The sequence below is a fragment of the Solanum lycopersicum genome, chromosome 1 (assembly GCF_036512215.1).
Source record: "Solanum lycopersicum chromosome 1, SLM_r2.1".
Taxonomy (NCBI): Eukaryota; Viridiplantae; Streptophyta; class Magnoliopsida; order Solanales; family Solanaceae; genus Solanum; species Solanum lycopersicum.
This window is the reverse complement of record NC_090800.1, coordinates 18,088,230-18,232,408: the sequence shown is the minus strand read 5'-3', so window position 1 is coordinate 18,232,408 and position 144,179 is coordinate 18,088,230. Positions and strand designations below refer to the sequence as shown.

The 144,179-nt window shown below is 33.7% G+C and overlaps 1 protein-coding gene and 2 long non-coding RNA genes across 5 annotated transcripts; 2 read left to right on the top strand and 1 right to left on the bottom strand.

Annotated features, from left to right (window-relative positions):
- The first annotated feature begins 4,356 nt into the window (after positions 1–4,356).
- On the top strand, positions 4,357–4,809 carry LOC138341631 (uncharacterized). The gene has a single exon (XM_069293100.1). It carries the CDS (start codon positions 4,357–4,359, stop codon positions 4,807–4,809), a length of 453 nt encoding a protein of 150 aa, XP_069149201.1.
- A 60,607-nt stretch (positions 4,810–65,416) lies between these two features.
- LOC101259569 (uncharacterized) lies at positions 65,417–108,264 on the bottom strand. 2 transcript variants are annotated; one of them, XR_011220683.1, is made up of 2 exons: positions 108,082–108,264; positions 65,417–65,954 (listed from the first exon to the last, which is right to left on the bottom strand). It is a non-coding gene; the product is annotated as an uncharacterized lncRNA (long non-coding RNA). The 2 variants fall into 2 exon arrangements; XR_740688.4 differs by lacking the exon at positions 65,417–65,954 and adding an exon at positions 96,973–97,288.
- Positions 108,265–109,459: 1,195 nt separating this feature from the next.
- Positions 109,460–114,179, top strand: LOC112940704 (uncharacterized). Of its 2 annotated transcripts, none has more exons than XR_011213662.1 (3): positions 109,460–109,594; positions 113,627–113,700; positions 113,901–114,179. It is a non-coding gene; the product is annotated as an uncharacterized lncRNA (long non-coding RNA). The 2 variants fall into 2 exon arrangements; XR_011213661.1 differs by lacking the exon at positions 109,460–109,594 and adding an exon at positions 111,999–112,343.
- The last annotated feature ends 30,000 nt before the right edge of the window (positions 114,180–144,179 follow it).

The window sequence follows — 144,179 nt, the reverse complement described above, 5'->3', positions numbered from 1 at the left end:
ACATTCCCTCACTTTTTAACATTATAAACTCACATCCACACAATATTTTCCATATTTCTTGCATTTTACTCGCATTTTAGTCGTCAATTTTGACTTCAGAGTTGGAATCTTTGCAACCTAGAATTTCAAATCTTGATTATTCTCATCTAGGGTTGGTTTTTTGAACCTTTGATTAAGTTTTAGAAATATGTAGTCTTTTTCAAGTGAGTTTTATCTTTATGTTGTATGATGGGCCTCTCAGATAATAATTACGTATGTATGTGCCGATTTGATTTCAAATGTAGAGTTGTGCTTTCATGTTTTTGGGTCTAGTTAAGTGAAGTTCAAGTAACCCACATTTTTACCACATGATGGAATTTTCCCAATGATGGAGTGGTTGACGTCATTCCTAAGGGAAAAAGTCATCAAATGTCACACTTTGGCTAAACCAGGAGAAGTCTAAGTATGTAGCATGTGCGTATTGGGTGTTAGTTTAATTTTATGAGTGCATGTTTTGATTTTGTCTTTTGGGGTTGCGGGGTTGCATTTTGGAAGTTAGGTTGAAGTTGGACAGTTATGTTGTCTAGCGAGATGGGTCAATCTCTCCAAACCACTCAGTGATTCTTCGAAGTTCCCCTTATTACCATTAATATTTATCTTGAATAAGGTTTTGTAACTTTTGGTGAAAATCCTGAGTTTAGAGAGTACATTCAGAAACTTGACGAAATTTATCCTTGATTGCCCTTCGTCTGCGCTCCTAACCCTAAATGGCACTGTATTTCTTGGCATTCTAGTCCTTGGTCACTGAGTGATATCAACGATTTGCCAAAAGGACCCTCCTATCACCGACATGACAATATTTTGTGGGAATATTTAGTTAGTCCTTTCGGCGAGCCCGATCTGGCTCATCAAAGAGATTCAGTGACTCGCTGACCTGATTAGGACTCATTTAGGAATTTATTTTGATAGATTTAGTGTCCTGATCAAATGATTACTTTGTGCAAATAACTAATCTAAAACCCTTGATTTCCCGGTTTTTGAATTATGGAACCAAGGATGGACACTAACGAGCAAAAAGGAAAAAGCAACAGAAAGAACAAAGAAAAAAAGGCATGTTGATCGCCTAATCCGTTGGGTGAGTCGCTGAGCGGATTTTAGCTCGCCAAAAGTTCAAGTGTGTCAAGCCTTGAAGGAGAAAATTAAGTTGGCGAAGAAAGGAGAAGTCGGTGTGTCGCCGAATGATTTCTCTTTTATGTATGAGCTCATAAAGAGATTTTTAAGCTTCTACACCCTCTCTTCTTCCCCTTGAACAAAAAATCCTTGAGGTTTCTCAACATAAATTTGTTCAACAAGTTATCTATTAAGAAATGCAGATTTGATATCAAGTTGAAAAATCATCCATTTCTTTTGTGCAAAAATAGTAAACATGGTATTAATTGTCTCAAGACAAGCAACTGGTGAGAAAGTTTCATAAAAATCGATACCTTGTTTCTTTATGCAAGAACCAAGCCAGGTACATTTTGGAGAAGCAAAGCGTTCTCTACGCTACTTGTGAGGAACAATTATTTAGGGGATAATGTACAAATTTGGTGGAGATTTGAATATAATTTGTTATTCAGATAGTGCTTGGGCTAGAAGTATAGATTACATGAAGAGTACTTCTGGTCATTCTTTCTTATTTGGTTAAAGTATTTGTTCTTGGTTATCAAATAATCAAAGTGTATTGCTCAATCAACTGTCGGAGCAGAATATGTCTCAACAGCTAAGGCTACTTTTCAAGCTATTTGACTTAGGAGAATATTTCAAGACATTGGCAAAAAAAGGTTTATTCTGTATTTTGATAAAAAAATCAACAATTGAAATTGTCAATATTCCAATCAACCTTGAATGATCAAAGCATATTTCCATCAAGTATCATTTTATCTGATAATCACAAGAGAAAGGCAACTTTCAATCGCATTATTGCGAGAAAGGAAAACAACTTGCTAAAATCTTCACAAAAGTACCTCCTAGAGAAAGTTTTTCCTATTTTCGATGATGCATTGGAGTTGTCAAGAAAATGCATTAAGGGGGGTGTTTTGGAATTAATGCATACACATTAATGTTTAGTGTTCCAATATTGTCTCTTAATTTTTCAGGAAGTCTTTTAGGAGTTTGTAATACATGTATCTAATTAATCTTTATACATGTATAAGACCTTTGATTTTACATGTTAATAGAATAAACAGAGATGTAATTGATGATTCTATTCATCTCAAGTGACCTTAAGTAACCAATATAAAGTTTCATCATTCTTTAAAGAAAGTATTCTCATTCTATATTTCCTACACGTCCAACCTTTGTTCACTTATATAAAATATAATATAATATAGAATATGGTAAGCAGAGTTATGGTTACTGACAATCCTTCCCAAACATATCAAGGTGTCACCAAGCCTTCCCAAACATATCTATTTTACTTAGATCTTATTATTTCTTTATGTTTTTTGAATAATGTCCTCTTGATGCTCTTGTTACATTGTGATATAAATGTTGAAGCATAGTAATATAAACTTGTAGTTTCCTTCACTAAAAAGTTATATTGACTACAAAATAAGGATTTCCCTATCAAATTGATATCCAATTAGTAATAATGATGGGGAGCTAAAACTTGTTACCTAATCGGCGAATCTCAAAAAAATAACTTTAAGATTGCCTTTACCGAGATCCCAATTTTAAAAAATGGTAAAATGGGGATGAAGTCCAACTTTTAAATAATAAATTTCTTCAGGTCTATGTAGTCTTCACGATTTTGACCCCAAACCTCATGATCGTGATGAGTGGTGTTGGTAAATTCATTTTTATTGACCTACGTGATTGGGACATAGGGCAACACAATTGTGATGTTGTGCTACGCGATCACGATTGTGATGCCCTGATGTGATAGTGAAGAAACAAAAAATACAACTACATGATCGCACCGAAGGACCATGCAATCGTGAACAAGGTCTATCAGGCACCAGACACATAAAATTATCAATCACCAATCCCTAGCAAAATTCACTAAACGATCCATAGGGATTCGTTTGGAATCCCGAGAACATAAACCACGTATGCTACCCAACTAAACATGATGTTTCAGACTTAATGGAACCATTAAAACATTGATTTGAGTTCTCATTGACCCGAATAACCGTTAAAGTTGCAACAAATTGACTTCCACTCAGAAGTATCAAACTGCTCCTGGAAACTCTAAAAATTCAAACAACACCTCAACCAGGCCTAAAATCATCCTGTAAATTCGATGGTTTCGTCACAATTTCAATCCCATTATCCGAACTCTAAACATTAAAAGAATCAAAACATAGACTAAATACACTTAAACTTCAAACTGAAGGGCTCATACCCACATAGAATTTGGAACTGAAAACAGAAATACGCCTAGATCAAATTGTGCATTGCAGAGCTTATGGAACTAATGGAATTCCATTCTGAGAATCATAGCTTCAAGTGTTGCCAAAATAACTTTAACAAATTTAAGTTTCCAAATATACTAAAACTTCATTAAAAATAGACCAACTTTTCTATCAAATTTCAAATTCAACATTGTAAACTATTGAAACATGATCTGAGGCAACAATTGGAAATGGTAAATGGCAATTACTGAAATTTCCAAAATATTACCTTCAAGGTAATTATTGTAAAATTCATCTTAGATTCACAAAACACATGGTACGCTAGAGAACTTTATCGTGGACTTTCTTTTCATGATTCTGTTGGACGTGACCCTAAATTCAATGAAATAAAAATGTCTTCCCAACATGATTTGATTTTTTTGAAAATCGAAAAATTGTCCTCTCTTGTATTCCATATTTTTGTGTCTTTAAGTCGTCATAAATCCAAGTCTTAGTGGGGAATAATTTTTTTTTTGATTATGAAGAGTTAAACTTTAACACCTTTTCTTATGTATTATGTTTGAATATTTTGATGATATGTTGCCCAGTTAAAATTTGTAGTTCAAGCATTATTTTTTAAAAAGCAATTTATGTTAAGTTTTAATAATTCAGTTTAGTAAATTAGAGTTCTGTTAGAATATAAATTCTTATCTGTTTTGTTTGTCCTAGTCTTTAGGAAGTAGTTTAAACGTGGGTTGTTACCTAGGTTTTAAGAGAAACTCTTGTTGGATAGTTACTATATTTTAGCTTAACATGCTTATTAGAATGACAGCATAGCAGTTTTTTTCAGTCAATGTGAAAATTCTTTTCTATCAATCCTCTCTTCTTCTCTATTGTGTTTTACTCACAGAATAATACATCTCTGGAATTTATTTATTTCATATCAGTGGTATCAGAGCCAGGTTAGTTTTAAAAAGAAAACAGAGAAAGATATTGTGAGTTTATGGCTTCAGACAGCAACTTCGTGCAAGCAGCCATTACTCGTTTTGATGGTCATTATGACCATTGGAGTATGCGGATGGAAAATTTTTTACAGTCAAAAGAGTATTGGCAAATTTTCGAGGATGGCATCGGCGCTCCAACTGAAGTCGAGGCTTTGACGAATGCTCAAAAGATGGAGTTCGAAGCAAGAAAGTTGAAAGATTTGAAGGCAAAAAATTACCTCTTTCAGGATATTGAGCGTCCTTTCTTGGAAACTATTCTTTGTAAAGAAACTTCCAAGGATATATGGGACTTCATGAGAAAGAAATATGAAGGCACTTCTAGAGTGAAGCACACACAACTTCAAGCCTTGAGAAGGGATTTTGAGACTTTGAAAATGAATGAAGGAGAGTCTGTAATGAGTTACTGCGCTAAAACGATGGAGACTAGCAACAAAATGCGATTCCATGGATAGAAGATGAACGATGTCACAATTGTTGAAAAGATATTCCGCTTTTTAACACCGAAGTATGATTATATCGTTTGCTCTATTGACGAGTCAAAAGATATAGATGAGTTATCGCTTGATGAATTGCAAAACTCCTTCTTGGTGCATGAATAGAAGATGAACCGAAATTCAACTTCTGAGGAGCAGGCCTTGAAGGCCACTACTTTTATTTCTTCCAATTCTAGAGGAAGGGGTAGAGGTAGAGCAAGAGGAAGAGGAAGAGCAGATCGTGGAAATAGAGACGGAGGCAACAAAGAAGGCTGTGGAAATTTTAGAGATAATGACTATGGTAAAGGCAGAGGAAGGAATTTCGATAAATCCAAGGTAGAATGTTATCATTGTCATCAATTTGGTCATTATCGTTATGAATGTTATACTAGGCTGCCTGATGAGAAACAGGAGAAGTCAAATTTCGTTGACAACAAAGAAGGAGAAACTTTGTTAATGGCAATTCATGTTGAAAAAGAGCCTAACCAAAAACATCTTTGGTATGTGGATACCAGTTGTAGTAACCTCATGACTGGAAGTAAGTCTTCTTTTACTTATTTAAATGAAAGCTTCCGATCAAGAGTTAGTTTTGGTGATCTATCTACTGTGAATGTGATGGGAAAGGTTAATATAAGTTTTAGAACCAAAAATGGATGTGTGGAGATCAAATCTAATATGTTCTATGTACCAGCTTTGAAAAGCAATTTGTTGAGTGTCGGTCAACTGTTAGAAAAAGTATATGTCATCATCTTAAGGAATGATGCATGTGAAATTTCTGATACTTCCAAAGGAATTATTGCTATTGTGAGAATGAGTCAAAATAGGTTGTTTCCTTTGAAGATTGAAAATGTTCATTCTTGCTCTATGGCAGAAGTGAAAAACCCATCATGGTTGTGTCATTTTTGATATGGTTACTTGAAATTTGGTGGCTTGAAGATCCTTCAAAGGATGATCATGGTGACGGGGCTTCCTGAAATTGTTGTTCCTTCCCCAAGTGTGTGAAGAATGTGTTGTTGGCAAACAACATCGTTCTCAGTTTCCGAAAAGTAAGTGATGGAGAGACAAAGAGGTATTGGGGTTGGTACACTCAGATATTTGCGGGCCAATAACATCAATCTCGAATAGAGGTAAAACGTATTTTATTACTTTTATTGATGATTATCCAAGAAGACTTGGGTGTATATTCTGCAAGAAAACTCGGATGCGTTTAATGTATTTAAAATCTTCAAAGCTCGTGTGGAATGAGACTGGAAGGACTGGTAAGAACCTTCGGACAGATCGCGGAGGAGAATATTACTCTAAGGTATTTGTTGATTTTTGTGATACTAGTGGCATTCGGAAAGAGCTCACAACAACATATACACCGTAACAAAATGGTGTGGCAGAGCGGAAGAATAGAACCATTCTCAATATGGTTCCTTGTTTGCTGGCTTGGGGAAGAGTTCCAAAGGAATTTTTGCCAGAAGTAGTGAATTAGAGTATTCACATCTTGAATAGATGTCCCACTTTTGCTCTTCGAGATGTTACACCCGAGGAAGCTTGGAGCGGAAGGAAACCGGAAGTAGACCACTTTAAAATTTTTGGGTCCATAGCTTATGCACATATCCCAGAAGCAAAAAGAAAGAATCTTGACGATAGAGGAGATAGATGTATTTTTCTTGGTGTTAGCGACATATCCAAGGCGTACAAGCTGTTCAATCCTTTGACAAAGAAAGTTGTGACAAACAGAGATGTCGTTTTGGATGAAGAAAACACCTGGGAATGGAGCATGGAGAAGTCCACTCAAATTGTGTTTGATATTGGAGCCGAAGTAGCTGCGATGCCTGAAAGTGCAGAGTTTTCAGCTTCTACAGTTGCTGGAACTCTACCAGTTGTTGCTGAAATTTCACCAACTGCTGAAACTGTACCAGCAACTCTAGAAGAAACTTATGAAGCTGAACAACCTGTTCGTCATGCTTGTAGAAGGCCCGCGTGGATGACAAATTATAAGGTAACAGGAATTTATTTTAATGAAGATGTTTCCCATTTTGCATTGTTTGCAGATTGGGATCCTACAACTTTTGAGAATGCAGTCAAAGAGGAGAAATGGAGGAAAGCTATGGATGATGAGATTGATGCTACGAAAGAAATGGAACTTGGGAGTTATCAGATCTTCCTAAGGGGCAGAAAACCATTGTTGTCAAATGGGTCTATAAGACAAAACGAAAAGAAGATGGTGAAATAGACAAGTATAAGGTGCGATTGGTGGCTAAGGGATACAAGCAGAAGCATGGTGTGGACTACACTGAAGTGTTTTCTCCAGTCGCAAGGCATGACACCATTAGAATGGTAATTGCCTTGGCGGCACAAAATTCGTAGCCTATCTTTCAATTGGATGTCAAATCAGCTTTCCTACATGGATACTTGGAGGAAGAGGTATTTATTGAACAACCCTCTGGTTATATTAAAATTGGAGATGAGCATAGGGTATACAAGTTGAAAAAGGCTTTCTATGGACTAAAACAAGCTCCACGAGTTTGGTATAGTCGCATTGAGGCTTACTTTCTAAAAGTTGGTTTCCTGAAATGTCCATATGAGCACTCTCTTTTTGTTAAAATTGGAGAATATGGAAAAATGCTCATTGTGTGTTTATATGTTGATGATCTTATATTTACCGGGAATGATAGTGGCACGTTTTCTGATTTTTAAGAAATCTATGATAGATGAATTCTAGATGTTTGATCTTGGTAAGATGCATTATTTTCTTGGTTTAGAAGTAGTGCAATCTGATGATGGTATATTTGTTTCCCAAAAGAAATATGTGCGGGAAATTTTAAACCGATTCAAAATGAAGAATTGCAATTCCACCGATACTCCAGTGGAGTTTGGCCTGAAGCTAAACAAAGCTGGAAGAGGAGCTAAGGTAGACAACACACTCTACAGGATAATTATACGTAGTTTGATGCATCTTACTGCCACAAGGCCTGACATCATGTATGGTGCAAGTCTTATAAGCAGGTATATGGAGAGCCAGGCGGAATTCACCTGCTAGCTGCCAAGAGAATCCTTTGCTACTTACAAGGAACTAAGGATTTCGGTTTGTTATACAAGAAGGGTGAAAAATCTGATTTGGTTGGTTTTGCTGACAGCGATTATGCAGGTGATCAAGACAATAGAAGGAGCACTACATGCTATGTTTTTGTGCTAAGCACAGGGATTGTTTCATGGTCTTCCAGAAAGTAAAAAATTCTCACTTTATCGACTACTAAAGCGGAAGTTTTTGCTGCTACAGCCTGTTCTTGTCAAGCTATTTGATTGAGGAAAATTCTTGAAGAACTACGATTCAAACAAAAAGGAGCTACTATAATTTTCTAAGACAACAACTCTGCCATTAAGCTATCAAAAAATCATGTTCTACATGGAAGAAGCAAGCACATCGATGTGAAGTATTGTTTCCTGCGAGATCTTAATAACGAAGGAATAGTAGAGCTGCAGTACTGCCGAAGTGAAGATCAGTTGACAGACATTTTTACTAAACCTCTCAAGTCTCTTCCTTTCCAAAAGCTGAGCAGGTTAATGGGCATCAACACAATGGAAGAGTTCAAGAAGCTGAAGTTAAACTAAAGCTTGAGAGCTTTCAGTTTAAGGGAGGGTGTTAAGTTTTAATAATTCAGTTTAGTAAATTAGAGTTCTATAGAAAATAAATTCTTATCTGTTTTGTTTGTCCTAGTCTTTAGGAAGTAGTTTAAACGTGGGTTCCTACCTGGGTTTTAGGAGAAAATCTTGTTGGATAGTTACTATATTTTAGCTTAACGTGATTATTACAATGACTGCATCACATTTTTTTTTCAGTCAATAAAAAAATTCTTTTGTATCAGTCCTCTCTTCTTCTCTATTGTGTTTTACTCAAAGAACAATATATCTCTGGAATTTGTTTTTTTCCTATCAATTTAGCTAGGTAAGGTGTTAGTAGGACTAGTTTTTATTAATAAAAAATTACCTAACAGAGAAAAGTACAAGCAAGGGGGGTAACCCCTAAATTACTAATCCTAATGAGGTAACGAATCTCTACTAATTAACAAGCATGAATAAAATAAGAACTAGGGAGAACTAGATATTCTTTGATTATTATAAAGAATATAATAAACTATGTGGTGATATTACAAATGAGGATGCTTATGTAATTCAAAAATAAAAGTTACGATATCAAAGCTCAGTTATCAACCTCAAATTTCATTTTATATATGCAGAATTTTTCATTAAAAAGATGGTTTGCCCGTGTAAAGTAACTTGAATTATGGCGCCATAGTCTTCATCTAATATGTCCAACAAAACCTGATAATTCATATTTTCTTTTTGTATTGATTTTATCTTGTTGTTTTTGTTGAAATTTTCATATGAATTTTCTTTGACAATCATATTGGTAGGTGCCTTGGAAAAAATCGGTCACTTTACCATCCCAACTGTGTTGCCTTTCATGTGTCTTCTTTTTTATTTTTGTTGCTTCCATTTTTTTTACATGGTGAGATAACCCATCTTTGTAGAATATCATCCTCATCATCCCTATCAAACATGTCACTGCCCAAGTCAGTATCATAAGTTGTAGTTGGACTGAGTCTTGAAATTGCATCTTCTGACTGTGAGGTTGTAGTTTGCCCTTTTCCAGTACCTTGGTGGTAATTGTTTTCGATCTGTGTTATTAAAACCAGAAATTAAATAATTAAAACAAACTTTGTCCAAAAAACAATCTCTCGGTCGATCATTTACAAAAGCCAAGGTCGAGGCCGAGGCCGAGACAAGCGATGCTGACGCGAGGGGAGTCCCTCTTTCCAATCCTTTTAATAATTAATAGGAGTGTTTCTGTATTTAAACTCTCCTATTTTTCTTTCCGTCACCGATGAGGGACAAATGCCTTTTCATTAAAGTATAAGAGGACTTTTCAAGTTCCCAACACTTCAAGTTCTCAACTTTTCAAATTCCTCTCCTTCCCTCTATTTCCCATCAATTCTTGCTACATACCCAACAATAGTCAAGTTCTTTTCAGATTTATCAATTGTAATTGGTATAGATGGATTTTCCCTGCTTGAAGTAACATATATGGGTGATTGAGGACATAACTTACTTTTTGCAGATGAAGAACCATGCTCTTCTTCCTCACTAAATCTGTCCATATACAAGCACTTGTTTCATATTGTTTTTTCCTATAAACAATCAAATCATTTGTAAATTTAGCTTGATATCTAGGTGGAATGCCTTTGACAAAAGTCTTGTCATTCTTTTTGGAGATTAACTGCTACCCGGATATTTTCTCAACAAGAGACTCCAAAGATGGGTTTGCTTTATTCAGCATTGGCGCCTATGGCTCCTGATTATTTTAGTAGTTTCTAGATGAAAAACTTAAAGAATTGGAGTGTGTCATTAGGGATCAAAGGTGTTAAAGCACACAACCTTTCTTGATACATTATCTTCATAATTTACTATCTTCTCCTTGCTTTTTGGGTTAGTGCAATGTAGTTGCGTAGTTTGGTGCTATCTGGAATTTTTTTTGCTTGCTACTCAGTCCAGCCTCCCTTACAATTGTCATTCAAAGTGAACTCATGATCACATGTGTTCCGATCCAAATTTTCTCCACACTGCTATACACCTTATTAGGCTGGCCTGGATCTTCAATTGTAGCCAAACTAGGATTTTCCCAGTTGAAACACCAGCACTAGGTAGTATAGGATTCAAAGCTAGATCATACTCCAAATTAATCACAGGAGCCACCGAATCACTAGTAACACCATCCTTCGTACCCAAAAACCAAAGTCTGCAAGACCGTAGCTAAGGTGCAATTTAGTGTAACGGTATTATTAAGAGATGCAACTAAAGTTTTATCATCAGTACTTTGTGTTAGGAAAATGCGGAAAACACAAAAATGTATATGGTCAAAGTAATGAAATAAAATGGGAAAATAATGACACCAAAAATTTTACATGGAAACCCTTCTAAAAAGGAGAAAAACCATGGCCAAATGGAGCAACTGAAATCACTATAGTAAGGAATTTTACACTGTGTAGTTATCAATACAATACTCAAAGTGACTACTATATACTCAAAAGAAACAACACTCTTTTGGTTTCAACCTTACTAAAATATCACTCACTCTATTTTTCTTCACATACTATTTTTCTTGCATAGTCTATGGAATACCTCACTTTGCTGTTTAAATTGATTTTATCTCTAACTTGGTGTATTCGACAAATGAGTAAGAATTCTCTATTTATAGAAGGATAAAATCATGCCAATGTTACTAATGACATAGATAAATATAACAAAATCAAAAAAGGGTTGCAAATCTTACCAATTTGTCAACCACCAAATCTATTATATTTGACTCAATTATTATTCTTTTTTAACAGTTACTTGTAGCAATTAAATAGCTAAAGTTGACAAAAAAATATGAGATGGACTCCACACTTTAATCTATGTTTGTCAATACCCTCTTCTCATTTAAAATTGTCGTAAATCACCTGAAATTTCTACCCATTGAATTGTTCCTCTCCAAGCATTCCACATCTTTATGATTGTTATCATAATTTGTTTATAAAATCAATTGAAAACTATTTATATCATGACATTGATGCTTAAAATGGTTATAATATGAATGTAAAATATGATAAAAAAAAAAAATTCCTAAAAAACCTCTTGATCGTACCTTCTTTTCTATAAGATTGAGTATTACCTTCATCTTATCAGTGCTAGTGCTAGGACTTGCGTTGTCTAGTTTTGCGTTACCAGTAACTATTGGCCTTCCAACTGTAGATACCCTCGAAAACAAGGATCTCTTCGCAAATAAATCTAATAATAATCGAGACAACAAAATCTACACCGCATCAATTAAAATTTCTTCTCTTGAATTGAAATCTAGTTTCCAAGGAAATACCCTGTAAAGATGTTGCTCTCGATGGTAAGGCAATAAGATGGAAAGGCAAAATATTTACTGATTTTGATAGAGCACCCACATAAGCTTCATACTGATCAATATTTAGCATAATATGTCTATGAGAACGTAAACAACCAAAAAAGTTTGTTTTGATGCCCATGTTCTTAGGTAAATCTGTTCGCAAATCTCTCACTTCTACGGTACCGAAGGAGAACATAATAATTACAGCTTGATGTAACCCTTCATCCTGTGCAAAAACTTGTCATTTTCCCTTTATGAATTCAATTGTAGGATCCCCATGTACATATTGAATCCGTTTCAACTAAATTTTTTGTCAAAATATGGGCATCTTAGTTTGTGGTTAATTGAGTAGCATACGATGTTCATTTATTAGGAGTATTGTTAGGCTCTCCCACACACATGGCTGCTACTAAGTCTCCATAGAGATCTCCTAAGGGTTAGGACTTTCGCGCATACGATATTCGTCAAAGACTCTCTCATCATTTCATTTAAATCTATGGAGATCGCCTAAGGATTAGGTTTCATAATTTAAAAAGAATGTTAAGAGTAGAATAGTCAATTTGGTTTGCTCGGTCAAGTTATGATATTGGGTGCCTATCATAGCTCGACCAAAAGTCAGGGACGCAATGACATTCATTAAAAATACTCTCTCATAATGTTTGATTTAACTCTAGGTTAGGACTTGAAAATGGTATTTATTGTTACATATCTAAAATCAAGACAACTGAAGGATTAGGATCTAAGAATATGTCCAGCTGTCACGTCTTTCAACTCAATTTGGCCAACTAGGGATTAATCATTTCACTAGAGAATATTATGATTAAATTGTATATATGTCACTATAACAAAATAAACTGTCGTTGAAATATGAAACAAAGAAATTATATAAGAAAATTCTATTTTGAATAAGGCTTATATGCTATTGTAAATCTGCCATACTTTTTGTTGATTGTCTTGCGTTCTAATCTTTTAATGCTCTCTCCATTTTAAATCATTGATGATATGGACGTATGATCTTTACATGCTATATACAGCGGACTTTCTAAGCAATATTGATGTTCAAATCATTTATGAACTAAAGTATAAAGTATATGAGTCATATGGGGTGTGGGGAGAGTAGGATATACACGAACCTTATCATTACCTCCTAGAGGTAGAGAGATTGTTTCGTAAATACCCTCGACTGAAGTGCAACAAACGAGGTACAAAGAAGATTCTGAGTGTGCCGAAACCATAGAAAACAACAATGAAAACATAGTAAGTAACAACAATAGTGCAATAATAGAAACCTCAAAACAAGTGCTACAACAAACTAGTATAACGTCAATTAAAAATACCAACCTTCTAAGAAATACATTACTCCACTACAAAGTAATCATTTACGATAATATGTGTGTCCTCCAGATTCCAACCTTTTGTATGTGCTACTTAGTACTGGTAATTTAAGCTCACTTTTCATTGATCCGTCCAAATAATTCATTAAATTTGGGTTGAAAGAGTGATTTTAAATATGGGTAATATTTGGGCTTATACCCATATTTTACCGATTATAATATGGGTATATTATGGGTAACTACGGATCATATATGGGTATTGTAAGTTTTCTCTAAATTTTCAAAAAACCTTATGTGGCTATGTTTTAGAAGCAATTTTCAAAACATTCATATATGGGTCCCTATTAATATTTCAACTCTCGACCCCCCACCTCCATCCCGGCCAAAAAAAATAATTTAAAGTTTATTTTTAAAAATATTTTGAACTTCAAAATTTCATGTTTCACCTCTACCCTCGACCCCCACCCCCATATCAGCCCCCTCACCCCCTCACCCCCCCACCCCAAAAGGAAAATGAAGTCTGTTTTTAAAAAATGTTTCAACCTCAAAATATCATTTTCATCCCTACTATCGTCCCCCCATCATCCCCCACCCCCAACAAACCCCCAACCACCCCTACCCAAAAAAAATAAGTTTGTTTAAGAAATTATTTTCAACTTCAAATATTTATTTTTCACCCTAGCCTGGACCCCCCAGCCATCGCCCCCCCCCCCCTTTACCAACCCCCTACCCCCAACCAATCCCCATCCTTCAAAAATATTAAGTTTATTTTTAAAAAATATTTTCAACTTCAAATATTTATTTTTTCATCTTACCCTGGATCCCCCACCCTAGCCGCCGCTAGCTCCTATCAGCCCCCCTGAATTCTTTTTAAAGTTTTTTTTCTTTAATAATAAAATAAAACTAAATGAAACATTTTCAACAGATTTCATATAAAAAAAATAAAATATTTTCTTCATATTGATTTTTATGAAAAGTACTATTTATTAAGGAAATATTGTAAAATATGGGTAAATTAGTATTTTACCCAACTCATTTATTACCCAACCCATTCTTACCCAATATCAAATATGAGCGAGTTGACTGATTATCCATTTTATATTTATGCATTTTCAATCCGCCCACATTTGACCCAACCATCCCATTTGCCACCACTAGTGGTACTGAGTTGTCAGAGAAAACCTGTGGAGCTCCCTTAAGTGAAAGCTGAAATTAATGAAGAAGATTTGTAATCCAAAATTAATTTTTGCAACAACAACAGTAGCACAACTCTATATTCAACTTCGGTAGAGGACCGAGATACAGCGTGTTGTTTCTTGGAGGCCCAAGAAATTGTTGTGTTGCCCAGGGAAGTGATATAGCCAGAGGTACAAGTTCGATCATTTGGGTCACTAGCCCAATCTGAATCTGAATAAACAACCAAACGAGAACATGGAGCTTTGGCAGTCTTTATGCCATATTGGCAGGTGTGATGAATATAACGGAATAATCGCTTGAGTGTTTTCCTGTGAGAGTGTCGTGGATTGTGCCTAAATTGAGAGAGATTGCTAAGAGTGAAGTCAATATCAAGACGTGTAAAGGATAAGTAGTGCAACTTTCCAATTAACCTCCTACAAAGAGTACCATCAACCGGAGGATCATTTAGTGAAGTTGTAAAAATGGTAGTCGAGGTCATAGGTTTATGAGCCCCTTTACTCTGTCATGCCAACTAGGGCTTGGCATAATATGGTTCAAACCGAAAAAACCAACCGAACCATTTTTTTTAATTTTGGTTTTGATTTTTCAGTTATTTCGGTTTTGAATTTTAATATTTCAGTTTTTCGATTTAGTTTTCGGTTTTTAGATTTAAAAATTCGGTTAACCAAAAAACTGAAATTATGTATATGTATATATGTTACCCATTCCCAATCGGCCCATCCTAGTGGACCACAAACTATTATTCTCAGCCCAACTACCCAAATTCCTAACCCAATTACCCATTCCCAGTCTGCCAAATTCCTAATTTCCTATCAATTGATGATAAATCCCTAAGTTTATATCATTACATATTTACATACACCGACACTGACTCGGCTCTCTCAGTACCTAAATTAAAGATATGTTGTCGCGGACGTCGACTCGACTTGTCATATCTCTCAACTCTAAGCTCTCGGCAGTTGTCACTCATAACTATAAATAGTCAAATCGTCTCTAAACTCTCATATCTCCACTCTCATCTCAGTTACACAATAAGCAGTTTAGTTGTAGGCGTTAACTAGTTGAAAGTTGTAATTGGTTATGAAAAAGTATTGAAGAGCACATTTGTTTATTTGTTATTTCTTCTTTGTTTCCTTTTATTATCTTTTACATGGATTATCTTTTTCCTTTTGAAGATGAAGAAATGAGTTAATTGTTTTGAGTTTTTGCGACTATAATGACATTCATAAGGGCTCTTCCTATCGTTATAGTTGGTGGCTTGCAGCTGCTTTTGCTCTTTGCTGATTGTGCTGTCTTGAACATGTTATGACTTGTGTCCTTGCAGCAGACCTTGTTCTATTGGAGTTTAATTTCAACTGACATGCTTTTTTCCATGTGTCACAGAAGAGCTCCCACATCGTATTCTTCTGATTTGTTTGTTGATTGTTTGGAAAAGCATGTTTCTCTGGTATTGTTTATTTCTTCTTTGTTTCTTGATGTTGTTTGCACTCTCCATGTAGTCTTCAATTGAACTTAAATCATGTCAACTGGTGGATACATTCTATATAAAAGAAACTTGTGTTTGTATGTGTTATGACTTGCTATAATATAGTCATTCTTCAACTGTATTACGCTGTTACAATTTTCTGCTCCACAGGTCTCTGTTGTTTCACCTTTCGTTAAATCGGTCCAATTATTAACACAATTCTATACTTCCTGGGAGAACTTGAATAGTAAATGAATTCAAACGTTGGCATTTAAATGTCTATTCTGTTTAAATGTCTTAGTTAAAGACTAATAAGAGAGTCAGTTAGGATAGTTAGTTAAAATACACAAGAAGTTTTTAGAAATAGAAATTGGGATGTGTTAGTACATGTATGACTTGTGAATGATATTGTTGTAAATTGGAAGACTTTGTTGTTTCTTTAGTCATTGAATGTAACTAATCAACTATGCAACTATGTGATAATGTGGTTGATTTGTGAACTGTAATGTATAGTGTCCTTTTGAATTTTGATTGTTGTTCTTGTTGTTTGTTTCACTTTTTTTTTATAGATGACACAAATTTGAAGTAAGGGAAGTGAAAGTGGTTCTTCAAATGAGAGCATACCTAACACCTCATCTCCCAGTGAGGTTGAATTTAATGTTGATAGTTCAAAGAAAAGAAAAACCATGGAACCTAGAGCTAATTGTTGGAAGCATTTTGAAAAGTTCACCGATGAAAATGGAGCTAGTAAAGCCAAATGCAAGTATTGTACAACACCTTATGCAGCTTTTACATCATCTAATGATACGTCATCAATGAATACTCATATGAGAACATGTCCTAAATTTCCCCGTGACAACGTAGATAAAGGTCAAAATCTATTTTCTACCATTTTCAATGGGAGCAAAGGAAGGGGTCATTAGCACTTGGAAATTTGACCAAGCACAAAGTAGGAGAGCTTTAGCCAAAATGATAATTGTCGACGAGCTACCATTTAGTTTTGTTGTGAAAGAGGGTTTTAAAAACTTCATGAGAGTTACAATGCTGCAATTTCATATTCCTTTTCATAGAACCGTGAGGAGAGATTGTTATGAACTATACCTCAAAGAAAGAAAAATTTTGAAGAAGGTTTTCAAAGAAGCACGTCCAAGAGTTTGTCTTACCACAGATAAATGACCTCTATACAAAAAATAAACTACACGTGTTTGACAACCCACTTTATAGATAGAAATTGGATTTTGCATAAAAGAATAATAATTTTTTGTCCTATTTCTAGTCATAAAGGAGTGGATATGGAGGCTTGCATTAATAATTGTTTGCTTGAATGGGGTTTGATAATGTCTTTACTATTACAGTTGATAATGCTAGTTCTAATGATGTTACTGTGAAAGAAATGTCTACAAAATTGAGAAATTGGGGAACTAACATTATGGATGGTGGCCATCTTCATGTGAGGTGTATGGAACATATCCTTAATATAATTGTGCAAGATGGGTTGAAGGAAATTGGTAAGTCTGTCAAGCTAGTGAGACAAGCCGTGAAATACACTAAACAATCTCCCGCAAGACTTAAAAAGTTTAAAGAATGTTGTGAATCTGAATTGATAACTTGTAAGAAATCATTATGTTTAGATATTCCTACTAAGTGGAACTCTACATATTCGATGCTTCATATAGCACAACATTTTGAGCTTGCATTTGAAAGATATACTCTTTATGATATTGGATACTTCAATCATCTTCGTGCATTTGGTTCTGATTCTTCTGAAAATAAAGATGGAACTAGCGTTGAAGATGGAATTGGTGTTGAAGCTGAAACTAGTGATGAAGATGGAACTACTACAAATATTCTTTCAAGTGTTGAGTGGAAAAAATGTGAGTTCATTGGTGAAATTTCTTGAAACTTTTTATATTCTTACTTTGAAGGTCTCTGGTTCTAATTATGCCACTAGCAATACACACTTTGTTGAAATTGCTGAACTTAAATCTTATTTTGAAAGAGATGATGACAAATGAAGATCGTAATTTTGAAAGAGATGATGACAAATTTCCCAAGTGATATCAGTGCTCTGTTGGATTTTTAGATTCGAAAAAATATTATGAAAAGGATACATTTCTTCCAAAAACTGAACATTCCTAGATAAGTATGATTTATTTTTGACTATATCATAACATTGGTTGCAGTAATGTTTATTAGAAAAATCCTAGATATACACAAGGAGCTGGTTTTTGCTCTAACTTATTTTTGGCATACAGTTTAATCCACAGGTAACATAAACAACTAAAAATTATAAGTGATTCATACTTTGGAGCCTCGTGAAATAAAATTTCATATTTGGAGAGGTTAGATGGTTTATAAGGTAGATTGTTTGGTCATAGGCAAAACTCCAAAAAGAGAAGGGCAAGGAGGCTTGATGCAACAAGGTTTTGGCAGTCTCAACTATATGACCGATGCCACTCTTTGAGGCATGTATGGCGGTGTCAGTAAGTGTTCAATACCATGATATTGAGATATGAGGATAAACCTTGGAACACACCACCTCCATCAGTATAGAGAGACATAATTTCGGCTTGAAACTGACTCTCAAGTAAGGGATGTAAAGCTTAAAAGACATCAAGAACATCCTATTTTGATTTTATAGTGAACAACCACATGTATTTCGTGTATCAGTTAACAAATAAGGCATAATATCTATTGTTATCAATTGATAAAAGTGGAGATTGTCCCCATAAATTAGTATAAATTATTTGCAATGGTCGTTGACTTTGCAGTGAATTTTCAAAAAAGGTAACCTGTGCATTTTATTAGAGTAACACGAATTACAAATGGAAGCGGCTCAAGAATGTGAAACTTAAAGAGAAAGTTGATGTAAAATCGTTTAAAGTATGATTATTAGGTTGGCTTAAATGATGGTACGACGGGTGTAGAGGAACAAAAACATTGCATTGAGGGGTATGATGTGCACTGCTCGACGGTCACTCGTATAGCCCATCTGGATTCTGCCTGGAAAATATAGGCTCCCTCATACTCAGAACCTTCACACAATAAGAAAAAGGAAAGAATTCAATGGATGAATGGTTGTCGCGGCAAAATTTGGAAACAATACAGATTATTTTTACAGAATGAGAACATAAAGTATGGATAAGATTAATTGGTGATTCGATGCACTTAAATTACTGTTACCGGTATGAGAAATTGGAATGGTGTTACCGTCCCCATTACCAGCATGAGGCAAATTCATTGCCACACACCTTTCCTCCTCAACTGACTTCACTGTAATATAAAATAAAATAAAATTACTAACTTTTTCTTTTTTTTTTAGTTTACACGACCTGGCACGAATACAAGTCTTGAAAATAAAATTTGTGCCAACACCTCATAATTTCTTCTTCGAGTTGTCAGATAAGTCAAAATACCAATTCCTCATCTTTGCTTCCATCATTGACTGTTGATGTATCTCGAACATCGTCCACACCTAGAACTAGGTCAAATATTTGAGCTCTTTACCAGCATCATTATCCATCAGAAGTACTACTGCATAAGCTTGTTCAAAGACTCGATATGTTGGAGACGCTATAGAATATAATGTATTTCATAGGCTGATTGTCATCCCTAATAAGGACGGATAAGTTATCTTTATTTTATACTCAACCTATGCCAAAATTTCCAGAGACACACTTATACTATACTAAGGTGTTCCTTATCCCCTGAAGTTATTTTATAAATAAATTTCTATCCCTTTTCGACTTACGTAACACTAGTTTTTAAAAAAATGTCAACATGCACTGGGCCCACAAGATAGTGTCACGTAGACCGAAAAAGGGTAGAAAATTATTTATAAAATAGGTTCAGGAGGGTAATAGGACCTTAGTATAGTATAAATGTATCTCTGAGATTTTGGGTATAGATTGAAGGGTACTTGTACATTATTCCTTTTATTTTTAATATAGTCGATATACTTCTTACATTAATTATGTTTAATGCAGGTTTGCATCATCAATTATGTTTGTGCCTCACATATGGTTTTGAGAATCTATTCACATTGTTCTTCAATGATGTTTGGGATAGACGAAAAGACTTCCTATACAATATAGGAACAATTATGGAACCGGTTTAGGGTACTAATAAAATTTATTTATACATTATTTATCAAATATTATTTTTTAATCTAAGGATATTATATTTTATGTAGGTAAAATGTTATATTTTTAGAAAAGATCTCGTATACAAGTTACGAATATGTTGTTTGAAGATCAAAAAAATAATAAGAAGAATGTTGGCTAAAACAAGATATAAGGGTTAAACTATTGGAGAATGGATCCCGAATTTGAGAAGTGTGGGTGAGAAAAGGTAGGTCGGGCATCCATAAAGGGTGACTCTTTACATAATGAAGGTTATATGAGTTTCAATGGAGAAGAATCTATAATGGGGAAGACAATAAAATAAGAGAATTAAAGTTGAAGTTTTTATGGGACAGTAAAACTATTCATATATTTTAATATAAGTTAATATATTAAGAAAAATAATATTTAAAATATTTATTATATATTGACCAATAATAATATGTCATTTGTATGATTTTATAATATTTTTTTCTTTTTTAACTTCTTTATACGCTACAAGGAGAGTGAACTCACTCACTATGTCATATCATCCTCTAGGGTGGTTCTTAATTCATTTCAAAGATGTTAAGGGGGATATTTAAATGCCCGTGTAATTTAAGTGCTAAAGTGAGTTTTCGAATCAAATTTAGAGTTTTTTTATGTATTTTCCCTTTATTGAAAGGTAAGTTACTTTTTGGTGACAAAATAGTATTAAAAATATAAATATTTTAGTGGAGATATTTATAATTCAACTTTGTATTTGGATTGTTCCTAATTTTAATTTAAGGAAAATTATATATAATAACAAACTAATAACCTAAAATAAAAAGAGTAGATAGGGTTTGATTGAATTGTGCTCCATAACAAACGTTTGCAAAAAATTGTCAGGCGCCTCTCTCCTTAGTATCTCTCTCGCTACTTTCTTCCAATCTCTCGTTCACTTCCTCACCTTTTATACAAACACAAGTGTATAAAAATTGTTTCTAATTGTATTAAGCAGAGAAAATTGTATGAATATATATATATATATTTTTGTTCCCCTCTCTCTCCTCTTCCAGATCTCGCTCGCCACCCTCGCCTTTCTCATTTATACAAAAAGAAGAGAAATGTATAAATTACATTTTCTTTTTGTATAAAGCGTGAGAAAATTGTATATACACATGAAAGTACATATATTTTGGTCCTATACACTTATAATTATACAATAAAATACTCCCCTGCCCAGTTTCTTTTGTCTTTCTCTCTTTTTTGTTTTATACAATTTCCAAATTGTATCTAATATCTCTCTTTCTCAGTTTATATAAATTCAAATTCTATATAATCGTTCTATATAATAATACAATTCATTTTATACACTTCGTTTTTATACAGTTCTCTGCCCAAGTATCTTTCTCTTTCTTGTTTTATATACTTCATTTGAAACAATTTGCTTCAACTGTATATGTATAACGAATTATACAGTTTCTACGTTTACTATGGAGTGAAATTATGCAAACTTTGTTATAGCATACAAATATGAATTTTTTATTTGCTAAATGTGAAAGTTGCCCTTTAAAATAAGTATGAATGTATGTCGATGAATACTTAAGTTAGGTATGAAAAAAAGATGAAATATTTTTTTGAAAAAGGAAAAAAATAACATGTAACTTTAGAACAAATGTAGTTTACGAGGAAACAACGTCCAAGACTACACAATAAATTATGAGTCACTCACTGATTTTTTTTCATTTTAATTCATGTTTTAAGTAACATATCTTATAGGCCAAGAGTAGGCATATTAAACAATATTGCAAACATTATTTCATTTCTTTACTCAATTAAGTATTAAGGAATAGCGAAAGGAATAGCGAAATACAACTAAGAATCTAAGACAATACCGATTTGCTTCTATTTTATTCAATCCATTATTGTTCATTGATTCTCTTACCATGAATAACTTACATTATATAATGGTGACTTTGATTGTATTCAAATTTCATTTTGACATTCAATAAAAAAAATCTTCCTTGCCATTGTGTTCACTTACATATTAATGCTTCAATTAATATATTATCACTACTTTATTAAAAATATTAACTGAGAATTCCAATTTTTTTTTAATTTCTATTTCCTTCTATGTTTATCACGAATTTTTTTATTTTTTTGAATGATTGACAAAAACTTGCCTTCTCTATTCTCTATTTTTTTTAATCTCTCAACCGTATCCATTTAAGTACAATGATTATTATAAACATACACAAAAGGGTACAACAAATGAGTGTTCTCACTTTTTGTCTCCTTAACATTGTGGTATAATTGATTCTTTACTTATGCTCATTTGCTAGATTTTGATTTTTTGGCCACATGCATCAGTATTTTAGTGTTCTTATCTTAGACTTTTGTATAAATATATACTTAATTTCATTATATTTAATTTAGAAAAAGCATTATAATGATTGAAAAAAAAAACTCCCTTTCTGATCCATTATTCATAACAATAAATTAGATAATTATCAAATTATAATTTCTACAGAAAAATGAAAAATTTATTTCAAGTTTCTAGAATTACTTAGTATAATTAGCTTTCTAATGCTACACTTATTATTCTAGGGTAAAATATTTACTCTTCACAAGAATGGATTTATTATTTAAATAATATTTTGATAAATCTTGCTTTATGTATTCCCCAATCTTAAATTTATACAAAAGATAACCCTAGGTCCGTCTATTTGGCACCACCATAAATCAACACTTCATTTTACATTTATTTATTTTCAAAACTATCCTTCAATTTTGATGAAAAGTTACTAATTTAAAATTAAATGGACAATTTATTGATGACCTCGTGAGGTCTCTGTTTGGCGACCTCATAAGGTGTCTACAAAAAAGTGACATGTATTGTAGCGACCGACCGTTGAGGTCTTGATTTAGGTGAGGTCTCTTTTCTAGGTTTCTTTTTGACCTTTTTTAGTAGTTCATGTTTTTGGCAAAATATATTATAGGCCAAGAGTAGGCATATTTAACAATATTGGAAAAACTATTTTGTTTCTTTACTCAATTAAGTATTAAGGAATAGCGAAGAGGAAACATAAATATAACTAAGAATCTAAGAAAATACCGATTTGCTTCTATTTTACTCAATCCATTATTGTTAATATATTCTCTTACCATGAATAACTTAGATTATATAATGGTGACTTTGATTGTATTCAAAACTCATTTTGACATTCTATAAAAAAAAAAAATTCCTTGCCATTGTGTTCACTTACATATTAATGCTTCAATTAATATATTATCACTACTTTATTAAAAAGATTAACTGAGATCTCAATTTTTTTTATTTCTATTTCCTTCTATGTTTATTATGATTATTTTTTATTTTTTTGAATGATTGACAAAAGCTTGCCTTCTCTATTCTCTTTTTCTTTTTTCTTTTTGTTTATCTCTCAACCGTATCCATTTGAATATAATAATTATTATAAACATACACAAAAGGGTACAACAAATGAGTGTTCTCACTTTTTGTCTCCTTAACATTGTGGTAAAATTGATTCTTTACTTATGCTCATTTGCTAGATTTTGATTTTCAGGCCTCATGTATCAGTATTTTAGTGTTCGTATCTCCGACATTTGTATGAATATATACTTAATTTCATTATATTTATTTTAGACAAATCATTACAATGATTGGAAAAAGAACTCCCTTTCTAATCCATTATTCATAACAATAAATTAGATAATTATCCAATTATAATTTCTACACAAACCTTAATAATATTTTTTCAAGTTTCTAGAATTACTTAATATAATTAGCTTTCTAATGCTACACTTATTATTCTAGGGTAAACTAATTACTCTTTACAAGAATGGGTTAATTATTTAAATATTATTTTGATAAATCTTGCTTTTTGTATTCTCCAATCTTAAATTTATACAAAAGACAATTCTAGGTCCGCCTATGTGGCGCCACCATAAACCAGCATTTCCTATTACATTTATTATTTCAAAACTAGCCTTCAATTTTGATGAGAAGTTATTAATTTTTTAAAAAATTGAACAATTTATTGATGACCTCGTGAGGTCTCCGTTTGGCGACCTCATGAGATGTCTACAAAAAAGTTACTTGTATTATAGTGACCGACCGTTGAGGTCTCTTTTAGGTGAGGTGTCTTTTTGCCCTTTTTGTAGTAGTTCATGTTTTGGGCAAAATTTCTTATAGGCCAAGAGTAGGCATATTAAACAATATTGGAAACACTATTTTGTTTCTTTACGCAATTAAGTATTAAGGAATAGCGAAGAGAAAACGTAAATATAATTAAGAATCTCAAAAATACCGATTTGCTTCTATTTTACTCAATCCTTTAGTGTTCATTGATTCTCTTACCATGAATAACTTAGATTATATAATGGTGACTTTGATTGTATTCAAACCTCATTTTGACATTCAATAAAAAAATTCTTCCTTGTCATTGTGCTTACTTACATATTAATGCCTCAATTAATATATTATCACTACCTTATTAAAAATATTAACTAATATTTCCATTTTTTTTAATTTCTATTTCCTTCTATGTTTATCACGATTTTTTTTGATTGATTGACAGAAGCTTGCCTTCTCTATTCTCTATTTTCTTTTATTTTTTGTTTATCTCTCAACAGTATCCATTTGAATAGAATAATTATTATAAACATACCCAAAAGGGTACAACAAATGAGTTAGCAAAACTCACTGTTAGTGTGAGTTAATAGACAAGCAATAAGCTATGGCTAGCAATCAGAATGACATTAATGGTGATTGAAGGAGAGAAGGAGAGAAACATGAGAAGAATGTATTTTGATGAATTCAGAATCATACTCATTTCATTCATCACTACGACATTATATATATGTGGATAAGAATATTCTAGAGTAATCAAAGAAGAATGAAAAATATGTGACTAACTATATAACTATCTCACAAAATTATTAACAAACTGTAATTAGGCTAGATAAATTAAGTTTTGTTGTAATTCTCAATACCCCTCCTCAAGTTGGTGGTAATGATCTTACAGCCAACTTATTCAAAACTGCAGCATGTTTAATACCAGTAAGGGATTTAGTGAAAATGTCTGTTAGTTGTTGATTTGTAGTCATATGTTGAATTGAAATGAGCCCCTCCTGCAGCTTATTACGTAAAAAATGGCAATCAACTTCAATATGTTTAGTTCTCTCATGGAAGACAGGATTGTGTGCTATGTGTATACAAACTTGGCTGTCACAGTACACAACAATAAGAGAAGAATGAGGTATGGTTAACTCAGTGATTAACCTATGCAGCCAAACCAAACACCTACCACTTTCCTAAGTAACCTGCATTCAGCCTCTGTAGATGACAAAGATATTGTTTCTTGCTTCTTACACTTCCAACTAATAGGGCTATCTCCAAGAAAAACAAAGTATTCACTTACAGATTTCCTTGAATTTGGACATATGGCCCTGTCTGAATCACAGTATGCTTTCATAGTACAATCAGGATCATTTGACAAGTAAACTCTCAGGGTAGGATCTTGTTTTAAATATCTAAGCAAGCGAATAGCTGCTTGTAAATGGGGAGTTCTGGGATCCTGCATAAACTGACTCAACTATTGAACACTAAAAGCTATGTCCAATCTGGTGTTAGTGAGGAAGTTTACTTTCCCCACAAGTGTCCTGTAATAAGTGGGATCAGAAAGTGGAGTTCGTTCCTTGGCCCTGAGTTTAATATGAGGATCAAGGGGAGATGATAAAGTTGTGTAGTTGAAATAATAATACTCCTTTAGTAAGTCTAACACAAACTTCCTTTGTGAAATAAGGACCCCTCCTGCAGTGTCAAGAATTTCCATACCCAAAAAATAATGAAGTTTACCAAGATCTTTAATCTTGAATGTCTTATCTAGGTATATCTTTAGATGTGTGATTTCAGTTGTATCTTTGCCTGTCAAGACTATGTCATCAATATAAACTGCCACAAATACCACGAGTGAATTGGATTTATTGTAGAACAAAGAGTATTGATAGTGTGAATGTGTATAGACTCTAAGGGACAATGCTTCAGTCAACTTAGCAAACTACTGTCCACTGCCTTGTTTAAGTCCATATAGAGACTTGTTAAGCTTACAAACTAAGCCTGGTTCACTTACATCATGACCTTGAGGAAGTGACATATACACTTCTTCATATAGATCACCATGTAGGAATGCATTATTGACATCAAGTTGGAACATTTCCCAGCCCTTTTTCACAGCACATGCCATCAACGTTCTCACAGTGGTCATTTTAACAACAAGTTAATATGTTTTTGTGTGATCTATTCCAACCTGTTGAGTGTATCCCTTAACCACCAATCTAGCCTTGAACCTCTGTATGCTACCATCAGCTTTGTGCTTCACTTTATAAACCCACTTACATCCAATAGCTTGTTTATCTATAGGTAATTTAACCAGATACTAAGTCTTATTTGCATGTAAAGCATCAAATTGTTGTTCCATTGCCTTTTGCCATGCACGACTTAATGGTGCTTTTTCATAAGAACATGCCTCACTGTCACAACAAATGCTTTCAACCAAGGCTTGACTTTTAGAAGCAATGACATCAGGAATTATGTAATGCAGTTTATTGAACAATGCATTAAATGACAGGTTGTTTTGGTTATTGTTATGAATTGTATTGGAAACAGAAATGGTAGATGTTTTTAGATTAGGGAGTGACAGAACATAATCCTTTAAATGACAAGGTGTCTTAATTTCTCTATTGGATTTTCTCTGTGGCATTCGTGGAATTCGTATTTCAGTTTGTGTATGTGGTGATGAATGTGTGGACTGAGGATTAAGAGATAGAGTTGTATGATCATCAATTACATCTAAACGATTGTTTAACAATGTATCTCAAGGTTCACTAAAATCAGGAGAACAAGTTTTTAAAATAGAAGGAAAAATGTTGTTTTATGAAGATAAAGCAAATGGAAAATATTTCATGAAAAACCACATCTCTAGAAATTTGTATTTTTGTTGTGGCAAGACTCATTACATTGTACCCTTTTATTCCAGAAGGATATCCTATAAGGATATGGGGGTGATTCTTGGTTCTAGTTTGTCTCTATGAACTTTAGGCAATTGGGGGGGGGGGGGGTAACAAAGGCATCCGAAATATCTTAATTGGTTTTATTTTATTTTTTCCTTATAAAACATCTCATACGGACATTTCTTTTGGAGAAATGTGGAAGGAAGCTTGTTGATAAGGTATATGGATGTAAGAATACAATCACTCTAGTAACTGGTAGGTAATTTGGACTAAAAAAGAAGAGCTCTAGCTGTTTCCAGCAAGTATTTGTGCTTTCTTTCTACTATGCTATTTTGCTGTGTTGTGTAAGGACAACTTTTCTGATGTGTGATGCCTTTGGATTGAAAGAATTTGAGTGTTTAATCATTATTGAACTCTAATCTATTGTCTGACCTGATGCCTTTTATAGTTGTTTAGAATTGATTTTCTATCATATTAACAAAGGTTTGAAAAACTTGAATGACATTACTTTTGGTTTTCAACAAATATGTCAAGGTATCCCTACTGTAATCATCCACAAGGGTAATGAAATACTTGTAATTATCGTTTGTAGGAACATGATAAGGACCCCATAAATCAATATGGAGAAGATAAAAAATAGTCTTAGAATGATTTGTGTTGTGGGTGAATGGCAACCTGACTTGTCTTGCCATATGGCATATGGTGCACATAAAGGGTTGTTTGGTAGAAAACTTAACATGAATAGTAGGTATATTTATCATTTTTACAAAAGGAACATGTCCAAGTCTATTATGCCACAGTAAATCCACATTATCTATAAGAGATTCAAGAGATGCAAATTATTCAACATCTTTTTATTATTGAAAGTAGATGAACAAACATATACAGCAGGAAGATTTCTAGAGTGTTCAATACATTTTTTAACAGATGATTCATTGCAAACTGAAATTGGAAAAGAAGTACACCTAAATCCATGAGACAGACAACTACAAACAAGGTCAGTGTCATCACTAGTATTTTTCAAGCATCTCTCACACATGTAGTAAATGTCATCCTTGCTACTACCAATTGCCTGAGGTCTCTTCACTGAAGGGGCCTACAATAGACAAGTTGTATCAGTGAATAAGATCATGCACTTCATTGAAGAAACTGAGGATTGGACTGAAATGATATTATACTTGAAAGAGGGAATATGTAACACTTTGTTTAAGACAATTTTAAATGTAATATGTGCATCACCATACTCTGTCACTTTGACCTTGTATCCATTAGGAAGTGAAACAAGTATAGGGTAAGGTAATATTTGAATGTTTGTTAGTGAGGATTTATTATATGTCATATGGTTTGAAGCGCCTGAGTCAATGATCCATAAATAAATTCTTGATCTAAAACATTTGCATGAAGCAATACCGAAATCAATAGAAGAAGTGCATACTACTGTACCTGCAAAGTTGTTAGGCTCAGCATTACCCTTATAATCCTCTCCAGAACCATCAATCTGGAAATGCTGCAACAAACTCATAATATGACCATACTGTTCTTGTGTGATGACATCATTTCAATTACTACTTTCTTGTGAACATTCTTCCCCATGTGCATTAGCTACAATCCTTCTTCCTCTGTAATTTTGATTATTGTTCTGCCTGAACTGTTGTCAATTGTTTGTTCTGTTGTTAAGAGTATTATTCTTTGGAGGATATCCATGTAGCTTATAACACTTCTCCCTAATATGACCTTGTTTCTTACAAAAATCACAGAATATGAGACTTTTATTATTATTGTTGCCTGAGTCATTGTTACTTGAGAAATTTGTTTTATAGCCTTTACCCCATGGTGATCCTCTACTAGAATTCACATTCAATGAAATTGATTCCATAGGCGTACGACTAGTAGGCCTATATTCTCTTTATTTTTCCTCTTGAATCAACAAAGAAAAAGCATGTCCAGCGGAGGGAAAAGGATTTATCATGAATATATTACCTCTAATCACAGTGTAAACTTTATTTAATCCCGTGAGAAATTGTATCAATCGTCTGTCTTGTTCAGATTTATGCATACTATCCTTGGCACCACAAGTACATGTGCAAGTGCATATACTATTTGTATTTAAAGTATTCATTTCTTCGCATAACTTCTTCAACCTCGTGTAATAGACAATGATGGCTAGAGCACCCTGTGTTAGATCATCAATTTCCTTCTGAATTTGATACAATTTCGCATCATTTGTCTGATCGTATCTGTCTTCTAGTTCCTCCCACAGTTCAGAAGAATTGTTGACATATTAAACACTACCTGCGATATCCTTGGTAAGAGAATTCAATATCCACGAAGTTATCATATCATCACATCTCTGCCATTGGCGAGATTGAGGAAATTTTTCAGCTTGCTTCACACAACTTCCATCAATAAAAACTAACTTCTTCTTCAAAGACAAAGCTCGTAAAATACCTCTTCTCATGGATCTGTATCCAACTCCATCAAATTGAGCTGGAATAAGTTATATCCCTAAATTATCTGCAGGATGAACATAGAAAACACTGCTTGTATCAATCCTAGCAGCACTAGCTTGAGTTGTAACCTCTGTCATGATAAAAAAAATGTATCTGAAAGCAGAAACTAGATAAAAAAAAAACAGATCTAAAGGCTATGAAGATGAGATAAATCGAACACTAAAAAACAAGAGGAATTGATGTGGCTCCGATACCATAACAAAACTCACTGTAACAGTGATTAAACAGAAAAGCAATAAGCTATGGCTAGCAATCAGAAAGACATTAATGGTCATTGAAGGAGAGAAGGAGAGAAACGTGATAAGAGTGTATTTTGATGAATTCAGAATCATACCCATTTCATCAATCACTACTACATTATATACATGTGGCTAAATATATTGTAGAAGAATGAAAACTATGTAACTTACTATATAACTAACTAACAGAATTATTAACAAACTGTAATTAGGCTATAGAATTAAGTTTTTTTAGAATTCTCAATATGAGTGTTCTCACTTTTTGTCTCCTTAACATAGTGGTAAAATTGATTCTTTACTTATGCTCATTTACTAGATTTTGATTTTTTGGCCACATGCATCAGAACTTTAGTGTTCGTATCTCAGAGTTTTGTATGAGTATATTCTTAATTTCATTATATTTGATTTAAACAAAGCATTACGATGATTGAAAAAAAAAACTCCCTTTCTGATTCATTATTCATAACAAAAAATTAGATAAATATCCAATTATAATTTCTATAGAAAAATCAATATATATATATTTTCAAGTATCTAGAGTTACTTAATATAATTAGCTTTCTAATGCTACACCGATTATTCTAGGGTAAAATATTTACTTTACAAGAATGAATTAATTATTTAATAATATTTTCAAAAAATCTTTCTTTTTGTATTCCCCAATCTTATATTTATATAAAAGACAACCCTATGCCCGCCTATGTGGCATCACCATAAATCGGCATTCCCTTTGACATTTATTTACTTTTAAAACTAACTTTTCATTTTGATTAAAAGTTATTAATTTTATGAAAATTGTGACTTTTTTATGAGTTGCGACTTTTATGAATAATTGTGACTTTTAGAAGGGATGTAATCTTTCGGAAGGATTATAACTTTTTAAATGTGTTGTGACCTTTTCGATAAGAAATAATAAATATTTCTTCACACTACCCTATGTTGTTTACAAATAGAGGAATTCTATGCCACTCTAACTTGTAAATTTTTTTCCCTCTATAGGGTAGTAAAATTGAAATACATTAATTAAGTTTTTATGAAGTTCATGGAGCTTAATATTTATATAAGTATCAGTCATTTATGTAATTATGACATTTTCTTTTTCCAATTTTGGTAATCTTATTTAACTCTGTTAAAGTTCTAGCAAGGATGATGAAAAAATTATCTTCTCTTTTTATACATGTTTCTTTGTATAAACAAAGAAAACTGATTTCAATTGCAATCCGATACACTACTGAAATGGTTGATGGTTGAATTCATTACATTTTGATATTAAGTAAACAAATCTTTTACTTCTGCCATCATTTTTGTATGTTTATTTTGAATTTAAATACATTAATTAAGCTTCTTATAAAGTGTGTTTTATTTCTCAAAGTTTTCTTCCTCCTATTTCATGAAGCTTAATTTTTACTGTAAATCATAGTGATTAATGTGTCTATTTCAACTTCTTTATTCACTTTTTGTGACTTTTTCTGAATAATGTTTAAAAATATCAGTGAGAATGATTGAAAATTTATCTCCTCTTTTATCCCTTTCAACATGTTTTCATCATATACTTTTTGGAAAATTGCTTATGGACTGTGCTTTATTTGATAACACACAACAACTAATATTTAATAACTAATACGGAACACATGATAAAGTTTGTTAACAGAACCAAAATGATTGCTCTCTTGCTTGTTGCAATTAGTATATTTATTTTGATTATTTTATCTTGACTACAAATATTTTGTATGTCATTGCACTATTCCTAGAATATTAATATAGAGACAATTAGTTCACATCTTTTATAGCAAGTTAACTAATTTCCCATATTTCTTCATCTCTTCTTTTTGACATATAAAAGATCATATTTTCGTGAAACTACAAATGTCAAAAATATACTATAACAAAAATATTTTTTATCGACAATAAATACGCACGTTCACGAAGAGTTCTACAATCTTAACCAAAATTAATTAATTGTCATTGGATTAAATATTGATATAGAATTTTATGGAATTATATAGAGTACCAATTGCATTTGAAAATACATATTTAGCTATATTGAAGTTAATAATTATCGTTAACGATCATTTTTTCTGTATTGATAACTCATTCTTTTGATAAATTTTTTGATTTTTTATAAAGAAGTAATTACTCTTTCTTTTTACTTCTTTCAATTAAATTTGTGAACTGTAAACTTTGAAACCGCTCGAAAGACTATCTTTTGAAAAATATATTAAGCAACATGCCCTTTTCTTCTTCATTATTAGTATAGTAAGGTTCTCCTTATTATTATTTTTGGATATTTGTAATTTCAAGAGCTCACAAAACTGTGTTGTGTGATTTTAATATGTTATATGTCAAAAATTTTATGTAGTATATCCCGTTGTGAACACTTAGATGTCACCTACTGCTTAGTGGATAATTGGATTAGTTTTTTTGTTACTCTACTATATTCATACCAATAATTATGTTTAATCCAAATAAGCTAGAGCCGGTTATATGAAATTACAATTTTGAGTTAATGACCCAAAAACATTTATGATAATAACAATTTAGGGTCATTTTTAGCATATACATGATATCTCATACAATATTAAAAAAGAGATTGATGGATGTTCATAAGAAAGGAGTCCAATGTCGTCCATTTGAATTTAGTAAATTGTGATCTTGTATAGACGTGATGTTCTACTTTACTTGGGAATGTTGTTGTTCAACCTTTTTGGTCTCTTTTTTAACGTTTGATATTGTTGTTTATAACTTCTTGGAATTTAAAAAATTCATTACATTTGACCAACTATTTTCTAAGAGATTTTCTCAAACTTCTTACTTAAAATTTATCTAAGACTCATAGTTTTTGTATAACAAAAATGAAACTTTCATAAAAAAAATATAACACTTTAAGATTTCGGAGGAACACTTTCTCTTAAGATTAAATGTTCTTTACAATATAATATTTGTATAAAAAATATAAATTTTTATTTTTTAAAAGTATTATTAGTAAAAAATTAATAAAATAAAACACTAAATTAAATATTTTACAAGGAAGTAAAAAAATGCAAAGTGAACAAGAAAAAGACTACCAAAATAGTTTGAGACTTTAGATGAAAAAGGAAAAGATGTTTATTATCATGTAAAAAGAAGGAAAGTCAGAGGCATACAAAGTTAAATTCCATTTCAATAATATAGGAGTTTAGCTTTGTATTCCTCTAATGTTCCTTATTTTTTTAATCCTTTCGTGACTCGAACTCACAACCTTAAGGTTGAAAGTGAGGGGTACTTACCATCCGAGCAACTCCCTCTTGTCAATTGTTATTTCTTGTTGTACATGATAGTCTACATTTCCCCCCTCTTTCAACGGAAGTTTCAAACTACTCCATTGTTCTCTTAAGTTGTCTAAATTACGTTGTGCACCCTCTAAAAATTATTAATTAAATAATTATTTTTATTAAATTATTAATATTAATCATACTTTGAAAATTTTAAATTGAAATTCTCGCATGAATTATTTGTATCATGTATAACTTTTTGCTTTTGTTTATTAGGTAGTATCTTCTTGTAAGGGGCCATCTTTGTCCTTCTAAGATTTTGCCGTCGTTGTATTCATAAAAAAATATTCTTATTTGTATTCTTTTTCTCTTTCAACTTTTGTAATAGACTAAACATACAATAAAAAAGAAAAATAATCTTTTGATGAATTATTTACATTAATAATTCATGTTTGCACATAGTAATTTCATTTGTACAGATGAGTTCAAGATTAAAAAAACTGACAAAAAAAGATTACGTTGATGATTATTTTAAGAAAAATAACAATAGGATATTGATTTGATTCCCCCCGCCCGCCCCATTAAATATAATTTTCCACCATTATTATATTTTTTACTGACCCCAATGTCACCCCCGTCATGATGATACTTGTACTAATCCAATCACGGAACCAAAAGCCAAGTCATTATTCATTAATCAATTGCGGTATAAATAAGTAAAGTATGATAAAGTTTGCGGAGCTATATGAAAATATACCGAATGATCTGGTTTTATAGGAAAACAGTTTTTACTTCCAAATACAGTCAAATAACTCTCAACATGTAATCTTAAAATAAATAAAGACAACTTTTAAAATTTTAATTCAAAGGTCAAACACTAGCTTAAAAATTTCATGAGGTATATTTTAATCCTTTTTCCATTTATAATTTTAGGATTATATGTAGTCTAGGTGTAAACAAACCCTTTCTCTCAATTTGATTGGTTTATGTGTGTCATCAAGCATATGAAATTTCTTGTGATGGGAAATACATGTTTTTTTAACACTTAAAGAACTTTTGATGTTTTCTCTAGAATAGAACAAGATCATAACTAGGAGTAAGAAGGTCCACTAAGTTTACAAACAACTATCTCACAAATCTCCAAATGAATACTTGTAAAAGAAAAGAACAAAAAATATCACGAAGATCCTGTCTCTTGACCTACAAAATTGTAGAAGTAAGGAGTGAGTACCAACCACACGATATTGAGGAAGTTAACTTCTATATACAAGCTAAGGGAATACAATACATGTACTCCTTAAACCCCCACCGAACATCCTCAACTACGACCTGATAGGCTCAATATTCATCTATCACAAGTTACACAGAAATCCTCTCATAAGATCAGCAACACACGAGATCAAGTTCACCAATGTTAAAGATGTGTAATGTAATGAAATTTAATTACAAGTATAGTGATGCATGTTTGACCTAGTGATACACACCCGTTGTCTCTCAGTCCTGGACTCATGAGGGACATATATGTCCATGCATCCATCGTGGTGCATGACACGTCCTTCGATAATAGTATCCATCACGACGTGCAATATGTTTCTCGAAATATAGTATCCGTCGTGGCGCGCGACACGTCCATCGAAATGGTACATCATTTTTAATTTCTTACTCTCTCTGAATTCACATAACACTTGTCACAATCATGTCTTAGAACAATGCAAATGACATGTTTGAATAAATTATAAGGAAATGAAAATTTTCATAATAATGCATAGTTTACAACAACACAATCGTAATATAACATCCACAATGAGTCAACAAGTCTTTCAAGCCATTCTCAACAAATCATACATTAACAATAAATCACACTGTTATTACCCTTTTTCATTATTAGAATTAATTAATATGGACAAGTCAACCATCACAAAGTCTCACTACCCCCAAACATATATCACAAGGAAATACACTAATTTCATACGCTTAACAAGGATTTAGAAATTTACTTGCCTCAAATCATCGGAGAATCACCCCGACTCTTGAGCCTTCCCCTTTCGTTAGACATCCAAATCAACGGCTAGACCCAAAAACCTACACAAACCTAAAATCAAGTTCAAGTTCCTAAATTTTGATGCCAATTATCATGTCAACTAAATACTTCAAAATTTCATGTCTAGGATTAAATTTCCACTCTCTAATAACATAAATCTAATGGTGATTATAAAATAAAATGGATCAATATTTAATTACATGTACCAATATTTGAAAACTAACTTGATAACTATAAGAAAATTGTGAAACCAAACAAAACCCATAACCATTATGCATACTACACACCGCCGTATAAAATATTTAGACCATAATCTTAATAAATCATTCATTCCGCAACCCTAATTAACTCCTAATTGGAAACCATTGACTTGGACTAGCGCTCTTTTATAATGATTCTACAGGTATCGAATGTTTGAGTACAAAATATCCTTGTCGTTGAGCTAAAAGATTTTGAATATTTTGTTTCATAGTTAGGCATATAAAGGTTTTGTCAAGGAGATAAAGTAGAAGATAATTCATCTCTTATTCACTATGTTCAATTACAGAGTAACTCCTTAGGAACATACATATACTAATATAAAAGAATAATTTCAAAGGGAAAAGCATACTAACCTTAGGATATAGATTACTTTCAATTTGCTTCCGCCATTCTTTTTATAAAAATTTATTCATTAACTAGGTACATTACATGTACTTCGCACATGATTGAACTATTTTATGAAGCTTACATATGATCATTCAGTAATATTCGTATTATTGAATTATACACTACATAATCAACAACATTTTATCTAAGGCAAATTGTTCCTCTGAAATACTAAAGTACTATTTTATTTTAATTTTCATTTTTGTTGTGAAAAAATTATAAGTCATAGAGAGATTCTAAGTGAAGAAGGAAGGAGACAAAGCAAGGCTTTATTCTTTCTTTCAGAGTGAGAAAGGGAAAGCAAACGAATCGAAGAAGGGAGGCTGTAACAAATAAGACTAAGAGACCAAAAGCGTCAAACAACAACACTCCCAAGTAAACAGGAACATCACATCCATACAAGTTCATAATTAACTAAATTCAAATGGACGACCTGGACTCCTTTCTTATGAACCTCAATCAATTTTTTTTTATTATCATATTCCATATCAGGTATATAGCTAAAAATGACCTTAAAATTGTTATAATCATAAATGTTTTTTGTCATGTCTCAAAATTGTCATTAGTATTTTATGGTTTCATATCACTGGTTCCAACTTATTTGGATTAAATCATAGTTATTGATATGTTTATGGTATGCAGTTACATTAAATTAATGCAATTATCAACCAAGCATTATGTGGCATCTGATGGTTCACATCGGATATTCTAAACCAAAATTTTGACACAAAACATATTAAAATCACGCAACATAATTTGTGAGAACTTGAACTCACAAATATTAAAAAATAATAATAAAGACGACCTTACTTTCTTAACAATCAAGAAGAAAACGGCATGTTGATTCACGTAATCTTTTTAAGAAATAGTCTTTGGGTTGTATCTAAGTTTACAGTTCACAATTATAATTGAAAGAAACCAAAAGAAAGAATTATTATTTGTTTATAAAAAAAAAAACTTTATCAAAAGAATGAGTTATCAGTACAACAAAAGTTTTTGTGAACGTGCAAATTTATTGCCGATAAAAATTTCTCTGTTATAGTATATTTTTGACATTTGTTAGTTTCATGAATACTTGATCTCTTATTATGTCATAAAAGAAGAGAAGAAGAAATATGACAAATTTGTTAACTTGCGATAAAAGATATGGACTAATTGTCTCTATACAAATTTTCTAGTTCAAGGAATAGTGAAATGGCATAAAAATCTTTGTTCCTAAGAAAAACAATCAAAATAAAATACTAATTGTGGTAAGCAAGAGAGCAATCATTTTAGTTCTTTTAGCAATCTTTTTCATATGTTCCGTATTAGTTATCAGATATTTGTTGTTGTGTGCTATCAAATATAGCACAACCTACAAACAATTTTCCCCAAAAGTATATGAAGAAAAACTATAGAAAGGGACAAAAGTGAAGACAAATTTTAAATCATCTTCACTGAAATTTTGAACACAAATTTAAAAAAAGTCACCAAAATAGCAAAAAGAAATTGCAATAGATACATGAATTACTATGAATTATATTAAAACTTCAGCTTTATGAAATAGGGGATGAAAACATTGATGAATGAAACACACTTCATAATAAAGTTTAATCAATGTTAATTAATTTAAAAGAAACATACAAGTGTGAGAAATAAAAGATTTGTTACAACTTGTTCACTGAGAGGTTAACGAGTAGTAATATCACATTACAAGTGAAATCAATTTTCTTTGTTTATATGAATAAACGTATAAAAAGAGACAAAAAAGAAGATCAATTTTAAATCATACTTGCTGAAACTTTAACATAGTTAAAAAAAGGTCATAAAAATAGGAGAAATAAATTGCAATAGTTACATGAATCACTATAACTTATAGTTAAGATTAAGCTCCATGAAATAGGAGGAAGAATATTCCTATGATGAAACAACTTCATAAAAACTTGATCAATGTATTTCAATTTGACTACCCTATATCGGGAAAAAACACTACAAATTATAGTGACATGAAATTCTTCTATTTATAAACAACATAGGGGTAGTGTGGCAAATTATTTATGCCTTATTTAAAAGGTCACAACACTTTGAAAAAATTTCAACCCTTCGAAAAGGTTACATCCGTTCATAAAAGTCACAATTTTTCATAATAGTTGCAATTATTCATAAAAGTCACAACTTGTCATAAAAGTCATTCACAATGTTTCATGAAAAAGGAAGGCTAGTTTTTGAAATAAATAAACTTTATAGGGGATCCTAGTTTATGGTTGCGCCATGAAGGCGGACCAATGATTCTCTTTTATATAATATATGATATGATATATTGTATGATAGACACAAAGAATAGTAAGCCCTCATTTATCATTAATTTGTTTTTACATGGCCAAGTGGTTTAGGGTCTTGAATATTACGGACTTGACCCATTAACTACTTACCAAAATTAACTATTTAAAACTTATCAGCTAATTAAATATCTACCGTTTAATGAGTAATTTAAAATTTACATTTAAATTTATGAAAATGAACTTCTATGAAAGATAGAGGACTAGTTCTCAAACTGACCTTACGGGTCATTACAAAGAACAACCCAACTTTTATTTTATCCCTGAACATTATTTTTTCAATAACCCCGAAAATAGAATATCACATGTCCTTACAATTATATTTCAAGGAAAAACTCAAAACCTTATCTTGATCACTCTGATAAATCAGTTGGTGCTGCTGGATCAAAGAAGAAGAGAGGTCTCGGTCGAGGAAGTCTTATGTTAATGGCAACTTTGGTTTGGGTCATTCTCTTACCCTACTGGTTAATCATGTAGATTCGAGTGTTGTTTCTTAAGAAAATCTTGTTCAGATGTCCCATAGAAGACCCTTAGGCTCCAAAAAGAAGCAACAGTGATAAGCATTCACCATATGTGTCGTCATTACTCCAATTATGTATCTAGCTTCTCATTTGGAAAGAATTTAACTTATATACATTGACAAAATAAACAATTTATTTGGTATTGGTTTCTAATTGTAATTAGGTTGACTATCTTTAGGGGCCAAATTTATAAGATTATTCAATTTCAAAAATTGAAGTTTAGCATTTTGGATACACTATAGTGATATTATTATTTAATAAGTATCGTTTGTTGCAATTCTTTTTGTAAAAGGGAGAATTTTTTTTAAAACATTCGTCAAAGTTCACATAGTTTCAATATTTGGTAGTGTAAAATATCAAATCATAGTGAAATTGGGTTTCTTGATTGTGGGTAGGTGCAATTTAATATGTAGTACTCAATACGTTTTAATATCTGAGAGGGAAAATATGTTCTTCATTACTCATTCAGATAAAGTATGGATATTTCCATCATGATTGATAAAACTATGATTAATATGTATATTTTATCAATTCACTAGTCAATATATGTTGTGTTGCATATTGTTAATTTGCAACTGACCCGAGTTTCAAATTTCTTGTGAGAGAAAAAGGAGGAAAGTAGTTTAATTTGTATTTATTTGTTTGTTAGATTCCTTTTTTTTTTTAATCTTTTCAGTAATACATCAATAGTTCATTAATGGACAATTATTCAAGGATTAATCATAAGAATCAAAATGCTCAGACTTTTTAGAATTTTTATAAGTTTGAAATTGAATATTGTCCTTTTATATTTTGATTAGTTCCTATCAATCCAAAAGTGATTGGTTGATCGATTTCTCCGCCTATATTCAACAATGCGAGTTTGAGACTGACCTTCTTCATTTATTAATTCATAGTAGGTGAATCCGCCGATCCGGCATAGCTTCCGTCAGGCCAACAAGGTTGCAGACGCCCTAGAAAAACATGGAGCCCAGCGAGCAGTGTCTAACGTAAGATCATCCTTGCCAATCCATCAGCCCCTCTGCGATACATTGTGGCAGCGGATAAACAAGGATTGTCATCTACTAAATTAGTATCTATATTAACTAGTAATAAGCTAGCATCTTTTGGAAATCTTTCTGTACTTTTGGATCCTTACAATATCCAGGTACCGAACTCTGTAACGTAAGGGCATTTATTATATAGAAGGAAAAAGCATAAGTATCCCCTCAATATATGCCCGAAATTTCAGAGACACACTTATACTATACTAAGGTCGTATTATCCCCCTAACTTATTTTATAAGTAATTTTCTATCCTTTTCGGCCTAAATGACACTAGCTTGAAAAAAAAGTCAACCAGCGTTGGGTCCACAAGATAGTACCACGTAAGCCGAAAAGGGGTAGAAAATTATTAATAAAATAAATTTAGGGGGTAATAGTATAAGTGTGTCTCTAAGACTTCAGGCATAGGTTGAGGAGATACTTGTGCATTATCCTTTATATATAAAAATTATCCAGTTTTAACAAAAAAAAAAAGAAAAGATTAGTACATGTACTATTTTTTTATATCAAATATTTCAATGAGTTACTTGGAGGATGTATTTCAACTTTTTGATCATAGTGGGCTATCGAGTTTGTTGGCTGTGTGATATCAGAATTTGATTATTTTTCATTTACTTTGATATATACTTACATAGCAATTACTTTTGATATGAGATAAGATAATTTGTAAAGTATATCCTTTTAGTTGTATTCCTTGAGCCCTTTTTTGCCTATTACTTTTTAAATAATTATATCTTTAAGTACTATACTTTGAATACTTCAAATACTAATTATAAAAAGTAAATGATCAAAATCACATGTGAAACATTCGGGTAGTTTTATTTTAACCATCTGGTGCTCACAATTTTTATTTAAATTATCACCAACTATTTATGCGTCGAGGACATGTTTTATTACTCTTTTTATTTAGTCTATAGTTTCTCATGACTTATCAAACTGGATATTCATGAATTAAATCATTAATGTAGTTATTTTATATCACGTCCAGAGCCTATATCCTATGCGTGACCAGCACCGAACGACCATTTTCGTCTTGAGCGAACCCGTAGCATGACTTACTTAACTTAGTGGAAAACTCAAACATTAAATATAACTTAAGAGTAGCTTTTTAAATAGTACTTAGCCAATATGGCAACTTCAAGTCTTTGCAACTGAATGAAAATAAAACCAAAACTAACACAATCTGTCTATGAAGCCTCTAAAAGTACTAAGATGAATGTTGAGACAAACCTACAACATGCAATAACTAAAAATAAGGACTCCTCCGGATGCCACGAGGCTCACCACTAACTCTGAGTTGCTCACTGGATCAATGACAAGCCAATTGTTGATCCTAGTTACCTGCGTCTACATCATGATATGCTGCAGACAAACTGAAAACAGTACATTGAATGAAAGAGTACGCGAGTTGGAAAGCTAAAACAAACTTAAGCTGGAATAGTAGTAAGAAGAAACACTTAGCTTGGCTTTGCACTGACAACAGTACGTTGAATGAAAGAGTACACGAGTTGGAAAGCGAAAACAAACTTAAGCTGGAATAGGAGTAAGAAGAAACACTTAGCTTGGCTCTGCACAACTCATGGATAACTACTCATCATATATTTATATAAAAGAGAATCGTAGGCCCGCCTACGTGGCGCGACCACAAGCTAGATGTTCTATTTAAATTTATTTATTTTCAAAAATATCCTTCCCCTTTCTTGAAAAGATGTGACTTTTATGAAAAGTTGTGACATTTATGAAGAGTTACGACTTTTATGAAGACTTACCGAAAAATAGTCATCCTCTTTCATGAAATGATGTGACTTTTATGAAAAGTTGTGACTTTAATGAATAGTTACAACTTTAATGAAGAGTTGTAACTTATGAAAAGTTGTCTTTTATGAAAAGTTGCGACTGTAATGAAGAGTTGCAACTTTTATGAAGCGATGCGACTTTTATGAAAAGTTATGACTTTTGTAAAAGATTGTGACATTTATGAAAGGTTGTGACTCTTCCAAATAGTCTTAACCTTTCCGATAAGTCACAATAAATATTTCTTCGCACTACAATTTATTTTCAATAAATAGAGGTGTTTCCTCTCATTTTAAAACAAAGAAAATTTTGAACCTTTTTTCTTCTTCTTCTTCACAATTATATATTTGTGTACTTTTCTCATGTTGAGAGGTTTAGTGATACCATTGGTTATGTTAGAGATTTACCGTCATTAATTTATACTTATGTTATTAACTTTAAATGATATGATGTAATAATTTTCATTTTCCTATACATTATAAATATTTTATGTAAGATAATATAGTGTTTGGGTTTTAATGACCGATAGATTTTATGTATTATTAAATTCCCATGAGAAGCGTTGGTAATTTTATAATTATTGTTCAGTTAAATTTTCATCATATTCATGTAAATTTCCACCATGTTCATTCTCTATGTAAATTTACACATACTTTTTCCTTTACTTATAGGTCAAATCTCATATGTTTTCAAAAAATAAAAATGAATATACAATCAAAATCTAAGTTTTATTTTTTTTACTTAATAAAAACCTACTACCTTATCTATTTTTCATTATAACTGTTATTTAGGGTAGCGGGGACCTTCACCCTTCATCAATTGAGTAGTTTTTATTATTAGTAAGTAAAAATAACTTTTTCGTGAGCGGAATCTTGGGTTTAGTGAATCCGTTTCCAAATAATTATTGGAATCCACAGAGCATTTTATATTTTTCTATCCTCTGCTTTCAATTTAAAATGTACTCTAGCAACTCACAACTATTCCACAACATTACAATGATATTTTGAAATCTAAGAGCAAACTAGAGTTTATTACATGATTCGGTATAGGTCGGATTAAATTTTTAATTGCTACAAATTATCTAGCTTTTAGGTGTTTTTGCTATGCTCATTGTTGTGTAAGTGTAGGAGACGAGAAATTGTTTTATTCCCTCCTTGGCAATATGCTTTTTTGTAATTTTTCTTGCGAATCTAATATAATATGTTGATAATAATCAGCTTCACCAAGAGGGAATCTCAACTTTTAGAACAATTATTCGAGAATGTATGTCATAATTGTTAGATGCGACGAGGTATATCACATACATTTTATATTTCCTTCGGCCATACAAGATACCTTACTGTAAATGGTGTACAAAGTCAAAGATAACCATCATCGGTAAACTTAACAAGGATCATTACAAAGTCTGTAAACATGCATATGTAGTGAAAGAAGGATACTTGAAGTTTCTCAGTTTGCTTACTCTTGTACAAGATTTGCTCTGTCAGAATTTTGACAGTTGAAACCTCATTTAATTAGTGAGTCTGGGCTAGTAGTTCAGGGACTATTTGGGTGCTCTAAACCCCAGTCAAACTCGGTATTATGCTACTCCCAAAGAATTACGCCGATAACACATTATTAATGAGTTTTTGTAGTACTGGATATCCCAAAAATGAACATGCAAAACTGAGAATGTGTAACAATTAATCTGATAATGATGCATTCATAAACTGACGCATGTATAACTTAATACTACATATCTGACCTAGCATGTGTAATTCAAGAAATAAATAAATACATAGCTAAGGTTCTGAAATTCATGCAATAGACTGAGTAATAACATGATAAACTTATTTTGAACACTTACATAATTAATTCATGATGAGCTCCTCTCATTCTATAAACCCTAGGTCTGTTCATAATCATGGAATCAAGAATCTGACTAAATTCTAGGAACCTAATGGAAAAAAGGAACCCACTAGTGATATCTCACATACCTGGTGACGAATTCTACGGAGAAATCTTTAGATTTTGGGGTTTGAACTCACAAAAACATGATGCGTTCTTGAACTAGGATTGGTCGATCTTTTCTTCTCACTTACTTATAATTTTCTAAGTTTTACTTAATGATTTGACTTAGGTAAGTTCTAGTTATGTTTCAAGGCTTAAATTGACTAAAACCTCATAATTTAGGGTCTAAACGACGTAGTTTGATGTTAAATTAAATAGAAAAAGACCAAAACACCCTTAACTATTGCCAAGTGACCGATGGACGGTACGTATGAGCCGCAGGTCAACCTACAGTCTTTAGATTTGGGTCGTCGGTAAAGCCTGTCCAATAGGGCTTCTTTAAAAAGATCATAAAATTTTACTCTTGGATCGAATTTTAGCAAACTCGGTAGCGTTGAAAAGAGAATTCAATTATATATCATATCATAGGTCATGTAACATATTATTTGTTTTGTTCTAGGAGTGCAACCATTTGAAGTTGACCCAATCAACAATTCCCCTCTAACTGGCTTCTAACCTTCACCAACGTTCAGAACTACGGGTCGTGGATAGAACGATGGTCAGTGTTGGTTGAACGTCGTTCACGTCAGAGGCTGTTTAAAGGGGGCCTCGATCCATAGACACAAACCATGGACCGTAGTATGGCCTACAAACCATGGGTCTATTCGTGGGTCAAGACTAAGCGAATTTTTTGAGCTGGGTTCGGGGAGGGGTTGTAGTGGTGAACAACGGACCTACAGCACGGGTCATGGGTCAAACCACAATCCATGGGTGGGACCGTAGGTTGCACCGGTAACTTCTAAAAATATGAAATTTGGTTTTCTGAAGATTATATGCTTTCATATTTAAGCAAAAAAGAAAACTGAGATTTCAAATAGACCCTCTGTGCTAATTTTTCGTTAAATAGGAAACTTTGATTTTCAAAAGAGCCTATGAGCTAATTATTCAGTAAAGAGGAATCTGAGATTTCCAATGATTTTTTAAGTTAAGTTTAAAAATTATCTCAAACCAAAGAAATATTTTTGTTTTTACAAACTAATGAGATAAAGTATATTTTGGGAGTAGCATTGAGTAGAGATATGAGAATAAGTTTGAGCTCAAATAATTCAACGTCTCCATAAACCATGTAGCCATCATGGTTATTAAACGATTGAACTTTTTAGGTGAACCCTTAAGATGTTTTTAGCATGAGTTAGTGGATCCACTAAGTTAAACAATCTATATGACAACAAAGTATATGACAAGTCTCACAAAGTGGGAAATACCTCGTATCACCACTTAGGCTTATAGTGGTGCTTGTAAGTTAGAGAAACTCCTACTGAAAACTATATTACTTTATTATATGAGTAAAATTGAGTTTGTCACTGTTTTTTTTAACACACTAAGTTGTTTGTTTACTGTTTGAAAAGTTTTTTATACATTGCATGTGTTTAATTGCTTTTATTAAGTTAAGTTATTCATGAGTTGAGAAGAGTCAAGGTAAGTGTTTCTTTCAGATTTTTTTCAAGCCTATGTTATGTTTAGCATTCCAACTCGCATACTTATACATTTAATATACATATTCCAGTTGGCATGCATCACCTTATGATGCAGACACAAGTAACTAGGATAAACATCCAGTGCATTGTTGATCAGGTTGAGCACTCAAATTTAGATGGTGAGCCTCCTTTCTTTCCATTGATCTCCTTTTTCAGTTACTTCAGTAGTTTTCAATTGTTTGGATGATCGGGGGTCTTGTCCTGACATCAATCTCAGTTATTAGAGGTTGCATATATAGACAATCTATAGCCAATTGTCTTTACATTGTTATTTATTATGTATTAAAACTTGAGTTTTCATTTTGGCTTAGTTGAATATTTTATCTATAAAAATGTTCTAACTTATCTTTTAAGTTGTTTCGTAAGTGTGTCCTAATCCTTGTATTAATGATTTATGTCTTCCACTAAGCAAGTAAGTCAGGCCAAGGGTTCACTTTGGACCACTAATGGTCTTCGAGTGCTAGTCCCGCACATGGTGTAGGCTCAGGGTGTGACATTCGGGATAAATTGTTAGAGAGGAAGTTTATTCTAACTTAAGTGTAGATTGATCTTTGATTTATAGCTAGTTACTAATAGTTGCAATCACCCACATGTATACATTATCCTATGATCCAATAACATCCCAAGAACCCATTTTATTACTTCTTTATTAGTGTTATTTGTTGTTGCTGTAGTGGATAATTACAACTAAACCCTCTTTTTGTTATTTGACATTCGAGCTACCCCCTAATTTGAGATATGCTTTTATTTGCATATGTTTATTCCTATGATTGACTTGAACATATTCATATTTTGATTTTTAATCTTATACTATTATCACTCTTTGTGGGAACGATCCCAACACAATTGGCTGGTTTACATTCTAACTAATGATCGTTGACTCTTAGAACTAGATTAAGTGTCTTTGATTGCGTTATTCAATCAAAATGGCACCATTGTTGGGGAGTGGTTTTGGTTAAGATTCTTTCGTTAAGTTGAATTTTGTTCTTATTAATTATAGTTGAGTTTACTTATTTTTCAGTTTTAGTTTTTGGTTGTTTTTTAAGAAGAGAAATTGAGCATATCCTGTAGGAACGGTGACCCAATGGACAACCCTCCTCTGAAAATGACGATGATTTGAGATAACATTCAAAGTTTCAGAAAATTGGAAAGTGAGTTGGTTCAAGGCTCTGTTGTAGCAGTGCCTAATTCATGGAATTCCAGATAAGATGCTTTTGGAATGTTTCTAACGGGTTCTTCCCCCAAAAATCAAATAGTGATTGACTAAATCTTTCCAGGGGGTCTCACCCATCTACCTTGTGCAAAAGCATCCCACCTCTTTCATCACATGGCAAATATGAATAAGGAGAAAGATAAAGACCTAGAATTTGCCACATTGCTTACACAACTAGATGTCTTGGCCAAGAAGATCATTGAACTGGAGGTAGTGTTCAAAAAGAAGGGTAGTTACACCCCCCCCCCCCCACGAGCATCCAAGGATGAAGAAGAAATAGGGTGGGCGAATTGAAGAGGCCCTCTTACTCATTCTACACAAAGTTGAAGAGCATGACAGAGTAGAGAATGACTTGGAGCTAAATCAGATGACAACCTTTCATTCCATGTTCATTCATCAACTAGAGTCCAAAATGGACCAAATGTTGTCTTGTCTCTTCCCAAAGACAAAAGAGAGGTTACCTTATGAAAGAGAGGCAAACCTCACAAAAGAAACTTAAGTGGGAACTTGCATCGTGCCACGACGTTAACTAAGGAACTTCTTGGGAAGCAACCCAAGGTTTTGTTGATTTATTGTTGGTTCAGAAATAATGGTGTGTTGATTGTCAGGACAAAGTGTTGAATGTGTTAGAAAAGTGAAGGTTGGCGAGCTAAAAGTCCGGTATCCATTTGAATACAAAAATGATTATAAACATAAACAACAGGGTACAACAAATGAGTGTTCTCACTTTTTGTCTCCTTAACATTGTGGTAAAATTGATTCTTTACTTATGCTCATTTGCTAGATTTTGATTTTCTGGCCACATGCATCAGTATTTTAGTGTTCGTATCTAAGAGTTTTGTATGAATATATACTTAATTTCATTATATTTAATTTAGACAATGTATTACAATGATTGAAAAAAAAACCCCTTTCTGATCCATTATTCATAACAATAAATTAGATAATTATCCAATTATAATTTCTATAGAAAAATGAATAATGTTTTTTCAAGTTTCTAGAATTACTTAATATAATTAGCTTTCTAATGCTACACTTATTATTCTAGGGTAAAATATTTACTCTTTACAAGAATGGATTAATTATTTAAATAATATTTTGATAAAACTTGCTTTTTGTATTCCCCAATCTTAAATTTATACGAAAGACAACCCTAGGTCCGCCTATGTGGCACCGCCATAAAATAACATTTCCTTTTACATTTATTTATTTTCAAAACTAGCCTTCAATTTTGATGAAAAGTTAATAATTTTTTTTAAAAAAATTGGATAATTTATTGATGACCTCGTGAGGTCTCCGTTTGGCGACCTCATGTGGTGTCTACAAAAAGTGACTTGTATTATAGTGACTGACCGTTGAGGTCTCCTTTTAGGTGAGGTCTCTTTTTTAGGTTTCTTTTTGCCCTTTTTTTAGTAGTTCATGTTTTTAGCAAAATATCTTATAGGCCAAGAGTACGCATATTAAACAATATTGGAAACACTATTTCGTTTATTTACTCAATTAAGTATTAACGAATAGCGAAGAGAAAACATAAATATAACTAATAATCTAAGAAAATACCGATTTGCTTCTATTTTCCTCAATCCATTATTGTTCATTGATTCTCTTACCATGAATAACTTAGATTATATAATGGTGACTTTGATTGTATTCAAATCTCATTTTGACATTCAATAAAAAAAATCTTCCTTGCTATTGTGTTCACTTACATATTAATGCTTCGGTTAATATACTATCACTATTTTATTAAAAATATTAATTGAGATTTCCAAAAAAATTTATTTCTATTTCCTTCTATGTTTATCACGATTTTTTTTTTGAATGATTGACAAAAGCTTGCCTTCTCTATTCTCTATTTTTTTTTGTTTTTCTCTCAACCGTATGCATTTGAATAGAATAATTGTTATAAACATACACAGAAGGGTACGACAAATGAGTTAACAAAACTCACTGTAACAGTGAGTAAACAGACAAGCAATAAGCTATAACTAGCAATCAGAAAGACATTAACTGTGATTGAAGGAGAGAAGAAGAGAAACATGAAAAGAATGTATTTTGATGAATTGAGAATCATATCCATTTCATCCATCACTACTACATTATATACATGTGGCTAAGAATATTATAGAGTAATCAGAGAAGAATGAAAAATATGTAACTAACTATGTAACTAACTAATAGAATTATTAACAAACTGTAATTAGGCTAGATAATTAAGTTTTGTTGGAATTCTCAATATGAGTGTTCTCACTTTTTGTCTCCTTAACATTGTGATAAAATTGATTCTTTACTTATGCTCATTTACTAGATTTTGATTTTTCGGTCACATGCATCAGTATTTTAGTGTCCGTATCTCAGAGTTTTGTATGAATATATACTTAATTTCATTATATTTGATTTAAACAAAGCATTACGAGGACTGAAAAAAAAAACTCCCTTTCTGATCCATTATTCATAACAATTAATTAGATAAATATCCAATTATAATTTCTATAGGAAAATCAATATATATATTTTTTCAAGAATCTAGAATTACTTAATATAATTAGCTTTCTAATGCTACACTTTTTATTCTAGGGTAAAATATTTACTTTTTTCAAGAATGGATCAATTATTTGAATAATATTTTGATAAATCTTGCTTTTTGTTTTACCCGATCTTATATTTATATAAAAGACAATCCTATGTTCGCCTATGTGGCGTCACCATAAATTGGCATTCCTTTTGTCATTTATTTATTTTCAAAATTAGCCTTCCATTTTGATTAAAAGTTATCAATTTTATGAAAAATTGTGTCTATTTTATGAGTTGCGGCTTTTATGAATAATTGTGCTTTTATGAAGGGATGTAATCTTTCTGAAGGATTATAACTTTTTCAAAGTGTTGTGACCTTTTTCTTTTAAGACACAATAAACATTTTTTCACACTACCCTATTTTGTTAACAAATAGAGGAATTTTATGCCACTCTAACTTGTAGATTTTATTTCCCGCTATAGGGTAATAAAATTGAAATACATTAATTAAGTTTTTATGATGTTCATGGAGCTTAATATTTACTATAAGTAACAGTCATTTATGTAACTATGACATTTTCTTTTTCCTATTATGGTAATCTTTTTTAACACTTTTAAAGTTCCAGCAACGATGATGAAAAATTTATCTTCTCTTTTTATACATGTTTCTTTGTATAAACAAAGAAAATTGATTTCAGTTGCAATCCGATAGACTACTGAAATGGTTGATGGTTGAATTCATTACAATTGGATCTTAAGTAAACAAATCTTTTACTTCTGCCATCATTATTTGTATGTTTATTTTGAATTTAAATACATTAATTAAGCTTCTTATAAAGTGTGCAAAGTTTTGTTCCTCCTATTTCATGAAGCTTAATTTTTACCATAAATCATAGTGATTAATGTGTCTATTGCAACTTCTTTATTCACTTTTTGTAACTTTTTCTGAATAATGTTTAAAATTTCAGGAAAATGATTGAAAATTTATCTTCTCTTTTACCCCTTTCAACAGGTTTTCTTCATATACTTTTTGGAAAATTGCTTATGGACTGTGCTTTATTTGATAACACACAACAACTAATATTTAATAACTAATACGGAACACATGATAATGTTTGTTAACAGAACAAAAATGATTGCTCTCTTGCTTGTTGCAGTTAGTATATTTATTTTGATTATTTTATCTTAGCTACAAATATTTTGTATGTCATTGCAGTATTCCTAGAATATTAGTATAGAGACAATTAACCCACATCTTTTATAGCAAGTTAACTAATTTCTCATATTTCTTCTTCTCTTCTTTTTGACATATAAGAGATAATATTTTTGTGAAACTAACAAATGTCAAAAATATACTATAACAAAAATATTTTTTATCGACAATAAATACGCATGTTCACGAAGAGTTCTACAATCTTAACAGACATTAATTAATTTTCATTGGATTAACTGTTGTTATAGAATTTATGGACTTTTATATAGAATACCAATTGCATTTGAAAATACATATTTAGAGATACTGAAGTTTAATTATAGTTAACGATTATTTTTCTGTACTGGTAACTCGTTCTTTTGATAAATTTTTTGATTTTTAATAAAGAAGTAATTACTCTTTCTTTTGACTTCTTTCAATTATATTTGTGAACTGTAAACTTGGAAACTGCTCGAAAGACTATCTTTTGAAAAATATATTAAGTTACATGCCCTTTTCTTCTTCATTATTAGTATAGTAAGGTTGTCCTTGTTATTATTTTTGGATATTTGTAAATTCAAGAGCTCACAAAATTGTGTTGTGTGATTTTAATATGTTATATGTCAAAAATTTTATTTAGTTTATCCCGTTGTGAAATTTAGATGTCACTTACTGCTCAGTGGATAATTGGATTATTTTTTGGTTACTCTACTATATTCATACCAATAATTATGGTTTAATCCAAATAAGCTAGAGCCGGTTATATGAAATTACTATTTTGAGATAATGACCCAAAAACATTTATGATAATAACAATTTAGGGTCATTTTTAGCATATAAATGATATCTCATACAATATTAAAAAAAGAGATTGATGGATGTTCATAAGAAAGGAGTCCAATGTCGTCCATTTGAATTTAGTAAATTATGATCTTATATGGACGTGATGTTCTACTTTACTTAGGAATGTTGTTGTTCAATGTTTTTGGTCTCTTTTTTAATGTCTCATATTGTTGTTTATAACTTCTTGGAATTTAAAAAATTCATTACATTTGACCAACTATTTTCTAAGAGATTTTCTCAAACTTCTGTTTTATATTTAAAATTTATCTATGACTAATAGTTTTTGTATAACAAAAATGAAACTTTTATTAAAAAAATATAACACTTTAAGATATCGGAGGAACGTTTTGTCTTAAGATAAAATGTTCTTTACAATATAACATTTGTATAAAAAATATAATTTTTTATTTTTTGAAAGTATTATTAGTAAATAATTAATAAAATCAAACACTAAATTAAATATTTTACAAGGAAGTAAAAAATGCAAAGTGAACAAGAAAAAGACTACCAAAATAGTTTGAGACTTTAGATGAAAAAGGAAAAGATGTTTATTACCATGTAAAAATAAGGAAAGTCAGAGGCATACAAAGCTAAATTCCGTTTCCATAATATAGGAGTTTAGCTTTGTATTCCTCTGATTTTCTTTATTTTTTTTAATCCTTCCGCGAGCTGAACTCACAACCTTAAGGTTGAAAGTAAGGGATGCTTACCATTCGAGCAACTCCCTCTTGTCATTTGTTATTTTTTGTTGTACATGATAGTCTACATTTCCCCCCTCTTTCAACGGAAGTTTCAAACTACTCTATCGTTCTCTTAATTTGTCAAAATTACGTTGTGCACCCTCTAAAAATTATTAATTAAATAATTATTTTTATAAATTATTAATATTAATGATACTTTGAAAATTTTAAATTGAAATTCTCGCATCAATTATTTGTATAATGTATAACTTTTTGCTTTTGTTTATTAGGTAGTATCTTCTTGTAAGGGGCATCTTGGTCCTTCTAATATTTTGTCTTCATTGTATTCGCAAAAAAATATTTTTATTTGTATTCTTTTTCTCTTTCAACTTTTGTAATAGACTAAACATACAATAAAAAAGAAAAATAATCTTTTGATGAATTATTTACATTAATAATTCATGTTTGCACATAGTAATTTCATTTATACAAATGAGTTCAAGAATTAAAAAACTGACAAAAAGGAATTACGTCGATGATTGTTTTAAGAAAAATAACAATAGGAGATTGATTTGATTCCCCCGCCCGCCCCATTAAATATAATTTTCCACCATTATTATGTTTTTTTACTGAACCCAATGTCACCCCATCATGATGATACTTGTACTAATCCAATTACGGAACCAAAAGTCAAATCATTATTTATTAATCAATTGCGGTATAAATAAGTAAAGTATGATAAAATTTGCGGAGCTATATCAAAATATACTGAATGATATGGTTTTATAGGAAAACAGTTTTTACTTTCAAATACAATCAAATAACTCTCAACATGTAATCTTAAAATAAATAAAGACGACTTTTAAAATTTTAATTCAAAGGTCAAACACTAGCTTAAATACTTCATGAGGTATATTTTAATCCTTTTTCCATTTATAATTTTAGGATTATATGCAGTCTATGTGTAACCCAACCCTTTCTCTCCATTTTATTGGTTTATGTGTGTCATCAAGCATATGAAATATCTTGTGATGGGAAATACATGTTTTTTTAACACTTAAGAACTTTTGATTTATTATCATTCTCACCAGGAATCAACACCACTTTTGAAGATAAATTTTCAAAATATAATTTAGAATCCATGATTAAATGATGACTTAAATATAAAGTTATCAATAAAACCCTACAATTTGCAAATATTTCCTTCTCTCCTCTTTTTACCTTTCTTCCTTTGATTTCTCCACTCTAAAAAGATATTTAGTAGAATGACAGTGAAAAAGAACTTTTATTATAAATTCTTTTATGTATTGTTGATTCCTAAGAGTCATCACTATTACACCACCCACCGCAATTTCGTGATGACATACGTCTGATTCCACCAAGACAAGTCGATCTAAATTCAACAATTACGATAAAATGTGAAATTATATAATCAACTTAAAAATACCTCCAAAACCTTGTTGTCACGTGTACAACCACTAATGTATTACACAAGAATTGAAAGAAAACGTAAGTCTCACATGATGTTTTCTCTAGAATAGAACAAGATATTAAATAGGAGTAAGAAGGTCCACTGAGTTTACAAACAACTACCTCACAAATCTCCACATGAATACTCGTAAAAGAAAAGAACACAAAATATCACGAAGATCCGATCTCTTGACCTACAAAATTGTAGAAGCAAGGAGTGAGTACCAAACAACACGATACTGAGGAAGTTAACTTCTAAACACAAGCTAAGGGAATAGAATATGGGTACTCCTTAAACCCCCAGCGAACATCCTCAACTACAACCTGATAGGCTTAATATTCATCTATCACAAGTTACACAGAAATGCACTCATAAGATCAGCAACACACGAGATCAAGTTCACCAATGATAAAGATGTGTAATGCAATGAAATTTAATTTCAAGTATAGTGATGCATGTTTGTCCTAGTGATACACACCCATTGTCTCTCAGTCCTGGACTCATGAGGGACATATATGTCCATGCATCCATCGTGGTGCACGACACGTCCTTCGATAATAGTATCCATCACGACGTGCGATATGTTCCTCAAAATAAAGTATCCGGCGTGGCGCGCGACAGGTCCATCGAAATGGTACATCATTTTAAATTTCTTACTCTCTCTCAATTCACACAACACTTATCACAATCATGTCTTAGAACAATGCAAATGACATGTTCCAATAAATTATGAGGAGATGACCATTTTCATAATAATGCACAGTTTACAACAACACAATCGTGATACAATATCCAAAATGAGTCAACAAGTCTTTCAAGCCATTCTCAACAAATCACACATTAACAATTAATCACACTGTTATTACCCTTTTTCATTATTAGGATTAATTTATTATGGACAAGTGAATCCATCATAAAGTCTCCCCACCCCCAAACATGAATCACAAGGAAATACACTAATTCCATACGCTGAACAAGGGTTTAGAAATTCACTTGCCTCAAATCATCGAAGAATCACTCTAACTCTTGAGCCTTCCCCTTTCGTTAGACATTCAAATCAACGGCTATACCCATAAACCTGCACAAACCTAAAATCAAGTTCCTAAATTTTGATGTCAATTATCATGTCAACTAAATACTTCAAATTTCATGTCTAGGGTTAAGTTTTCACTCTCTAATACCATAAATCTAATGGTAATTATATAATAAGATGTATCAATATTTAGTTACTTGTATCAATATATGAAAACTTATTTGATAACTATAAGAAAATTGCAAAAACAAACAAAACCCATAACCATTATGCATACTACAGACCGCCGTATAATAAGATGTATCAATATTTAATTACTTGTATATAATCTTAATAAATCATCCATTCCGCAATCCTAATTAACTCCTAATTGGAAACCATTGACTTGGACTAGCGCTCATTTGTAATGATTCTACAGGTATTGAAAGTTTGAGTATAAAATATCCTTGTCGTTGAGCTAAAAGATTTTGAATATTTTGTTTCATAGTTAGGCATATAAAGGTTTTGTCAAGGAGATAAGTAGAAGATAATTCATCTCTTATTCACTATGTTCAATTACAGAGTAACTCCTTAGGAACATACATATACTAATATAGAAGAATAATTTCAAAGGGTAAAGCATACTAACCTTAGGATATAGATTACTTTCAATTTGCTTCCGTCATTCTTTTTTTAAAAATTTATGCATTAACTAGGTACATTAAATGTACTTCGCACATGATTGAACTATTTTATTAAGACTACAAATGATCATTCAGTAATATTCGTATTATTGAATTATACACTACATTATCAACAACATTTTATCTAAGGCAAATTGTTCCTCTGAAATATGAAAGTACTATTTTTTTTAAATTTTCATTTTTGTTGTAAAAAAATTATAATTCATTGAGAGATTTTAAGTGAAGAAAGAAGAGACAAAGCAAGGCTTTCTTCTTTCTTTCAGAGTGAGAAAGGGAAAGCAAACGAATCGAAGAAGGGAGACTATAACAAATAAGTCTAAGAAAATTACCCTTGGTTAGAAGTAATGAAATTATTTTAATTGCAAAATGTTATAAAGAACAACATCAAAAGTTACAAAAGAGACCAAAAGCGTCAAACAACAACACTCCCAAGTAAACAGGAACATCACGTCCATACAAGTTCATAATTAACTAAATTCAGATGGACGACCTGGGACTCCTTTCTTATGAACCTCAATCAATCTATTTTTTTATTATCATATTCCATATCAACTATATAGCTAAAAATGACCTTAAAATTGTTATAATCATTGTTTGTCATGTCTCAAAATTGTCATTATTATTTTAAGGTTTCATATCACCGGTCCCAACTTATTTGGATTAAATCATAGTTATTGATATGTTTATGGTATGCAGTTACATTGAATTAATGCAATTATCAACCAAGCATTATGTGGCATCTGATGGTTCACATCGGATATTCTAAACCAAAATTTTGACACAAAACATATTAAAATCAAGCAGCATAATTTGTGAGAACTTGAACTCACAAATATTAAAAAATAATAATAAAGACGACCTTACTTTCTTAACAATCAAGAAGAAAACGGCATGTTGATTCACGTAAATTTTTTTAAAAATAGTCTTTTGAGTTGTATCTAAGTTTACAGTTCACAATTATAATTGAAAGAAACCAAAAGAAAGAGTTGTTACTTTTTTATAAAAAAAAACTTTATCAAAAGAATGAGTTATCAGTACAACAAAAATTTTCTTGAATGTGCAATTTGTTAGTTTCACGAATACATGATCTCTTATTATGTCATAAAAGAAGAGAAAAAGAAATATGACAAATTTGTTAACTTGCGATAAAAGATATGGACTAATTGTCTTTATACAAATTTTCTATTTCAAGGAATAGTACAATGGCATAAAAATCTTTGTTCCTAAGAAAAACAATCAAAATAATATACTAATTGTGGTAAGCAAGAGAGCAATAATTTTAGTTCTTTTAACAATCTTTATCATTTGTTCCATATTAGTTATCAGATATTTGTTGTTGTGTGCTATCAAATATAGCATAACCTACAAACAATTTTCCCCAAAAGTATATGAAGAAAAAATATAGAAAGGGACAAAATTGAAGACACATTTTAAATCATCCTCAATGAAATTTTGAACACAAATTTTTAAAAAGTCACCAAAATAGTAAAAAGAAATTGCAAAATAGATTCATGAATTACTATGAATTATATTAAAATTTGAGCTTTAGGAAATAGGAGGAAGAAAACATTGATGAATGAAACACACTTCATAATAAAGCTTAATCAATGTTAAGTAATTCAAAATAAACATACCAATAATAGTGTGAGAAATAAAAGATTTGTTTACTAAAGAACCAAATGTTGTGAATTCAACAATCGACCATTTCAACAATTTTACGAGTTGTTCACTGAGAGGTTAACGAGTAGTAATTTCACATTACAAGTGAAATCAATTTTCTTTGTTTATATGAATAAACGTATAAAAGGGACCAAAAAGAAGATCAATTTTAAATCATACTTGCCCAAACTTTAACATAGTTAAAAGAAGGTCACAAAAATAGGAGAAATAAATTGCAATATTTACATGAATCACTAAAACTTATAATAAAGATTAAGCTCCATGAAATAGGAGGAAGAAAATTCCTAAGATGAAACAACTTAATAAAAACATAATTAATATATTTCAATTTGACTATCCTATACCGGGAAAAAACACTACAAATTATAGTGACATGAAATTCTTTTATTTATAGACAACATAGGGGTAGTGTGACAAAATATTTATGCCTTATTGAAAAGGTAACACTCACAACACTTTGTAAAAGTTTCAACCCTTCGAAAAGGTTACATCCGTTCATAAAAGTCACAATTTTTCATAAAAGTTGCAATTATTCATAAAAGTCACAACTTTTCATAAAAGTCATTCACAATGTTTCATGAAAAAGGAAGACTGTTTTTTGAAATAAATAAACTTAAAAGGGGATCCTAGTTTATGGTTGCGCCATAAAGACGGGCCAAGGGTTCTCTTTTATATAAATATATGATATGATGACTCAAAGAATAGTAAAACCTCATTTATCATTAATTTGTTTTTACATGGCCAAGTGATTTAGGCTCTTGAATATTACTGACTTGGCCCATTAACTACTTACCCAAATTAACTATTTAAAACTAACCATATAATTAAATACCTATCGTTCAATGAGTAATTTGAAATTCACATTTAGATTTACGAAAAGGAACTTCTATGAAAGAGAGAGGACTAGTTCTCAAACTGACCTTACGGGTCATTACAAAGAACAACCCGACTTTTATTGTATATCCCCAAACACCATTTTTCCAATAACCTTGAAAATAGAATATTACATGTCCTTTCAATTATACTTCAAGGAAAACACAAATCCTTATCTTGATCACTCTGATAAATCAAGTTGGTGCTGCTGGATCTAAGAAGACGAGAGGTCTCAGTCGAGGAAGTCTTATGTTAATGGCAACTTTGGTTTGGGTCATTATCTTACCCTACTTGTTAGGGCCCGTTTGGATGAGCTTAATAAAAGCAGCTTTAAAAAAGTACTTTTGAAAGTGCTGAAACTTATTTTTAAAATAAGCAGTTATGCGTTTGGATAAAAGTGCTGAAGTTGTTATGCCAAACGTGAAAAGGGAAAAATAGAAGAAAGAGATGTTAGGGTTATATGGATAATTTGGATATTGTATAAAAATATTAAGGGAAAAAACATAAAAATATGGTCAACTTAAAACAGCTTATAAGCTAAAAAAAAAGCACCCCTACCCCAACTTTTAACTTTTGGCTTAAAATAAGTTTTTTTTTAACTTAAAATAAGCTGTTTTGAGTATTGCCAAACAGTTAAATAAGTCAAAAACCAGCTTTTAAATCAGTTCGACCAGCTTTTAAGCTGAGCCAAACAGGCTCTTAATCATGTAGATTCTAGTGTTGTTTCTTAATCAACGATAAGCATTAACCATATGTGTTATCATTACTTCAATATGTATGTAGCTTCTCATTTGGAAAGAATTTAACTTATATACATTCAAAAAATAAATAACTCGTTTGGTATTGGTTACTAATCGTAAGTAGGTTGACTATCTTTAGGGGCCAAATTTATAAGATAATTCAATTTCAAAAATTGGAGTTTAGCATTTGGATACACTATAGTGATTTTTCTTATTTAATATGTATCTTTCGTTGCAATTCTTTTTTGTAAAAGGGTGAATTTATTTTAAAACATTCGTTAAAGTTTACATTGTTTCAATATTTGGTAGTGTAAAATATCAAATCATAGCGAAATTGGGTTTCTTGATGGTGGGAAGGTGCAATTTAATATGTAGTACTCAATACGTTTTAATATCTGAGAGGCAAAATATGTTCTTCATTACTCATTCAGATAAAGTATGAATATTTTCATTATGATTGATAAAATTATGGTTAATATGTATATTTTACCAATGCACTAGTCAATATGTTGTGTTGCATATTGTTAATTTGCAACTGACCCGAGTTTCAAATTTCTTGTGAGAGAAAAAGGAGGAAATTACTTTAATTTGTATTTATTTGTTTGTTAGATTCCTTTTTAATCTTTTCAGTAGATACATCAATAGTTCATTGATGGACAATTATTCAAGGATTAACTATAAGAATCAAAATGCTCAGACTTTTTAGAATTTATATATGTTTGAAATTGAATATTGTCCTTTTATATTTTGATAATTAAAACTTTGTGATTTTAACTATCCTAACTGAATTGAGAGCTTACAAGAACAAATTTACATTGTAGCCAATGAACTAATTTTTTATTTCAAATTGATTGAATGAGTTGCTGAAAACAAAAAGTTCCTATATATAGGAAACTACCTACTAACATGTGTATGACATGCCTTAAACAAAATTGATAACAGAAAATTAACAAACTTTAAACCACTTGACTCAACTGCCTAACTTCCTACAAATTTGACTATTATTCAGTGTTATATTTCAATAGATAAGTTCCTTTCAATCAAAAAGGTTATTGGGTGATCGTTTTCTCCTACAAGATTCAACACTGCAAGATTTAGATTGACCTTCTGCATTTATTAATTCATAGTTGGTGAATCCGCCGATCCGGCATAGCTTCTGTCAGGCCAACAAGGTTGCATATGCCCTGGCAAAACATGGAGCCCAACTAGCAGTGTCTAACCAAAAGATCATCCTTACCGATCGATCAGTCCCTCTGCGATACGTTGTGGTTGCGGATAAACAAGGAGTGTCATCTACTAAATTAGTATCTATATTAAGTAGTAATAAGCTAGCATCTTTTGGAAATCTTTTGGTACTTTTGGATCCTGACAATAGCCAGGTCTTGAACTTTGTAATGTAAGGGCGTTTATTATATACATATAAACTTATCCTATTTTAACCAAAAAAAAAAAAAGATTAGTTCATGTACTATTTTTTATCTCAAAAATTTCAGTGAGTTACTTGGAGAATGTATTTCAGCTTTTTGATCAGAGTGGGCTATCGAGTTTGTTGGTTGTGTGATATGAGAATTTGATTATTTTTCATTTACTTTGATATATACTTACATAGCAATTACTTTTGATATAAGATAAGATAAATTGTAGAGTATATCCTTTTTGTTTCATTCCTTGATCCCTTTCTTTGCCTATTACTTTTTAAATAATTAATTCTTTAACTACTATACTTCGAATACTAATTATAAAAAGCAAATGATCAAAATCACATGTGAAACATTCTGGTAGTGTTATTTGAACCATCTTTTGCTCCTAGTTTTTATCTAAATTATCACCAACTATTTTAGCGTCGAGGACATAATTATTACTCTTTTTAATTAGTCTATAGTTTCTCGTGACTAATCAAACTGGATATTTATGAATTAAATCATTAATGAAGTTATTTTGTGTCACGCCCAGAGCCTATACCCTGGGCGTGGATGGCACCAAACGACCATTTTGATCTTGAGCGAACCCTTGGCGTGACTTACTTAACTCAGCGGAACGCTTAAACATTAGATATAACTTAAGAGTATCTTTTAAAATAGTACTTAACAAATATGACAACTTCAAGTCTTAGCAAATGAAGGAAAATAAAACCAAAATCAACACAATCTATCTATGAAGCCTCTAAAAGTACTAAGATGAATGTTGAGACAAACCTCACAACCTTCGATAACTAAAAATGTCTGAAAAACAATAAAAAAGAGTCGTGCTGATGCAACGAGGCTCACAACTGACTCTGAGCTGCTCACTGGATCAACGACACGCCAATTGCTAATGCTAGTTACCTGTGTCTACATCATGATATGATGCCGGCCAACTGACATCAGTACATTGAATGAATGAGTATGCGAGTTGTGAAGCTAAAACAAACTTAAGCTAGAATAGGAGTAAGAAGAAACACTTACCTTGGCTCTGCACAACTCATGGATTACTACTTATTTCAATATAATGCAATTTAAAAGTAATGTGCAATATAAAGAAAACTGTCTCAAACATGTTGAAATCTCTAAAAGTATGCAAGATACAATTAACTATGATATGTATATAAAAATACAAGTAAACTAATGTATATAAGAATACAAAAACTTCTGTAGGAGCTTCTCTAACCGATAACCATCAATTAAAAGCTATAGTGATGATACAACGTTACTCGGCCCATGTTGCCCGGTCATCCTAATCTTGACTGAGTAAAGGACCTGAAGTGCCTAATGGGTGCACTAGTAAATTGCGAAAATGTTATATCTAAAAAGTATAACCCTTTTCTACCCTTGATGGTTACATGGTTTCCATGGAGACTTGAGTTGCGAAATGGTTTCATCTAAAAAGTATAACCCTTTTCTCTACCCTTGTGGTCTACATGGTTTCCATGGAGACTTGAGTTATTCTAAAACTCGCATCCTCGCATCGGTGCTCAATACTACTCTCAAAAGTATAATGTCTCTTATGTTTTTAAAACATTGATTCTGTTGTTTGAGAATAGTGCTCTAAACATAGCTTTAATAGCTCTCTTGGAAATCATAGTTTCCCTGCTTGCTTCATTCATAAAGCTATTACTTCCGTCTGAAAACTAGTCGAAGGCTCTTTACTTGTTTAAAAGTGAAAATATTTGTAAATCTTAGGGATTACTTAGTCCCTTTATGAAACTTTAAAATGAACTACACCCTTTACTCTTGCTTAAATTGTAACACAAGACTTAAAACAAAGTTAAAAAGGTTTGTTAAAGACTCTTGGAAACTTTAAGAAATCACTTTGACTTGACTCTTAAGTTTATACTTGACTCTTAACTTCATTGATTTTGATCTTAACTTTCCTTCAATGAGAATATGGATTCAAGTATCATGATCCCATGTTTATGGATGACTTTATGATGTTTAGATGTACTTTAGAGTGTTGGAATCAACTAGGAATTATAGATACATCACTTAGGAACTCATGTGAAAATATATGGGAAAAATGTGATCTACAGGTGAACCTTGTTCTCTAAGAGGCACGTGGCACAAGAGCCTGATGGACAGAGACTGTCCTGATAGGCTCTAGCTAGCGTAGAAAGCCAGGCCCTATCATACAGAGGCTGCCTTGAGGGGCTCTGGCAGGCGCGACGCCCGAGGGTCTATTAGATGGGATTTCTGATTTTTTTCCTATGATTTTCAATTCTAAACTCCCATGGATGTCACCCCAAACACTTATGATCACTAAAATCCTCAATACCAAATAGTTAAGATTTGTAAAACAGCACGAAAACATGGATCAAACAACCAAAGATATACTACAACTGAACCAACAAGAATTCAATGGGTTTTTTACGAAGAACTTCGGTGTTCATCATTCAATCTACTCTAATTGATCTTAATTAAACATATTGTTTTGTGGGTGGAAGAACCAATCACAGAAAGATCTAACATACCTTAAAAGGATCACCCCCGATGAAACTGACTCAACGGTCTTGGCAAAATCTTGGTCTTTTCTCCTTTCTCCTTCTTCTATTCTCTTTTCCCCGATCCCTAAGTGTATTCAATCTTTTAAAAACTGATTTAGTGCTTCATTTTACCCCTAATAAACCCTTAAATGAAATTAGAAAATAGTAGGGTGAAAATACAACTTTACCCTTACTAAAATCCGGATTGGACTTTCCTCAGTCCAACAGCCCAACTGCGAAAAGGCATATCTCCCTCTTAGAATATAAAAAATACCCAAACATTGCGGATTAAAAAGATCTCTTCAAGGTCTTCCCAACCATATATTGAAATTCCCCTAACTCGTCCAGAGCTAGAAGTTATGACCATTTGAAAATGACCAAAAACTTACTTTTTCAGTTAAGAAACTTTTCAGATTTCTCTTATTCTTTCCAAAAACGATTATTCTTAGTTCTTTGTTTAATCCTATCTATTTCGGATTACAATATGTTACAATGTCTCCCATTTGGGAACATTCATCCTCGAATGAGAACTTTTTCACTGAGCGAAGGGTAGTAAAACTATATCATTTCAGCACTCAACCAACAAAAGCAAGTAGTACATGCTTACACAGTCTTATAAAGTGCTAAGAATATAATTTTGTACCTTGATCTGCATTTTCTCCAGATTCAAAGAGACGTGGATATCTATTCTTCATATCCTATTCAACTCCCTAACATGCTTCTTCAACAAATTGGTTCCTCCAAAGGACCTTCACTGATGCCACTTCCTTAGTTATCAACTTTCAAACTTTGTGATCCAAAATTTGAACTGGAAAATCCTCATAGGATAAGCTATCCATAATCCCAACATTCTCAGTTTGTACTATCAATGAAGGATCACCCAAACATTTCTTTACCATGGACACATGGAGTACCGGATGAACCGCTTCTAACTCTTGGGACAACTCATATGCTACATTTCCAACTCTTTTGGAGATTCTATAAGGGGAAATATACTGGGGAATAAGTTTTCCCTTCTTACCAAACCTCATAACACTCATGTGTAAAACTTTTAGATACACCCAATCGTCCACCTCGAACTCTAACAACCTTCTTCTAACATTTGTGTAGGACTTTTGGCAACTCTGTGCAATTTTCAATATCTCTTGAATCACTTTCACTTTCTCCATAGATTGGTGAACTAAATAGGGTACTATTAACCCTACTTCACAAACATCAAACCACCCAAATGGATATCTACAGCATCTCCCATAAAGAGCCTCATAGGGAGCAATTTAGATGCTCAAATGGTAACTATTTTTGTACGCGAACTCAATGAGAGGTATGTGATCATCCCAATTCTCTTTGAAATTGATCACACAATCTTTCAAAATATCTTCTAAGGTATGGACAGTACGTTATGCTTGTCCATCTATTTGAGGATGAAAAGCAGTGCTTAAGTTCAACTTCAAACCAAACCTTTTTGCAAAGATTTCTAGAATTTTGTGGTAAATTCTGTACCTCTATCTACAATAATGGAGACCGGAATCCATGGAGTCTTACCACTTTTAGATTGTACAACTTAGCATAATCCTCGGTCGAGTATATAGTCTTTACCGCCAAAAAGTGGGCTGATTTTGTCATTCTATCGATAATTACCCAAATAGAATCATTCTACATGCAAGGTCTTGGTAGGCTTGTGATGAAGTCCATATTGATCATCTTGCACTTTCATTCCCAGAAGTTTTATAGTCTGATCCAACACTCCCTGCCTTTGGTGTTCTACTTTCACTTGTTGTTAATTTGGGCACTTGACAACAAACTCTGAAATGCCCTTCTTCATGCCTTGCGACTAATATACATCTCTCAAGTAGTAGTACATCTTTGTGGAATCCAAATGAATGAATATATGGAAATATGAGATTCCTCCATGATCCTTATTTGGAGTCCATCCACCCTAGGTACACACAACCTACCTTGATACTTTAGCACACCATCTCCCCATTGTTCAAAAGCCAATGCTCTTTGCCTATGAACATTTGCCTTCAAATCAAACAAAATGGGGTATTGGACTTGTTTTTCTTTCACCTATGACATTAGTGATGATTCAGCCCCATTAGTCACCACTATTCCTACTTCTTTGGAATCCATATTTGTGACTCCAAAGCGTGCATGTGTACATATTTAGCTAACTCCCTATTTTCTTCTTCAACATGGGCAATACTCCCTATGGATAACCTGGTTAGAGCATCAACAACCACATTAGCCTTACCTGGCTGGTAAAGAATACTCATGTCGTAATCCTTGAGTAATTCTAACCACTTCATCTGTCTAAGATTTAGTTCCTTCTGAGTGAACAAACATTGGATACTCATGTGATCAGTGAATATGTCACATGAGTGCCATACAAGTACTGACGTCATATCTTAAAGGAAAAAACTATTGCAGCCAATTCTAAGTCATGAGTTTGATAATTCTTCTCATGAACCTTGAACTATCAGGAGGCTAAGCTATAACTTTTCCATTTTGCCTTATAACACAACCCAAACTAACTCTCGATGCATCATAGTACACCACAAAACCTTGAGTACCCTATGGCAAGATCAATATCGTAGCGCTAGTTAATCTCTTTTTCAGTTCATCAAAGCTTTTCTCACAAGCTTCAGACCATTGAAACTTGATTGTCTTTTGAGTTAACTTGGTCAAACGAGCCGAGATATTTGAAAACCCTTCAACAAATCTCCTCTAATAGCCAGCCTAACCCAAAAAACTCCTTATATCTATTGAGGATGTGGGTCTAGGCCAACTCTGAACTGCTTCTATCTTTTGGGTGTCAACTCTAATCCTATCACTTCAAACAATGTGGCCCAAGAATGCCACTAGCTTAAGCCAAAACTTTAACTTGGAGAACTTGACATATAGTTCCTTATCTTTTAATGTCTGTAGCAGAATCCTTAGATGAATAGCATGCTTTTCTACATTCCTTGAATAAACTAGTATGTCATAAATTAACACAATGACAAACAAATCTAAATAATGTTTGAAAACTCTGTATATAAGATACATGAACATTGCTGGTGCATTTTTCAAACCAAAAGACAAAACAAAAAACTCATAATGCCAATTCCTGGTTCTAAGAGTTGTCTTTCAAATGTCACATTCCCTAACTTTCAAGTGATGATAGCTTGAGATATATTTTCAAGAAGAAAGAAACACCATGAAACTGGTCGAAAAGATCATCTATCCTTGGGAGAGGATAGTTATTCTTGATGGTCACCTTATTCAATTAGCGCTTGACTATACACATCCTAAAGGAACCATCTTTTTTCCTGACAAACAAGGCCGGAGAGTCCCAAGGTGAGACACTTGGTCGAATGAAACCTTTATCTACTAAATCTTTCGATTGTTCTTTTAGATCTTTTAACGCTGCTGGTGCCATTCTTTATGGTAGAATAGGGATAATTTGAGTAAATAGTATGATATCTATGCCGAAGTCTATCTCTCTTTCAGGAGGGACTCTGGGTAGATCATCAAGAAAGACTTCTAGAAACTTTTTCAATATAAAACTGACTGAAAAGAAGGTACCTCCGCACTTGAGTCATTAAATCGGAATAAGTGATAAATACAAGCCTTTGAAAGTAAGTTCCTCTTCTTAAGGTTCAAAATGTAACGACCCTTAGGAAATGCTGAACTAATACTCCACTCTAGTATTGACTCATTTGAAATCTAAAACTTGACAACTTGAAAATTGCAATCTATTGATGCATAACAAACATGTAACCAGTCCATACCTAGTATGACATCAAAATCAACCATGTCTAACTCTATTAATAATCCATGGTACTCTTGTTACTGACAAAAATAGGACAATCATGATAGACTCTTTCTACTAGAATGGATTCACCAACAAGTGTGGTAACACTGAATGGTTCACTAAGTTGCTTAGGAATAACATAGGGAGTTACAAAATATAAACTCACTCCTAGGTCTAAAAATGCATAAACAGTAAATCCAAAGGCTCGAATCATACTAGTGACGAAATCTGGTGAATTCTCCTGTTCATGGCGATTATTGAGAGCATACAAGCAGTTTGCTCCTCCGCCAGCATCAGAAGTATCTTCCCTAGGTGCAACCCTGTCTGGTGGAGCATCTAATGAAGATTGATCATTATTAACCTACTACCACCGCCTTGATTTCTCCTTGGACACTCTTTCATGAAATTCCCGGTCTGACCGCACTTGAAACAACATGGGGAGCCTTCACGACAAATACCGGAGTGAATTCTTCCATACTTTGCGCATGCCGGAGGCTTACTACCTCCAATCTCCACACTACCTATAAGATCTCGTAAATATAAATTGGTAGGATTAACAAAGAAACTAAGAATAGTTATTTTATGCAAAGAATATGAGAAATCAGAAAAATTTCCAAAGTCCAAAAGTGAGTTTATGGTCATTCTCAAACGTCCATAACTTCGATCTCCAAATGAGTTAGGGTCAGTTCTTTCTATGGTTGAACTACCTTTATGAGATCTCCAACGTCAATAAGTTCGCAAATTATAATATCATATGATGTAGATATGCCTTTCAGAAGTTGAGCTATTGGACTGAGGAAAGTCTAATCGAATTTTAGTAAGGGCAAAGTGGTCTTTTCACATACTAGTTACTAATTCATTTTAAGGGTTTATTAGGGGTAAAACTAAGCCTTAATTCCGTTTAATAAAAGATTAATACGCTTAGGTCTTGGGAGAAAAGAGAAGAGAAGAGAAAGATCAAGAATTCTTCAAGAACGCTAAGGTATCGCGAGTGTAATTCGTCGGGGGTGATCCCTATAAGGTATGTAAGATCTTTCTGTGTTGGATTATTCAACCCACACAATATTATTTTTAATTCAACACAATTATAGTAGATGGAATGATGAACATGGAAGTTCTTCTTTAAAAACTTTGAATTCTTGTTTGCTGAATTGTAGTGTACTTTTGGTTGTTTGATTCGTGTTCTGGGCTATTTTATGAGTCTAAACTATTGGTATCTAAGATTTTAGTGATCCTAAGTGTTTAAGGTGAGATCCATGGGAGTTTATAAGGCTTATAATTGAAAATCAGAGAAGAAAAGTTAGAAATCCCATCTTATAAGCTTGGGGCGCCGCGCCTGCCTGAGCCCCTCAGGGCAGCCTTTGTCTGATAGGGCCTGGCGCGCCATGCAAGACTGAGCCCGTTATGACAATCTCTAACCATCAGGCTCTATTTCAGCGCACCTCTCAGAGCACCAAGTTCACCTGGACATCCCATTTCCCCCCTCCCCCACTTTTTCGTTGTAGTTGCTAAGTTATATACCTATAAATCCTAGTTGATTCCAACACTCTAAAGTACGTCTAAATATCATGAAAACATAATTAAACATGAGATCATGACCCTTCAATTAATTATACAATTCAAGGAAAGTTAAGATCAATGTCAATTAAGAGTCAAGTCTAAAAGTTGAGAAGCAAGTGAAAGTAAGTTCTTAAAGTTTTCAAGGGTCTTAGACAAAAAATTTTACTTTTTTAAGGCTCAAGCTTCAAGTTGATAACAGAGTCAAAGTTTATTCTAAATATCAGAAGTTATAAGGGAACTAAGTATTACCTAGAGTTTAAGTTTTACGTAAAGCAAAGAGCAAATAGTGAGTTCATTACTCAAAAGCTATAAGGGAACTAAGAAGTCCCTAAGAGTTACAAATGTTATCACATTTTTAGAAAGAGAGGAAGCTAGACTTCCACATAGACTTGGTTAGTTTTAGAAAATGGGAAGTATGATTCCCAAATGAGTTTTTAAAGCTAAATTTGAGAAATTAACTCAAACTAGAGAAGAAGTTGTTTTAAAAACATTCGAGCTAAGTATTTTGGGAGTAGTATTGAGCATCAATACGGGGACGAAAGTTCATATCAACTCAAGTCTCCATAAACCATGTATCCAACATGAAAATATAAAGGGTCATACTTTTTAGATCATTCCTTAGTGTTTTTAGCATAGACTAGTGGATCCAGTTAGTAGTTCAGGTGCTATACCGATGGTAAGGTATAGAGCAGTCCTTTTGCAACGTGAGGTAACACGTTTTAACATCAGTTAGGCTCATGGTAATGATTTTCGGTTATAGAATCTCCCACAGATACTAAATTACTTTCATATATAAGTAAAGTTGAGTTTATTATTGCATTACCTTTAATGAACTAAGTTTTTACACAGTTTCTACAAGCTTTATATATATATATATATATATATATATATATATATATATTACATGTGTCTTTAATGTTTTATATGGAGTTATGACTTCTTTAGTTAAGCAGAGCCAAGGTAAGTTCATCCTTACTCCTTTTAAGATTAGCAGTTGTTGTTTCGCATTCCAACTCGCATAATCATACATTCAATGTACATTGGCCAGTTGGCCTGCATCATTTCATGATGCATACATAGCTAACCAGAATCAACATCCAATGCTTCCTTGATCCAGTTTTAGCATCTTGAGTTAGTGGTCAGCCTCTTTGCTTCCGAGGAGCCTTTATGACTTTCTGTATTTCCTTATAGAATGTTTAGGGGTTTGTCCCAACATTCATCTTTGTAGTAGTAGAGGCTTCATAGACAAATATATAGTCTGACATTCAGTTTGGGTCTCTCTTTATTTTATACATGTATTGTTTTTTTTTGAAACTTAAATTCCATTTGGCCGAGACTATTATTTAAAGTGTTTTTCATGAGAATGTTTCCAACTTTATATTTGAGTTAAGTTTTTCGCTGAGTCAATTAAGCTAAGACAAGTGTTCGCTCAAGGACAACAATTATCGTTGGGTGCCATCCACATCCATGGTGTAGGATCCGGCATGAAACACTTGTTATTAGAGTATAGAGTTAAAGAGTCCTAGGGAGTCTATGAAGTTGTGTCTGTAGAGTCTTAGTCACCGAGTGTGAAGCGCACCACATCTATGATTAGAGGCTACTAAATTTAGGAAATTCTCACTTCTTTCATACTCATTTTGTACGCTAGAGTTTATCCCTAAAATTTCCCTCTAATTCATGCTTACGTTTGTTTCTGATTAATAATGCCTCCACGAAGAGCAGTCAAAGTCCGACCAGCTAGAAGGAATGTTGAAGAACCAAAGGTACATATTGCACCGAATGTGCAACCTATACGAGAAGTCACAAAAGCTGAATTCTATGAGGCTATCCAGATGTTGAGTAAGCTTTGACCAACAAAGTTAGATAGCAAACAAGAGCTCGACAAGAATGGGCAGACACCACAAGAATTCAGGAATTCTAGAAGATGAATCCCCCACGTTTTTCTGATTCGAGGACTACCGAGAAACTGAAAAACATTATGGAAAATTTGAAGAATGTGTTTGAAGTGATGCATATGGTTGATGGTGAAAAGGTTGAACTAGTTTCATATGAACTGAAGAATATGCCGAGGACTCGGTTCAATCAGTGGAAAGGGAACAGAGATGATAATGCACCACATTCAAGTTGGGTTTGCTTTGAAGAAGCCTTCTTGGGACGTCTCATTCCCCGAGAACCAAAGAAAGCAGAGGTGTGGGAGTTCCTTACCTTGGAACAGGACTCCTTGAGTGTGCATGAGTATGAGTTAAAGTTTACCTAACTGTCTTGCTATGCTTCGGAGATGGTTAAGCATACGAGAAGTAGCATGAGATTATTTATTGCTGGCTTGGGTCATACTTCAAGCAAATAGGGTAGGGCTGCAATATTTATTAGGGACATGGACATTTCGAGGTTAATGGTCTATGTGCAACAAGTTGAAGAAGAGAATATGAGGGACAGAGAAAACTACAGGAACAAGAAAGCTAAGATTAAGAATGAGTCTAGTTAACATAAGGGTGGTTCAATTCGACCATAATTTTAGAAACAAAAGGGACATGTACCATTATATTCTAGTGCACCTGCGCCCAGAAACAAAATTCACAGAACTTTAAGGTTAGACCAATCCATTCCCAAGGTAGGGTGGCACAACGAGTTAGTTGGGCTCCTACATGTAGTAGGTGTGGTAGAAACCACGCTTGTAAGTGTCGTGATGGCGAGTTGGATTGTTTGAAATTCGGTCAAGAAGGGCACTATGTGAAAGAGTGTCCTAAGAATAAGTAGGGAGATGAAAATCTGGGAAATAGAGCCCAATCTTCATAAGCTCTACCAAACAAGGCCGCACCTAGAGGAGCCATTTTTGGTGTCGGCGGAAGGTCAAACCGTCTCTAAGAAATCACTAGCCACCAAGAGCAAAAGAAATCTCCAGATGTTGTAATGGGTATGTTCAAAGTCTTTACTTTTGTTGTTTATGCTTTGTTTGAACCAGGAGCAAATTTATCTTTTGTATCTCTTTATATTGCAAATCAGTTAGATATACTTCCTGAAAAAACTTTGTGAATCCTTATGTGTTTGCTCACATGTTGGAGAGTCTATTCTAGTGGAAAGAGTCAATCATGATTGTCCAATTTCTATCAATCACAAGAGCACCATGACTGATCAAGTAGAGTTAGAAATGGTAAATTTTGATGTCATTCTAGGCATGGAATGGCTTCATGCCTGTTTTATGTCAATAGATTGTAGAACTCGAGTTGTTAAATTTCAGATTCCTAATGAGATAATCATAAAGTGGAGTAGTAGTTCAGCAGTGCCTAAGGGTCGTTTATTTCGTACCTTAAGGAGAGAAAATTAGTTTCAAAGGGGGTGTATCTATCACTTAGTTTGAGTTAATGACTCAAGTGCTAAGGTACCTTTTCTTCAGTCACTTTCTTTAGTGAAAGAGTTTCCAAAAGTCTTTCGTGATGATCTACCCGGAGTTCCTCCTGAAAGGGAGATATACTTCGGCATAGATATCATCCCAAATACTCGTCCTATCTCTATTTCTCCATATAGAATGGAACCAACAGAGTTAAACGATCTAATAGAACAACTGAAAGATTTGTTAGAAAATATTTTCATTCGACCAAGTGTCTCACCTTGGGGCGCTTTGGTCTTGTTTGTAAGGAAAAAGGATGGTTCCTTAGGATTTGTAAAGACTATTGCCAATTGAATAAGGTGACCATCAAGAATAAATATCCTCTTCCAAGGATAGATGATCTTTTCGACAAACTTCACGGTGCTTGTTGCTTCTCAAAAATTGATCTCAAGCTACCATCTGTTGAATGTTAGGTACTATGAAATTCCAAAGAAACTTTTAAAACCAAGTGAGGGCATTATAAGTTTTTACTTATGCCATTTTTTTGGCAAATGCACCAGCATCATCCATGGATCTTATGAACAGAGTCTTCAAAACTTATTTAGATCTGTTTGTCATTGTCTTCATTGATGACATACTGTTTGTTCAAGGAATGAAGAAGATCATCCTAGTCATCTCTGGATTGTTCTGTTGACTTTGAAAGATAAGGAGCTATATGACAAGTTCTCCAAGTTTGAGTTTTGTCTTAAATCTTGGACATTCTTGGGCCCCATTATTTCAGTTGATAGGGTTAGAGTTGATACCCAAAAGGTAGAAGTAGTTTAGAGTTTGCCTAGACATTCATGTCCAATAGATATAAGGAGTTTCTTGGGTTTGGGTGTCTATTATACGAGGTTTATAGAAAGTTTCTCATATATCTCGTCTCCTTTGACCAAGATAACTCAGAAGACAATCAATTTACAATGGTCTAAAGCTTGTGAGAGAAGTTTTTTGGAACTGAAAAAGAGATTGACTACCGCTACGATTTTGACCTTAGCAAAGGGTACTCAAGGTTATATGGTGTACTGTGATGCATCGAGAGTTAGTTTGGGTTTTGTGTTAATGAAGAATGGCAAGGTGATAGGTTATTCCTCCAGACAACTAAAGGTTTATGAGAAGAATCATCCAACTCATGACTTAGAATTAGCTGCAGTAGTGTTTGCTTTGATAATATGGCGACAATTCTTCGATGGTGTGAAATTGGATCTGAAGGATTTTGGAAAAGAACATTTGGAACACCAATCGGTACCGTTTGGAGACTTAGGAGTATTTCCCCCCATCCTCGCCTCCCCTATGTCTTTCCTCCTGCATTTTTGTGAGGCGCTCGACTTGAAAAACCCTCAGAATGCATCTGTGCAGTTCTCGGTGAATTCTTGAATCACCGTGGAAACCTCCTTGTGATTTTGAATAAGATGCTCCCAATTTTCCAGAGACATATGTTCATGTTGACATATTCATGGATCACGAAATCCTTCAATATGTGTTCACTCAGAAGGACTTAAATCTCAGACAAAGGAGGTGGTTAGAATTACTCAAGGATTATGATATGAGTACTCTTTACCACCCATATAAGGATAATGTGGTTGTTGATTCCTTAAGCAAGATATCTATGGGGATTACCACCCATGTTGAAGAAGAGAAGAGGGATTTAACTAAATATGTGCACAGACTTGCACATCTTGGAGTCAGATTTATGGATTCCACAGAATAAGGGATAGTGGTGACTAATGGAGCTGAATCATCACTATTGTCAGAGGTGAAAGAGAAACAAGACCAATACCTTATTTTGCCTGACTTGAAGGCAAATATTCATAAGCAATGAGTATTGTCTTTTGAACAAATGGGAGATGGAGTACTGAAGTACCAAGGTAGATTGTGTGTACCTAGGGTAGATGGACTCCAAGAGAGGATCCTGAAGGAGGCTCATAGTACCAGATATTCCATTCATCCCGATTCCACCAAGATGTACCGCGATCTGAGAGAGATATATTGGTGGGAAGACATGAAGAAAGATATTGTTGAGTTAGTTGCAAAGTGCCCAAATTCCTAACAAGATAAAGTAGAGCACCAAAGGCCTCATGGTTTGGCTCAAACTATCGAACTTTCGGAATGAAAGTTGGAGATGACTAATATCGACTTCATCACATGCCTTCCAAGATCTCGTAGGCAGCATAATTCTATTTGGGTTATTGTCTATAGAATGACAAAGTCAACTATTTCTTATTGGTAAAGTCTAACTATTTGACTGAGGATTATGCTAAGTTGTACCTTCAATAGGTGATGAGACTTCATGGAGTTTCAGTCTCTATTATTTTAGTTAGAGGTGCACAATTTACTTCAAAATTCTTGAAAATCTTTCAAGAAATATTTGGGTTCAAAGGTGAACTTAAGCACTATGTTTCATCCTCAAACATATGGACATGCATAGTGTAGTATGCATAACATAGATGATATGTTGAGAGCTAAAGTGATCGACTTCAAAGGGAATTGGGATGATCACATACCTCTCACTAAGTTTGCTTACAACAACAATTACCATTCGAGCATCCAAATGTCTCCATATAAGGCTCTTTATGGGAGAAGATGCAGATCTCCTATTGAGTGGTTCAAAGTTGGTAAATCAAGATTAATAAGACCGAATATAGTTCACTAAGCTATAGAAAAGGTGAAAGTAATCCAAGAGAGATTTAGATGACACAAAGTCGTCAAAATCCTACACAGATATTCGGAGAAGGTCGTTAGAGTTTTAGGTAGATGATTGGGTGTATTTAAAAGTTTCACCCATGAAGGGGGTTATGAGGTTTGGTGAGAAGAGGTAACTTAGTCCCTGGTATATTGATCCTTACAGTGTCTCCAAGAGGGTTAGGAATGTAGCATATGAGTCGGAGCTACCCCAAGAGTTAGATGTGGTTCATCTAGTATCCCATGTGTCTATATTGAAGAAATACCTTACCATCCTAACCTTGCTAGAGTATATGACCTGAACTAACTAATGGATCTACTAGTAAACCGCAAAAAGGGTTCATCTAAAAAGTATGAAGGTTTTCTACCCATGATTGTTACATGGTTTTCAAGGAGACTTGAGTTAATCTGAAACTCGCATTCCTACATTGCTGCCCAATACTATTCCCAAAAATATATTGGATTTTATTTTTTAAAAACATATTGATTCTGTAGTTTGAGATTAGTGCTCAAAACATAGCTTTAATAGCTCTCTTGGAAGTCATAGTTATCCTGCCTACTTTATTTCATAAAGCTATTACTTCTCTCTGAACTAGTCGAGGAGTCTTTACTTTTTTAAATATAAAAACACTTGTAACTCTTGGAGATTACTTAGTCCCCTTATAAATTTTGAGAATAAACTCAAACTTTAATCTTACTTAACTTGTAACTCGAGTCTTAAAACAAATTTAAAAAAGTTTGTAAAAGACTGTTGGAAACTTTAAGAACTCACTTTGACTTGCTTCTTAACTTTTATACTTGACTCTTAACTTCTTTGACTTTGATTATAACTTCCCTTGAATGAGATTATCGATTCAAGGATCATGATGTCATGTTTATGGATAATTTTATGATGTCTAGATGTACTTTAGAGTGTTATAATTAACTAGAAACTATAGGTACATCACATAGAAACTCATACACAAAGATAGGGAAAAATGCGATCTCTAGGTGTAACTGGCTCAAGCAGGCGCGGCGCGCCGGGCATTGTGTACCGCCCCGTAAGGTGGTACATTAAAATCCAATGTTTCCAACAAGGCAGCAGCATCACGTCAAAGATCGGAGGGTCAAAATCCTTGCCAAACTACCTCCCAACTGATGGGGGTTTCTTGTAGGCAAGGATGAACTTGCCATGCTCACCAGGTCAGCCAAGAGCTTGAAGACAAAAATCTGTGCAGCAAGTCTGCCAAGTGGAAGTAAAGCAAAGAAGACAAATCTGCCTATTTTTTCAGCCTTGGAAAATCTGCCACATGTAGCCTTCCCTTTGAGAGTTTGTGCCAAACGTTTTTAGCTTACTTAGAAGCTTTGTATATTGTTGTTAGACAGAACATCACTTAGAATACTTTGCATATACTTTGTATCTGCTTCCTTGTATATTCTCTCTTGTAAGGATTTGGAAAAAATATTGAAAATTGGCTTCTTGGCCTCCCAAAGACTTGTCTTTCTTTCTTGCTTTCTGTGTTGTTTGTGGCTGTTTGTGGACTGTCTTGCTTATTGTTCCTTGGGTGTTTGGTTGGACTGAGTTTGAAGAGTCGTGCAAGCCTTCATTACAGTCCCACGAGGTGGAAAATTTTGACCTCGTGACAAGCAGTATCAGAGCAACGGTTGAAGCATGACGTCGAAGTCACAACGTAATGAAGAGGCTGTCCAAGACAAGGAGCTAGAAGTTCGGAAAGAACCTTTCGTGAAACGTGACAAGAGCAAGATAATAAAACCTTCTTGTAACCCTTCTCTTGGGTGTAGAGCTGCTGTTGAAGAAGAGGAAGGTGCGGATAACAACCAACTCGATGAGAGAATCGTCGGAGTTGAGATGGTGTTGTCGCCTTGAACAGGAGGATTGTTGTTGTTGAAAATAACTTTAGTTCCCTCGAATTCGTAGCCATTGAAGGGCTAGACGAGGTGAAGAACAACCTTGTTGAGTTTGAGGATGTTCAAAAGGATGGTCTGTCCACCCTTGAACTCAAGCTTAACGAGGCCATCTCTTCCTTTCAAAGAGAGGTGAAGGCGTTAAGACGGCAGGTTGATGAGGCTGCCGAGACGGGGGTTTCTCCTCCCGTTATTGTCCGTGAAACCCGTATTGAGGCTCCCAAACCCAAGGAATATCATGGGGAAAGGAGTGCTTAAGACGTGAAGAATTTCTTATGGCAGATGGATGCCTATTTTGAGCATGTAGACGTGCACAATGAAGCTGCCAATATCAGAACAACACCCATGTATTTGACGGATACAGCCATGCTGTGGTGGCGCCGGAAGAAGGCAGACATGCAAAGGGGAGTTTGTTGCATTGACAGTTTGGAGCACTTCAAAGTTGAGCTCAAACGTCAGTTCTACCCTCAAAATGTCGTTCACGAAGCTCGTCGGAAGTTGAGGGAGTTGAAATAGACCTCCTGCATTCGGGACTATGTTAAAGAATTCACGAACTTAACACTTCAAATTCCAAGCCTGACTAGTGAGGACTTGCTATTTTATTTTCGAGATGTCCTTCAAAATTGAGCCAAGCAAGCGCTTCAACGACGTCAAGTCAGCGACGTAGATGAGGCGATAGTGGTGGCGGAATCGTTCAACGATTTCCGAGCAGAAGCGGCAAAGGGGAGGGATAACCGGAGCAAAAATATTCCTCCCAAGTTTGACAACAACAACAGGGGCAGAAGCAGACGAATCCAAACAGAGGCAGCGACACGAGAAGCAACACTCGTGATCCACCTTCTAATTTCCGGAAAAATTATGAGGACCGCAAGAAGGGTGCTTCTCATCGGGAAGGTTGCTACATTTGTGGGGAGACGACCCATGCTGCTCGTTACTGCCCTTCCTTGAGAAAACTGAGCGCTATGGTGGCTGCCGAAAAGCAGCAAAAGAGAAAGCTGCAACGCCAATAGGAAGTTCTGCCGGGGAGCAACGAGGGCAAAGTAGCGGGTCAGACAAGGGCAAGAACGTTGTTGTTGGCATGTTCAATCACATGGCGTTGATAAACCATATTTCTATTGCTGCTTTGGCTGCCAAACCGGCTAGTATCAAGCCGAGGGAATCCCTATTCGTTTATGCCAAATTAAATGGCAAGAACGTGCGGATTATGGTGGACACCGGGGCAACACATAACTTCGTGATGGAGCAGAAGGCCAAGGAGCTCGGCCTTAATTATGGTGCAAGCAATACCAAACTGAAGACAGTCAATGCCACTCCCACTTCCGTCCATGGCATTGCTCCTAAAGTCCCCATTGATTTAAGAGAGTGGACAGGGCAGACTGACTTCACCATTTCCCCCATGGATGTGTTTGATGTAATCTTGGGGCTGGTTTTTTGGTATAAAGTCAACACATTTATCTCCCCGCGTCATAATCAGTTGCACATCAGCGACACCGGAGGTTCGTGCGTGGTACCCCTTATTCGGGTACCACAAAATGGGATGCATCTATCGGCAATGCAACTTATTAAGGGTGTTAAGAGAGGCGAACCAACCTTTCTTGCTACCCTTGTTGGAGGCGTCGAAGACTTCCCCGAGGCAGTTCCATTGCCGCATTGCATTGAGAGGGTCCTTAGCAACAACAAGGACGTGATGCCAGAAGAGCTTCCCCAACGGTTGCCACCCCGAAGGGAAGTTGATCACCAAATTGAATTGGTTCCCAGGGCAAAACGGCCTGCCATGACGCCTTATCGTATGGCGCCCCCAGAACTGGAAGAGTTGAGGAAACAACTCAAGGAGTTGCTTGATTGTGGACACATCAGGCCGTCCAAGGCGCCGTTTGGTGCACCTGTTTTGTTCCAAAAGAAGAAGGACGAGACACTTCGTTTATGCATTGACTACCGGGCCCTCAACAAGGTTACGATAAAGAACAAGTACCCCGTTCCCTTAATTGTTTATTTGTTTGACAGATTGGGACAAACCAAGGTGTTTACGAATATGGACTTGAGAAAGGGTTATCACCAAGTACAGATTGCCGAAGGTGATGAACCAAAGACTGCTTGTGTAACGCGCTATGGTGTATTCGAGTGGCTGGTTATGCCCTCTAGGTTGACGAATGCACAGGCAACGTTCTACACCCTGATGAACAAATTGTTCCACCCATACTTGGATCAGTTTGTGGTTATTTACTTGGACTACATCATCGTTTATAGCAACAGTATGGAAGATCATGTGGACCACTTGTGCAAAGTGTTCAAAGTCTTGCGCGACAACAAACTGTACGTGAAGCGAGAGAAATGCAGCTTCGCCAAACCGACTGTCCAATTCCTCGGGCATTCAATCAGCCACGTCGAGATACGAATGGAAAGCAACAAGGTGGATGCTATCAAAAATTGGGAGGCTCCAACGAAGGTACCAAAATTGAGGTCCTTCCTTGGCCTTGCCAATTACTATCGTCGCTTAATTTTCAACTACTCAGCAATTGTAGCTCCTCTCACGGATTTGCCGAAGAAGGATCGTGATTGGAATTGGTTGGAGGCTTTTCAAGCTTCCTTCGAGAGGCGGAAGGCTGCTGTGACGATATAGCCTGTTTTGGCCTTGCCGGATTTCTCTAAGGCATTCGAAGTCCACACTGATGCGTCGGACTTTGCTATCAGTGGCGTCCTAATGCAAGAGGGCCACCCAATAGCCTTTGAGAGCAGAAAATCGAATGAAGCGGAGCGGAGGTATTCGGCTCACGAGAAGGAGATGACGGCCGTAGTTCACTGCCTTCGAACGTGGCGTCACTATGTATTGGGTGCTCCCTTCGTCATTAAGACGGACAACGTCGCGACGACGTACTTCCAATCCCAAAAGAAGTTTTCCTCTAAGCAATCCCGTTGGCAGGACTTCTTAGACGAATTCAACTTCACTTTGGATTACAAGCCAGGGAAAGCGAATGTGGTTGCCGACAGACTTAGCCGCAAGGCTTCTTTGGCTGCTATTGTGAGCTCGAGTTGCAGCTTGCTGGTTGACGAGATTAAAAAGGGCTTACAACATGATCCAGTAGCCAAACAACTCTTTTCCTTGGCCCAACAAGGCAAGACAAAAAAGTTCTGGGAGGAAGGTGGCCTGTTCTACACAACGAGCAGGCGTGTGTACGTTCCGAAGTGGGCTAACCTTCGGCGTACGTTGATTAAGTAGGGCCTTGATTCTGCTTGGGCTATTCATCCGGGGCAGAAGAGAACCTTAGCATTGATAGATGCTTCCTACTATTGGCCTTGGATGCGGGACGACGTCGAGGCATATGTGCAAACTTGTCTCATTTGTCAACAAGACAAGGTTGAGACAAAGGTGCCAGGTGGATTGTTGGAACCGCTGCCCATTGCCGAAAAGCCTTGGGATAGCATCACAATGAACTTCATCACTTGCTTGCCGAACTCGGAAGGGTTTGGGACGATAATGGTTGTGGTGGATCGCTTCTCCAAATATGCTACCTTCACTGCCACGACGGCCAACAGCAAGGCCAAAGAGACTGCCCAGATCTTTTTGCGTGACATTGTTAAATACTGGGGTATCCCCAAGCATATCATCAGTGATCGGGATCCTTGGTTTACTGGCTCATTCTGGATGGAGTTATTCAGCTTATTGGGGTCGGAGTTACACTTCTCGACCAGTTTTCACCCTCAAATAGACGAGCAAACTGAGCGGATCAACGCACTGTTGGAGTGCTACCTGCGGCACTATGTTACTGCCAACCAGAAAGATTGGGCCAAGCTGCTGGACACTGCCCAATTCTCCTACAACTTGCAGTGAAGTGAGGCGACGGGAAGGAGTCCTTTCGAGTTAGCGACGGGGCAGCAGCCAAATACACCCCAATCCTTGCCCATTGATGCTGGTTTCAAAAGTTCGGGTGCTTATCAGATGGCGAAAGCCTGGGAGGAATAGGTCGACCTTGCACGGTCGTATCTTGACAAAGCATCCCGGAAGATGAAGAAATTTGCTGATTGCAAGCGACGTTCGATGGATTATCAAATTGGGGATCGAGTTATGGTGAAACTCAACCCAAGGCAATTCAAGTCGTTGCGAAGTGTGAATCAAAATTTGATTCTCAAATATGAGGGGCCATTCGAGATTACTGCCAAGGCTGGCAAGATTTCGGATCGGGTTGACATGCCTCATCACTTGAAGATTCACCCCGTCTTCCATGCTAGCCAATTAAAGCCTTACTTCGAAGACAGGGAAGATAAAGAGCGGGGGTAGGCCGGGAGAGCCAGAATCTTCATTACACCGCCTACAGTGGACAAGCAAATTGAAGCCATCATCGATCATCAGCTTATCCGGGGAAAGGGCTGGAACAACTCTAGTTCCCAGTTTCTAGTTCACTGGAAAGGGACAGCACCGGAGGAGGCAACTTGGGAAAAATACGATGATTTGTGGCAGTTTCGTGACAAAGTCCACCAGTACTTGCAGTTGTGTGGCGTCGGGGTCATCGCCAATTCAGGCGGGGGAGCGTGTACCGCCCCGCAAGGCAGTACATTAAAATCCAACGTTTCCATAAAGGCAGCAACATCACGTCAAAGATCGAAGGGTCAAAATCCTTGCCAAGCTCCCTCCCAAACGATGGGGATCTCTTGTAGGAAAGGGATGAACTTGCAATGCTCACCAGGCCAGCAAAGAGCTTGAAGACAAAAAATCTGTGCAGCAAGTCTGCCAAGTGTCAGTAAAGGATGGAAGAAAAATCTGCCTATTTTTTAGCTTTTGAAAATCTGCAACATGTAGCCTTCCCTTTGAAAGTTGGTGCCAAACGTTTTCAGCTTAGTTAGAAGCTTTGTGTATTGTTGTTAGACAGAACATCACTTAGGATACTTTGCATATACTTTCTATCTCCTCCCTTGTATATTCTCTCTTGTAAAGACTTGGAAGAAATATTGAAAATTGGCTTCTTGGCCTCCCAAAGACTTCTCTTTCTTTCTTGCTTTCTTTGTTGTTTGTGCCTGCTTGTGGACTGTCTTGCTTATTGTTCCTTGGGTGTTTGGTTAGACTGAGTTTGAAGAGCCGTTCAAGCCTTCATTAGTGTCCCACGAGGTGGAAAAATTTGACCCCGTGACAATTGGCAAACATTGGCTTCCTTGAGAGGCTATGGTAGGCGCAGCGCCCCAGGTCTGTAAAATGGGATTTCCGACTTTTCTTCTCTGATTTTCAATTCTAAACCTTTTAAACTCCCATATCTCACCCTCAAACACTTAGGAACACTAAAATCCTCAATACTCAATAGTTTAAACTCGTAAAATAGCCCGAAAACACTAATCAAACAACCAAATGTATATTAAAACTCAACCAACAAAAATTCAACAGTTTTTTTTTAAAAAACTTTAAAGTTCATAATTTTCTCTACTCTAATTACGCTGAATTAAATTTATTATTGTGTTGGTGGAAGAAACCATCACAGAACTATCTTATATACCATGAAGGGATCACTCCCGAAGAAACTCACTTAACTATCTTGGCAAAATCTCGGTATTTTCTCCTTTCTCCTTATTCTCTTCTCTTTTCTCGCAACCCCTAACTGTATTCAATCTTCTAAAAAGTTAATTAAGGCTTAAGTTTACCTTTAATAAACCCTCAAAACAAACTAGGAAATAGTAGAGTGAAAATACCACTTTAACCTTACTAAAATCCGGATTGGAATTTTCTCAATCCAACAACCCAACTTCTAAAAGGCATATCTCCCTGATACGCTATTGAAAATTCCAAAACTTAGTGAAGTTGAAAAGATATATTCAAGGGCTTTCCAACCATATAAATAATTTACCCTAACTAATCTCGAGATAGATGTTAGGACCATTCGAAAATGACCAAAAACTTACTTTACACTTTAGGAAATTTTCCAGATTTCTCTTATTCTTTTAAAAAATGATTGTTCTTAGTTCTTTGTTTAATAGTAGCTATTTTGATTTACGATATGTTACATTTCGATTAAGACTCAGATAATTAAATATTAATTATCACACAATAAGATATAGAGCTTTGCTTAGCGGTCAAATCTACTATGTTTGATGATTCTCTTGTATGAGAATATTGTTCTAGTTTCCTTTCTCCTGGTATTTTTTTTCTATTAGAAGATTTCCGCTTATAAGTGTGATTAATGTACTTCAACTGGGATAAAATATATCAAACCTTCAACAAATGGCGTTATGCCCATATTACATCAAATAGAACTAGGTAAGGCTTTTTTTCGTTTTTGGTCTCTATTCCCTAAGACTCTCTTTCGAAACGATATGGCTACTATAAGTTCCTTATGATATATTTTGGGTATAATAATGGACCTATAACCTTTATAGGCTAGATGAAGTGGTCGCCCAGTCCTTATCTTGATTGATATGTCATAGTTTTCATTGATGATATTCTTGTATACTCGCAGGGCATTAGTGATCATGAGCAACATTTGAGGATTATTCTCAAAACTTTAAGATATCACTGTGTTTATGCAAAATTTTCAAAATGCAAGTTTTGTCTCGAGTCTTTTGCATTCTTGGGGTATATAGCGTTCAACTATGGTATCATGGTAGATACGACATTCATAATTCACCTAGGTATACTTTAGCTAATAAGATTCAAAGCATTGTCGGATTGAAAAAATACAACAGGTAGATTGTGAAGGGTTTCTTTACTATTGAATCACCCATGACACAATCAATTCTTCTTAATTTTCCTTTTAAATGTTCTGAGTATCGTGAGATTATCTTTCAAAATGTCAAGGACTTGCTTACTACTGCTCATATATTGACTTGTCTAGTTGAGGATGAGGTATTTAAAGTATATTATGATGCATACGACATTGTTTTGGGTTGTGTGTTGATGCAATTGGGAGGGGTTATTGCTTAAGCATTGAAGAAACCTAAGCTACATGAGTGAAACAACCCCACTAATGCGTAGGACTTGGTGGCGGTAGTTTTAGCGCTTAAGATCTTGACGAACTAATCTAAACTGATCACATGAGTCTTAAATATATTATGAGCCAGAGGGACCTTAATGCAAGGTAATACCACTAGATTGAGATCTTGAAGGACTATGACATATCTATTCTCTATCATTTTGGAAAGCGAATAGGGTAGCATATGCCTTGAGCTAGAAAGTGGTGATTATGGGTAGTCTAGCCTATTTTCAACTTTGGATCATTCTTTATCTTAGGATATTCTTCTTGTGGACAATAGGACAATTCTATTGGATATTTAAAATTCTAGGTGTATTTTGGCGTAGATGAGGGATTAGTCTCCCTTGCTTGATCAGGTTCACTGTATCATTTTTAGGATGAGACGTTGATACATCTTCAGATATGTTGTTGGAGGGTGATTCATACTCTCTAAAATTTAGATTGGGTATTGAGATTTACTTACCAATTTGTGTTTCGAGAGTTTGGAATTCGATACAATTTATACTTTGTGAGACCCATAATTCTAGATATCCTATCCATCTAGGCACCGAGAAGATGTATTGTGATTTAAGATATGATTATTGGTTGAGCAACTTGAAGAAAGATATTGTAGACTATATGTCCCATTGCTTGTGTTTTGAGCAGGTGAAGGCCAAACATTTGAAGCCTTACAGTGAGTTCTAGAGATTGCCTATTCTATAGTTAAAGTAGGACCATATTACTATGGACTATGTTGTAGGTCTGCCTTGAAGATCTATAGTTGTTGACAACATTTGGGTCATGGTTGATTGACTTAAAAAATTTGCATACTTTCTCCATGTTCAATCTTCATTTAGCGTTTATAGGTTTGCTCGTATCTATATATGGGAGGTGGTTCATCTTCATGGTGTGCATTTGTCTATTATCTCAAATCGGGGTTCTTAGTTCACTTCTAGTTTTTGAAATACCTTTATGAAGGAGTTAGTCACCCATGTTGACTTTAGCACATCTTTCCACTCGAAGACCAACTGACAATTGGAGTGTACTATTTAGGTGTTTTAAAACATAGTGTCCGTTTGTGTTTTCAGATTTTAGAAGTCATTGGGAATAGTTATTTCCTTTGGTGGAGTTCAGATACAACAATATCTACCATAGTATTAGATGTCCCTGTTCAAGGCCTTATATGGTACGTGTTGTCGCTCTTCAATTGGTTTGTATGAATCTACAGAGCCTAGGCTACATGGTACAAACTTGATTCAAGAGACCTTAGACCAGTTGCGCGTGATTCAGGATAGGCTCATGACAACTCGTACTAGACACTAGATTTAGGTAGATCACAGACGTCAGCCTTTGATATATTAATTAACAATCACATTTTCCTGAATGTGTCACCCATAAATGGGGTGATATGATTGTGGAAGTAAGGCAACCTTAGCCCCAAATATATTTTACCTTTTGACATCCTTCAGACAAATGGTGAGGTTACTCAATTTGGGTTATTTAATATGTGATTCAAGAATAATCGAGGATATGAAGTAGGGATTAAAAATGTTAGGGCTCTTTGCTTTACGTAAAACTCACATTTTGCAGGATGCCTTTGCTTGTTATTGGTTCTTTTAGTGTGACATTATTTCATGTTGTTCATTCGACCTATTGAATAGTTGGTGTTGTCATTCCCTAATTATGTCCTATTCTTGTGATATTTTGATGATTTTCACGTATGAAGACGAAGAGACAAGGCAAGAATTAATTCTTGGAAGAATGGTCAAAAAATTTTTAAAAGTGTCAACTCTACACAGGTAGTCGTCTAACCAAAAAGGAGGATTTCCCAAGTGGTTTGACCTCGCCTGAAATGATAATTGTAAAATCTCCCACCTCACAAGAGCCAATAATAAGCTAAGAAACTAAAAATAATTACTTTAAAGAAGAAACAGAAAAAATTGAAAATCTTCCTAAATTCAAAAAGTGATTTTTGGTTATTTCGAAATGGCCATCTAGTAGCTCAGGAAGAGTTAGAGTCAATTATTTATACGGTTGGAAATTCCTTTGAGATTTTTTTTCAACTCCTCCAAGTATATTCATTTTCAATATCGTATGAGGGAGATATGCCCATCGGAAGTTGGGTTGTTAGGTTGAGGAAGGTCACAATCCGGATTTTAGTAAGGGTAAACTTGTCATTTCACCCAAGTATTTCCTAATTAATTTTAAGGGTTTATTAGGAGTAAAAATAAGGCTTAAGTTAATTTTAAAAACCTAATTCACGCTTAGGGCTTTAGAGTAAAGAGAAGAGAAGGAGAAAAAGAGAGAAAGAGAAAGAGAAGAGAAGGAGAAAAGAAGAGAAAGATCAAGAATCAGAAAAGAAGAAAAGGAGAGAAAGATCAAGAATCCATCAAGAATGCTAACGTTTTGTGAGTGGAATTCGCAGATTGTGATCTCTATTGAGGTATGTGATATTTTTCAATGTTTGGTTAGTTCATCCAAACACAAATTATTTTAATTCAGCAAAGTTTTAATATATTGAATGATGAACAATATTGGTTAAATTTTTGTTGGTTGAGTTGTAATATGTTTTAGTTGATTGGATTCATATTTTCGTGTTGTTTTTCGGGTCTAATCTATTTGGTATTGAGGTTTTTATGAGCCTGAGTGATATGGGTAATATCAATCGAAGTTTAGAGGTTTTAGAGATGAAAAATGGAGAAAAAAAGTTGGAGGTCCCGTCTGAGAGACCCTGGGGCGCAGCGCCTTTGAGAGCCCCTCAGGACAGTCTTTATCTTACAGGCTCTAGCCAGCCGCTCCAGCCAGAGTGCCTCAAGACAGAATACGTCCATCAGACATCTGGCGCTCGATGCCTCTAAGAGCACCAAGGACACCTAGGGACCCCGTTCTTTCCCTATATATTTGTACTAGTTCCCGAGTGATGTACCCATACTTTTTAGTTGATTTCAATACTCTATCATACATAAAAGCATCATGAAATCATCCATAAACATGAATATTCAACCTTTAATCCATAATCCAATTCAAAGAAATTTCGGATCAAAGTCAAGGTAGTTAAGAAGTCAAGTCTAAAGCTATAAAGTAAGTTAAAGTAAAGTTTGTTTAAGTTTCGAAGAGTGTTATTTAATATTTTAACTTCATTTTAAGGATCAAGTTTCTAGTTAAAGAAAGAGTAAAAGGTTGAAGTCTTTCCTTAAAAGATGTATAAGGGAACTAAGTATTGCCTAAAGAGTTGATTAGGATCAAAAGTTTCAAGTCAAGCAAATAATAACACAGTTGAGTTAATTTCTCAAAAGATATAAGGGGACTAAGTATTCCCTAGAAAGTTTATAAATGTTTTTATATATTTAAGTTAAGAGGAAACTAAGATTTACCAAAAGATTTTCGAACAAGAAAAGTGAGCATTGATTCCAAAAAAGCTTTTAAAGCTATGTGTTGAGAAATTATCTTGACCTAAAGAAAGGAAGTTATTTTTTAAAAGCATGAGCTAAAATATATTTTTGAGTAGAATATAGCACTAATGTGGGGATAAGAGTTCATATTGACTCAAGTCCCCATGTAAACTATGTAGCAATCATGGTTATTAATGGGTCATACTTTTTAGATGATCAGGTAAGTTAAGATAGTGGATCCACTAAGTTAAGGAGTCCTATGCGACAAAAAAGTATAGGATAGTTCTGGCAGCGTGGGAATGACGCCGTATCACCACTTAGGCTCATAGTGGTGGTTGTTGGTTAGGGAATCTCCTATAGAACTATATTACTTTCATATATAAGTAAAGTTAAGTTCGTTATTGCTTTTTCTTTAATGAACTAAGTTGTTTTACTGTTTTACAAAGCTTTATATATCACATTACTTTTAAATTGCTTTATATACATACTTTGGGTTGAGTATTTATGAGTTGGGCAGAGCCAAGGTAAGTTAATCTTATTCTTATCAATTTTAAGTCTTGTTAACATTCCAACATGCATACTCGTACACTCAATATACTGATGCCAATTGGTCTGCATCGTATTATGATGCAGACACAGGTAATCAGGATCAACATCCAGTGCATCATTGATCAAGTTTGAGCACTCAGATTCAGTTGTGAGCCTCCTTGTATTTCGGAGGATCCATTTTATTCTTCCGAGTCTTTCTATTAAACAATGTTGTGAGGTCTGTCCGAAAATTCATCAATGAATTTTAGAGGCTTCATAAACGAATAATCAGTTAGTTCAGTTGGATGTGTTTTATTTTAGATATAATATTTTGAGACTTATGTGTCATTTTGGACAAGAGTTTAATTTAATTATTTATGAGAATATGTGTTATTTTTCATTGACTTAAGTCTTCCACTGAGTGAAGTAAGTCAAACCAAAGTTTCGTTCAAGGCCAGCAATGATCATTAGGTATCGGTCACGGCGAGGGTGTAGGATCTAGTCGTGACAATCTTTGTATCAGAAAACATAGTTCAAAAGTCCTAGGGAATCTATGAAGTCATGTCTGTAAAGTCTTATTCATCGGTGTGAAGCACGTCACATATATGATTAGGAGGATACAACATCTAGGAATTTCTTCACTTTCTTCATCTTATGTTTTTGTGCATTACAGTCTTATCTATAAAAAGTTTCCCTCTAAATTGTGTTTCCGCGTGTTTTAGATCATCATGTATCCACGAAGACCAGTCAGAGGTACTCAAGCCAGAAGAAATGTTGAGCAACGAGAGGTACCTAATGTATAGAATGTGTAACATCAAGGATAAGTCACAAATGTTGAGTTTTGTCAGGCTATCCAAATATTGAACCAAGCGGTGACTAACCAAGTCGGCAACAAAGAGGAGCTCGACAATAAGGGACGGAAACTTTGAGGATTTAAGAAATCCTGAGGTTGAATCCCCTAAGTTTTTCTGGTTCAAGACTACTTAGGATCCAAAAAACATTGTGGAAGAGCTGAAAGAAGGTTTTTCAATGGATGCATGTGGTCGATACTAAAAGGGTTGAGCTAGCGGCATATCTGCTGAAAAATGTGGCCAGGACTCAGTTCTACAAATAAAAGGAGGAAAGAGGTATAGATGCACCACATCTAAGTTGGGCTTGTTTCGAAGAGGCTTTCTTGGGGCGTTTCATTCCTCAAGAATTGAAGGAATCAAAGGTATAAGAGTTCTTTACTCTGAACTAGGACTCCTTGAGTGTTCATGAGTAGGGGATCAAATTCACCCAACTATATGGCCATGCTCCTGAAATAGTTAATGATATCAGGAGAATAATTAGTTTGGGTCGTGCATCGAGTAAAGATGGCAGAACGCCAATGAAGATCGAGGACATGGACATATCCCGATTGATGGTTTATGTGCAACAAGTTCAAGAGGAGAAGCTGAGAGACAAAGAGGATTATAGGAACAAGAAAACCAAGACTTGGAATGAGTCTCAGCAGCAGAAAGATGGTTTGAATCGACCACAATTTCAGAAACAGAAGGGGCATGCACTATAATCTTCTAGTGCAGAGGTGAGTAAAATGGTCAAAATTCGCAGAACTTCAAGGATGAACCAGCACAGTCCCAAGGTAGTGAGGTGCAAGAAGATAGTTGGGGCTCCTGCATGTTCTAAGTGAGGTAAAACTCACCAAGGAAAATGTTGTGATGGCCAATCAAGTTGCTTCAAGTCTGGTCAAGACGTTAACTTAATGAGAGAGTCCTCTAAGAATAATCTAGGTGGTGGAAATACGAGCAATAGATCTTAATCTTTATTATTAAGTCCACTAGATAGGGCTTCACTTACAGGAGCCACTTCTGGTACTGGCATAGGGAAAACCCGTCTCTATGCAATCACTAGCCGACAAGTTCAAGAGAACTCGCAAAATGTTGTTAGCGGTATGATCAAAGTATTTAATTTTGATGTTTATGCTTTGTTAGACGCAGGAGCAAGTTTATATTTTGTAACTCCTTATGTTGCAAATAAGTTTGATATTCTTCTTGAGAAAATTTTTGTGTCCTTATGTGTTTCCACCCTTGTTTGAGAGTTTATTCTAGCGGAAAGAGTCTATTGTGATTTTCCTATCTCTATCAATCACAAGGACACTGTGGCTGACCTAGCAGAGTTAGAAATGATAGATTTACCCGTTATGCATCAATATACTATAGAAATTCAAGTTGTCAAGTTTCAAGTTCCTAATGAGCAAGTCATAGAGTTGATAAGTAGTCCAGCAGAGCCTAAGGATCGTGTTATTTCATACGTTAAGGTGAGGAAGTTAGTTTCAAAGGTGTGTATTTATCACCTAATTCGAGTTAATGACTCAAGTGCTGAGGTATGTTTCCTTCATTCAGATCCTATAGTAAAAGAGTTTACAGAAGTTTTTCTTAATGATCTACCTGGAGTCCCTTGTGAGAGATAAATAGTATTCGGCATAGATATCAGTCCAAATACTCGTCCTATCTCTATTCCTCCATACATAATGACACAAGTAGAGTTAAAAGAGTTGAAAGAGCAGCTGAAAGATCTGTTAGATAAAGGTTTTATTCGACTATGTCACACCTTGGGGTGCTTCGATCTTGTATGTAAAGAAGAAAATGGTTCCCTTAAGACATGTATAGACTACCGCAAACTGATAAAGATTACCATCAAGAATAAGCATCTTTTCCAAAGGATAAATGATTTTTTCGACCAGCTTCAGGGTGTTTTCTTCTTCTCGAAAGTTGATCTGAGATCTAGCTATAATCCTTGAAGAGTTACAGAATGAGATATTGCAAAGACAGCCTTTAGAACCTCATATGGGCATTATGAGTTTTTGGTGATGTCCTTTGGGTTGACCAATGCACCAACTTGGCTGACGGATCTTATAAATAGAGTCTTCAAGCCTCACTTAGATATGTTTATTATCGTCTTCATTGATGACATACTAATCTATTCAACGAATGAGAAGATAATGCTAGTCACCTCATAATAGTACTTCAGACTTTGAAAGAGAAGGAGTTGTATGCCAAGTTCTCAAAGTGTGAATTTTTGCTAAAGTCTATGGCATTCTTGGGTCACATAGTTTCCGGTGATGGGATTAGAGTTGATACTCAAAATATAAAAGCAGTTCATAGTTGGCCTAGACCCACGTCCCTAACCGATATTAGGAGTTTCTTGGGTTTGGCTGGCTTCTATAAAAGATTTGTTGAGGGGTTTTCATCTATCTCATCACTTTTGATTACGTTGACCCAAACGACATTCAAGTTTTAATGGTCTGAAGCTTGCCAGAAAAGCTTTCAGGAATTGAAAAAAAGGTTGACTACTGCTCTAGTTTTGACCTTAAGGAAGGGTACTCAAGGTTTTGTGGTGTACTATGATGCATCAAGAGTTGGATTGGACTGTGTGTTAATGTAGAAAAGCAAGGTCATAGCTTGTCTCCAGACAGTTGAATGTTCATGAGAAGAACTACTCAACCTATGACATAGATTTGGCTGTTATGGTTTTCACCTTGAAGATATGGCTTCACTATTTGTACGACATTCATGTGGATACATTCACGGGACACAAGAGCCTACAGTATGTTTTCACCCAGAAGGAGCTCAATATTAAACAAAGAAGGTGATTAGAACTACTCAAGGATTACGACATGAGTATTCTTTACCACCCTAGTAAGGCTAATGTAGTTTTTGATTCCTTAAGCATGTTATTCATGGGGAGAACCATCCATGTTGAGGAAGAAAAGAGGGAATTAGCTAAGATTTGTACAAACTTAACCTCCTGAGAGTAAGACTTATGGAATCTAGAGACTGAGGGATAGTGGTGACCAATGGGGATGAATCATCACTAGTGTCAGAGGTGAAAGAAAAGCAAGACCAGGACCCTATTTTTCTTGATTTTAAGACAAATGTTCATAAGCAAAGAGTATAAGATTTTCAACCAGGAGGAGATGGTGTGTTCATGTACCAAGGTAGACTGTGTGTACCTAGGGTAGATGGACTCCAAGAGAGGATCATGGAGGAGTCTCATAGCTCAAATATTCCATTCATATGAGTTCCACCAAGATTTACCGTGATTTGAGAGAAGTATATTGGTGGGAAGGTATGAAGATGGAGATGCTCAATTTTTTGGCAAGTGCTCAAATTGCCAGCAAGTGAATGTAGAGCACCATAGATCTAAATAATTGGCTCAGAATATAGAACTTTTGGAATGAAAGTGGTAGATGATTAATATGGACTTCATCAAAGGCTTGCCAAGGTCTCCCAAGCAGCATGAGTTTATTTGGGTAATTATCAATAAAAAAAATCAGCCCACTTTTTGCAGGTAAAGACCGTCTGTTCGGCTGAGGATTATGCTAAGTTGTACATTAAATAAGTGGTAAGAATTCATGGAGTCGCGATCTCCATTATTTCATGTATAGGTGCGTAATTTACTGCTCAGTTCTGGAAGTCTTTTCAAAAAGATTTGGGTTCGAAGGTGCACTTAAGCACTGCTTTTTTTCCTCAAACGGATGGATAAACAAAGTGTATTATCCAGACCATAAAAGATATGTTTAGGGCTTCTGTGATTTATTTCGAAGAGAATAGGTACGATCACATACCTTCCTTGAGTTCCCTTACAATATTAGCTAACATTTGATCATCCAAATGGCTCCATAGGAAGCTTTTTATGGAAGAAGTTACAGATCTCCTATTGGGTGGTTTGAAGTTGGTGAAGCAAGGTTTATAGGACCAGATCTAGTTCACCAAGCCATAGAGAAAGTGAATGTTATTCAAGAGAGGTTGCAGAGGGCAAAGAGTTGCCAAAAGTCCTACACATACGTTAGGATAAGGTTATTACAGTTTGTGGTGGATGATCGGGTATATATTAAGGTTTAACCCATGATGGGTGTTATGAGGTTTGGTAATAAGGGGAAACTTAGCCCCAGATATATTGTACCTTATAGAATATCTACGAGAGTTAGCAATGTAGCTTATGAGTTGGAGCTACTACCAGAATTAGTAGCGATTAATTGAGTATTTCATGTATCCATATTGTGGAAGTGCAAGGATTATCCATCATTGATATACCAACTTTAAATGTTCAGATTATGTATAGCTTACCATATGAGGAGATTGTGTTCTTTTCATATCTTAGATCACCAAGTTTGCAAGTTAACAACAAAGGAGATTGAATAAGCCAACGTCCTGTGGAGGAACCAATTTGTAGTAGAAGCAACATAGGAAGCTGAAGAGGATATCAATAAGAGATACCCACACCTCCTTAAATCCACAGAGAATACAGATCAAGGTACTAATCCTCTTCCTAATACTTTATCAATTATGAGTAAGCATGTTGTTGCTTGCTTTGATTGATTGAGTGTTAAACTTGATGTCACTATTCTTAGCATAGTGGAAGAGATCTCATTCGAGTATGAATGTTCACAACGGAGAGATATTGTAATATCTCACACTTCATAATAGCCAATAATAATCTAAGAAACTAAAAATAATCACTTTTTGGAAGAAAAAGAAAAATCTAGAAAATTTCTTAAGTTCAAAAAGTGATTTTCGGTCATTTTCAAATGGCCATAACTTCTAGCTCTGTATGAATTAGATTCTGATATTTTATATGGTTCAAAATCCCTTGGAGAGATATTTTCAATATCGTATGAGGGAGGAATTCTTATCAAAACTTAGGTTGTTTTGGTTGAGAAAGGTCCCAATTTGTTTTTGTAAGGGTAAACTTGTCATTTCACACAACTATATCCTAAGTCAGTTTTAGAAAACAAATTCACACTTAGGGCTTGGGAGAAAAGAGAAAAGAAGGATAAAAAGAGACAAAGATCAAGAATCCATCAAGAAAGCTAAGGTACTAGGAGTGGAATTCATCGGGGGTGATCCCTATTGAGGTATGTGAGATATTTCTGTGTCACATTTCAGTGCAACTATTGGATTGGGTTAAAATATTCTGGCACAATTATAGGATTAGATTGCCACGTTTCAGCAAGCTAACAGTTTGAATTTGGGTTCCTTAAGAAGACCACTAGATTGGGTTCCGTGAAAGGACCATTGAGTTGTGTTGTCAATCTACTTGTGATGATTACGTTTATATTTAATTATGATTGATGTTGAAACAATATTTGTTTCTCGAAAATGTTTTAATTGTGTATTTGAAAATTGTTAAATTATTCGTTGAGGTGAATGATTATATTGTATATATTTTGTATATGCATATTTTATAACATTGTGTTTACTAACATGTGTTTCACTCAGTGGGATAGCCATGTGATCCAATCTTTACACTGTAATTGGATACTGATACTACAGTTTTTTTTATTTTTGTTCAGTACAGAGCATCTTCTGGCGGCTATTGACAAATATAGTTTAGAAGATCAATCATTGTTTTGAATTCAAGGGTGAGCTAGTTCTTCCTCGCTGCCTTTAGTTCTGTTTGTTTAATTTGTTATTTTCGGACTCATACTATTTGTTAAGGTGTTGTTTAGTTTTAGAATTATACCCCTTGTTCTTAGACTGATAGTTATTAGTGTTTTGGTACAATAACTTTCAGGTTCTAGAGGTTGTATTTCGCATTCATGTTAGTGCATTTGTTTAGTTCCTTAATAGGTAATTTAGTTATTTAAAATTGTTTTTGTATCTTTAATTAACTTATTTTTTATTTAGTTGCTTAGTTTGGGTTGTATTAGAGGTTCACCATCGAATCGTTAGTGTGCGAGTCAATCACAACATTTTTTGTTGTGATTATATTTGTATTAGAATCCTAGGTTCGTTGATCTCATTGTACCAAAATGAGTCTAGTAGAGTCTTGCGGAACGGTACGATAATGTTTGTACTTTTCTTGGACACACTGTAGGACATTAGGAGAAACTCACTTCTTCCTAGTCTTTCGTGCTATGTCTTGAATCCAATTGGTATATGGGTGATACAAATTGGTATCTTTCCTCAACTATACGGTCTGGACTAGAGCAACAAAAGTTTGTAATAACATCCTAGCAAGAGTGGGGGTTCATAGACTACCGACATTTGAATAGGGTTACTATTCGGAACAAGTATTAATTGCCTCAGATAGATGACCTTTTTACCTATTGCAAATTGCATCAATTTTCTCGAAGATTGATTTAAGGTCTCGTTACGATAAATTTTGGATTGAGGCGGTAAGGAATTGGTTTCGACCAAGTTCTATGTTTGAAATTTGCAGTTTTATGGGGTCGCTAGCTTCTATTGTGGCTTATGGTATGAGTTGAGCTAATTGTTATTTCGACGAAGTGATCTAGATGGGACACAAGCAAAGAAAATTAGAAATGGAGAAGATTCAAATTGGTATCTAGAACTAAGGGTGGTTTGAATGCATGGATAATTAGGAAGGGTCATCCATGTAATGAAATAAATAATTAACAATTTGGACTTATTTGTGAATTGCATCTTGGAAACTTTGAATGTGTGCTTCTAGTTGTCTCAATTATCCACAAATGTGAAGTTGTATTTATTTAATATGATGAGGTGATTACGTGCACAATAAATGTGTTCTTGACTATTGATATGTGCAATGTGCTGGCCAAAATGTTGAAATTGTGCAAGTTGTAAATACTTGAGTATGGTGAAACTAATTGTGAAAGGAAGAACTTGACTAAGGATCGTGTGACTGTCTGGGTTAATCCTAGGGATGTGGTAGATAATTAATTGGAATGAATTGGTTTGTGTATAGTGGGATTGACCGAAGGGGTATTTTCGGAGCTAGCAAGTTAGAGGCGTTTTGTAAAAAGAGGGAAATAAATTTCTTCTGAGAACGTTCTGTTACGAATTGTATCGTTGTAGTGAGAAAGTGGCCTTTATAGTTGGGTAATGACTATTGTGGCAGACGATGTGGGACTTAAAATTGTACGTTCAACAAGGGAGTGACTGGTTCACTTTATGACGCTATAGCGGGAATATTGTCGTAGTGACATCACTGCTACAATGAGATGAGGTACGTTAGAGCGGGAAAGTATCTCAGCCCCATCTCCCCTAGTTTACCTAGTCATAATAAGGACCCCGAGTTGTACCTCACTGTTAAACAATCTAATATAAGTTATAAGGTGTGTTAAGATTATGGAGAACCTAGGCATATGAGGGTCGGATGTAGTGATCACAATGCTGAAATTATTGTGGCCAGATTACTGATATGTGGTTGATCCGGATTCTGCTTATTTGTGTGTGTCAGTTCAATTGACTTGGGACTTTATGTGGTTGGTGATAAACTTGCTTCCCCCATCCATGTTTCCACCCTAGTTGAAGAGTCAGTCATAGTCACCCATATATATCGTGTTGTCCTATTGTGTTTTGGATTTCAGATTTGGGCTAATATGTTTGTGTTGGATATGACTGACTTGATACAATCTTAGACATGACTTGATTGTCTCTTTAGTATACCGAGCTTAATTGTAATACTAATATCGGTAACTCGAGAGATCTCTGGTGGAGTAAGGTTAGAGTGGGAATGGTACAAGCCTAAGTCATCTAAGGTCATATTTTTCATGCAGGGTAGGAAATTTGTGGGAAGGATTGTTTGGTGTAATTGGCTCATATTCGGGATGTTGATGTCGAATCTCCCTGTATTGAGTCTATTCATGTGATGTTAGAATTGAGAGAGTTTAAATCTCAAACCCAAGAGCTTCGTGATAAAGGTTTCATCCGTCCTAGTGTTCCCAAGTGGGTCTCCTGTCTTGTTTGATAAGAGGGAGGGTAGTATGAGGACTGATGATTTTATTTTAATCCATAAGGGAGTGGATTAATACCAAAACTTATGGAACAAGAAAGTTACATTGAGTATACTTGGGTGAAGGAAATTGAAGATTTTAGTGAGAAGGTGGGTACCAAGATTGGGTTAGTCCTTTAAAATTTTATGAGCATACATGAATTTGAGGTGTCGTGTTGATGAAAATATTGATTTGTAGCCATAGTCAAGTTGGACTAAGCATAATGGTCACTACTAACAAAACAGTGTTTAGCGACAGATATTGGTGACGAATGCTATTCCGTCACTATATAACGACAGATTTGCAACAGAATTACCATTTTGTTACAAAATTAAAAAATAATTCTTTGAGTAATAAAAAAAGAGACGGATTAGCAACAGAATATTTTTTGTGTTGCTAAATGTAAGCGCAAAATTTTGGCGCCTAATATTTTCAACGGATTTAGTAACAAAGTACTTGTGACAAAATTAATAAATATCAGGCGACGGAATTAGTGACCAAAATAATGTTGCTAATCTTTTTGATATATTTTATATAATTTATATTGCATAGTGATGAAAATATCCGTCATTATATTTTTTCTAAATAAATACATTAATTTGAAAGCGATGAATGTTAAAATCCATCTGTAAATCCGTTGCGAAACATTTATAAAACCATAAATTCAAGGGAACAAAGTCATTTCAACATTTCAACCTCCCGCTCCAAAGAAGCCTTTCTCAAGCTCCATCTCCATTGAAGCTTTTCATTTCTCGCTCCAAGCTCCATTGGAAGCTTTCCAAATCTCGCTGCAAGCTCCATTTAAGATTTCCAAGTCTACATTGCTAGCTTTTCAAGTCTCCATTGTAAGTTCAATCTCCCATCTCAGTTTCACTTTCGTTTAGCTCTTTATCTCAATAGGATTGATTCTCAAAATGGGTAGTGTAACATTTTCTTTCCGCAAAATAAGAATCCAACTTGTTTATGCGTTTAGATGTTAGATTCGCTAGATTTGGGTATCAATGGCTTCACTTGAAAAAAATCATTATTTTCTATTTCAACTCGTCTTCTGAAAATAGAGATTTTAGTGGTTTGGGTGTATGACAATATGATATTTTAACTCTTAAGTCTTTCCATTTTGTTTAGTGTGATTGCTTGAAGTAGAATTGATATTTTCTCAAAATAAGGGTTTTAGAAATTAAGTGTTCTGAAAATAGGGTTTTTTCTAGAAATTATGTTTTCCCTAATATATCATGAGGTTTATATGAGAAGGAAACTTTTTTAATTATATTTTCCTAAAAATGAAAGTAATCAGTATATATTTAGACACTAACAACACAAATGAATGAGAATAGTTTTAGTACGACGTACTTTTGAGAGTTGCTTTGAATTTTCTCAACATTCAAGTATTTGTCTAATGGAAGATATTAAGTAATTATCTCATATTGATGCTTGCTGAAGTTATCTTCCTCTGTCTGTCTTTTCAGAAAACGAAACAAAAATCATATTCATTGCTTGATATTGCATCATTGACTGATTACTCTTAACTGCCATTGAGATTAGTACATTTAAAAGGAAGCACACGTGTAGCAGTAAATGATTGTTTTGACTGGAATGACTTTTTTATCGAAACTGTTGACTCAAGCTGATCTTAAACAAATGTCTACCTGCAATCTAACTTATGTTGTGAATGTCCACAATTTGATAGATTATGTGAATGAACAAACTTGAAAACACTTTATTTTCTGATTAGAGTTGTACAGATGAATAGTTTTGATGATTTACAATAGTGTCGCAGATTAACTTTGTATTGAGAGAAATAACCAAGGATTACAGTTAGATTTGAAATCAAATTCATCCTATATGCATAATAACAAAAGTTTTTATGTCTTTTTTAGTCAGAAAGAATGAAGTATTATCTATTGGTTAAAAACTACTTTTGATTTTATTTTGACTAAGATGATATTTTTTCGGTATTCTTGACATAGCTCCACATTGTACATTATTTATATTGTTATTGTTTCATATTGTTTCTAATAACCAAGGTAATGAAATATTGTAATGTTGCAGGCCCCTATTGGTATAACCTCGTCATCAAGAACTAGTTGATATTCACTTGAAGTAAACCTCACTCTTCATTTCTGTGTCTGATTTAGCTCAAGATTTAAGTTTTGAGGTATTTTGTTTACTTGATCTAACTACGATGAATATTGTTGTGATTTTCTTGTGACAATTCGAGTTAAAGACTTTTTTAAAATCAGTGAAAAGTTTGGAGAATTTTAGTTCTGTTGTCGTGGATGTTTCTGTGATTAGTTATTACTGGAGGAATATGTTCTATTTTTTTAAACTTGTTTATTGCTTTTATTTTTTAGAATAATACATTTTAGACTTTAATTTTTTCTTTGATTTTATTTGCTAGAGGAATTGTTGTACTTATAGAGGAAAGTCATGTGATTTTCATAAGAACTATTTTTTGAAATAAAGATTCTTATCAACTGCTTGTTCGGTTTAAAATATTAGCCAAATCAAATCAAAGCAACTACATAGTCATCAAGAACCTCACCAACATAAAGATAGAAAAGAAAAACATCACCAATGCCTCACTTTGTTACAAAAATGCAGGGTCATTCTCCCTTCTTTGGAACTACTGCTTTTGAAAAAATTAATCAAATTTTCTATACCATGCCCGTGGAACTTGCTTTAGACCATAGAATGTCTTCTTCCATTTGTATAATTTGCTCTTCCGTTGACTAGATATCAAGCCTTCAGGCTGGAAAATGTAAGTCACTATTTAGTAAGACAAACTTTACAACAAATTGGTACGCAACCCAACCAAGTTTACCAGCCAAGCCTTGAGTTGTTACAATGCTTTCAAAGTGCACTATTGTTAAAAATGCCCCTTCAAAGTCGATCCATTATCAACTTTTATCCCTTTTCATACTTCCGTCAACATTGTAGATGTTTAAAATTACTTTAGCTCGATAACATTCTTCCTATAGAAAACCCTAAATGATTGGTTTTTCTAAATTAATTGAATCTATTCAATCATTACAATATGCATACAAATCTTTCAGTGAACAAAAGAATATTGGTAAAGTTCCACTAGATGAAGATGAAAAGCCCCTCTCTTCATTTCATTATTTTATTGATGGGTTTTCACGACGTAAGCCAGTGGAAGCAAACGGGCAATCGACTGCCTACAGGACTCCGATCCAACAGTTGTGCCAAAAAGTGACAACTGTATCCAAGTTAGTTTGTCGGGATGTGTCAATCTGATCCCCAATCACAAGTGATAATTCATTTCTTTCTTTAGAGAAGTGAATTCATTAGCATGCTTTTGTTTGATCTAGTTAGTTTGCTCATCTTGTTTCAGAGAACTTGTTGTCACTGATCTTCCATAGCACCTAAGTCGTCCAGGTTGCTCCTTTCCAATCACTGTCCTGAAGGACTCATCATCTGTTTCTCCAGAATTTCGACGATTCAGAAGTTCAACCTGTTGAATAAAAATTGTCATACATAGTTAACTGTAAGAACTATTTACTTTAAGACCAAAATCACCTTATGATTCATTTGTTACCTTCCTTCCGAGCAACTGTTCCTGTATTAGTAATCAAGAACAAAAAAAGCTAACTACTTTTCCCAGCAAAGAATTCAAAATAAAACATATTTAAGATATCCTCATACTTGTACAAAAAGAAGAAAATGATGATGACATGCTTAACAAAATACAATGGTCTCACACTGTCCACAATATACAAATTTTAATTCTGAATCGAATTCACCAATAATCCTATTTAAAAAACTAAATACTTCAACTTCAATATCGGGCTAAATTTCCTTCTCGAATTTGTACGAGTTGCGATAAACATTTAGGACTGTGATGGTTCCTCGTTGTTTTTTCTGTTGCTACATACTACCAATTATATCAAAAGAAATTTAAAAAAATCAACATGTTCTAATTATGTATGAAAAAGGAAATTCACATGCCTAATAATTATTACCAATGTCACCCGTACTCATACAAAATTAATCGGTCCCATTTGATTCCTCCACTATTGTTGTTTTCTACTTTTAGAGTTTACCTCAGATATGACCTATAATTAAATAAAAAAATATGTTTGAGAAACATTTCCATTCGAGGAACATTTTTAAGAAACAAACATGATTATGTTTAAGTAAATATGTTTGAAGTACATATTTCTATGTAATGGACCTAGATTAAATGGAGAGAACTGGCAACCTTTTTCAGAAAACTAACAAAATTTCCTATCAACCTAGTGGCTAGTGCTGAAAATGCAAAACTTTCAACTACTGGTAGAGCAAGGAATTGACAGAGAAAAAGAGTGAGATCGGATCGCATTGCAGGCTAACTGCTGAGTATATCATTGCATACAAATTGGAGAACATAATGCTAAACAAGTATACCCAAATTGGCCTCAACCCACTTTCTCCCTATTTCATACTCATTCACAAATTGCATAAAAACCCAAATCTTTGTGTACTATTTAGACTCACATGAATTGTTCAACATACAATTTCATGTTCTCTAGATTCATCTGAACTGTTCATCTAACAGAGTGAGTCTACTTTTTATGAAATACATATATTAAATTTTTTTTAGGAAAGTATTTCACACTTCCAAGAGCAAAATAAAGAAGAGAAACAACAAAATAAAACTTCGAATGACAAGTAGGGGAATAACAACTATGAATACAAATTCTCAAATATTTTATGCGATATTACATCAAACCCGCAAAAATAACTAATTAAAAAATATATCTCATATTGAATCAACATCAACTCAAAGATAAATCAAATAAAAAGAAACAAACTTATCTAAACAATTTACGAACAGTCACAATATCACTCTTAAAATAGAAGCAGAGGCGAAAAGAGCACTATGAGGAAAACGACATTACCTTTCTCTGGGCAGTGAACTGGAAAGGGTAGAGCAGGGAGACGATCTTTACAACGAAACTCGAACACTAACGACAGTTGAGAATTCCGGGCATAATCTCGGACTCGAACAAAGCTTGGGAAAATAATCTGCGAAACAAATTAGAAAATGAACTGGCAAGAAAAAAACTGGATGATGAATTATATGCAACTTGGAGAATGAAAATAAGGACTACCTATTAAAAGAGACTTTCAAAACAGCCAACCAAATGAACAAAACGATCAATAACAAACATGATCTATCTACTCAAAACAGCAATAAACTTCAGGGTCGTAAGTAGCATACTTCAGTCAGTGTATTTTGAAATACTGACAGAGTTAGTCTACTTTCTTGACAATCTTATAACAGTGAACTTGTAAAATGATCAGTTCAATGTTGATAGGCAATATATTTTGGACCTAAAGTAACCTTAGTAGTGACCACAAAGGAAATATTATTGGCCTACACTTGAGTTCTTCAAGACTGCCAAAAATCTCCAAATGTTGAGCAGCTGAAGATGTTGACATTAGTTTGTTACACATGTTAACAAGTAGGTCAATTAGTGTAGCTAGTATATAAGCTTGTACTTTCATATGCATTTCCAATTCCAGCTGACAACATCTAACTATGACAATTGTTGTGAACATGAGTCCCACAGTTTCAAAAAGTTCAGCTGAAGGATACATGATAAAGGAGTTAAGTTTCAATTACTGCACAAGTTGTTTGGGTGAAAAATTTGATCAAAGAATGGAAAGAAAGTTAAGTGTTTAAATATCACCAAAACTAATTGTGTAATATGAAAATGAACATTAATTAGGATATTTATTTTTTAGAGCATCATACTCTACCTAGGCATCTCCAATAGACTCAACATATGCAAACTAGGATGTTGAAATTCTGTACTTTATAATATTATTTATGTGCTTATTCGAATCCAGCCTAGAAGATGACATCACGCTCTCTAAGCATCATGCTCACATGTTTCTTTTTTCTGTAGATGCTTCCTCCAGGTGATTGGCTCTGTCCAAATTGCACATGCAAATTTTTTAACACCGGCAGTACTATCACAAAGGAAGGTGAGGGAGCTGTAAATAAGATTCTCTAGTGCAGACTATGTGAGAAAAAATGTAAAGTTGTTTTGCTTTTGGAAGTTTAGTTGTTTGACATCTTCTATAATTGAGCTGAATTATTGAACTTTCATTTTACAGACCATAAATCATGCAGTCTGGATATGAACGCTATATCCTCTAGTTCTATTAATCCATCTGTATCATTTTGCGGGCAAAAATGCCAAGAGGTATTTCTATTATTCTATTTGTGAGTTCTCCTGTATGATATATGGCATATTAAGAATCACTTAAAATTATCAACCTTCATTATTCACTATTTTTTTATTGTTGTCCTGTTGCAAATTCTAATGGAATTAACTGTCATTACCTTCATATAAAATAAATAGCATTCGGCATAGAGTCCATCCATGTGTTGGAAAATGCAGTCAAAGCTGAGAATCAAAATTATGCAACTAATTGCATAGACAGTAAACAAGAATAAAGGAAGAAATGAGATGAAAAAACTTCAAGGACTATGAAAATGATCCAGCTGAAAGGATCTGCTAGCCAAATAGTATGCAGATACAACCAACAAAAGGCAAAATTTTGGACTTCAACCCTGAAATAATATAATAATCCCAGAGTTAACTTTTATTGTCTGAATCATTTCTTTATTTCTTCTTGACACACTATTTTCAATGAACCCACCTGCAATTTGGACAGTTTCAGATCACAAATACGCACATTACAGTGTTGGGGCCAATTAAAGGATAGGTTGTTCATTGAAAATATTGTGTCAAGAAGAAATAAAGAAATGATTCATACAATAAAAGCTGATTTTCGGATTATTATATTATTTCAGGGTTGAAGTCCAATTTTTTGCCTTTTTTGGCTGTATCTGCATCATATTTGGCTAGCAGATCCTTTCAGTTGGATCAGTTTTACAGTCCTTGAAGTTTTTTCAGCCCATTTTTTCCTTTATTCTTGTTTATTGTCTATGCAATTAGTTGCATAATTTTGATTCTCAATTTTAACTGCATTTTTCAACACATGGATGGACTTTATGCCAAATGTTATTTATTTAATATGAAGTTAAATGAAAGTTAACTCCATTAGAATTTTCAACAGGACAACAATCGAAAAATAGTGAACAACGAAGTTGATAATTTTTAGTGATTCTTAATATGCCACATATCATACAGGAGAACTCACAAATAGTATAATAGAAATACCTCTTGGCATTTATGCCCGCAAAACGAAACATATGGATTAATAGAACTGGAGGATATAGAATTCATATCCACACTGCATGATTTACGGTTTGCAAAATGAAAGTTCAATAATTCAAATCAATTGTAGAAGATATAAAATAACTAAACCTCCAAAAGAAAAACAACTTTACATATTTCTCACAGATTAGGCACTACAGAATCTCATTTATAGCTCCCTCACTTTCCTCTGTGATAGTACTTTCGTGTTAAAAAATTTGCATGTGCAATTTGGACAGGAGCCAATCTCCTGGAAGAAGCATCAACAGAAAAAAGAAACATGTGAGCCTGATGCTTAGAGAGAATAAATGGCATCTTCTAGGCTGGATTCGAATAAGCACATGAATATAGAATTTCAAAATCCCGGTCTGCATAAGTTGCATCTATTTGAGATGCCTAGGTAGAGTATGAAGCATATGTTCATTTTCATATTACACAATCAGTTTTTGTGATATTTATGCACTTATCTTTCTTTACATTCTTTGATCAAATTTTTTACCCAAACAACTTGTGCAGTAATTGAACTAAACTCCTATATTATGTATCCTTCAGCTAAACTTCTTGAAACTGTGGGACTCATGTTCACAACAATTGTCATAGTTAAATGTTGTCAGCTGGAACTGGAAATGCATATGAAAGTGCAAGCTCATATACTAGCTACACTAATTGACCTACTTGTTAACATGTGTAACAAACTCATGTCAACATCTTCAGTTGCTCAGCATTTGGAGATTTTTGGCAGTCTTGAAGAACTCAAGTGTAGGCCAGTAATACTTCCTATGTGGTCACTACTAAGGTTACTTTAGGTCCCAGATATATTGCCTATCAACAGTGAACTGATCATTTGACAAGTTCACTGTTATAAGATTATCAAGAAAGTAGACTAATTCTGTCAATATTTCAAAATACACTCACTGAAGTATGCTACTTACAACCCTAAAGTATACTGTTGTTTTGAGTAGATAGATCATGTTTGTTATTGATCGTTTAGATCATTTGATTGGCTGTTTTGAAAGTCTCTTTTATTAGGTGGTCCTTATTTTCATTCTCCAGGTTGCATATAATTCATCATCCAGTTTTTTCTTCCCAATTCATTTTCTAATTCGTGTCGCAGATTATTTTCCCAAGCTTTGTTCGAGTCCGAGATTATGCCCGGAATTCTCAACTTTCGTTAGTGTTCGAGTTTTGTGGTGAAGATCGTCTCCCTGCTCTTCCCTTTCCTGTTCACTGCCCAAAGAAAGGTAATGTCGTCTTCCTCATAGTAATCTTTTCGCCTCTGCTTGTATTTTAAGAGTGACATTGTGACTGTTTGAAAGTTGTTCTGATGAGTTTGTTTCTTTTTATTTGATTTATCTTTGAGTTGATGTTGATTCAATATGAGATATGTTTCTTAATTATTTACTTTTGCGGGTCTAATGTGATATTGCATTAAAGATTCGATATTTTGGATTCATAGTTGTTATTCCCCTACTTGTCATTCGAAGTTTTATTTTGTTGTTTCTCTTCCTAATTTTGCTCTTAGAAGTTTGAAGTACTGTCCTAAAAAATCTAGTATATGTATTTCATTAAAAGTAGACTCACTCTGTTAGATGAACAATTCACATGAATCTAGAGAACATGAAATTGTATGTTCAACAGTTCATATGAGTCTTAACAGTACTCTAAGTTTTGGGTTTTCTATGCAATTTGTGAAAGCGTATGAAATTGGGGAGGAAGTGGGTTGAGGCCAATTTGGGTATACTTGTTCGGCATTAAGTTCTCCAATTTGTATGCAATGATATATTAAGTATTTAGCCTGTAATGCGATCTGATCTCACTCTTTCTCTCGTTCAATTGCTCTGCTCTACCATCAGTTGAAAGTTTTGCATTTTCAGCACTAACCACTAGTTTGATAGGATATTTTGTTAGCTTTCCGAAACAGGTTGCTAGTTCTCTCCATTTAATCTGTCCATTACATAGAAATATGTACTTCAAACATATTTACTTAAACATAGTCATGTTTGTTTCTTAATGATGTTCCTCGAATGGAAATTTTACTCAATCATCTTTTTTAATTTAATTAAAGGCCATATCTGAGGTGAATTTTAAAAGCAGGAAATTACAGAAGTGGAGGCATCGAATGGGATTGATTAATTTTTCAAGAGTACGGGTGACGTTGGTAATACTTATCAGGCATATGAATTTTCTTTTTTCATGTTTATTAGAAAATGTTGATTTTTTAAAATTTCTTTTGATATAATTGGTAGTGTGTAGCAAAACAAAACAAGGAGGAACCATCACAGTCTTAAATGTTTATCGCAACTCGTACAAAGATATGAAAGGAAATTCAACCCGATACCAAAGTTGCAATAGTAAGTTTTTTAAAGAGATTATTGGTGAATTTGATTCAGAATTAAAATTTATATATTGTGGACAGTGTGAGTCCATTGTATTTTGTTAAGTATGTCATCATCATCTTCTTCTTCTTCTTCTTCTTCTTCTTCTTGTGCAAGTACGAGGATAAATTAAATCTGTTTTATTTTGAATTCTTTGATTGGAAAAGTTATTAGTTTTTTTTATTTCTTGATTGCTATTACAGGAACAGTTTGCTCGGAAGGAAGGTAACAGATGAACCATAAGCTGATTTTAGTCGTAAAATAAATATTTCTTACAATTAACTATACATGTCAATTTTATTCAACATACTGAACTTCAGAATCGTCAAAATTCCGGAGAAACAATTGGTGATGCCTTCAGAGCAGTGTTTGGAAAGGAGCAGTCTGGACAACTTAGATGCTATGGCAGATCAGTGACAACAAGTTCTCTGAAAAAAGATGGGAAAACTAACAAGATCAAACAAAAGAATGCTAATGAAATCAATTCTCTCAAGGAAGAAATGAATGAAAAAATGAATGAAATGCGATATTTTTTAGTCAATTGCTGCAAAACGACCCTGGATTGAACGTTCAAGATATACTAGGGGTTTTTGGATTTAACCTTGTTTCACCTGTTGATACAAGTAGCGCACAAGCTCTAAGAGGCCACAATATTCCAAATTCTTCAGGGTCAACTCATGATCCAGTTCTTCAAAAGGTATTTTTTTTGTTCCTTAAGGATTTTCACTCTCTCTCTCTCTCTCTCTTCTTTATTGAAGTATCAAATTCTGAAGATAGTTATCTTGTTCTTCTTGGTTGTTGGTTGATCTTGCACAACAAGATCATTATAGTTAATTTATGTGTGTAGTTGTGGCTGATTCATGTGTGTAGCTGTGGCTACAGCTTCTTATTAGGATCTTATGTTAGCATTAATAAAATCAATGTACATGTTATAGGATCCGTTTATGTAGTGATGGAAATTCTAGAATTAGTTGATAACATATCTTTGTCCCATCTTGTACTTCTATTAGAAAAAGTTTCAGGATTTTACGTGGTCATGAACCTTGACCTGGAAAGTGGTAAGGAGTTTTTGGAGAACAATAAGGAGTACAGGTTTGAGTACATCCAAACATATTTATGCACTACATGTTTCTTTTCATTTCTCAAGGACTTGAAATCTACTTCTTTACCTATTACATCATTTCTCTTCACTATATGTTTCTTGTATTTACAAAATCACTACATTGTTGTTTCATGTTAGTGGTCGCCTCCTTAAGGGTTACATAGAACTTCAATCTCATTGATATTTTCGTTGATTTTTTGATATTTCATAATTGCTGCTTCAATCTTCTTATAGATTCTCTCATAGGTAATGGTTGATTTCTCTTTGAAAAATGCCTTGGTACTTTTGATTTGCTAGTGCTTTTTTTTATAAATTATACTGGTTGTTATTCGATTTGGATCCACATTAACTACCCTTAAATCTTGATTGCTATTGCTTTGTTTATAATTTTAACTGGCAGTTATTTTTTTTCTCCATTGAAAAATTCTTTGGCACTTTTGATCATATGCACTTAAACGGAGAAAAAAGAATAGTTCCGGCCAAATTTATCGCTTCTTGGTCATCGGAATCATGTCGTTTGTAGTTTGATGGCAAGCCGATCGTGACCTATGGGCAGAAAAAAGAGGAAATCAAAAATGATGGCACAGTCGCCACAGTATAGTGGTGGCATGTGCAACATATAAATCCTAGAATATCAGCGTCGAGAGAGCATGATTGTTTGTTAGAATTCACAAAGGGAGAAAGCATGATCATTTCTTAGAATTCACAAAGGGTGTGGTATTGAGATGCAATAAGATGTATTTCCTCTCTGTATATATAGAGAAACAACACATTTCCATTTTTGTAGCTCAATTCCACTCCCTTCGTGGATTCAACGAAAAGATTGTGCTCGGTCGTCATTGCTCTTCTAGGGTGTGTTGTGCACGCCATCACACTTCTCAAGAAAATGTGCAGTCATTTTCAGTCACCCTTTTCGTTTACCCATAGGACACCATCATCTTTCCACTCAACGAAAAAACGCAAAGGTTCTATCATCAAATAAGCATTAAATTTATAGGAACTTTTGTTTTGTCTGTCTAAGTGCATAAAATCTCATCTTCAATTTCTAGGTTCTATCTTACCAAATTATTTTCGCAATTTGTTTTAGTGTGATTGTTGATCTGTTATGTTATGTGTTTAGTGACTCTCTGTTATTTCATGCAGTGAGTCATATATAGCACAATTCTTGTTGTTTCATGTATGATTTGGATTACCGTCATTTTATACACCATGGTGTTTTGAAATGTTGAAGGAAAAACTCTGGGAAAATATGTGAATGTGCGGAGTAAGTATTGGTTTTGAATGTGCAGTGATACAAATTGTTGCATTCTTAGCTCTTATTATGGTGACTTACTGGTGTTTTTTTTAAACTTAACTGATACAAATTGTTGCAATCTGATTTGCTGGTTTGCTTTGATTGTTAATTATATTTCATTTTAAATGTGTATAGGGGAATAGATGTGCTCAAATTTGAAGGGTCGCCACAAGTTAATTTGATCTCATTGAAGTGAAAGAGGACGATTAATGAAGAGTTTTTGAACAATTGCAAAAGTTTGAATACTTTTTGAACTATTCACGTGTACAAACATATTTAAAATATTGCTTTATAAGTACGTGTATGTACACAAGACTATCTTTTGAAGTTTATTACAAATTTATATATTTGAACTAGTTATTAGCTAATTTGATGTTTGAGATGATTTATTGCAAAATAATATTGGTGTTTCTAATTAGAAATTGTGGCATATAAATGATTTACAACAAAAAAAAATATTACTAGACTTAGAAGTGTAGCCAAAGGACTGTAAATTGAAAGATATGCATATAGGAAAGGACTACACTTCAAAATGTTGTCACACATAAGGGCCACTCTTTAAAGTATAGCTTCTAAGGCGACACTTTTAAGCGTAGCAACAAAGCGTGGTCTTTTTTTTTCGGCTATGCTTTTAAGCATAGAGGTGATAAGGTAACACTTCTAAGCATAGCTGCAAAAGTTTAGCTTTTTTGTCTTTTAGGCTACGCTTTTAAGTGTAGCTGATCAGGCAACACTTTTAAGCGTAGCAGCAAAAGTGTAGCCTTTTTTCCTTTTAGGCTATGCTTTTAAGTGTAGCTTAGAAGGAAACACTTCTAAGCGTAGCTAAAAAAGTGTGGCCTTTTTGAACTTTAGGCTACGCTTTTAAGTGTAGCTGATAACACAACACGTGAAAAGTGTTGCCTAAACTCTAAGGTAACACTTCTTTCGGCCACCCCCGAAAAAGGTGGCCTAAAGTCAAAAAGTGTTGCCTTTGATTTCATAATTTAGGCAACACTTTTCTAGGGTGGTTAGAGGTCTAAAATGTTGTAGTGAACTGAAGAGATACACAACACTGTCAACATAATAGTAGAAACCACAACTATTTAGGCACAAGTTGTGTTACCAACATACTCCTTAATGATCTATAGGGAGACACAGCGTATTCAAAAACAACCACGACTGATTTTAATATATATGAAGAAGATACAAAGTATCATGCTAAGAGATCATATTTTAAGAGAAGATGCTAAAATTGTTGATTATCTTGAAAACATAGCACTCAACGATAGAATTGTTGAATTTTAAAGCATATGAGAAATAGATAGTTAAGCAAAGAGAGTGATCTAAACACTAGTACATTGGATCTATAATTTCACAATGGAGGTTATAAAGGAGATGATTGATGATTAATAAATGCTCCTTTCTCAAATTTTTGACAAGGTTTTCTTAGTTTCTTCTTACAAATTTATAGACCATTGAGCTACTAGTAATATGGTAATGCATGGGTCAGAATCAATAAAGAGGGAGAAATGCATATCAGAAATGAAGATTTATACTTACTGATTATAGCTGACCAACAAAGAAGCACAAGGAAGATCTTCATAGCACCGGTTAGCCACATCATACCGAGATGGAAGGTCTTGTTCTACCAAAGGACAAACATTTTCAGTTGTGGTAAATGTTTTTGAGTGATGAAGAAGAGGAGGCCTAGAGTTGAAAACCCTACTACATAGAAAAATGTCTAACCAAGATAGCTTTTTGCTTTTGTTTTATACAGAGATGGGGTTTTTCCATTTTGGGCTGCCTAATATCTTTTTTGTAGCAAGTAGATTTTGGCACTAGGCCCAAATTAGATTTTTTATTTAAGATTCTTTCTCACATCAATAGAAGGCCTAAATTTTCTTTTAAAATGGCCATGCCGTCATGAAACTTTCTCAAACAGCAATGGTGTAGATTTCATTCCCAACATTAACCCCCAATTACTTGGGGAAATAAATTTTGTAATTTATTTTCTCCAGTTGTTCAAACTCAACATAAGCCTTTTAAACAACTATTTATCGAATACATAAGATTATCATCAGTTTAGGACTTTGATATAAACATGTAATTTTTATTAAATAAATACTATAATATAAATATAATTGAATAGTGCAAGAATAATCTACACGAGAAGAGAGGGGAGGGAGAGCTATTCTTATTTCACCTTTTATTAATATCTTTTCCACCACATTAAAGGGATATTTATAAGAAAAATAAAAAACATTGGCTCAAAGAATATGTGAGACCATATTCTTGGAAACAAAGGGAAAACATGCGGATTTCATATTTTACACCACTCCTCCTTGATGTTCATGTAAATGAAAAATCATAGTGATAGTGAAAGAAAAAGTGTAATAACATTCATTGTTTGTTGCCTCTTTAAAAATTAATTAAAAAAAGCTATTTATAAGATCATTGTAAGAAACTACTTGCAGAGCTACTTTTAAGTGGCCTATAAGAGCATTATGGTTTAAGTTACTTATAAGAATCTACTTACAGAGCTGATTGTCATTTGCCTGTATGCATGCATTCAAAGTGGTTTGTAAGTTTACTTATTCATTTCGATCTTATCACGAGAACTATGTAATCAACATCTATAATATGATGTATTCACTAGTTCCTGGATTTCATCAATAAATAATGTGTCTCGTTAAAATCATATTAGGAAAAGTCTTGTGGGAAAAAGTCTTACTAAAGAAAAAGAGTACGTTACTATTATAAACAAGAGTGGTAAGAGGACGACCAAGGGTATATTGGTCATTTTACATTAATAACAAATGGACAAATTTCATTTCCAAAAGCAAGAAGGGCAAATATGTAATTTTACATTAAAAAGGGACAAATTTTAATTTCAATAGCAAATTTTTGTAGATCCATTTCTCTTCCATCTTTGTAGAACATCAGTCTTTCTTCAACCAAAAAAATTCAATTCATCCTTAGCACAAAGACTTACTCAAACATGATTCTAAAGCATAATTTCTTCCAGCTCTCTTCTTTCAACAATTATTAATCGATTTGCAATTAAAAACTTCAGGTATCTTTTCTTTCTTTGGTAAAACATGGTCAGAGAAAGGATTAAACGAAATAATAAGTAATAATATATAATTTAGAAATTTCATATCATAAACTTTGAAAGCAAGTAGAGAATTGACAGAAAATTGAGATTAAAACATGCATGAGTTGGATCACCGAATTGAGAAAATGAAAGAAAGGAAAGTAAGTCTTCAAAAGTTTGGAAAAAAACAAAGATCATGGCAACGAAAGGGTTATATATGAAAAAGCACCTATGATTTCAACTTCATCTTTTTGAACTGGATTTTAATTTCTGATACGTTCATTCATTTTGTCTGAATCTCAAAATCTCTAAACAAAAAAATATGAATAATAATTTATAATTATAATTATTATAATAAATAAAAAAATGAAATATATAGATGTATATGTACAAGAAGTGTTTATAATTTTTTTCTTTCTACATTAATATTTAAATTTAAAATAAAAAATTTTAATTCTGATATGTTCATTCATTTTGTCTGAATCTCAAAAGTTCTAACCAAAAAAATATGAATAATAATTTATAATTATAATTATTATAAAAAAAAATATGAAACATAGAGATGCATATGTACAAGAAGTGTTTATAATTTTTTTCTTTCTAGATTAATATTTAAATTTAAAAATAAAAAATTTTCATTTTTGATATGTTCGTTCATTTTGTGTGAATCTCAAAAATCTCTAACCAAAAAAATATGAATAATAATTTATAATTATAATTATTATAATAAAAAAATATGAAACATAGAGATGTATATGTACAAGAAGTGTTTATAATTTCTTTTTCTTTCTAGATTAATATTTAAATTTAAAATAAAAACAGAATAAAAGATAGGGAAAGTGGTTATAATAATTATATGAGATGTACTACAGCAATAAAAAGGATACGTGTACTAAAAAATATATATATATTGTTTTACACAATAACAAATGGAGTGGTGTAGGCTTCTGCTTTTTAGCCTTTTAGTAGTGTAGGCTACTGTTTTCATTTTTCAGGCTTTTAGCAAAGATTTTTCCTTCTTTTTTTTAATTTTATATATATATATATATATATATATATATATATCAAAACATCATGGCAACGAAAGGGTTATATATGAAAAAGCACCTATGATTTCAACTTCATCTTTTTGAACTAGATTTTAATTTCTGATATGTTCATTCATTTTGTCTGAATCTCAAAATCTCTAAACAAAAAAATTTGAATAATAATTTATAATTATAATTATTATAATAAGAATAAAAGATAGGGGAAGTGGTTATAATAATTATATGAGATGTACTACAGCAGTAAAAAGGATACGTGTCTTAAAGAAAATATATATTGCTATACACAATAACAAATGGAGTGGTGTAGGCTACTGCTTTTTAGGCTTTTAGTAGTGTGGGCTACTGTTTTCATTTTTTAGGCTTTTAGCAAAGACTTTTCCTCCTTTTTTTTAATTTAATATATATATATATATATATATATACATACATACATATCAAAATCTCTAAACAAAAAAATATGAATAATAATTTATAAAAATAATCATTACAATAAATAAAAAAATATGAAACATAGAGATCTATACGTACAAGAAGTGTTTATAATTTTTTTACTTTCTAGATTAATATTTAAATTTAAAATAAAAAATTTTAATTTCTGATATGTTCATTCATTTTGTCTGAATCTCAAAAATCTCTAACCAAAAAAATATGAATAATAATTTATAATTATAATTATTATAATAAAAAAAATATGAAACATAGAGATGTATATGTACGAGAAGTGTTTGTAATTTCTTTTTCTTTCTAGATTAATACGTAAATTTAAAATAAAAAAAAGAAAAGATAGGGGAAGTGGTTATAATAATTATATGAGATGTACTACAGCAGTAAAAAGGATACGTGTCTTAAAGAAAATATATATTGCTTTACACAATAACAAATGGAGTGGTGTAGGCTCCTGCTTTTTTGGCTTTTAGCAAAGACTTTTCCACCTTCTTTTTAATTTTATATATATATATATATATATATATATATATATATATATATATATATATATATATATATATATATATATATCTTAAGATTTTCTTAAGCTGGATTTTTATATCTAACATGTTCATTCATTTTGCCTGAATCTCAAAATCTCTAACGAAAAAAATATGAATTATAAATTATAATTATAATTATTATAATAAATAAATAAATATGATATGAAACATAGAGATGTATATATGTGCAAGAAGTGTTTATAATTTTTTTTCTTTCTTGATTAATATTCAAATTTAAAAAAATAAAAAAAGATAGGGGAAGTGATTATAATAATTATATATGAGATAGAATACATCAATAAAAGGGAGAATTGTCATAAATAATGAAAATACACATTGCTTTACACAATAACAAATGGAGTGGTGTAGGATCCTGCCTGCTTTCATTTTTAAGGTTTTAGCAATGGGGTGTAGGCTACTGTTTACATATTAAGGCTTTTAGCAAGATTGTTCCTTCTTTTTTTATTTTATATATAACTTTATTATTATTATTTTTTAATTATAAGGGGATGGAATATTTACCAATCCATTATTTTTTTATCAAGTGGCTGAATATTCATCACACATCATGAAATATAGTCTATGTAGAAATTTCCATTCAACCTTTAAATAACTCTTCATTTTTCTTTTCTTCTCTTAACATATAGTTCAATTTTAAATTTGTGTGGTCTTCTGTTGTTTCAAATCCAGGTAATTTGTTCCTAGTCTTTTTATATATATATATATATATATATATATATATATATATATATATATTATAAATATAGTAATAATTTGAAGAAAGCTGGCATGTTAATGTTTTGTATTTTCATCAATTTAGTTTTTTGCCTATATAAATCTTCTGTACACATTCACTATTATAAATGTAATATCAAGATGATTCATTGAAAGTAAATTATTTTAGTGAATGTATCTTAAAAATAGGTGACTATTTTATGTTGCAGACTTAACTGAGATAGATACTTCTTTTTTAGTCGTTATTAATATTATGAAATATAATAGAGCTATAGGTTTGTCCCCAATTTGAAAGAACTTTTGCTGATTGTTTTCTTCTTTGGCTGTTGACTTTAAATAAAATATCAGAAATAGTAACATTCTTTTGCTTACTGTTGACAAAAGCTAACCACATAACTGGAGGAGAAAATGGGACATGAAAAAATGAATAACTGAAAGTGATGGACTTTTATGGACAAAATTAATCAAGACATTCTGAAAGTAGAATTTTGCAGATATCTAAAAGCCAACTATCAGCAATCTTGAGATTTTTAATATTGTCATCGTATGTCCATTTACTATATGCTGATGATCTAATTTGAAACTCTTGAACTGAATTTCTCCAAGACAAGTTTAAAGGTAAATACTAAAGATATTTCATAAAATTTTTGTTCAGATTGATTAATCCTTTAACATTTATGTCACAATTATGAATCAATTTCTTTATAAATAATGATCCTTTAGTCTTATACATATAACATATTATGAGTTGTATCTTATGGCTTACCAAGATTTTCTTAATCTTGGATGAGGGTTGTCATTTTTACACCTATTGAGCTTTGTTCAACTTTGTTTGGTCATATTGTCACTTTAATTTCTTGACTGTTTTTGCAATCTTTTACTATAAAAATAATATTAATCTTTAACTAAGATCTCATTTCATACATTTGTAATTGATGCTTTACATTCCAAACATTTGGCTTTCTTATTTTCTTCCACTAATTCTCTATTCTATTCCAATACGACAAAATGTAGTGTTTATGCTATTCTGGTTGACATTATCTTGCTAAATGATCAATTTGTGAGTGAATTTTAAAAAAAATAACACACTTCAGTTCATATTGGTGTTATTATATAAAATGTCTTATGTCAATCGTGAAATAGGGCTTCAAAGATGAGGCTTAGTTGAAGCTTAATGTTGCCTCATTTTTTTTCATTTTGTGTTGTATAAGTTATGTGATGTGATTCTGTGCTAATAGGTGATTTTTTTATCAAAGATGATCCAGAAGATCCAAGCATGAAAGATGCATATGTTTTTGTCTAATTTTATACGGTATGTAAATGTATGTAATTAGTATTCCAACATATGAAAATGTTAAACTATGCAAGTATCTCACTTCGACATTTAATAGTATGACATTCACATGAAAATATATTATGAACAAATTTGGCAGCTATAATGTGTTCGAATTACTAATTTTTCTCATTGAAATATTAATTTTGTTTGTTTAATATGCAACTCATTAAATTTAGGTCCATGATAAATACCTATAATGCTCCCATTTACAGCATCATCAGCTGAAAGCATGTCTGCAAGCCCGGAGCAGTATTGTGCATACAAATTCAGCAACTCCTAAATGTTAATTGCTAATTTGATAACATTCAGCTACTCTTGATGTTCACTTTCTTCTTACTGTCAATTTGCTTAATAAACAGTGCATTTTTTTTGTGAACAAAATGCTATTTAACCATGTAATGTTGTGAAGCATGCTAATAGTTCAATACAAAACAGTCATCTAATGTTGTGAAGTATGCTAATAGTCCAATACAAAACAGCCAAACAGAGCTGATACCTGCACTTTGATATATACTGTCCTTAATTCAAAGACAAAATTATCATTTTTATATCTTGTTGTTTCAAATCAAAATACAAGGGAAGTGACCACAATGTCTTATGGCTAACATGTATTCGTATGTATGAAAGTAATTCCCAATTGAAGTTTTAGTATTGAAGGGAATTTTCACCGTGCTTAAGAAATTTTGGTGAAATATTTTATCTTGATACCGTAGGTAAATAAGAAAAAATGACAAGACTTGACCAATAACGTATTATAAAATAAAACATGTATCGTAAAATAAAATAATAATAAATGTATAAAATATTAAAATGTTAAACGTTAGGCCCGTGCTTAGCACGAGCAACGATCATCTAGTATATCTAGTAATACACATTGAGAGTTGCCTTATTAAAAACCTTAACAAAATACCAGTGGGATAAAACATTGATTACGAGAAAAAAGTGAAGCGCGTATTTTACACCCCCAATTAATACCTCATTTAATTTTCGTAAAGAATGTCTCACAATCCTATACTTAGACTTCCAAATGTTGATATTTGTAACGACTTGTTTAGTCATTTTGAGCAGCAGATTTTACTTCTCGAAAACTGGCTGAGATGACGGACCCCACGATGGACCGTCATGGGCACGAAGGACCGTCGCAGGGTCTCGTTTCAAAACACTTAGAAAATCTGAAATTGGGTACTGAAAATTGACTCTCTGAACTTCGTAACGAAATGGCAGGACGGACAGTCACTGGTGTAACGGACCTTCACAGACTCTTTGGTGGAAATTGAGTCTCTGAACCTTGCGACGACCTGCAGGACATACCATCGCAGGCACGACGGGCCGTCGCAGGTTGCGTAATCCCAGTCTGGGGCGGATTTCTTTATACGTTTTAAGGGACGTTTTTGACCATTCCTGCTTTAATTATAAAGTTAGTGGGTTAATGTTAATAAGTCCAATTACTTGGGGGTTAAAAGAGGTAACCTAAGTTAATTAGTGGGTTATTATTGCCATCTTTTATTCTTAATTATATACTAATTAGGGTAAAAGAAAGAGGATTTGAATAAAGAAAATAGAAAGAACAAAGAGAGAGAGAGAGGATTGATCGAGAGAGGAGAAACGAAGAGGAAAACACAAAGCTTTGGGAATTTGCTTGCTTGATCACTAATCTTTGGTGGAGGTAGGTTATGGTTTATGCTATTTGATAGTAAACTCTTAATAGCGAATGATATGTATTGGTAGTATTGTAAACCCTTCTATATGCTTAATTGTATGCTTGCATGAATGTGATTATGTAATTGTGATGAAATAAGCATGATGAAGCTATTGAATCCCAAATCTTGATAAAAACCTAATCTCTTGAGATTGATGATGCCTTGGTATAAGAGAAGGCTTGATAAATTGATAGAATGAGATTAGGGGATCGGGTGTCACAAATCGACACGTAGATTTAGGGGATCGGGTGTCATGAACCGACACGTAGATTTAGGGGATCGGGTGTCACGAACCGACTTGTAGATTTAGGGGATCGGGTGACACGAAGTGACACGTAGATTTACGGGATCGGGTGTCACGAACTGACACGTAGATTTAGGAGATCGGGTGTCACGAACCGACACGTAGACTTAGGGGATCGAAGTGTCACGTTCTGACACATAGTAGTAGGGGATCGGAGTGTCACGTACCGACACAAGAGGAATAAAGATAATGAATCTTGAAAGATGTTAATATACTCAATCTAATGAATCTAATTCCCAAATGAGTATGGTATTGAGGCTTGGGTCCTCATGTGTGAACTTAACGGTAATTGTTAATGATATGGTACTTGTTGTTGCTACATGTTAAGTATAATAGTTGATTTTATGATATTACTTGGTATATATTGTTTTCTATTTTGAGTTGGCCGATGATATATACTCAGTACCCATGTTTTGTAATGACCCCTACTTTTATTGTTTTCTTCTTGTTATTTGTGGAGTGCAGTAAACGTACCGTCGTCTTCAACTCAACCGCAATTCTAGCCAGTCTTCGTCACATCGGATCTTCAGGGTGAGCTAACGCTTCTAGCTTGGACTGGACTTTCTTCCTTCTGTTTTGATGCCTTGAAGTTCCGGCATGGACTAGCTTTTACTTGTTTTAGCTTTTAGAATACTCTTAGTTTAGTCATTTGATCATAGATGTTCTTGTGGTGATGACTTCCAGATTTTGGGGATAATAATAGTTGTTGAGTTTTCAGAAGTTAATGAGTTGGTTTTTACTAATGAGTTAAGTCTTCCGCATTATTTTCTGTTGATATTATATTGAAATGTTAAAGTTTAGATTGGTTGGTTCGCTCACATAGGAGGGTAAGTGTGGGTGCCAGTCGCAGCCCGATTTGGGTCGTGACAAACTTGGTATCAAAGCATTAGGTTCGTTGGTCTCATCACACAAGAACGAGTCTAGTAGAGTCCTAAGGAACGGTAGGGGGACGGCTTTACTTTTCTTTGAGAGGCTATAAGACTTTAGGAAAATTCCATTCTTTCTTTCTTCTTTCGTGCTATTACTTGGGTCCAATTGGTATCTAGGTGATACAAATTGGTATCTGAACATCTTCACTCTATCTCGCAGATGGTTAGAACTAGAGCAACAACCGCGCCAACATCAACATCGGCAAGACAAGAAGCGTCTGAGCCAGCCACTGGGGCTGTAGCTCAAGGAAGAGTAGCGGCAAGAGGCCGTGGTAAAGGTCGTGGGAGGACGTCCTCTAGAGGAATAGGACGAGCGCCTAGCCCATCTGGTACTAGGGCAGTGACTCCTCCACCGACTGAGGATGTAGTAAGAGAGGGGGAGGATGGGGAGAATGAACAAGTGCAGAATGAGGAAATGCCACCCCAACCTACCCCAGAGGTGATCAATCAGGTTCTGGCTTATCTTAGCGGATTATCTGATCAGGGCCAGACACCTCTAGTATTTTCTGCACCAGCACCTTCGATTTCAAAGGTACGACATGCCGCTGCTGGGACTCCCCGTATAGATACCTCATTGGAAATAGGCACGTTTCCTCGTCTGACTACAGGGCCTATAATGACAAATGATCAGCATGAACTTTTCAGTAAGTTCTTGAAATTGAAACCTCTAGTCTTCAAGGGTGCTGAATCTGAGGATGCCTACGATTTTCTGGTTGACTGTCATGAGCTACTACACAAGATGGGTATAGTAGAACGGTTTGGTGTTGAGTTTGTGTCTTATCAGTTTCAAGGGAACACCAAAATGTGGTGGTGGTCACATGTTGAGTGTCAACCAACAGAGGCACCACCTATGACTTAGGCATCATTCTCTAGCTTGTTTATGGAGAAGTATATTCCCCGGACTTTGAGGGATAGGAAAAGAGATGAATTCTTGAGCCTAGAGCAAGGTAGGATGTCGGTTACTGCATATGAGGCTAAGTTTCGTGCACTTTCCATATATGTCACTCAGCTTTGTTTCAGTCCACAAGAGCGGATTCGCCGTTTTGTGAAGGGGTTGAGGTCAGAATTACGGATTTCAGGCATACAGGTAGCGGCTACAGCAAAGTCTTTTCAAGAAGTGGTAGACTTCGTGATAGAGGTAGAGGGAGTGAAGCCAGATGACTTCACCATGGCATCAACATCAAAAAGGTTTCGAAAGGGAGGTGAGTTTAATGGTTCTTACTCTAGAGGACAGGGTTCAGGAGGTTACTCAGTCCGACCAATTCAGTCTTCACTACAGACTGTAGTTGGAGGTCCACCTCAAACCGTTCAACACTTCTCTGAGAGACCTATGATTGACTCCAGAGAGTGTTATGGATGTGGGGAGACTTGACATATTAGGAGGAATTGTCCAAACCAGAGTTATAGACCCCCAATAGCTAGAGGTAGAGGTGGTCATGGCAGAGGCCGTTATTCTGGGGGACGTGGTGGCCGAGGTAATGGTGCTCACCAAAACGGCCGGGGTGATGGGCAAACTAGAGCCACTACAGCACCACATGGTAGGGGCAACGGGCAGACAGGTGATAGGGCCCATTGTTACGCTTTCCCTGGGCGGTCTGAAGCGGAGGCATCTGATGCTGTCATCACAGTCAATCTTTTGGTTTATGATTGCATGGCTTCTGTATTGTTTGATCCCGGATCAACATTTTCTTATGTATCTTCCTCTTTTTCTAATGGTCTTAATTTACATTGTGAATTACTTGACATGCCTATTCGTATTTCTACTACGGTGGGTGAGTCGGTGATAGTTGAAAAAGTGTATAGGTCTTGTTTGGTGACTTTTGTGGGGAGTAACACTTATGTAGATTTGGTTATCTTAGAAATGGTTGACTTTGATGTAATTCTGGGTATGACTTGGCTTAATCCGAATTTTGCGATCTTGTATTGTAATGCTAAGACTGTGACGTTAGCAAAACCTGGGACAAATCCGTTAGTGTGGGAGGGTGACTACACTTCCAATCCGATCCGTATCGTCTCCTTTATTCGTGCTAAGAGAATGGTTAGTAAGGGTTGTTTAGCTTTCTTGGCACACCTCCGGGATGATACTATCCAAGTACCTTCGATTGAGTCGATTTCAGTAGTCCGTGAGTTTTTGGATGTGTTCCCTGCAGATCTTCCTGGTATGCCACCGGATAGGGATATTGACTTCTGTATTGATCTTGAACCGAGTACTCGCCCCATTTCTATACCCTCTTATAGAATGGCTCCCGCGGAGTTAAGAGAGTTAAAGGCCCAACTTCAAGAGTTGTTGAGCAAAGGCTTCATTAGACCAAGTGCATCTCCTTGGGGTGCTCAAGTTTTGTTTGTGAAGAAGAAGGATGGGAGTTTTCGGATGTGCATAGACTACCGGCAGTTGAACAAGGTAACTATTAAGAACAAGTATCCTCTTCCTCGCATTAATGACTTGTTCGATCAGTTACAAGGTGCTTGTGTCTTCTCTATGATTGACTTGAGATCCAGTTATCATTAATTAAAAATACGAGCAACGGATGTGCCAAAGAGTGTTTTCGAACGAGGTATGGGCATTACGAATTTGGAGTGATGTCTTTTGGTCTTATGCATGCCCCTGCTGCGTTCATGAGCTTGATGAACGGGATTTTTAAACCATATTTGGACCTCTTCGTGATTGTATTTATTGATGATATACTAATATACTCTAAAAGTAAGAAGGAACATGAGGAGCATTTGAAGATTGCATTGGAAATGTTGAGGGAGAAAAAGCTTTATGCCAAGTTCTCTAAGTGTGAGTTTTGGCTAGATGCAGTGTCCTTCTTGGGGCATGTAGTTTCTAAGGATGGAGTAATGGTGGATCCTTCTAAGATTGAAACAGTGAAGAATTGGGTAAGACCTACTAATGTGTCAGAAATAAGGAGCTTTGTTGGATTAGCTAGCTATTATCGTCGATTTGTCAAGGGATTCTCTTCCATTGCTTCCCAATTGACGAACTTGACTAAGCAGAATGTTCCATTTGTATGGTCGGACGAGTGTGAAGAAAGCTTTCAGAAGCTCAAGACTTTGTTGACTACCGCACCCATTCTCACCTTGCCCGTAGAGGGTAAGAACTTCATTGTTTATTGTAATGCATCCTATTCTGGTTTAGGTGCAGCACTAATGCAAGAGAAGAATGTTATTGCTTATGCTTCGAGGCAATTGAAAGTGCACGAACGGAACTATCCAACTCATGATTTGGAATTGGCTGCGGTAGTGTTTGCATTAAAGCAATGGAGACACTATTTATATGGGGTTAAGTGTGAGGTCTACATGGATCATCGTAGCCTTCAGTATGTCTTTACTCAGAAAGATTTGAACTTGAGACAGAGGAGATGGATGGAGCTACTAAAGACTACGATATCACTATCTTGTATCATCCGGGAAAAGCGAATGTTGTGGCAGATGCTTTAAGTAGAAAAGCGGGAAGCATGGGAAGTCTAGCTCACTTGCAAGTTTCTAGACGCCCATTGTCTAGAGAGGTTCATATTCTGGCTAACCACCTTATGAGGTTAGAAATAAATGAGAAGGGAGGATTGTTGGCTTGTGTAGAGGCAAGACCTTCCTTCCTTGACAAGATTAAGGGAAAGCAGTTTAATGATGAGAAATTGTTCCGGATCCGAGAAAAAGTGTTGTAAGGAGAGGCTAAAGAAGTAACAATTGATGAGGAAGGTGTTTTGAGGATTAAGGGAAGGGTATGTGTACCCCGTGTCGATGATTTGATCAACACAATTCTGACAGAGGATCATAGTTCAAGGTATTCTATACATCCGGGTGCAACCAAGATGTACCGTGACCTAAAGCAACACTTTTGGTGGAGTAGAATGAAGCGTGCTATTGTTGACTTTATTGCCAAATGTCCAAACTGTCAACAAGTAATGTATGAACACCAGAGGCCCGGAGGAAAACTTCAGAGAATGCCCATTCCTGAATGGAAGTGGGAAAGGATTGCAATGGATTTCGTGGTTGGTCTTCCAAAGACATTGGGAAAGTTTGATTCTATTTGGGTAATTTTTGATAGGTTAACTAAGTCTGCTCACTTCATTCCGGTCAAGGTGACTTACAATGCAGAGAAGTTAGCCAAACTTTACATCTCGGAAGTGGTGCGAATGCATGGGGTTCCACTCTCCATTATATCAGATAGAGTTACGCAGTTTACTTCTAAGTTTTGGAAAACATTGCATGCGGAATTGGGTACTAGGTTGGACCTTAGTACTGCGTTCCATCCTCAGACCGATGGTCAGTCTGAGAGAACGATTCAAGTGTTGGAGGATATGCTTCGTGCATGTGTGATAGAGTTTGGTGGCCATTGGGATAGCTTCTTACCCTTAGCAGAATTCTCCTACAGCAATAGCTATCACTCAAGTATTGATATGGCTCCATTTGAAGCATTGTATGGTAGGAGGTGTAGGTCCCCCATTGGTTGGTTTGATGCATTGAGGTTAGACCGTGGGGTACTGACCTTTTGAGGGATTCATTAGAGAAAGTGAAATCTATTCAAGAAAAGCTTCTAGCGGCGCAAAGTAGGCAAAAAGAATATGAAGATCGAAAGGTTAGAGACTTAGAGTTCATGGAGGGTGAACAAGTCTTGTTGAAGGTTTCACCAATGAAAGGGGTGATGTCGTTTGGTAAAAGAGGTAAACTAACCCCAAGGTATATTGGTCCCTTTGAAGTGATTAAGCGATTAGGGGAGGTGGCTTACGAATTAGCCTTGCCTCCAGGGCTGTCCGGAGTACATCCGGTATTTAATGTGTCTATGTTGAAAAGATACCATGGGGATGGAAACTACATTATCCGTTGGGATTCAGTTTTGCTTGACGAAAGTTTGTCTTATGAGGAGGAGCCTGTTGCTATTTTAGATAGAGAAGTTTGCAAGTTGAGGTCAAGGGAGATTGCATCCATCAAGGTGCAATGGAAGAATCGGCCGGTTGAAGAAGCAACTTGGGCGAAGGAGGCTGATATGCGAGAAACATAGCCACACCTGTTTACAGATTCAGGTACTCCTTTTCGCCCTTATTTTCCTTCTTCTTGATCGTTCGAGGACGAACGATGGGTAAATTGGTATCTATTGTAATGACCTGTTTAGTCGTGTTGAGTAGCAGATTTTAATTCTGAAAAACTGGCTGAGACGACGGACCTTCATGGGCACGACGGACCATCGGAGGGTCTCGTTTCAAAACACTTAGAAAATCTGAAATTGGGTACTGAAAATTGACTCTCTAAACTTCGTAACGAAATGGCAGGACGGACCGTCACAGGTGTGACGGACCCTCACAGACTCTTTGGTGGAAATTGAGTCTCTGAACCTTGCGACGACCTGCAGGACGGACCGTCGCAGGCACGATGGGCTGTCGCAGGTTGCGTAATCCCAGTCTGGGTTGGATTTCTTTATACATTTTAAGGGACGTTTTTGACTATTCCTGCTTTAATTATAAAGTTAGTGGGTTAATGTTAATAAGTCTAATTACTTGGGGGTTAAAAGAGGTAACCTTAAGTTAATTAGTGGGTTATTATTGCCATCTTTTATTCTTAATTATATACTAATTAGGGTAAAAGAAAGAGGGTTTGAATAAAGAAAATAGAAAGAACAAAGAGAGAGAGAGAGGATTGATCGAGAGAGGAGAAACGAAGAGGAAAACACAAAGCTTTGGGAATTTGCTTGCTTGATCACTAATCTTCGGTGGAGGTAGGTTATGGTTTATCCTATTTGATAGTAAACTCTTAATAGCGAATGATATGTATTGGTAGTATTGTAAAACCTTCTATATGCTTAATTGTATGCTTGCATGAATGTGATTATGTAATTGTGATGAAATAAGCATGATGAAGCTATTGAATCCCAAATCTTGATAAAAACCTAATCTCTTGAGATTGATGATGCCTTGGTATAAGAGAAGGCTTGATAAATTGATAGAATGAGATTAGGGGATCGGGTGTCACGAACCGACACGTAGATTTAGGAAATCGGGTGTCATGAACCGACACGTAGATTTAGGAAATCGGGTGTCACGAATCGACACGTAGATTTAGGGGATCGGGTGTCACGAACTGACACGTAGATTTAGGGGATCGGGTGTCACGAACCGACACGTAGATTTAGGGGATCGGGTGTCACGAACCGACACGTAGACTTAGGGGATCGGAGTGTCACATTCCGACACATAGTAGTAGGGGATCGGAGTGTCACATACCGACACAAGAGGAATAAAGATAACGAATCTTGAAAGATGTTAATATACTCAATATAATGAATCTAATTCCCAAATGAGTATGGTATTGAGGCTTGGGTCCTCATGTGTGAACTTGACGGTAATTGTTAATGATATGGTACTTGTTGTTGCTACATGTTAAGTATCATAGTTGATTTTATAATATTACTTGCTATATATTGTTTTCTATTTTGAGTTGGCCGATGATATCTACTCAGTACCCGTGTTTTGTACTGGCCCCTACTTTTATTGTTTTCTTCTTGTTATTTGTGGAGTGCAGCAAACGTACCGTCGTCTTCAACTCAACCGCAATTCTAGCTAGTCTTCGTCATATCGGATCTTCAGGGTGAGCTAATGCTTCTAGCTTGGACTGGACTTTCTTCCTTCTGTCTTGATGCCTTGAAGTTCCGGCATGGACTAGCTTTTACTTGTTTTAGCTTTTAGAATACTCTTAGTTTAGTCATTTGATCATAGATGTTCTTGTGGTGATGACTTCCAAATTTTGGGGATAATAATAGTTGTTGAGTTTTTAGAAGTTAATGAATTGGTTTTTACTAATGAGTTTAAGTCTTCCGCATTATTTTCTGTTGATATTATATTGAAATGTTAAGGTTTAGATTGGTTGGTTCGCTCACATAGGAGGGTAAGTGTGGGTGCCAGTCACGGCCCGATTTGGGTCGTGACAATATTGATTGCGTATTTGTAACAAAATGACATTCATGAGAATGTTGTATCATGCACTCTATCATGATATATTGTTTTCTTGTCAATTGGATATGTTCAGTTCAAATTAATTTGTGACCTCATCGTTGTAGACACATTTCTCATTAAGTTGTTTGTAGCAGTTGCCAAGTGAAAAATATTTTATATGACTGTTTTGTAAAATAATATAATATGACGGTATTTCTTCATACAACCAAATAGCTTTCTTGAGATCATACTTCATGTGTATCAAATGATTTCTTGTAGTTTCATAACCAAAAACTTTAACAAGATTTGTTAGATAAAAATTTTTATAAATCAATATTTGATTCCCTTTGCTAATGTCTATAATTAGGAGTAATGTTGTATTTTCAATCACGTTAATAAATTTTTTATACCATAAGTAATTATTGTAGGATGCATAAGTGCATCAATTGCACTATTACATGGTACATTCTAATTATTATAATGAAATCAAAATTTTTATATTAAATGATCTCATAAGCATTGGAGTGCTATTCAATGGAGTGGCTTTAAAACATTTAAATCCTTCATGGATTTTTATGTAATCTTTATTTCTAGAAAGACATCAAAATCATTTCTTATACTTATTCAAATTTTTCATATACTGTCAGACTCGTAGAAATCTCATTGCATCAATCATAAGAAATCACACCTCCATAAAATAATGCGAGAACTTTTACGAAAAATCTTTAGTCCCCAAGGCACAATCCATTCTTTATATCTTGCAAATTTTTTTTGTCGCATAATAATCTATTTATACCCCATCAATATTATATTAAAAAAATTATTTTTTGCTAATGAAATAAGATATACTTGAATTGTGTGTTTTTTTTTGCCAGTCATTTATCTGCCCACACTATTTAACAGATTTAAAATCAAGATCATCATTATTGTATATAATTTTGAGTGTTACGTTAAATTATATATATTATCAATGATTTTTTTATATCAACTCTTCTATGATCTAACTTATCGAGTTCTCTTTATTTTTTATCGTTTTTAAGTACCTAAATTTTCTTCAAGGTTTAATGAAGTGTTATGTCGTGGTGCTCTTTATACGGAACTTGTCTCATTATTATGACCACCATAGTAATTTTCTCTGTATCTTCTACTTATTCAAGAAGTTTAATTTTTCAAATTGATTTATCTTTATAGTTCGGGCGTGCCGTAAAGTAAAATATTTTTCAATAAGGATCATACCAATACCAATAATTATTCCATATGTATAACTTATTCTCTAGTTGCTTATCATCCCTCCCCCTAATGTTGGAGAATCTAACAGGGGCAGACCCACGTTAGGTCTAGGGGATTCACTTGAATCCCCTCAAAAAAAATTATACGATATATATATATATATATATATATATATACATACATACATACATATATATATATACATACATACATACATATATATATATATATATATATATATTGGAACCCCTAAAAAACAAATAGAAATAGATGGCTCAGTGGCATATTCCTTGAATATTAAGTTGCACGCCACAGTTTGAATCCCTATTATAACATTTATTAATTTCATTTTAGTTTCAATTTATTTTGTTTTAAAAAAGAACCAGTTTTGTTTTTCAAACTTATTTTAGCCTTATTTTTAATTTTAAATGTGCTAAAAGTGTAATTTTAAGCACAAAGAAAAATTCAAGGATCACATTTGTAAAAAATTATTTACATGTTTATACTTTTATATTTCGAACCCCCTGAACGAAAATTCTGGATCTGCCACTGGATGCTAACATTCACCCAATCTTATTTGAGGACTCATACATTATTGTCACGACCCCAAAGTACAACCTAGATGTAACATGGTGTACAGGACCACGAGAGGTCTTACACAAGCTACTTGACATACATTATACAAGATAAAAGGATTCAAAAGATACATTTCATATTTCAAAGATTTATCGTAGTAAATTAGAAGTCTTACATTTGTCTCAATAATATACATATCACATCATAAGAAAAATAAATGGGACGTAACCAATAAATAGCTGACAAGGTCTAAAAACAAAGATGCCATAAAGCTATAAAAGAATCTTGGTCCTCGGAAAATGAGATATCACCAATCTTCAAAGTTATTAGATCAGACTAGCCAGTAGAGTGAGGGATATGAGCTCTTACCCTACATCAATGAAATAATGTAGGGACAACTGTACAATAGTACATGGAATGTACTTAGTATGTTGAAATATTCATCAAAAATAGACATAATAGCATGAATGACTTAAAACATGTAGGCATGGACATTCTTTGAACAGTAAACGACTTAAAGAACCAACAACAAGTGAGAAGAAATATGGTCAAATATTTTAACATAAAGGGAATAAGAAAACTTTGAAGAAACATAACCACTTTGTGTTATTTTAGAATTAACAGACAATAAGACCAGTAAAGCAATATCATGATATCTGTTATATCCACCATATTGAAAGATGGAGATTCTACTTAACGTATAGTTTGTACATATCATCATTTGCTAAAGTAAATCAACTAGCTTTGTATTTAGGACAATGCTACGGGAGCATGTAGTTTGGTACTAGAGGTTACTACTAGAGAATAACATATTTGATCGTCTACATCAAGACCCTCTCGGTTCTATGTCTAAATCACAATGGAATAGATAAAAGTCATTAAACATTATAACATTGGAAAGGAAATGATTAATAAAAATCCACACTTTCTAGATCAAAATATATAATAGCTTCTTAACAATAATTCAACATGGATGAGAAATCAGAAATGTGAATTCATTTCTGAGAAATACCATTCTGAATCATGATCATCATAATAAGTGAGAAATCGTTTCAAAATAGCATTGATGGAGCCCTTTAAATGAATTCCCTAAATTTGTTATTATCATTTCATTAAAAAAAACATGCACATTTTTATAATTCCATTGTTCATATTTGAAAAATATGATTTAGTCATGGGTAATCTACTTTTTAAACAAAAATATCATAGAGTAACAGCAGATTATGCAAATAAATATTTAATCAATAATGATAAATAATTCAACCAAAAATAATAATAAATCATAATTGGATGAAATCCAATGTTATTGAATTGAAATCCTTATTTTATTAATGAAAGTTTTATTTGAACATTTGAAACTTTGGGGGCTCCATGGAGGAAAGGACTCCATGGGTGAATACCCTCATACGTTTCTACTTAGAGTCCAAAAAGAGTGAAGGAATGAAGACTTGAATGGAACCTAACTCTTCTTCTTCCTTAGGTTAAGAGAATTTGGGAGGATAAATTTCACTAAGTAGTGGAGAAATAGAAGAATGATATTGAAGTGGGAAGCTTTACGAATTAAAAGATTTATAAAGGGCTTAGCTTAGTAGACAAAATGACATGTTTTTGGTTTAAAACAATTAGGATAACACATTAAAGCCCTTAAAAGATAACTAATGAACCCCTCTCTACGGTTTTGAGCGAAGGTCCATATGTATTTCTACTTATTGTACTGGCCAACCGTAGAAAGTTCAGAACCCATTGTTTTGGACCACTTTTGACAGATCTTCTCTACGTCTCATAGTTCTTCCTACTCTCTGTACACACAAATTGTAGAAACTAACTTTTCCCTTAAAATATCACCAAGTTTGGGACTTAATTATGAGACCTATATACGACTCAAACGTGGGATTACGGGTCATCCTGCTGAACCTTAAAAAAGGGTGGTATTGGGACTTGAATTTAGAAAATTATTTTGCTCTTCCTATGATCTCCATCTACACACTCTAGAAGCTTTTATGGTTCATGGATGGGACCCATAGGGACAACCTATAACCCAAAAGAACTTCTTTCCTTTCTTTCCTAATTTTGATGTGTTAAAATATCATCCCGTCGAGGACATTAATCCTCAAATGATACGCAAGGAAACATAAGGAGGGCAGGGGAAGAGATCAAACCACCCAACATTAATACAACTTCATCAAATGCACAATAGCAAGAGGAACATAAACTCCAAGCTTAAGCATATTCAAAACAACATTTCATAATGCAATATATACTAAATGAATATAATAGTGAAATAATCTATAAGTACCCTTGGCATTATATATTTGTTTTCAATGTGATTTTAGTATTTTTCCCTTCCCGTAGCTTTGGTACAATCCTCAAGTCAACAGAAAATATTATAATGTCAAAATTATCTTCAAAAACACCTACATGAAAATAAACAATAACAACAATAGCAAATTATTTAAAACTCGTGTTCCTCCAATGAAGTAAATGCTAGAACTCTAATCTTCTCCGTATAGTGATGATATCTATTTTTGCACGCACGAGCCACTGTCAATGAAACCCTAGCAAGCTGCCAGGAACCGATACAAGCAATTTTAAGTAGAGCATTGTGTGTTTTTCAAGGAAGACATTTTACACTTCCCAACGAGTTACAACACATTCATAACCTTTACCTTAGATAACACCAATAATATTAATTCTCTAATATTTGCAGTGCACTTATGAGTTAAAGGTTAGAAAATCATAAACATAAACTGCAGCCAAATTAGTCTTCAAAATCATATATAGGAGGTTAGAAAATTATGTGAAATCTACCGGACTCTCATTCGAGATGCTGGAGGATTTTAACCACAAGGGTGTTGTATTTTAAAAAAGGTGTGAATGGAAAATGAAGAGTTGCGACTTTTATGAAGAGTTGCGACTTTTATGAAGAGTTGTGACTTTTATGAAAAGTTGCAACTTTGATGAAAAGTTGTGACTTTTATGGAAAGTTGTGACTTTTATGAAAGGTGACAACCATTCTGAAAGATTGTGACATTTCCAAAGGTTTGTGACCTTTCCGGTAAGGCATAATAAGAACCTTTTCGCACCACCCTTTGTCTTCTATAAATTGAGGGATTTCCTCTCATTTTAATATAGAATTCATGGACTTCTTCTTCAACTACTAAATTTAGTATACTAAGTGTACTTTACTGCCGTTGAGTGGTTCGCTGACACCGGAGTTTTTGGTATCTATACTCTGGTGATTGAGATCATTTTACCCTGGGAGGTCATATTCCAAATCAAACCTCGGATACTAGAGGGGAATAATTTCCTTAAGGGGACACTGTTAATTCAGTGGACTTGATCTTTTTCCTATTAAAAATTTCCAGATTCTGGTACGTGTTTTACAAATTTTAGATTTGTGAATTAATTTCAGTTCTTCTGTTCTTCACTGGTTCATTAAACTTGGTAACTTCGTGTTTCTGCAAAGTTTGTTGGAATCAGTAAGATTCTTTAGACACATATTAACAACAATTCCTCTTTAAGAAAAATATTTCGTATATTTTTTTTTAAAATCTGTTTCTGATTCTAGTTTCACTACTAGTTTTAATTTTCTAGTTGTGAAAATGTTCTTAAACTTTGTTTTCTTACAAAGATGTTCAAAGTTTTGTTCTAAGTATGTTTGGAATACAAGATAAACAACAATCTTAAGGAAATTATTATACTATTAGTATTTTTTGTATTCTAATGATTGAGAGAATCTGATCATGGAAGTAGAAGATAAATGCATTACTTCTGAATAATTCGTTGCTTTGTTTAGCAAGGTCGAAGTGAGAATGTAACAATTTTTTTATGGTATTCTGTTTAAAGAATACCAGGTAATCTTCTTATTAAATTATCTAAAGAGGAAAATAGTTTTTAAGAGTTATCATCTTTGGTTTTTAATTTTTTTTATGTGTATCTTTGAAAAAAGATCTGCAAACCATATGTTGTGGTATGAATTTTACTTCGCAAATATTGTTGCTTTTAAAATTCTTTAGTTTGCAAAAATGAGAGATACATATTTTTTATTTGATAAAATAGTATGTCAAAATGTTATAGTTGGAAGACTATTTGATAAGAAAAACAAATCTATGTGATAAAAAATATGTGTTATTCTGTTTGGAGATTTTTTTTTGTAGTTTTGTACTCCGTGAGAAATGTTAATGTGTCTCATTTTGTAGACTAATAACTTTTGTGGTTTTATACTCTGGATAAATTGGACTATGCAATTGGTTTAAAGAATATAAAAACTTCACATAATAAGTCAATGTTGTACTTTTGATTTTCTATAAACTTCAATGTAATATAGAAATAAATTGTGCAATTTCTTTTTGTCCTTATTGTTACTATTTAAAATACTAAGTGGTATGTCTATTTATGATAGAGAAAAAATACCAGTGAATTAGAATTTGTGATTTTGTATTTCTATGGAATGAACTTTGACATTGTATAAACATTGCCAAAGAGGATTGCAACACTATAATTCTTTCATTGAATAATGTTTCCAGCATTAAAATATGTGGAAAAAGTATTTTCAAATACTTGAAAAATATTTTTGAGATCACATTTGAAATGTGGGGGTTATTTGCTTATGATTAGACTTGGTGTCTAATTTAACTTTGGAGCAAAAGATATGAAATTTAATGATACTTTTATATTATGTTATACCGACAAAATTCTTGGAGTATATTTGATATTGTGGTTGTTGAGTTTCCCTATTACTAGTATATAGTGTGACTAGTATGATACATCCAAATTATATATATACTTGTTCAAAATAATTGTGTTCTTTTATGAAAAAAAATCACTTAAAATGTTGTGATTTTTCATGAAAAGATATGTCTATTATAATAAAAGTATTTGCATAGACATGAATATTGTTGAATAGTCATTTGTTATGTTTTTGTAAAAATAACAGTTGGACTATATTGTCTTTATTGAACCCAATGAAACTTTGTTCATAGGTAGTTCTTTAACAATCACATTGAAAGTTATGGAAAATGTCCTTCTAAAAGGATATTTGACAATCTAAACAATGTTTATATCACACAAAATTGTAAGAAATAGGAACAAAATATTAGTGAGGAAAAAGCTACCTCGCGAAGAGCTTTTCAAACTCAATGTTTTTATTTGTTCTTACTTGCTTGAGTCAATGTTTGTGACGTGAACACTTGGGGCATGTCAATTACAAAACCTTGTAAGAAAAACTGATCAACTTAGAAGTTTTGCCTAACTTTGAGTGCAATAAATAAAAATGTCAAGTTTTTGTGGAATCTAAGTATGCTGAGCATTCTTATAAATCTGTTGAAAGGAATTCTAATCCCTTAGAATTGATTTACACTGATATTTATGATATGAAGTTAACACCATCTCATGGTGGGAAAAAGTATTTGTTACTTTTGTTGAGAATTGCATTAGAAATGACTATGTCTATTTGCTATATGGTAAGGATGAAGCAATAGAAATGTCTAGACAATGTAATATCGAAGTTGAAAATCAGTGTGAAAAAATATATAAGAAGTGATAAGAATGGAGAGTATAAATTTCATTGTGCAGAAATATGTTTGGAAAGTGAAATATCAAACTACTACCATATTCACCTCAGTCTAATGAAAAACCGAACGTTGAAAGAAATTATGGATGCATAATTTATAAGTTTGAGTTTACACAAAACTTGTGTGGAGGAACTATCCTTACTGCAAAAGGGATTAATAAAAAGTTTTGTCCATTTAGAAAGAAAGAGATTTTGTTTGATCAGAATATGATCTTTTCCATATGAGAAATGGAAAGAAAGGAAATCCAACTTGAAATATTTCAAAGTGTGGGGGTATCTAGTCAAAGTCCAAGATCCTATTCCTAAAAGAATTAAAATAGGACCTATGACTGTGGACTGTAAAATTAGACTTGAGTAGTCTAGAGAAGGGTCTAAAAGGCCTAGGAAATGAAAAGGATAATGTACTTAATAAAGAGATTCAGAGGCTTAGTAAAATGTTAAAGGACATTTACTTCCTTCGAATATGATTTTGTAACATTTTCTGTGTCTTCTGTAGACTCATCCTTTGGAAAGATGGTGTCAATAAACAATATTGAAAGTTAATTGATCTTCTTCAAGGAAATAAACCTTTGGGTTCAAAATGAATCTTTAGAAGGAAAAATACCAGTTGATAGAACTGCTGAAAAATATAAAGCAAGACTTTGTGTCAAAGGCTTTAAAAAAATAAGATTTTGATCTTGTCGATATATATACTCGTTAGTAATTAGAATTACATCCATTCGGATGCAAAAATTATTACTGTAGTATATGACCTCCAAATTCATCAAATGAATGTGAAAAGAACTTTCTTAAATGTAGAATTGGAGGAAGAAATTTACATGGAACAACCCGAGGGTTTTATACTAGCTGGTAAATAAAAGAAAGTATGTGAACTTGTTAAGTCACATTATGGAAGCACCAAAACAATGACATAATTCAATCAAACCATGTTGGCAAATGGATTGAAGAATGATGGAAGTGATAAATGTGTTCACATTAAAATCATAAGGTCATTGTTTGTTTATATATTGGTGATATGTTGATCATCAATAGAGATACTAATGACATAAATGCTACTAAATGTATGCTATAAAGCAAGTGGAATGAAAATTATTAGAGTTGCTAATGCGATCTTAGATAAAAGAATTCGTAGAACTCCATAATGTTTAGCATTTTCACGGTCTCATTGCATTGAAAAGGTACTTAACTAGTTCAAATATTGAATGTCCATATTGTCAAGTGGCCAATAAATGTGAGCTTTGCATTTCAAAAGAGTGAAAACAAAAGTGACTCACAATTGGATTGTGCTAGATTTTTGGGAAGCATGATGTATATCATATAATGTGTGCGATCAGATATATCATTTGTTATTTTAAACTGAGTCGGTTCACAAGTGATCCCAAATAAATTCATTAGATGACAATAAATAGAGTTTTGGAGTATTCAAAATAATACTTAAAACTATGTCTTGCATTATAACAATATCCAACAATATTGAAAGATATAGTGATGCAAATTGAATCATCGGAAGAATGAAGTAAAATTCACGAGTGGATATGTATTTACTATTGGTAGAGGAGCAGTCTCTTAGAAATATTTCAAAAGAGACATGTATCACTAGCTCTACAATGATCTTTGAGCTAGGTGCTCTAGAAAAGGTCGGTAAATAAGTTAAAAGACTCCGGAATTTCTTGATAGATATTCTATTTTGGCCCAAACCATTGGCATTAGTATGCATACACTTTCACAGTCAATATGCAATAGGTAGGGCATGGAGCATGACGTATAATGGAAAGTCTCTTCATATATGACATAGACATGATACTGTTAGAAAACTACTCTCTAGAGAGAAAGTTAAAAGATCATCTAAGGGAATGAATTTACTGCTTAGGACAAGTCATCATGGCTCCCAAGAGCTAGATTCAAAGAGAAAAACAAAGTTTTGAATGACGGTTCGGCATTGTCAATAAACTCAATCCATTCTCATGATGAAGACAATGCTCAGGGACAAGGATATAACATTAAGGCTTGTTAATGAGTTAATAAAGCTTAATGGTTTTAATGTTTTTCTAAGTTTGGCAGAGTTGACCAAATAGTGTATCTACGCGATAACATGGTTAGAAATCACCTATGTGAGTGTGAAGTGTAAGTCGCTTCAAAGAAGATGATTGTCAAAAGCCCATCTCTCTATACACTCATGAAACTAGGAGGTGTTCATGGCTAAAACGAACACAATCGTAAGAACCATAAATGGTAAAGGGTTAATTGTGTGACATATGGTTGTCTAGGTATACACCAAAGTTCGGCGGTTCAAAGATATCACATCTACCGATCGACAGAGTATATCCGACATATGTTCACTACGGAAAGTCCAAGGGGAAACCTACTTATCCAGATGCAATTAATTCTTGCTTGTAAAGTACACATACTTGTCCGTTTCTTTGTCTTCGAGTCATTCCCCATTCATGCGGGGGATTGTTGTATTTTAAAAAAGGTGTGAATGGAAAATGAAGAGTTGCGACTTTTATGAAGAGTTGTGACTTTTATGAAATGTTGCGACTTTGATGAAAAGTTGTGACTTTTATGAAAAGTTGCAATTTTTATGAAAAGTTGTGACTTTTATGGAAAGTTGTGACTTTTATGAAAGGTGACGACCATTCTGAAAGATTGTGACTTTTCCAAAGGTTCGTGACCTTTCCGGTAAGGCATAATAAGAACCTTTTCGCACCACCCTTTGTCTTCTATAAATTGAGGGATTTCCTCTCATTTTAATATAGAATTCATGGACTTCTTCTTCAACTACTAAATTTAGTATTCTAAGTGTACTTTACTGCCGTTGAGTGGTTTGCTGACACCGGAGTTTTTGGTATCTATACTCTGGTGATTGAGATCGTTTTACCCTGGGAGGTCATATTCCAAATCAAACCTCGGATACTAGAGGGGAATAATTTCCTTAAGGGGAAACTGTGAATTCAGTGGACTTGATCTTTTTCCTATTAAAAATTTCCAGATTCTGGTACGTCTTTTACAAATTTTAGATTTGTGAATTAATTTCAGTTCTTCTATTCTTCTGTTCTTCACTGGTTCATTTAACTTGGTAACTTCGTGTTTCTGCAAAGTTTGTTGGAATCAGTAAGATTCTTTAGACACATATTGACAACAATTCCTCTTTAAGAAAAAAATTTTCGTATATTTTTTTTTAAAATCTATTTCTGATTCTAGTTTCGCTACTAGTTTTAATTTTCTAGTTGTCAAAATGTTCTTAAACTTTGTTTTCTTACAAAGATGTTCAAAGTTTTGTTCTAAGAATGTTTGGAATACAAGATAAACAACAAAGGGTAGATTGGAAAGCTTACGTGGTAAATCTTAAAGTTTCCTTTAAGATTTGTAACTTTCATCAACTAGCACTAGTTTGACTAAACTGACCAACACTATTTGTTTTTCAGAAAAAATTAGCTTGCATATCAATACAGCTACAGAAATAATGTTAACCGTTCTAAATCCCTGGGCACTCATCTTCCTAGTTCTCCAACTCTAGGGCTGCGGCTCATTCAGATTGATATATTTTAACTTTATATCAAAACTAGGGTAACAAATGATGAAATGGGATCCAACACAGAAGTAAAATCTCAAGATCTTCCAACCAAAATAAACTAGGCTAGAAGTATGCGAAAAATCACATAGGGTGGTCTGCATGTGATTTAACCAAGATAAACTAGGCTAGGAGACAACACGAGGAAGACATCAAAAAGCCCTGAATCAAGGAGAACCAAACCAGACATATAAAGAGATACCTTCAAAGTTGGCAGTGTAGCTAAAGTAGAAATCTCAAGTTCGCGGCTTTTTATGATCTTCACGGTATCATTTGTCGGCAAAGCACAAACGCTTCTCGCCTGCGGAAAGAAAGATCACAACAATTAGTTTGGAAAGTTAAATGCCCTAATTGAATTTATGAAAAAAGTTGTTTCCTTGTCAAACCGAACTATAATATCAAGTCATACAAAAAAACCTAACATATAAATCTCTCATGCAATCACTAATATATATCAAGGGTGCATAATTGAATGAATGACTCACAAACAAATAGTCAAACAGATTACACCACACTGTATCCTTACTTCAATTGCTATATGTCATATATATCTTGTGTTATTTAGCATAGGTCCTCCAAAAGAAATTACAACTGAACAGAAAAATACAAATAGCAGAAGTATGAAAGCTGACAAAGTGATTACAATCTTCTAAAGATGGACAACAAACAGTGATACTTCAAAAAACTTAATGCTTTGAGTTATTTCAATTTTAAAGATCTATTTGGGAGATGGATATGGGGATTGTAGATGTTTCCTACCGATTCTATATTATCGATCCTTCTTTATACGCTCACCAAACAACATATTTTTTTAATGTCTATTTTATAAGTCAAATCAACCTGTGTGTCCCAAACCTCATAACAAATTCACCTGTATAATTTTTTCGAGTAAGCAAATTTGCTGGTTAAAATGTAAGGTAAGTCATGAATATTTAGTTGTGTAATCGGTAGGTCACAAATTTAAGTCGTGAAAATAATCTCTTAAAAATATAAGGTAAGACCGCGTACTACAGACCTAATGTGGCATGGTCCTTATGCGGACTTCGGGCACTCAAAAGTTGACATTCTACTTTTTTTTGTTTGCAGACTAGTAACAATATTGAATGGTAGAGTTTCACAATTCAGTTGATTACCAATGCAGAAAGAACAAGAAAAAGAAAACTGACTGATCACATAGCTTGTCCTGGTGACAAATAAAAGCCTTCATCTTTTTTTTTTCTCATTTAGGACTTTATTTTGATAGAAATAGTGTCTTCAAATGCTAATTTAGTTTCAATATCTGATGAAAGCTCTTAAGTTTCAGGTATTTGAAGTTTGAGTGCAAGCATGAAAACTTAAGCACAAAAGGGAACAAAAAATCTAAAAAGAACGAAGAAACTAAAGCCTCAACATTGCCAAGTACACTTGGTGAGTAGCGGAAGGGATGTACTCTGCCCTTTGTTAAAGCATTCAAAGCCCTGAAGGAAGAGGATAAAAAAGGTGATGACTGGAGTACTCGGCACTTCAACAAACAGTTTCGCGAAGCAATGCTATATCGTCCAATGGTCCAGAACATGAAGATGCTAAAGACAAGCAAAAAACAACTATGAAACAGAAGAAGGGCGAGTTGTTGAGTCATTCGGCTTTCTCAATTAATTTCGCCAAATGGTCCGCCACAACACTTAATTTGAAAGCTATAAATACTAGTGTTAGTTATTATTTTTTTAAAATCCAAACGTTATCACAATTTAAACTTTGGAATACTATTTTTCGTTGCATTTTATCTCAACTTTGGAGAGGGGTTTTGGGAGAATAGAAGAAAGAAGGATTTCATCTTCCACACGTTGGAAGTAGGTCTTCTCCATTCTTCTTCCTTTGCTTAAATCAAAGTTTAATTTCATACACCCATTTGATTTTAATATCATTTTAGGGTTGTGATTTAGTTAATATGAGTTAATAATACTGTTGGGTCTTGCTTGCTAATGATTAGATGTATTTTAATTGTGATTTTACCTAGTGGTTGTGGTTAAAGTTAATGGGTTTGTATTTGCAATTACAAACCCAGCCATGTATTTTTGGCTTTCCCGAGAGGGAGGTCGTAAAACCAAGATATCTAGACTAATGGCCTAAGGAGTGGTCGACATGAGGTTCAGCCAGTAGAGGATGAGCCCTAGTCCTCTATCCTAACACTCAGCTCTAGAGAGTGAGTGAGGTAAGGTGTAGGCTGGCCTTTATGCGGCAAATGATTGTCCGAGAGGATCACATTTGAAATGCAGTAAGTTTCTCGGGAGAGAACTTATTTCCATCTAAAGCTTATACTACTCACTATTATCTTGCAAAATTCCTATCGAAATCAAGCACACAATTATTTATCTGAACTTGTATTGCGGTCATACCCCAAGAACTTCTTCCGATACTTGATTTTCTTTGCATTTTTACCGTTTTTACTACAGTTGTGACAAAAAAAACCAATCGATATTTGATACTTTGGTATCACCCCCTTTTAATTTACAATATTTTTATTCGTCAATCTTTTTAGCTATGACTAATTAGAATTAAATTTTAATTGACTACATCTTCTCGAAAGCGCTCCCTTGGGATACGACCCCAATCATTGATTGGATTACTAAACTATCAAGGATCATGCACACTCAAACCGCAGGTTAGTATCGTTGGTCACGATAAGCATCAGCTACTTCGGTTCTTATAAATAAATGAACCAAAAAACATAAACATAAAATAAAATAGCAACTTTAGAATACACTGCTCAATCCTTGGCATGTCGAAAAAAGATTCTAGTTTACCAGCTTTTTCATATCCATAATATTAATCTTTAGGAAGTAAGACAACACAAGGACCAAGAACAAAAGAGACAAGAACCACTTCAAGTTTAGTATAAAACTAGTCTTTCTCTTTTCATGAAAATTTATGACTTGAACAAAGAGTTGTGACTTTGACGCAAAGTTGAGACTTTGATGAAACTTTGTGACTTTTATGAAATGTTGCGACTTTAATGACGAGTTGGCACATCTATGAAAAGTTGTGACTTTTATTAAAAGTTGTGATTTTGATGAAGAGTTGCGACTTTTATGCAAAGTTGCAACTTTTATAAGTTAATGTTGTGACATTTCCAAAGGATTTCAACTTTGCCAAATAGTTGTAAGCTTTTTGACAAGTCACAATAAAAGAAAATTAACACTACCCTTTGTTGTCTATAAATAAAGCGATTTTCTCTCATTTTAAAACAACGAAAATTCTAAATCTCTTCTTCTTCTTCTTCACCTTCTCCTTCTTCTCCTCCTCCTCCTTCTCCTCCTCCTTCTTCACAATTGTATATTTGTGTACTTTGCCCCTGTTGAGTGGCTCAATAACACATTTGCTTATGGTACATATCCTAGTATGTATTTTTACAATCATTAATTAAAGCTTATGTTATTAAGGATAAAGAATAAGATATAATAATTTTTATTTTCCTTTAAATTATTAACTAGTTAAACTAATCGCGCTTCGCGCGGTTGTAAACTTCATCTATTAACTTGCATCTCTTTTGAGTTTAATGAAATAACATATGACCATTTGAATTGGCATCTCATCAAGTCCTTCAAAATTGTTGATAATACTAATTTGCATTTAAGACATTGTTACTTCTTCTTTTTTTTGGTTTCGAATAGTACATTTAAAACATGTAAGGCTTTGCGAATTTTAATCTAATGTAAAAAACATGTTTATTTATGTTGGGTCTGACTAATTTGGATCCATGAAAATAGACATTTTACACTTCAATACAATATGCATTATGTTTGTGACCTTTATTTGATAGAATATTAGAATGTTTTGAAACTGCCGTCATTATTTTTTTGTGGATAATATATAGACATACACTTAAGCTTAACTTCAAATGTTAAATTAAAAAATACATTGATTTCGAGTCTCTATATATAAATGCATTAATTCATCTCCTTCATGTTAATTAAACACTCCCACTTGTAAAATGATACTCTTGTAATGTATATAATTTTTTATTAAGTAGCAAATGAATCATTAAAAATATGGTAAAGCACTGACTATCTTGATTCTTTTCAAATATAACCGAAAATGTCATTTTCTAGAAATATTTCAATTAATACCTTGATAATGCAAGTATTTTCTATTTTCACTTACTAAAATACTTTATTTGTCTCAAATGTTTTCGCTATCTTCCTATATATTAGATATGAGTGAATTTGAAAATAATTTCCTTAATTGACCACACAAATTATTGAGCGTGGTTGCACACGTGAATAATGACGACAAGTCTATCGGATGAAACATCTTTAATTTACAAAAGTTTGTCAATATGTTAAATTTTTAGTCTATTTGGTTTAACTGTTTTGAGAATAGAGATATTTATTGAATAACTATAATTTTATTTGAACTGGAAACATAAATAGGAAAAAACATAAAAACAAAAATAAAGAATTATCAATTAGTTATATAAAATAATCCCACACAAATTAATGAGATTCGAACATTGTAACTACATTTATAACAAAGACTACAAAAGAGCAAACAAAGAGGGAAATTCCAACTACCCTTCATTGTTTCAACACTGGACAAAGATGAAATAACATATCATTTTTTACATGTCTTACAATTGTAAAAGATAATGCAAAGTAAATAGTGAGTACCTCACTTGAAGATAGTAAAATTGCCAAGCTTCATGCAATGCGGCTATGCATTCAAATTTTAAAGGTTCAAGTGCACTACTTCAAATTTCTTGAATATGTTAGCTTAAATGCCAACCACTATTTCTTTGACCTTCATTTCTTTTTGCTTGTTATCTTGCTTGATTATCTCAAATTACATCTGACCGCGACGATCCCATGCTTTTCCAAGTCCCAAACTATGGACTGCAAAATCACTTGTTAACAAAAAACAATCTGCCTTCACAATTAAATGGGCTTCAACAGTAAAAATTCATACAGAGCAAAAGTTATACAAGAGTAAGCAAACTGAGAAACTCCAAATATCCTCTTTCACTACGTATGCATCTTTATAGAATTTGTAATGATCCGTATTAATTTTACCCATGATGGATATGTTTTTGACTTGGTACAACATTTACAGTAAAGGTTTCTTGTATGGCCAAAGAAAACGCATAATGTATGCGATATACCTCGTCTCGTCTAACAATTATATAACATACATTCTGGAATACTTATTCTAAAAGTTGAGATTCCCTCTCGCTGAAGCTGATTATTATCAACATACTAGATTAGATTCGCAAGCAAAATTACAAAAAAGAATGTTACCAAGGAGGGAATAAAACCTCTTCTCGTCTCCTACACTTACGCATCAATGATCATAACAAAAACACCTAAAAGCTAGACAATTTGTAGCAATGCAAAAAAAATTAAAATGAAAATTGCGTTAATTTTAATCACACCTATAGCAAATCATGTAATGAACTCTAGTCTACTCTTTGTTTTCAAAACATCATTGTAATATTGTGGAATAGTTGTGAGTTTCTAGGGTACATTTTAAATTGAAAGTAGAGGATAAAAAAATATAAACTACTTTGTAGATGAGTCATATATGTGACAATTAAAAAAACCTGCATACAGTTTCATTGCAAAAATGATTATTTGAAGACAGATTCACTGCAACCCCAAATTCCGCTCACGATAAAGTGATTTCTACTTACTAAAAATAAAAACTACTCAATTGATGAAGGGTGAAGATCCTTGCTACCCTGAATAACATTTGTAAAGAAAAAATATATAAGGTAGTAGGTATTTTATTGAGTAAAATAATAAACCTTAGATTTTGATTGTGCATTCATTTATATTTTTTGAAAACATAGAGACATTGACCTATAAGTAAAGGAAAAAGTATGTGTAAATTTACATAGAGAATGAACATGGTGGAAATTTACCTAAAGAATCAGCATAAAATTACGCACGCTTCCAGGGGGAATCTAATGATACTTAAAATCTATCGTCACTAAAACTAAAATACTCTAGTATCTTACATAAAAGATTAATAATGTAAACGAAAATGAAAATTATTACATCTTATCATTTAACCTTAATTACATAAACATAAATTAATAACGATAAAATACATACCAAGATCTCTAACATAAGTAATGTGTCACTGAGCCACTCAACCTGAGCAGTGTACACAAATATAGAATTTTGAAGAAGAAGAAGAAAAAAAAGAAAAAGAGGTTTGAGATTTTCGTTCTTTTAAAATGAGAGGAAACACCTCTATTTATTGAAAAGAAATGGTAGTGTAAATAAATATTTATTGAGCCTTATTGGAAAGGTTATGACTATTTGGAAAAGTTGCAACCCTTTAGAAATGTCACAACCTTTCATAAAAGTCATAACTTTTGATAAAAGTTGCAACTCTTTTTTAAAGTCAAAACTTTTCATAAAAGTCGACACTTTTCATAAAAGTCGCATCATTTCATGAAAGAAGATGACTATTTTTGGGTAAGTATTCATAAAAGACGTAACACTTAAAAAAATCACATTTTTTCATAAAAAATCACACATTTTCAATAAAGGAGAAGGCTATTTTTGTAACTAAATAAATTTAGAAGGAAATTCTAGATTGTGGAGGCGCGTAGGCAGGCCTAGGATTCTCTTTTATATAAATATATGATTTTTCTTACTACGTAATCTTGTATGTAAGATAATATATTGTTTTAGTTGTAATGCCGGATATGTTTTAAGGAATATTTTATAAATTATGTGATATTAAATTCTCACGCGAAGGGCACGCAATTTTACTAGTTATGACATAAAATTCAATTATTGGTGGTTCATGTAATAATTCAAAACTAGAAAATAATTGCATGTTTAGAGAGATCACTTACACTTGAGGTATTGAAGCAAGAAGCACTCTTTACTCCCAACATTAATAAATGTTAGGTTATTAGCATTTTAATATTAATATTTAACATATTAAATTGCTTTATTTTGGAGTTATATGAATGAACATTGGAATGGTAGACTTCTACAACATCCATTAGCATTGATTATCCATCAATGTATTTCATTCTTAATTCCTCCATTACTCTATGTAACCTATGTAACTCCCATTCTAACCTATGTAACCTATGTAACTCCCATTGTAACTTATGTAACCTATGTAACTCCCATTGTAACCTATGAAACTCATAAGGTCATTATCTTCACTATTTCCTACCTCCATTATCTTCCTACTCATTGCTAGGAATATTTCTTGTAGTATAAAATAGTGGTAGTCTTCATTTGGTTTTAGAGACACACAATTCACAAGAGAAAACAAAGAGTGATAGAGTTAGTCTAATAGAGAGTTCTTATTAGTTGAAGGGAGGTGTTCTTATTAGTGGAGCTTTGGACTCAACTGTTGTCCAGAGTTGTTGAGTTATACTTTGTGAAGACTGTTGTATCCATGAGGGGATAAGTCAAAGAGGAATACTGCTGGACCGGTGAAAACATTTGCTGCAGTGGGCTTGAATCTCCTCAAAGAGAGCGAGATATCCGCGCCTCAGCCTGAAGAGATAAATTTTTTCATTTTATTTTCAATTGTAATCTTGCAATTTTATTATCTTGTAAGTTTTTTCACTAACAATTTTAAGGAGATTCATTGATGGCTACAATTGAAAAAACCGCGGATGTCAAGATGGGAGATTTTAACAAGCCATTTCGGTTCAATGGTAACCATTTCAAGAGATGGTAGGGCATTGCAGAGTAAGTATGATACCGAAGAGGCTTGAGCGAAAAAATATGCAGCTAGTAGATTTTTTCGTTTTCAAATGGTGGACAACAAATCAGTGGTAGACCAAGCACAAGACTTCATCATGATTGTTGGAGAGCTTAGGTCCAAAGAGGTTAAAATTGAAGATAACCTTATTGTTTCTGGCATAGTGGATAAACTTGCACGTTCTTGGAAGGAATTTCAAAAAACTATGCGCCACAAACAAAAGGAAACCTCTCTTGAAACCTTGATAATGAAAATCCGCATGGAAGAAGAAGCAAGGGGCCACGATGCACTTTTACAAACAGAAGAGAACAACATCACATCGAAGGTAAATTTAATTACTTCGAATAATGCTACTCCGGAAACTCAAAAAAATACTTCTTTAAAGCCTATGAATAAAAAATTCAAGAAAAATAATGGTAGACCTCCTAAGAAAAATAATGGTAAAAATCACCAAGCACAAAACCAACAAGTTCAAGAAAAGGAACCATGCTTTGTTTGTGGCAAGAGTGGGCATATTGCTCAATTTTGCAGATTCCGAAAACGTGGTCCTAACCCTCAGGCAAACATTACCGAAGAACCTTTTGTGGCGGTGATTACCGACATAAATATGGTTGAGAATGTTGATGGATGGTGGGCTGATTCTGGTGCAAACTGTCATGTCTGTTATGACAAAGACTGGTTTAAAAATATACTCATTTTGAGGAGCCCAAAACCATCATGCTTGGTGATTGTCACACTACTCAAGTGCTTGGAAAGGGAGATGTTGAATTGTGTTTTACCTTTGGAAGGATATTAACATTGAAAGATGTACTGTATACTCCTTCTATGAGAAAAAATTTGATGTCTAGTTTTCTTATTAATAAAGCAGGCTTTAAACAAATTATTGAATCTGATCAATACGTAATAGTGAAGAAAGGTATTTTTGTGGGGAAGGGTATGCATGTGATGGGATGCTTAAGTTGAATGTTGAAATGAATAAAACTTCTACTTCTGTTTATATGATTTCTTCTACTAATTTTTGGCATGCTCGTTTCTGTCATATTAATGATCGTTATGTTGTTATCATGAGTAGTTTAGGATTAATACCAATGGTTAAAAAGAATTTTGAAAAGTGTGAGGCTTTTAGTAAAGCCAAGATCACTAAAAGGCCTCATTTTCAAGTTGAAAGAAAAATTGATTTGTTAGAATTAGTTCATACTGATATTTGTGAACTTCGTGGAATTCTAACTCGTGGAGGTAATAGATATTTATCACTTTCATTGATGATTTTTCTAAGTTTACATATGTTTACTTGATGAAAAATAAAAGTGATGCTTTTGAAAATTTCAAAACTTATCTCAATGAGGTTGAAAATCAGTTTGGAAGAAAAATAAAAAGAATTAGAAGTGATAGAAGCCGTGAATATGAATCAAATGAGTTTAATTCTTTTGTTAGATCATTGGGAATAATTCATGAAACTACTCCTCCTTACTCTCATTCGTCTAATGGAGTAGCAGAAAGGAAAAACAGAACTTTGGTTGAATTGACTAATGACATGCTAATTGAGTCACATGCACCTTTAATTTTTTGGGGTCAAGCTATCTTAACTGCTTGTTATGTGTTGGATCATGTGCCTCATAAAAAGTCTAAATTGACACCTTTTGAATTGTGGAAAGGTTACAAGCCAAATTTGGGATATCTAAGAGTTTGGGGTTGTCTAGCCTTTGTGAGGCTAATGGATCCAAGATTACAAAGTTGAGTAAGAAAGTTACTACTTGTGTTGTTCCTTGTTATGCTTCAAATAGTACAGCCTATAGATTTTTTAATCTTGAAGATAATGTTGTAATAGAATCTAGTGATGCTATTTTTCATGAAAATAAATTTCCTTTTGATACTAAAAATAGTGGGGGTCAAAGGATTGAACAAAATATTTTGTCACTACCTAGTTCTTCTAC

Excerpts from the sequence above, each read along its gene's own strand:
- LOC138341631 (XM_069293100.1), top strand. The coding sequence starts at position 4,357 with ATGGCTTCAGACAGCAACTTCGTGCAAGCAGCCATTACTCGTTTTGAT.